At 44.6% G+C, this 144,179-nt stretch overlaps 3 protein-coding genes across 4 annotated transcripts in view; all 3 read right to left on the bottom strand.

Annotated features, from left to right (window-relative positions):
- Window positions 1–17,594: 17,594 nt before the first annotated feature.
- nfatc2a (nuclear factor of activated T cells 2a) lies at window positions 17,595–62,319 on the bottom strand. 2 transcript variants are annotated; one of them, XM_018760674.2, is made up of 10 exons: window positions 61,901–62,319; window positions 56,314–57,220; window positions 54,628–54,796; window positions 47,523–47,725; window positions 46,077–46,249; window positions 42,292–42,432; window positions 32,192–32,247; window positions 31,344–31,476; window positions 30,460–31,146; window positions 17,595–20,760 (listed from the first exon to the last, which is right to left on the bottom strand). In XM_018760674.2, the coding sequence occupies exons 1-10, from the start codon at window positions 61,956–61,958 to the stop codon at window positions 20,705–20,707; spliced, it is 2,583 nt and encodes an 860-aa protein (XP_018616190.1). In that variant the 5' UTR covers window positions 61,959–62,319; the 3' UTR covers window positions 17,595–20,704. The 2 variants fall into 2 exon arrangements, with proteins under 2 accessions (XP_018616190.1, XP_018616189.1); XM_018760673.2 differs by lacking the exon at window positions 61,901–62,319 and adding an exon at window positions 58,174–58,727.
- Window positions 62,320–75,233: 12,914 nt separating this feature from the next.
- atp9a (ATPase phospholipid transporting 9A) lies at window positions 75,234–133,591 on the bottom strand. The gene is made up of 29 exons (XM_029246219.1): window positions 133,373–133,591; window positions 127,091–127,235; window positions 125,584–125,697; window positions 124,180–124,288; window positions 121,575–121,633; window positions 119,482–119,533; window positions 117,907–118,001; window positions 117,661–117,741; window positions 115,424–115,499; window positions 114,706–114,782; window positions 113,622–113,782; window positions 113,210–113,352; window positions 108,842–108,954; window positions 107,586–107,795; window positions 102,855–103,016; window positions 97,933–98,025; window positions 97,506–97,589; window positions 94,148–94,318; window positions 93,935–94,033; window positions 92,387–92,476; window positions 92,104–92,248; window positions 90,695–90,759; window positions 87,733–87,888; window positions 84,913–84,977; window positions 83,704–83,812; window positions 82,969–83,026; window positions 81,564–81,767; window positions 77,306–77,459; window positions 75,234–77,204 (listed from the first exon to the last, which is right to left on the bottom strand). Exons 1-28 carry the CDS (start codon window positions 133,438–133,440, stop codon window positions 77,323–77,325), a joined length of 3,141 nt encoding a protein of 1,046 aa, XP_029102052.1. The 5' UTR covers window positions 133,441–133,591; the 3' UTR covers window positions 75,234–77,204; window positions 77,306–77,322.
- A 5,515-nt stretch (window positions 133,592–139,106) lies between these two features.
- Window positions 139,107–144,179, bottom strand: part of sall4 (spalt-like transcription factor 4) — a 6,601-nt gene continuing 1,528 nt past the window's right edge. The window contains exons 3-5 of the mRNA XM_029246373.1: window positions 140,074–142,416; window positions 139,633–139,937; window positions 139,107–139,541 (exon numbers count right to left, since the gene is read on the bottom strand). Of these exons, the coding sequence (XP_029102206.1) occupies window positions 139,107–139,541; window positions 139,633–139,937; window positions 140,074–142,416 (3,083 nt within the window). The remainder of the gene's footprint in view (window positions 139,542–139,632; window positions 139,938–140,073; window positions 142,417–144,179) is intronic.

Here is a 144,179-nt window from a genome sequence, read left to right as displayed (position 1 = left end):
ACGGAAGTTCTACAGCCAATATGGGTTTGTCTGTTCTGACTTTGCATATGCCAAATATCCCTTGTTGAGTTTAAATATACGTATTTCCACGTGTTGTAGACTAGTTATGCAAATATAGCTTTGTTTGAGCTGACATCACTGATATATTTTAAATGACTTGGATGCATCTCACCACATGAATGATGCTTCTCCAGACTGGATCCAGATCACAGCAAACCGAACTGGTGAGGTGACTGACGGATGAGCACAACCAGCATTTAAGTACAAAAACATAAGCTGCCTAGAATACCAAAAAGGATCAGAGTCTTATGTACAAAATGTAGAGAACTTCACTGAAAACACTCTGGGCCAAATAAAAATGCTCTAATAATAATCTAAAAGTGCGTATAAGGAGGTTTATCCTACACATTATGTGCCGTCCGTTCCTCGATGGCTGATTCGCTTGCATGGACAGTGCCAAGAGACCCTTAGCAAAAGAGACGGGTTCGTCTTGACCCCAGCACTTCCACAGCATGCGGTCAGGAAACTAGTGACCAAGGGACACAGAGCCAGCATGCAAAATTCAATCCAACCAATGAGGGACTGTAGCTGAAGACAGGTGAACATCAAGACCTGGGAGGGTAGGTGCAATGAGAGGACAGCTTGTCCTGACCACAGTGGATGTGTCTTAGAAGACAGCAGGACCAAGTGAAAGGGTCTTGCTGCGTACCCTGAGGGCGACAGCACTGCCAAAATGCCAAACTGGGTGAATACTTCAGGTCAAGTGTTTCTTACCTCAGATGTGAATCCTTACAGCCTGTGCTTTAAAATTCAAAGGATCCGAAAACCAGGCAAGATTTGGGTTCGGATCATTTGGGTTCGTGCATTTCAGGGTCTCGGAAATTCAGTGCAGCCAGAGTTTTACCAGCCCACAGTGAGCACAGTGAGATCAGTGCGGTAAAACGCTGACTTACTTAAAATGACACTTTTCACTTACGACTGCTGCGTACTAAAATTTGTGGTTGAGTCCAGCACATTTTCACTGCTCCTCCTATGTCATACCTGAATAAATGTTTACTCATTAAAATACTGCAAGTATGAAAATGATTTACCGAGCGGTTTTGAAACCGTGCTAGAAACTGTGGTGTTGGAGCTGCAATGCAAAGTTCCTCGTTTTGCCTAACTGCTAAAGCTCGAGAGAAGAAGCTCGAAATATCAAGTTTAGAAACAGCTTAGTTTACCCTCTAGGAAAGAAAAAGAGAAACTAAAACATAAATGACCACAAGACCACAGACTGAGGAAGGATGTGCAATAAGGTTCAAAACACCATCGCAGATTTGCCTACAAATATGAGCACAGCCGTACATCTTCAGTCCCCTGTAGATGTTGCACAGATTATGAATAGAGGGTGGATAAGCAGGTCTGACAAGAAGGCAATAATAATAATAATAATAATAAGAAGAAGAAGAATAAGGGGCTGTGGTGGCACAGTGGGTTGGACTAGATCCTGTTCTCCAGTAGGGCTGGGGTTCAAGTCCTGCTTCGGGTGCCTTATGACACACTGGCATCCTATCCTGGGTGTGTCCCTTGCCCCTACACCCTGTGTTGCCAGGTTAGGATCCAGCTCCCCGCTACCCTGTATGGGGCAAGTGGTTTCAGATGATGCATGTATAATAACGTTGATGTGGTTGTAGCTTAATTGGCACAATAATATACTGTTATATCAGTTTACGAAGCAGGATTTTTTTTTAATGGGGCGCTTCATGCTATGTTACAGCAAAGTTGTCCCTCAAGATTGCATATCTGTGTCCTTAACAATAACACAACTCTCTGCCTTGTGTTTGAATTTTGTGCAAAATGCTGCCTAAATGATGATTTTAAGTGCATTTGTATTTATACCAAACACAGCTCCGCTGGTAGTCGAAAGAGCTACGCATAATTAGTTATGATTATTATTCGGCTTCACTACACATGTGGCAGTAAGGTGAGAATCAGCAATAATGGGAAAGGCAGCACTGCTTGGAAAATGAGCAGTTTCTGTCTGGCACTCAGGATTGTACATGGGATTCCCTGCCTGCTATAGATGTTTTTTGTGCTAATGTACATAGCACTTAACATGGCTACTGGAGTCCTAACTGGCAGGGTGCATTTTTATGGCTTGCATTAATAGCCCTAGGCAATGTGAGCTTCCTGCAGTGACATGAGCCTGCGTATTGGAATACAACTCACAAAACTACCTACACAAAGTCTTGCTTCTTCTGGACCTGATCCTAGCGTCTCCATCAGAGGCGTCAGGGTGCCAGTCTAGGAAACAGGGCAGAGTGCCTTAGGAGATCGTTCCCTTTGTCCTTCTCTTGGGCGTTCTTCAGCAGGGCACCTGGGCGACAGCCCGCTTGGCCCATGAATGCAGCACGGTGCCAGTTCTGGCAGGGAACCATCACTTCTCTAGGCAACGGTGTCCAGTCATGCGGAGGACTGAACATCTCTATTGTGAACCCCTGAGGCCGTGAACATCTCATCAACACTGGTTCTTCAAGGAGCTGGATTTTCATTCATCCATTCATTCAATTTACTTTTAGAGAATGCTCTTCTCACAGAGGGGTGTGGGGGCACAGCTGGTTTGACTGGCTCCTGCTCTCCGGTGGGTCTGAGGTTCAAGTCCTGCTTAGGGTGCCTAGTGATGGACTGGTGTCCTGCCCTGAGTGTGTCCCCTCCCCCTCCAGTCCTGCACCCTGTGTTGCTGGGATAGGTTCTGGACCACTGTGACCCTGCTTGGGACAAGCGGTTTCATACGGTTTGTTTGTGTGTGTGTGTGTGTGTGTGTGTGTGTGTGTGTGTGTGTGTGTGTGTGTGTGTGTGTGTGTGTGTGCGCTCTTCTCACATGAGGGGGTGTGGTGGTGCAGCAGGTTTGGCTGGGTCCTGCTCTCTGGTGGGTCTGGGGTTCGAATCCTGCTTGGGGTGCCTTGCGATGTCCTCGTGTCCCCTCTGGTTTGCTGCGACTCCGCTTGGGATGAGCGGTTTCAGACTGTGTGTGTGTGTGTGTGTGTGTGTGTGTGTGTGTGTCTTCTTACGCAGAGCTCTGAACAAAGACAAAGAAACAAATAGTTGGCCATGTGGATGGATTTCTGCAGTGCTTTATGTGGCAACTGTCTGTTTGATGCTGCAAAGGCCACATTTCAGTCGCATTCTAATCCTCTGCACGTTGCAATGGTCAGTCCCAATGGTCTCAGTAAGGAATAACACCTCTGCAATCAGGGTTAGTACCCTAGTACTGCTGTGGTACAATGGCAGGCCAACAATGGTACGCATCCAGTGAATATCCAGCCACAAAACTCTCAACTCTTTCCCGCACTTAGAAGCTGCACTCAGATGAAGAAACCCGCTTGGCAGGTAAGCGGTAATAATACTGTAAAAACAAATGTTTGCCTGCCTTGAGCACCCTACTTTCCCACTCAGCGTCGGTCTCGGTTATGCCCTCAGCAGCCCGGCACACTGCCGAAATATTCACGGCGCGGACCGCTGACGCCCGTGGCCGGCCTTTCTCGAAGCCACGTGCCCTCTCTGTGGCGCTGCCGGATTTTGAGCGTGCCACGTTCCGGTGTCATTCCCCATACGACTAGCTACCAGGAACACGTGCAGCCGGAGTCTGGCGGAAATCGTTCGGTAGGTTGAAACACATCAACGCGAACCATTATGCGAGGACAATCCGGGGGGGCGCAGGGGGAGACGGGGGCGCCAGAGAGCTCAGGGAGTCTGAATCGACCGACATCGGCCGGGGTGTACGAGAAGCCTCCGCGTGTTCAAGCTGCGAATGATACGTGCTCCGGAAGGGATGGGTCATAACAAAGGCCGCGGCTGACGTGCCCAATAGCCGTCACGCCGGGCTGCGGCTCCGGCCACGCAAATGAATTCGGTCCGATTCTGGATCCGAGACCCGAAGCTGGTGCCTAATTAAGAGGCAACTTTCAGGGAAGCCAAAGGCCGGCATTAGCATGTGTTTCATGCGCACGGGTGCTTTTGGTGAAAAAGCAGACTCCCCGCGGAGAGCTCGCTTGGGTTTGGGGTGTTAATTGTGAGTTTGCCGCCATGCATGTGAATGAGGCTTCCTAAGCCGCTGCTTTCCGGAAGATTCCTGCTAGAGGAGCGGACCCCAGGCTACCCCCGGGCTGTCCCGAAAGAGGCCATCGCGCTTCCCCTGCGACCGTAAACGTCCCGGGAGATGAAACCAGAAGCCCACGTTAATACAGCCATCCCAGATACACGCTTACGAGAGTGTTTAGTTTGTGAGCGTTTGCTAAGTGCACGGTACGTAATAGCTGCAAAAGAGCTGAACGAGCACCGGTACGCAGTCACGCGATGTTACAGAGTCGACGATGAAGGGAAAGCGACTGGTTACGCTGTGTTATGATAACTAATTTCGCCTATGGAAGAAATTGTCTCCCTTTTAATGGGATTTTGGTCAAGTTTTAGAATGAACAGGTGCAAATTTCTGTTGCTCAGGAACACATAAACACTTTTACCATTGAAATCATGGTAATTACCACCTCAGCTAATGCGAGTTCACCTTACAAAGTACTTCCCAGTAATGAATTACCTTCATAAGGCAGAGGAAGTCTGTATACAGCGCTCACATAGTTATATTAACAAAAAAAAAGTGGTGTCTCACACTGTCATGGTAACATGCAGCCAAAGGCTATTTTTTTTTTTAACGGGAAGCTTCTTCCAAGGTGTTCTTTCGAAGTTTCCTGCCGGAGTCAGTGACAACATCGCCGTTGTGGGCGCGCCGTCGCTCCGTCGTGATGACGGTTCCCGGGCCGCCCAAGTCAGCCAGGCTGCGTTCGGGGCACCGCGGAGCAGCGCGTCTTTGTGCTCGGCGGGAGAGAACGCTCTCTGAGCCGCCCACGCGCTCCTTCATCAATATTCTGCTTGCCAGTGTCCGTGCTGTACACCGCTGTTGTTATGCAGGTCCAGAACTCAGCCTGTCTGCGACACGCAAATGAAAGACGGGCAGACGTCCGCGCAGGTGTGTCACTCCGGGAAGCAGCCAAGTGGTTAATTGAGACTCGGCCTTTGTCGCCGTCAACGGAGCTGCAGACTCAAAGAGCAATTTTGCTTTCGGTTCTTCGGACTTGTTAGACACGGGTTGCAGCATTCTGGTCCAATTTTTTTGTTTTTTAACACAGGCGACCGCAAAAATTTAACCCTTTCGTTGTGTTTGAGACAGGTATGCCCATCCACAATTGGGCGGCCCGTTATAACGGTTTATAAAGGAATTATAAAACATTAATTATTGCCCAGTATTGTGTGTCACCTTTTGACCAGTTTCATTCATAGTCATTATTACAGGTTCTTCTCTTCTTTCTGGAGTTTATGGTCATTATTTACTTGAAAAAGTACCACTTGAGTGCGCGCGTATGTGTGTGTGTGTGTGTGTTAGCTCCTGAATCTGGTGTCTGATAATCTTTGCTATTTATTATAATTTCACCCATTCATTTCCTACAGCAGCCATATCTGCCCCAACACACCAAAGAGGAGCCAAATGTGATCAAAACATGAAAAATTCAACCTGAGATAATTAACTTTATGTGTTCAGATGCCTGGCGTGGAGGATGTCTTGAAGCCTTACAGCAATCAGTTGAAAGAAACCACATTTATGATGACTAAAATATGTAAAAGTGTCCCTTTGGACCAGAAACAAACCTGAGGGTTAAATCTATAAATGTTCAATGAACCATCCAGCACAACAACGCCAACACTGGGGCCCATGTGACGCTCGCTAAAAAGAGGAAAACAGACTTTTCGCTCGTGAGGAAGCCACAATTATTATGCCAGTTATGTAGCTGGCAACATCTGGAGCACTTTACTTCATCACGGTTGCAACGGATACATTATGTACCTGCAAAAATTTGCCGTACATGTTCTTCATTTGCTGTTAGGGAGAGATCTTTAGCACAATACAAAATGTGAAGCAATCAGACAAGTCGTCTAAAGTCATTGTTCGCTAATGATGATGACCTTTAGAGAAGATCAACCAAGTAATACCTGCTGTTTTTACTTACTTTTGAATAAACTGCTAATGTTTTCCACGGCAGAATTATTTCTCCAGCTAGGGCAGTTTCTGTGACAGTACCACCGACACAACTCAAATTCGATGTCAGTCTGCGCCCAACATGATGAGTAAGCCTGACAGGAGGTGCCACCGAGCAGCAAATCAAGGAGGTCCGCAGGTCCTCGATACTATCACAAAACAGAACCTGGCTCTGCGAAATGATATGCATCTTGTTTATGAAAAGTACATTCCAGCTCTAGTTAATAACTATAAATCATTTGGAAATGTGGCTCCTGACTAGTTGGATTGTGGGCAAAAAAAAAAAAAAATTGCATTTAACTCACTAAGAGGGTTATGAATCCCAACGTACAGACATGAAATATCACATCCTTCCGTGAATTTGTGCTATCATTAGAAATGAAATACATTTATTAAATTAAAATACATTATTTTTTGGCCCACTTGTTCTTCACTACTGGATGAACACCGGTGAGTGTCTGTGCAGGGCACCGAGGTACAACGCAGTGCGTAGCCCTGCTGGAGGCTGGGCATCACTGATGGTCTGGGAATGTCCTGGTTCATGCGATTAAGGCTCCGTGAGGGAAGGCAGAGACTCCGTCAGGGACCCCGTTAAGTGTGTCTGAAATGGGAAAGGCCGTCGGCTACGGAGATCCCCGCTTGTTTACCGTAAGGAGCGTGCGGTACGAGCACACGCACACGCACATCCACTCCACGAAGGGAGCACTGCTCTGGAGAAGAGGGAGAAGGAGGCGAGGGGAAACACACATCTTTCCACTGATAATACAAAGAGCAGCACAACAGTTACAAGGACACTGAGCACAACTTAGACTGCAAAATCCTCCTGCAACGCGTCCTTGGACTGTGGGAGGAAACCAGAGCGCCTGGAAAAAAACGGACAGAAACACGGAATGAACATGCACAATCCACACATATAATTGTAGAACAGGCTGGCCTGAATAACCGGCTAATTCCTGAGGTATATTAATATTTCTCTACGGCTCTCGCCGACGACTTCGGAGGTAAAGTGGTACAATAAAACGTGCACTTCGGAATCTTTATTGTGGAGGAAAAGGTGATGTTCACCGTGCAGCTCCAGCCACTTCACTGTCTCACCCAGAGGCCTGCGAGAGGCACCAGGGTTTGTCCCAGGAGCATCTGCCTTAGAGGAAGCTGGAGGGCCACCGTACCGCATTACCGCCATGGAAAGAGTGGAAGTCGGGCAGCGGGAGATGCGGGGAACGGGGCAAGAACGGAAGAAATTTAATTCCGAGTGTGAACTTCCACCCTCTACACACCGATTGACAGCAATACTGCGGTACCTGCAGTAAACACATTGTGTTTAGCCTTCCCTCGCCACTGTTTTGTCTGCACTAACCGTGCGTCTGCGCATCCCTTCCCGCGATGCGCGTTCGGTGGAACTGCAGCGATGCAGAAGGAGAACTGAGTCGGTCGGTTAATCGGTGTCGTCCTCTAGGACCGTTGATCGCCGATTCGTCGATCAGTTGGAAGCATTCTGCATGTAACTCCTAACAGAGCTTCCAGCACATATTGTAATACTGTTGCTTTATATACACCGTTTATTTAAGGGGCAGATTCTTAAGCTTCATTAGCCACGCACCCCGTGGAGAATTTGGTAAACGCTAAAGGCCCCCGTAGTTTGGAAAAAATATTGCGCTCAATTTATTGCACTGGGGTCAATTACTTCTAGATGCAGTTAAGCTGTCGAGGGTGACAGCATGGTAATACTTCGTTTTTGTTTTCAACTTTTAGTCTTATTTTCAAAGCAAGCGTGCTCTTCGCGGACCATCACAGGCCCAAGAGAACCATGAAGCCCAAGTGACGAAGCCCTGATATGTCTGTGCATATATACAGACTGATTTGTCGCATTGGAAGCGTTCAAAGGGCAACGATCACAGCTGTTGAGCTTTAAATGAACAGCGGTGCTCTTTGTTTCTGCTGGAGATGGAGCATTGTTCCTCTCGCAGAACGGTAAAACCGGTGTACCTTTCATTCACTCAGATGGACCTTGTGCATCTCCAGAAGGTCAGCAGAAAAGCAAAACGTGCAACACGGGTCTGCAAACTTGGAAACATCAGCCATGCGGTCGCCTGCGGTTCTGAGACTGTGGCACACCTGTAACACAATGTATGGTGTTGCAGACGCTCAAATGTCACACTGACTTGTATTTATTATTTATTATTCACCTTAATAATTCACTGTCTCCCTCTACTGGGTATTTACAGGCGGCTCTTCGGTTTCTCCATCCTTTTGGAAAGGGAGCCGAAGGGAGTGGATGTTTTGCTGTACCGTTTCCGGAGCCTGTCGGTCAAAGGATGCTCTTGACGGCACGATGAGCAGTGACTCTACCAACAGTGTTAGAGTCTCCATCCTGAGTGGAAAAAGGTGCAAAGGAACGGACAACCGGTGCTGCCACTGGAATCAGCAGTGACTGTGGGGGAACCTGGCAAAAATCTTTACAATGTAAAACACAACACAGAATAAGAAATAATAATATGTGAGACACACGGGATGCTTTCAGTTGTTTAGCTGAGATTTTTCCTCTAAGAAACTGGCAGTGAAAAGCTATTTACAGTCACCTACACAGCTGGGTAATTCTTACTGCATCCTTTGAGTACCTTCACCAAGGGTACAACAGCAGGAGGTGGGACTCAAACCTGTACCTTTCGAGTGTAAGGCAGCAGCTCAAGCCACTACCCCACAGCAACAGGGTTACACAGTTTCTGCAAAATTAAATATGCAAAAATGGATTTTCACGTGTGAATAACCCTTGTGAACACACAGGGCCGAGATCATGGTCCTACATGAACCCTCTCCTGGAGACTCATGATAGCCCAGATAACCCCTTGGCCCCTTGAATAAGCATGATTATTATTAAATGCCCAAGTATTTATTGACTTTTTTCTGCATTACAGCATTATAGTACAGTCCCATAAAGATTATTCCAGTGTCTGCACAAGTTACAAGTGTTAAGTAAAGTAAGGCAAAATAAACACACACACACACACACACACACACACACACACACACACACACACACACACACACACACACACACACACACACACACACACATTTTCAGAGCCGCTTGTCCCATACGGGGTCACGGGGGAACCGGAGCCTACCCAGTAACACAGGGCGTAAGGCCAGAGGGGGAGGGGACACACCCAGGACGGGACGCCAGTCCGTCGCAAGGTACCCCAAGCGGGACCCGAACCCCAGACCCACCGGGCAGCAGGACTGTGGTCCAACCCACTGCGCCACCGCACCCCCTATGCAAAATAAACACTAGCTATTAATATTTCAGAGCTCTTACTAAGCCCTAATAAACTCTGGGAAGTGACACCAGATAACTTGTTCAATGGCGTTGGGGAAGATGATGATGATGAACATCATCATCATCACCATCACTGCTATAAGACAAGGATGAAACACGGAACACACTGCCCTGGTCCTGTGGTGGGAGTTTCTCCTAGAGACCCTTTCCAACACATAACGTCCTGAAACAGTAAAATTATTAGTGTACAGACTGTCATCTCTGACCCGAATGCTACTGCATACCAACCGTACTCATGTTCTTTCACTCGTGGATCTTCCCACTTCAGTGTGTTTAGTGTGTTTAGTGTGTTTAGTGTGTGTGTGTTCTTAAGCCCGCAGCGCTTCTTTCATGGAGCACTAAATTGACACACCTATTAATTGCCTATTAATTAACAATTAACGAAAGTGGCAGAATTATCAATCAAAAGCATCCAAGCTTATACTTCTAATCTCAGCAAAAGAATAGTGTGCGATCTGACAAAAAATGATGCATAATGCAACATAATGCAATTATTTCTAATTATTATTATTATTATTATTGAGTGGGGTGTGGTGGTGCGCTGGGTTTGGTCGGGTCCTGCTCTTCGGCGGGTCTGGGGTTCGAGTCCCACTTGGGATGCCTTGCCACGGCCTGGCGTCCCGTCCTGGGTGTGTCCCTTCCCCCTCCAGCCTTATGCCGTGTTGCCGGTTAGGCTCCGGCCCCCTGAGACCCCGCATGGCACAAGCGGTTTCAGGTGATGTGTATATTATTATTATTATTATTATTATTATTATTATCATTATTTTATTATTATTTCACATCGTAGAGTGCTGTCGTCTGGTCTAAATTAGATTTACATTACACTTACATTTATTAATTTATTAGAGACTTTTCTCCGAACAACACGAATGAGACACTTGGATTCAGACACGAAATGACGTGTCAGTAGCTACACAGTCCATTTGTCACCAGCAGGACACGAGTAGCTGCATAAAAGTTTATCCATCGTCGAACAATTATTAAGCAGAAACATTTCGACGTTTCTCGTGCACATTAGTGCCCGGTTGCCCGCATCTTGAGTCAACCGAGCGCTCAAGTCACGGACGCGACAGACACGTTTGAAGGCGCTCAAGACGCGGACGCTGCTCGGCTGCGCGCACGAGGTGTTGCGCCTTGCCGCCGCTAGATGGCGCACTGCGGCTCCGCTTTCCACGGGGCCCGTGAGCGACGCGGGAGGGCGAAGCAGCAGCGGGACTCGAAGGCTCTCTAAATCATCTGAAACCAGCAAAACGCTCTCGTTAGAGAAAAAAAAGTGCCTTTTGAGAGCTGAAACAGATAAGAGTGAAAAATATGCAGCGTGTGCAGTTTGCATATTTACACCATAAATAATATCCGGCAGTTTCCGCAAAGTCATCGTGGCCTGAGCTCCTGTTACTGAGGCTCCCCTTGACAAGAACTCACATGATGTAACATGTAAAGAAGTAAAATGCCTGGGTTTGCCATGTGCGACCTGCTAATGCATCATCAACATGCTTTAGAGCACACGTTAACCGTCCAGTTGTGTGCTGGTCAAAAATGAGCCCTTTACAACTTTTCTCTGCAATAAATATGGTTTCTTTCATCTGATTGCCGTTACGGTTCATGACATCCACCACACGTGCATCTGAACACGTAAAATTAGTGATAAACAGTTTCATTCTCTCAACATATCGAAGGCACAACTCAGTCCTGCAGATCATACATCCTGCATAACATCTGCAGGATCCGCCCCAATCTCACAAGAGACTTTATAGAACTCCTGGTCCAGGCCATGGTGGCATCAAATTCAACACTCAGGTTCCGGCCTACAAAACCATCAATGGATCTTTTCCCCAATATCTACAGAACCTGATCATCTGTTAAACCCCAACCAGACTGCTACACTCCTCCACCTCTGCCCGCTTGGTGGTCCCACGTACCAAAGGTCCAAAAGCAAAAGCACAAAGGTTGTCGGTTCTGGCTCCGATGCGGTGGAATGATCTCCCCCCTCTTACTCAGAACTGCTGAACCTCTGTCTTCATTTAAGAGGGGTATTAAAACTCACCTGTTCTGGACTCACTTTTCCCATGATCTCTTAAGTTCATGTAATGCGTAAATGTTTCATACTCTATAACTTTGAGATCATAACTGTTGAATAATAGATAAACTGTCATAAAGCTATTTGTGTAATGTAAATGTTTGTTAAAAAAAGTGATTAGGAATTGTTGATTATTTGGATAAAATTTTATGCAGCTACTTGTGCGTTGTACATTAGTTCATATGGCGGACAGTAACAAACCAAATGTACTTTAGAATCACGCATCTGCACCTAAGTGTCTCTTTGTTGATGTAATGCACAAATTGCATTTTCTATGAGATGTACGTCACTTTGGAGAAAAGCGTCTGCTAAATGAATAAATGTACAGTAAATGTAAATGTAAGCCACTCATGTGGTTAATCAACTGCTGAATCAGGGATTTTACACTTTTTGCTCGAAATCATAGTCTCACCGATTCATTTCCTACGGCCAGATGTGACCAAACACACTATGGATGTACAAAATGACTCAGTGACATTTACTTTTACATTCATTAATGTAGCAGTAACAGATGTAGCAGACGCTTTTCTCCAAAGTGACGTACGCCTCAGAGAGAACAATACAAGGAGTGTATTACAACAACAGGAGAGATTTGGATGCAGACACAGGAGTCTAGAGTACAGTCCATTTGTCACAATCCACCATATGAACCAGTATACAATACATAAGCAGCTGCATATAGGCATTTCCGTTATTAAACAATTTGTCATGAAAAATTATTAAAAATTAACATATATGTTTATTGAGCACTTATACGATCAGGGGAGAAATGAGTCAGAAAGAAACTTTTGAGACCTTCTTAAATGTAGAGAGATTCAGCAGTTTTGAGTGGAGGGGGGAGGGGGACATTCCACTGCACTGGAGCCAAAACCAAAAACCTTTGCACTTTTGATTTTGGACTTATTTTGTGTGGGAGCACCAAGCAGGCAGAGGTGGAGGAGCGTAGTATTCTGGTTGGGGTGAAGCGAGCGATCGGCTCTTGTAGATATCGGTTCCATTTATGCTTCGCTTTGGCAGGTCAAACACAACTCGTACAGCAGCGATCAGTAGCTGGAAAGACAGACAGGAGAAAGTTGCAACAATTATTTACATTTACGTTTATTCATTTAGCAGACGATTTTCCCCAAAGTGACATACATCTCAGAAAAGATATAATTTGTGCATTACGTTAGGAGAAAGGGAGACATAGTTGCAGACGCATGATTCTGAAGTACAGTTAGTTTGCTTCTTTCACCATAGGCACCAATATTCATCACAAAAGTAGCTGCATAAAACTTTATCAGAATATCAATCAGAATTATTAACCCATCTCTACAGCTGAGCAATTTTACTGCAGCAACTTAGATTAAGCAGCTTGCTTAAGGGTACGACAGCTGGAGGTGGGGCTTGAACCTGTGAGCTTTAGGTGCAAAAGGAGCAGCTCTAACCATTCACTACCAGCTGCTTTTGCAGCAGGTAAATGAAGTCTATAGACCAGAAATGTCAGAAAGAAATAGAATTTGGCATAATGATGAGGAATGAAGCTGGTTAAAAGATGTCGTTTTAGGCGATCAGCTGTGTTTTATAGTTGCTTTACAAGCAGTTATAATGTGCTGGTCAGTTTTGGTGGAGGAAGCCAAGAACAGAGAGCCGTCTCTAACGCAACCCATGGGTTAAGTAAGCACTAAGCATTTGTGTTCCAATACTGAATATAAGGCTCATAAAGTGTCAATGAAGGATGGCAGAAGAACTCGGTTCTACGTTATTTTATAAATCACTGCACGGTTATAAAGAACAAGTGGCCCCATTTAGTCGGCGTCATCAGCTTTGAGAATCTTAGAGAACAAGTGGCTTAATTTTACATTCTCGGTCATTCCACAAACACAACATGCAGACCTCTCCCCGCCCCAGTTTAGGTTTGGACCTCACAGTCTCCTGTAATAAATGTAAGCCCTGTCCAGAGAAACCCAGGAAAAGGAAGCTGACTAATGTCTCCTGAGAAAGCGGTGCTGCGACTTCGCCGGTGTGTCTACCGCCCGACGGTCAGGGCAGGGCGTTACTCAGCACCAACAAGCCTTTACTGTTGCCCTTACGGCCTTGTAACTTTGTCGTCCAAAAGCAGACGACAAAGACATACAGACGACAAAGGCATACAGACGGCATGACAAAGTACTGCACTCTGTTCCTAGCACCACAGTTCTGCACTGTTTCACTCTCACTTCTAGCATTTGTTATCATTTTTATCTTTGTCAGCCAATGCCTTTGTCCAAGGCAGTTTACAATATTAGATTGGATCCAAAATCAAAAGCCAGAAGGTTCTCGGTTCTGGGTCCAATGTGGTGGAATGATCTTCCTCTCTCACTCAGAATTGCTGAGTCCTTCTCAGCATTCAAGAAAGGTCTCAAAACTCACCCTTTTTCAGACTCACTTGTCTCCTGGTCTCCTATCATCTCCATAAAATTTACATGGCATCATTTGTCACAAATATCTTTGTATTTCCTATCGGTTCTATATGCTGCTACTGATCTTATGCTATTGTTGAAAATGTACTCCGTACCACATCTACATGCAGTTGCTCATGTAACGTGTGCTGCTGTAAATGGGGACATCAAACTGACTGCACTTCGAGAATCATGTCTGTAGTTGAAATGCACTTTTTTCCCTTGTTTTAATTTGTATGTTGCCTTTGAGAAAATCTTCTGCTAAATGAGTAAATGTAAATTACACACACACACACATTTTCTAAACCGCTTGTCCCATACGGGGTCATGGGGAACCGGAGCCTACCCGGCAACACAGGGCGTAAGGCCGGAGGGGGAGGGGACACACCCAGGACGGGACGCCAGTCCGCCGCAAGGCACCCCAAGCGAGACTTGAACCCCAGACCCACCGGGAAGCAGGACTGTGCCACTGCACCCCCTTTTAAATGTAAATTACCGGCTTTGCAATAGTTTACCCATTTACACCAATTCAGGCCAGCTGCCTTTCCAAGGGTCCTGCAGCAAGAGCAGAATTTGAACCAACAGCCTTCAGATTATAAGACCTGGGCCCTAACCATTACGTGTGCTGCGATGCGTCCCTCTGGCAAGTATCACTTTGTTTTGCAGTCTGACACACAGAAACAGTCACTTTCTTTTTTCCCAGGTTTGCTCCTAAATTCTGCAGACTGCACTGTGCACAAAAGGGCTGCAATCTCTACTGATGTAAGCAAGTGCAGCGGCTAGAGTACTGTACTCTGAGAGCTGCTGCTTTTGCATCTGAAGGTTACTGGTTCAAATCCCACCTCCAGCTGCGGTACCCTTGAGCAAGTTACTTACCCTAAATTGCTCCAGTAAAATTACCTAGCTGTATAAATGGGTAAGTAATTGTAAGTAACCTAAAATTGTAAGTCACTTTCGAGAAAAATGTCACCGAAATGAAAATATATAAATGTAAGTAAATCATGGAATGGGATTGTAAAATACAGAAAAAATAAATGTTAAAATGACAGGATGTGAAGCACATTTGCGATATGGTCAATTCACAGTTTTATAAGTACTGTACTTTCACGGTAAAAGAAAACACCTAAACTGTTGCGGAAACCACCCTTGAGCAAAATTTTTGCATGCAAAAAATAATGATAATCTGCGGAGCAATGAGTGAAATCCTATTTGATGACGCAGGTAACACATTGCTATCTTTGTTTCCAGATTTAGAAGGTCAAATCTTGAATTATTTATGGACCAGTTTTATTGTCCAATCAGGATGAAAGGCTACATGACTCACAGCAGATCTGCGAAAGCTGGAAGAAAGGAAAGAAAAAAAACACTCAAACAACTGGTCATTTTTTCATACCCAGTGATGTAATTCCAAGACGGTTCCTGAACACGGGGTTCATTCACAAAGTGGTCCTCCAGCCGCAAGTTGGGTCCAAACAAGCCGTATCCTAGCAACGGAGACTCTCTGCAGCTGCTTTGTTGTTATTTGTTTTTCGGGGGCGAGGAAAGGGCCTCTGACTGGGACCGGGATAGGCGACATTTGCTTTCTATCAGTCTGCACAAAAACCAGAAGGGACGAGAAAAAAGCTCAGTTGTTTCTATATTTTCACCCCGTTCTCACCCAGGAAGTGCGGCAAAGAGGAAACCGATGACTAACTGATCTGTGACACCCACCAAGGCCTGTTTGCCTAAAGACAGAAGCCATGCAGAACCCAAAGTGTAGGAGTGTTCTCATTGCAACTCACATGCCACTGTCAGCGAAGCATGCTACAGTCCCCCCCGGCACATCACAGACTGCGGTTCCCATAGAAACGCTGCTAACCACACATCGAGCACATTACCGTTACTTAGAAGCACGTGGTCCGTTAGAGTTTACTCCAGTTTCACACACCCTTACTCTTAATTTACACTGGAAGAGGTGCTGCCTGACGAAGGAGATGAACATAAAAGTTCATGTTGCTTTTCATTATTTCTCAGACTGTACCTCTTTGAAATGGTGAGTTCATATGAGTCGAAGATGAGCAACGGAACCACCGGAGTCATAATTTAAGCAGAAGCAGGAATTTCAGGACTGCATCTGGACAATAATTTGCCGGCCAACAGCACTAAACTGTGCCGGTTTCTACAATTAAGCAATTAAGCAAGGTTATTTACGTTGATGCATTTAATGTTACTTGACTTTTAATGACAAACTGCTGATTTTTTTGCCATATTAATGCATCTTGGTAATTTTTACCTTATCAATTTGGGGTAAATATCTTACTAAAAGGTAGGAGGTGCAGTGGGTTGGACCGGGTCCTGCTCTCCAGTGGGTCTGGGGTTCGAGTCCTGCTTGGGGTGACTTGCGATGGACTGGCGTCCGGTCCTGGGTGTGTCCCCTCCGGCCTTACGCCCTGTGTTGCCGGGTAGGCTCCGGTTCCCCGCGACCCCGTATAGGGCAAGCGCTTCAGAAAGTGTGTGTGTGTGTGTGTGTGTGTGTGTGTGTGTGTGTGTGTGTGTGTGTGTGTGTGTGTGTGTGTGTATATATCTTGCTAAAGGGTATTAGAACAGGAGGTGGGATTCAAACCTTTGTCCTTGGAGTGTAAGGCAGCAGCTTGAACTACTGCTCCACTTGCTGACTGAGATATATAACTTAGAACGGATGGCCATGTACTTTTGCATTTTTTTTTTTGTTTTGATTAAAATATTTGAAACGGGGGTGCGGTGGTGCAGTGGGTTGGACCTCAGTCCTGCTCTCCGGTGGGTCTGGGGTTCGAGTCCCGCTTGGGGTGCCTTGCGACGGACTGGCGTCCCGTCCTGGGTGTGTCCCCTTCCCCCTCCGGCCTTACGCCCTCTGTTACCGGGTGGGCTCCGGTTCCCCGTGACCCTGTATGGGACAAGCGGTTCTGAAAGTGTGTGTGTATTTGAAACTTTTTCTGATCTGTGGTGTGTGAAATTATTATACTCTGCATTGAAGAATTTCCTACTAGGTTGTAGTAGATTAGGAAAAAGCAACAATCAAGTTGTATAACATAGATGCATTATGTTTATTTAACAGGTTATGTGAGGGGAAATGAGGTGGAATACAAACTAATACCCACACACATATCCTTCCAGATGCTGCAGATGATTGACACCTCCTGTTTAAAAACATCATTGACTGGTGAAATAAATACACCTTCAAATGTGAATATTTGCAATTTATTGCTAATGTTTTGTAAATACAAGGCTTTGTCTTGGGGGAGCAACAAATGGACAGAAAAAGGAAGTTAAACCATAGAAATACATACTTTAGGAAGAAGACATTGCAGTTACTGTATACTTGAAAAAAGGCTAAATAATGGCTTCGAGGAAAACCGTGGCTTGTTTAATGGACCCAGCAGGGTTATCGATTTGCTGCTCCTGCTGAAACATTTGAAATGAAAACATAACCCTCATCAGCACAACGCATTACAAATACTTTAACAATGTTATATTAATTACAGTAGTAGAATATAATATTTTGCAGCTTAAAAGCTTTGGCTTTTAATATATTAATAAGGCCTTGGAGTAACAAATGTCAGACGACAACTGATGCAGTTCATAAAAATATTTTTCTACTAATAACTGAACACTTTAAAAAAAATTGGGGGGCTATTTAATTTTTTACAAAGTTAAGCAGTTTATTTACAATAATAATGTTTTTAAGTGTACATTCAGGGTATGGGGGGGGGAAAAAAACTACTGTACACTGAGGATGGCTCAACAAGAAGAGATAAAAATGACTGTTAATTCATCATCAAATCGTGTGTGCACTGTGCCTTCGGGGCACCCTTTCCAAAACAATTCTGTTTACAAAAAACCCCCACCTTTGTAGGAAACTCACTAGTGAAAGTAATGACCTTCAATCGTGCTGTCACGATAAAGTCCAGAGCTTAACACTGAAACATAGCTCTTTCTGTGTTTATGTAAAAAAAGCTAAACATTTGGCACCTTTAGACTTTTCCATCAGTTAAATATGTTTTACATCTGAGACTTCTTATAAAATAGCTGCTTTCAAACTGTACATGTATGCAGTTCTCAGATATGTTAGAAATCTAATAAACCATCAATAGAAGTTTTCAGCATGTAACTTTCAAAATATATTTATATATAAACATTTAGTGGCAGGACTTAGTCATACAGTTATCCTGGCAAGAGTATAATACATAATGAGAAATAATTAAGCCTGGTTGAAAAACATGAACATGTATAGATGCTGAGTGCATAGGAACAGTCTTTAAAACATCTTACATTGTTGTCTGATGAGCCGCTATTTTACTCATAGCAGTTTTGGCTAACATATTTCCACTGTCATAGTCATCATTAATTGAACGTGATCAGTTTTATTACACGTATAACTGAACCGGGGGAAATCTCTCGGATGACGACTTCTTCACTATGGTCAGAGTACAACACAATTTCTACTATTTCCACAAAGGCACACAACAAGGAAAGCAAAAAGCAAAAATCCAAGTTACACAATTAGCACATTGGATGAACCTTTCCTAATTCTCTACAGAAAAATGAAAAATTGTTACATTTTTCACAACACAATGTCAATATAAAAGCAAAAAAAAAGACAAGAAGCAAGCATGCAGTACAACTGAGTGCACAGTGCAAGGATTTGAGGCTTCCGACATTCTAGATACAGAACAAATATAATGTGCATAGAAGTTCTCGAGACATTTCAGGAGCAATGTCTGAATCGAGGTCAAGGAATAAATTAAGACTCAACAAAAATTTCATGTATTACAATCTTTGGTAGTCCTTTCGCCTCCAGCTACGCAGAAACAAAGGTCTACATTCTTATTCTGATGAACATAAGGCAACATTTTCTGTGCGATTACATTTCCAGTATAAAGCTTTTCAATGAAATATTGCTTCATTTGCACAGTCCTGCAAAGGTGATACCATTTTCTTCTTTGGGCCTCATTAAAAATTCTTCAAACAAAGAACATCTTTGGGGGGTGTCGCACAATTTTTCCTCACTGCTGCTAAATTTAACAGTAAAAAAGAAACTCCTTGACCACTCTCACTATTAATAATCAGCTACTGAGCTTTAAACTGAAAGTTTGGTGAGTAAATTCTTGCAGGAACAAGGAAAGTGCTCCTCTGGGTCAGATTTCTAGAGCTGGACCATGGACAAGCAGATAAAAAGAGGTATTTCTCCTAGAAAGTCCGGAACGCAGAAGGCAGCCTGTGCATATATAACAGATATAACAGAACATCCAGTTGTGTTGGAAGTATATGAGTACAATGTTTTCTTGCTGTTAAGGTCTGACATCAATTTACTCTGCATTTAATGAAACAAATCTGGCTGGCGTTGCAGCTCTGTGGACGTGGCCTTTTGGTGCTTTTCCTGTACTAGTGTGAGAAGAGACCCATAAAGCATTTCACTGCTCAAATGTAAACACAGATGCAGAAGGTGTAGAGATTACTCCAGATGCTTCCCCAGAGAGGATGGAAGCAAGGGTGTAAATGGCTTTCCCCACACGTGTCCTCAGAGCTGGTCACAGATGCAGAGCTTCCTGATTTTCATTTGGCTTAGAGGATGCCGTGTCGTACGGCTGGTTGACCCCCAGTGCCTTGATGCGCCTATACGGACCAGGCACACACACACAAAGAACGCATGACAACATAACTATTCTGAAACATGTCTGATTCCATGGAAAATTTTCCTTCTGAACATTTAAAAAAAGACAAGAACTCTAACTACAAAAGGAAGATACAGTTTTCACTGATCATCTTTCATTGTGATCCATTGGCATATAGCTGTGAAACACATCAGACCCCCAGAGAAGGTTATCATGGCAATGCAGATGTGCAGAAACACCCAGTGAACCCAGAGGTGCTTCTGAGACAACAGTCAAGTGTCAGGTGTGCTTTTCTTTGCCCTCCTACATCACTCTTGAATTTGCCTGTTAACCCTTGGGTTGTGTTCTGGTCAAACACGAGCCATTTACTGCTTTTATCTGTTGTTAATACAGGTTCTTTTATCTGATTGTCATAAGGCCTCATGACATCCTCTACACCATGCATCTGAGCACATAACATTAACGATCAGCAGTTTCGCTGAATTTTATGTTTTAAAAATCTAATTTTGTGCATCTGTGGTGTATTTGCCTAGAATGATGTTGTGTCATTTCAGGTAAAAAAGTTCTACACACCAGAAATAAGCCTTTTGACATTGGTTAAAATTGTACCACACCATAAATTGTTTTATAAATAATTACAATGGGCCACCCAATTTTGGGACCATCAAAAATGGAAAGCTCTCTCAAAATCAAGCCAAGGGTTAACTGGACAATGGAAGAAAACATCAGAGAAAGCTTTATGAAGTAGATGAGCCTGGTCCAGTCCAGTCCAGTCTAGATGACCTTCCAGCCTTTGTCAAGAAACACCAGTCTTTCATCTGCTTTCAGATGATGGTGTTGACGGATCTCTTTGGTGCAGACAGGAGTGTAATGCTCGGATCAAAACTTTAATTTAATAACCCAGACACTGGTGCAGTCATATTAAGGCAGTCATGTTTCTTGTACGAAAAAGTACAAAGTGGGGCAGAGTCAGGGAAAGAGTCTGGCCAGGGCTCCGTCCTTGTGGAAAAAGTGTGAGATGAGGTGAGGCGAGGCAAGCCAAGCGGAGCAGGAATTGGGGAACGGCTGGAGGAGATTAGGGAGGGGCTGAGGGTGAGGTGGAGGACGACTCCTCTCTGAGGCGATGCCCAAGAGGAGCTCCTGAGGTCCATACATCCTGGACAGGTCCTTCCTCTATGTCTGACCCCTTCCATGGACCCCCGTCAGATCCTTCCTTATGATTTCGTTAACTGCGGAACAGAAAGGAGCAGTAAAAAGCATTAGGACATGAAAGAGACCCGCCGCTGCAGACTTACAGTTTGACCTTCTCTCATTTCCCTTCCTCCATGACTCCAGGGAGTCATCCCATTGGTATCAACTTTTTTATGTTCCATACAAGTACACAGTCTATGTTTTCTGTGTGAATTGATACGGTACGCTGAAAATTCTACTACAATACCTGTAGGCGGAGCACTTCCCCACCTTCCAACCTTATTTGTTTAATTCTTTGTCTGCAAATCATCTTGATCCTTCTATAGATTTTTCTCACACTGTGTGAGTCTCCCCTGGCAGATAAATTTAATTTGCAAAATACACAGATGCGTTTTGGCTGGACGCCTTCATCAGCATGATTTTGACTATTTCAAGAAGCAGCAGGCATCGTAGTAGTTAGAGCCACAGCCTCTGGACTTTGAGGTTGCAAGTTTAAATTCTCCTCCTAGTAAAATACCCTTGAGTAAGGCACTTAGCCTGAATTACTCTAGTAAAAATGTACCACCTGTATAAATGAGGAAATCATTTTAAGTAGGTGAATACTTTGCTACTTTGGAGAAAGTGTCAACTAAATAAATAAATGTACTAAATGTGATTATTCGACACACAGAAAGGAGAGCAGTAATTAAGTGGTGGATTATAGACCAATGGTTCATTATTCCTTGAACACTGTGTAAATCTCCTACTTCACGAGCGCCAAAGCAGCCCCTTTACATTACACTTCCACCGCCATGCTTGACAAAAGGAATCAAGCACTCCTCCAGCATCCTTTCATTTACTGTACATCTCATAAATGTTCTCCTCCTTGATGAAAATACCTCAAACTCAGACTCATGCATCTATAAAACTCTTTTCCAATCATCCACGGTCCATTGTCTGTGTTCTTTTGCCCATTTTAACCTTTTCTTTTTATTGGTCAGTTTCAGATATGGCTTTTTCTTTGAAAAAGACTCGTCTCCCCATGTAGGACCGAGGGAGCCGCGTGTAGGGTATAACCACAACTGCTGGTGATTTCTTGAATTTTTCTTTCCTTGTGTCTTCTGCAAGCTTCTGCTGTGTTTTTCAAACAGCCCCCCTCCCCATTTCCTGGTTGCAGACGTGAGGAATGAGGGAGGGGTGCGTGTGAGCATGGCAATGCTGCTACAGTGGTAGCGGGCAACCACAAGGAGGCAGAGCGGAGAATCTATGCTTTGTGCCCACCTCAACGCTTCCACCAGCCCCATTTTTATTGGGCACCACTTCCTGTTGTTCCACACAAGACGTGACAGAAGGGTGTAAATGGAAACCTTTATAGCCTTGTTGCTCTAAAAATAGAAGCAGGTTGCCCTCGGTGGTGTTTTGTGTCATTTACAAGGTGGATAGTGGCGGGGGGGGGGCACACAAATGCTAATTATGACTGAAACCTTTGTCTGTCTGGCAAAATGAACTAGGTCAAATTAGGAAGAGTTGCCCAAATGCTTGTAGATGCCTTAATAATTCAGAGTAGAAAAAGTAGATCAACACTACAGGATCTGCCATCAAACCACATTAAATAAATATAATATTCAGCACTGCACGACAACTAATATTTTCTTGTATGCAACACCGCAAGTCACCACGGAAACAGGTGTCAGATAAATACTAGTTAATACTCACTTTATGTTGCTTTGGAGAAAAGCGTCTGCTAAATGAATAAACAAATATTATGAAAAATGTTAAATAACACAGCAGCCATTTTCATGAACAAAATGTAGAAACATGACTCTGTGTCTTCTGAAGAACCCAGTAAAGTAAAAAACCTGTAAAACAAATAAAAACGCAACTGCCACTCTCTGACTTCAGAGGCCAGAGAAGTGGGGATAGAGCAAAAGACAGTCATCGTTTTAAGACATGAGACGGTTATTCATCTTAACAGGTCCCTTCGGGTCACTTTGTCCACTCGATGCCTTTAACGTTGCTGATTACTGACACATCTCCGCTTGTTCCATCAGGAAACCTAAAGGCTGAGCTGGCAAAAAGGTTTCTCCTTCGACGTGATGCATCGGATCTTTCAGATGGCCGCGGCCCTTTCGAGAATAGCAGTCACTGTCCACTACCAGTTTGAGAGCCCTGTGCCGATATGTCAGCGGCACATGAGAAAAGTAAAGTGTTTGTGCAAATGATTCCGCCTCCTAGAGCCACCTGGCAGGGGACCTTGTGCCGGGGGGCCGCACTGACGCTATTGCTGCTCTCGTTATCGCTTCCCACCACGAGGGAGGCCAGAGCACAGAAGAATGCTCAGAATGTTGAACATGTCACATTTCCAGAAGTGCCACATCCTCTGCTCTGCTTCCTGCCCATAGTGAAGCTCTCTTTATCAGCCGCAGCCCAGGGACCGGGGCCCTCTTCGTACCCTGACACCGAATACAACAGGCCATCGTTGTTTGGCTCACCGGGATCAGTTTCCAGGGAGGGGAAACACTGGTGGCAGCAGCCCTGGTGACCCAGGGTGGTGTTCTGGGCTTGGGAAAAGCGGGATCCTGAGCACCCAGCTCTGTGAGGGTATGTGGAAAGTTTCTCCTAAGCCTGCGCCAACGCAAACATCTTTCATACATATTTCCCCTCCTCATTTCTGACACACTGCATTTTTCCTAAATGTACATTTATTCATTTTGTCAATGCTTTCCTCCAGAGTGACTTACAGTGTTGAGCAATTCACACGAGTTTACCCATTTATACAGCTGTATCAATTGTGGGTGAGTACAGTATAATGTGCATCCACAATCTCAAGTGTTGGTATAATAAAAAATCTTAACACTTATGTATGATGAGTAGGCTCATGTCAGAGTCAGTTTGCAACCGGATTCATTACATGTAAAATACTTAATTTCAGGAAGTTTTTACACGCAAGAAATGCAAATTTGATGCAAAAATCAAAATAACTCACAACTTCCTCTATAAAGTTTTGCCTATTTCTGCATCCACAAGAAGGGTTACATCTGTTAAAACTAAGGAAATATTTGAAGTACATTCAAATGTCTTCAGATTGTTAAAATTTATAAATAATCATGGCATGAGCTCAAATGTGAAAATCAGATTGTTTTTGCCTTGTTGCAGCAATGAGATGTTTGCAGGGGGGGTCGCGGAGAACCAGGCCTAACCCGGCAACACAGGGCACAAGGCTCGAGAGGGAGGGGACAGACCCAGGATGGGACGCCAGTCTGTCGCAAGGCACCCCAAGCCGGACTCGAACCCCAGACCCGCCAGAGAGCGGGACCCGGTCAAACCCGTCACACCACCATGCCACCGCACCCCCCCCAAACTGAGAACAACTTTGGAAAATTTTGTCTTATGCATAGTGCATATCTACACTTCAAAAAATGCATTTAGGAAACTGCATTATATTTGAAATTTTATGCCTTAGCTGAAGGTACTTTCTTAGGAGGTAGGATTTGAACCAAGGCACTGTAAGTCCAAAAGAGGCAGCTGTAAGCATTATGCCCCTGCTGCCCAAGGTAACACAAACAAATAAGTACTTTTTGCAGCATGTTGTAAGTGGGACATTTCATGTCTGATATTGCCACTTGACAAATCCAGAAATGACATCCTGCTTCGACCACAAGCCACATTTCATGAGCAATTAATCACTGCTCAATCACGGCAGCCAAAACTAAAAATGATGCTTTAATGGCATTCTTTTGACCTCTCTTGGGAGTTGCGGACCTACTTTGGGTTTGAGGGGACATGCAATTTAAACACCTTTTCGGTGGGGCTATTCAAAGCCCTGACCTACATAGTGTGGCAAAAGCAAGGATGCAAAAAAAAAGGTGCCAGGCTAAATGCAGCATCATCAACCCAATCAACCGCCCCTACCACTAACTGTAAATAACCAAAAAGACAGGTTGCTCAGTGGAATTTCAGACAAAATGGCCGACGCTGACTTCCGAACACCAGGGAGTGATCTCATCATTCTGTCAGCTTGAGAGCATGGCTGACCCAGAAGACATGGCAGTGGTGAACCAGCATGATAGTTTAAGTATCCGTGCCTGTCCCGGCTATAAAACGCCACCGTTATAAAGCTCTCCTGTTTCATACCCCCACAGGCATCGCTATACAAAATGTCCGCTCCTTCAAATACTTTCAAAATTGCTTCGGGGCTCTGGCCATTTCAAATTTTCATGAGACTATTATTCTTCATTAATGACATGAGTGGCAGAACAAATTCGGATGCATTATGCCGTCCGGCTGCCCTCGCAATGCTGGCAAACGCGGGCTGCCTCAACAACAGGACTGCTGTGTGGTGAGTGGGGTGCGCCGCAGATGGCATTCACCTTGTCTCATGCACCTGATTACGAGCAGATGTGTATAAGTGACATAAACTGTGGGCGAGAAATGCCCCTGCCATGCACACAAGCACCAGTGAGACCCAAGTTGGCGTGTTTCAGCAGTGTGAACTCATTCAAACCGCCTTTGACATGAGTCCATTGTTGTCTGGGTTTCCAAGTTCATGTTCAGTTTGTGGAAATATGTCTCCCTGAAGAAACAATGGACTGCTTCCTACAGGCCCCAGTTGAAGGTGCTGGTGCTGACGGAGGTGTGGGATGCAGTACTGCTTGCAGTGTGGGATGTACATGCTGTCATTGTACAACAGGCATCTTCCGTGACTACAACCAGCTGATGAAAACTGATCCCGTGTTGAGTAACTATAAGCAAAGAAACTGATGTGCAGCAGATGGGGACGACTATATTAGTTTACTTTAGCTTAATCATTACTCATGTATGTGCCCCAGTATAAAAGAAAGAAAATCTATTCCATATAATTATTACATAGCTGCTGTAGTAGTCAATACTTTTCAAAAAAATACGATAATTAAGACGATGAAGCTTAGGAAAAATTACTGACAGTCTTGTGGCACTCCTATGCTCTGTCAGCTTTCACCTTGGTTGAAAATCACAGGTTTTCAGGCTTTGCTGTGACAGTGGAGTGGGTGGCGCGATGGGTGCCTGACACAATCAAAGCTGCCCCCTGGATCACCCTGTGGACTTCAGAAGAGCAAATCCACAGAGGAGGTGGCAGACAAAAAGAGGCCAAGTGAAAAACAAACCTCCCGGGCCACCTTGGATCATTACCTTTGCCATCCCTCACTGTGATACTAGGGTAGAAAGGCAGAGGGGAACACCGTTGAAAACTGTGATGTAACACGGTGATGTACTCGCTTTAAAATTTGTGCCTAAAACCTAATCCATGCTCATCATCGACCAAGACTGCTGTGTTTGCATATTCCCAACACAGATACTACACGGCCAAAGTTGTGCGGTAACCCTCGAGTGATCTCACTGTAAAACAAGACACAAATGACCCGAAACTAATGTCAACATGAAGCTATTTGTCCGCCTCTGCAGCGTGCTTTATCTCGACCGCTCACACCCACTGGAATATTCTCACCTTTTACTTATTCTAGGGGCTAATTTGGGCTCCACCAAAGCATGAACCAGCAACGTCAGTGCCGTCGCAAGTTGCCTTCGCAAAGGGCAGCACCGCCGGCTCCCAGGTTCTCCACAGAAAGTGTGAAATTGTGTTAGCAAACAAACCGATCGCTTTCAAAATGAGCTAAAGCCACACTCTGTATTAGTCACTCGACAGTCGCATTTCTGCGAAACCGCCCCTTTGCAAACTTCCCATTAACCTCAGTAAATGTCTGTGGGAGTGAATGTACTTTGATTCTGGTGCAAAAGAAGACTTTCTCAAGTATGCCTTGTCCTTAGCTAGATTCTGTGAAGTACTCATCTGTTGGGAGGACTCAATGACAGTCTTCTATAGAGCCAGGTGTTCCTTAATATAGTCTATCTTTATTCCCATTAATGAAGAAATGTGACTGGTAGCCTTCTCATGTCCAGGGAATAACCTGGAGCAAATTAAGCAACTGGTGCCACATGGGGTACCTAAAATGAGCATGTCTGATATTGGTGAGAGGAGAGAAAGCAGACGGTCATAGGTATTAGTTTCTCCCTATCCCACCACAGGTAGCATAAACGATGATGTAGACTTTCAGCGTGATTTTTGTACCGCTAAGGAAGGTACTTAATGCAGCCTGCTTCTTGCTGTGGATACGCATGCATCACAGTGCATGCGCTGCGCAAGAACGAAGGGCACTTCAACGCAGCCGCCAGCCCTTGAGGAGAACTCCCTGCGTGCCGTTTTTCTGCGGAAAGACGGAAGCTCCCTCTCTTCTGTGAAGGGACTTACGAGGAGGCAAGCAAAGGGAATCCCCCAGTTAGAAAGACTTTTACGAGATTTCCAAAAGCAAATAAAAATGCACCAGAAGGGGAAAAAGGCCGTGCTAACAAGGGAGCAGCAATGCTCTTTGAGGGGCCCCCCTGCGCTGCTCTGTTCAAGGAGCAGATGAAAGGGTGCATGAAACGGCACGACTCCCCCATCCATTGGGTAACAGCAACAGCGTTGCTGTTTACGAAGGGAAGCCTGATCAGAGGATCCAAGAGAATTCCTGCTTGGGCCCGTCTCGCCATTTCACTTTTTCCATTGCCCACTCCCAGCATGGCCCAACCCCCACTTCCTGCACCCGCACCCCGAACGCTATCTATAGGAGATCAGACACGGTTCTGCAGAAGAACAGCTGCAAATAGAAGGAATTTCTGCTGCCAGATTGGCAGAATCTCTCGTTTGGAAAAACAAATTTTCTCCAGCGGGTTCCCCCCGCAGAACTGGGGGGCGCAAGGCCAAGGGGGGTGTGACTCCCAGCCAAGCACAACAAACAAAGAGGCTTTCCCCGGCTCTCCCAGGCAGCCTGTTCCACTGTTTCACAATGGTTGCCATAGAACCTGTTTTGCCATCATAACAGTCTTGACACATGCGGGCGGCCAAAACAGAAAAAAAACTGTTGCTTTCCTTAGACAAGAAAGTCTCGTTTCCTGTGTGCTGCCAGGCACAGGAACCCCCAGCCCTTGGCTGCATTTAACTGTGGATCGCAGGCCACCAAACTGCAGTGGCATGCCCCACATAAACTACCATGGGGGTGTCGCTCATGAGAGCAAGAGGCATGTGACTAGAGTGTCTTATGGTACAAGGACATGGCCCGGGTAAGACCACACGAGAAAAAAGGGCAAGTCAACTGCTACCCACTCCTTGTAAAAACACTCCACAAGGAAACAGGATAATGTCCCCTCTAGCAGTCTGCTCTGATGTTTGAGCCTGAAATATGGACCACTTGCATAACTACAACTACATTTAAATCTATTTATCTATCTGACTATGTGAAGCTACCTAGAGAGATTTACCCATTTATGCAGGTAGGTAATTTTTACTGTATCACTTCAGGATAAATATCTTGATCAAGGGTAATACAGCAGGAGGCAGGAATCAAATCTGGGGACTTCAAGTAGGATACAATAGCACTAACCACTACATCACCTGTTAAAAAGTCAGTGGTGTCAAAATCTCTGTGACCTCCATACTCATGAAGCCATCACCCACAATTCCTCAGTCTCGGTACTGTGCAATTTGTTGAGCAAATGTTGCTAGAGAAGGGCTTCAGAAAAGGGAAGGAACTTACAAGCACTGTCTGCTAGCAATCCCAACGGCACTGATAAAGGGTCAAGGCACTTCAGCTCTTTGGCCAGACTAATAGCTCCATCACAAAGCCCTCGGAAGTGATGCTCTTGCACTAAAGTCACATTGCAACTTCTTTTCAAGGGATTCCCCCACCTGAAAAACCCTTCTGGTAACCAGGCTACCATCTCACACCAACCGTGGTGCTAACTGGTAACTGCTGACCATGACATTTGCTTTCTCAAGTGAAACACGCTTTGATCATGTAGACCATTCAGAAGCTGCACATGCTCATGTAATGCAAAAACCAAGAAACGAAATGTTGAGCATCTTCTTGTTAAATATACACTGCCAACACGGAGGAGTGACGCAAAGGTTTGCATGGCTCACTGAAACCACGGCTGAGAACAGGCCACGCTTTTCTCAGCCCCGCAAAGGTGTAGGTGAGAAGCTCGCGGAGCTCAGGTGAAACGGCTCTCGGATTCCGAGCTCACCGCTGCCTTGACAAAAAACAGTTGTTCTTCGTTGTTCTTTTTTCTTAAGAACATTGGTTGAAGCCATGCGTCATCCTCTCACAGTTCACGGACCCAAAAAAACACAGCGGAGTTACAAAGACCCAAGTGTGTGTGATCTGTCCGACAGGTTTGGTGGATTTCGGTCACACCGCAGACCTGCAGTTTTAGAATGCCTCGGAACAACATGGCCAGTAATTTTATACAAACTATTAAATTAAGAATTCCAGTTAAAGTAACAGAGTAATTCTCTGTCTAGACAGCAGTCTTGTCTGTCTCCTTCCGACTGGCCCTGAGCACAGCTTTTCCGTTTTAGCCAGACATTTTTCACTAAAATGTGTAAATAATATTTACAAACTGTTAGACTGTAACACTTATTGGTATGACTTTAAAAAGAAAAACCGTGACTCAGATGCAAACAATTGTCACTTTGACTAAAATTTTAACTTAAGGCAATAAAGACAGTTATGGTATACAATTACACAAACTGTAAAGTGAGAAAGAGACTCATATCTGTGCACATATTAAGAATGTAAACAATGTGGAAATGCATGTTGAGGACAGAGCAGAAACTAACAAATATGTAAAAAAAAAAAAAAAAAAAAGGCAAACAAGCTTCCCTGCACATTTATGTATTTAGCTGGTGCTTTTCTCCATCGATTCCAATGTTTTATACAGCAAGGTAATTTTAACTGTTTAAATTCTGGGTAAATACCTTGTTCATGGGTACTAGAGCAGGAGGTGGGATTTGAACCTGTGCCCTTTGCGTTCCAGGTAGCAGTTCTAACTGCCGCACGACCTGCTGCACCAAAAGAATTATTCAGCTTGCCCTTGCACATACAAAAAAGCCCATTCAAAAGCACTCTTCAGGTCACTTCATCATATTAATCATTAGACGTTCAAAAATGGCCTCATATTCTGGTCTTACAAATTAGAGTTTCTGGCATCAGTGTTACACTGATCGCTTAGATAAAACGAATTTGTACTTTATATTGTTTGTCATGCTAGAACGATTGTACAAAAATTCTTTTCCTGTGAAACAGCTAAAAATTAAAGCCGCATATCAGAAATGAAATATCGCTGCTGACTACCCCCAGCTACATCTCCCTGAAACAACGGAAATCATATCATATTGCGATTTTACTGTAAGACTAATCAATTAACATATTGCAAAAGTTCCCCAAATCTGTGCCTCTTGCAGCTGATGCAGACACGGGCCTCAACTCTCTTTCCTCTATTTTCAAACTCCATAATAAATGCTCTCTAATTAATTTCCTATTTATTCACTTAGCAAACAATTTTCTCCAAAGCCAAATTGAAAAATTTCTACTTGGTAGTATTCAGTAGACACCTTTATCCAAGGTGACACTACACTGAATTGCCAAGAGCCACTCACTCATCTGCAAACAATGTAACACACACTATGGGCCTGTCTTTGGAAGGAAACCCATGCAAAAATAAGGAGAACGTGCAAACTCCACACAGGCTGAACAGGAATCGAACCCACATCAAATCACATCGTCCAGACACTGTGAGGCAGCAGTGATACCAACTGTATCTCCTTAAAAATGTACCCTAACCCTTAAAAGAGAGGATAAGGTATGTGACGGGTGCTTGGAAGTGGGGGAGTGGCAGCTCACCATCATCCAAGTAGGCCTGGTCCAGGTTCTCCTGCTTGATGGTGACCCTCCTTGGCTCCTCAGGAGCAGGGCAACCCTGGGGGTCCATTTCGCCCGGCGAGGCTCTATTCTTGGCCATCTTCTGCACGTAGGGTTGCTGCTGGATGACCGTGGAGTAGTGCTGGGGATGGGCTGCTGGTGGTGGGGCCGGTGAGCGGACCGAGGCCTCTGGGGCATAGCTCTCGCAGTACATCACGTGCTGGGCCTGCACTGGTGGTGGGGGGGCCCCCCGCAACAGGTGGTTGGTGGGTGAGAACTGGATGATAGAGGGGTGCTGCCCAGGTGAGGTGGTGTGTGACTGGGCACCTGAAGCAGGGGGCTGGACTGGGGAGCCAGCATGGACCAGCACTGACCGGTGTGGGTCAGGAGCCCCTCCACGAGGCGGCTGCTGGTATAGCACGGGGCTGCCGCTCAGGGTTTTGGCCCCCCGTGGGTACACGATGGCCGGACTCTGTTGCTGGAAGCGGGAGTCTGGAGTCGTGAGGTTAGTGCGCCCCTGCTGGCAGGGCACCAAGCCTCCATCAGAGTGGATAAGGCCCCGGGGGCTGGAGTAGTATGGCTGGGGTGGGATCCCAAGGATCTGGGGCATCGCATAGCCAACCTGGCCAGACTCATACTCATCCACGGGCTCTGTTTTAATGGACGGAACTGTAGGAACCGTGGGAAGGAAATTAAACAGGGAAACTTGAACCACAACACAAGAAAAGTTGAGCTAAATTCCTGACGTGATCATTTCGGTTATGGATCTGCAGCCTTCATCCAATAAAACATTTTCAGTACCTACAACATATGCCCATTATGAACATGTGGAAGGTGTAAAGTAGAGGACCAGGATGGAGAGTCACCTGCTAGGGGTGTGTAGGTGAAGTGCTGTGGCTGGCTCCGCTTCCTCTTCCCATTGATCACATAGAAGGTCACTTTTGCTGCATGACAGATGGAGTGGTCTCGATATGGAGGCACCTCCACAAAGAGCATGCTCTGGAAGAAAGGCCAAGGCACTAAATTAGTGTCCGCGATGGGACCTTGACTACAACTCCCTGCAGAAATAATCGAACAATAGCAAGGGAAAAAATCACACATGGCGATAAAAGTTCAAAACTGTGCACATAAAACAAACCGACTGCATCGACAATTACGAGACTGCATCTCTAACACTTAACACGGTGAAATAAAGTTCACAAGAGTTATGCTGTGAAATGTAATTTTAGCCACTGAGTCGTACGTCACTGGAGGAAAATGAAGCAACACATGTAAACGTGCAATGCAAATGTAAATGCCAGACACCACGGGTCTCGAATTCAGTGCATGGAGAGCCAGAGTGTACAGTGGTTCTTGCTCTCACATATTTACATAACTGGTCCAATTAGTCTACTGCAAAGTCTGTGATTTCCAAAAGTATTGTCTACACATTGTCTTGTTTATTCTTGAAAGCGTAAAAGATTTAAAAGGATTTTTTCTTTCGTGAAATGATGTGGAAACCAGTGTGCTGACATTGCTAAAAATTCAGGTGAGCAGCTGAAGAAAAACACACACGGCAGGCTCCCACGGAAGGAGTCAGAGACCATTAGGAACATAATAGTCTATCTATCTATCTATCTATCTATCTATCTATCTATCTATCAGGCAATACTTCCTGTAAGACTTTGGTGCTCAATCATACATGACAAATGCAGACAGCGGCCTGAATACCTACAGCCTGGCTCTTGTCTTTGTCCACTGTGGCCTCCACTTCCCAGACCTGCTGTCCATCTGTAAACGCAGAACACACACAGGGAAGCGGGTCTTAGACAGTGAGTTATTCAGAAGACAGCAGTGCGCGCCTCAAGCGAGACATCACCGCCCCGTTCCAGCACGCGGAGCTCCGTCTCACTGAAACGCAGGCCCAGAAACTGTGACGTGTGAGAAGATGCGAGAGGAGCCGCCAGCCACGGTGGGTGGAAAGCGCGAAGCAGAACGCAGAACCCAGCCCGTCTACTCACTCCGGCTGGTGTCACCTTTGTGAAGTCACAAACGTGTGTTTTTTTTTCTTGTGAACATGGGAATTCACAGCTTTTTTTTGTCTTTTGCATCTGCACATTAAACTCTACTTCACAGCCAAAAGTGCTCTACTTTCAGAGACCTTTGAGCATACGAGGGCATCCAGTTCCGATTTTACTTACTGTCATTGGTATTAAATAAAAACAAGGCCCACTGAAGAGTTAATCTGTCAAGTCTGCTCATCTCCCCCTTTGGTTTCAGTTCATAATAGTTGGAATCAGTTCATGACAGTTTAAATGAGACATGCATAAATTTTAATTTAAGCGATTTCTTTAAGCAGTAATTTGTGGGGGCAGCAGAAACTTCAATTGAGTTATGATAAGATAAGACGCCCTTAAAAAATAAGGAAACAAAACTGAATCAAATGAAAAGTCAAGCAACATAAATGGACAAATAACTCAGTCAAGTTCCCCCACAACCCGCAGCTCTTGCTGTACACTGTACAGCGGTGAGCCAACCTGGACTACGTCTCACACTGACGTCACAGATGTGGTGTTTTGCTCATCGGACAATCCAAACAGCACAAACAAAAAAGTCTGGCTTTCGAGGCTTCATCACTTTTCCATGGGTCTTCCTGCTCTGCGTGCATACGTTTTGCTAGGGAAAGTACATTTCTCCACGTAACACCCCCACAAACACGCAAAGCTGTTTATTAAATACACAAGAGGGCCAGGACAAAGGAATGTGTATCCCCGAGGGCTGCTGACACGCTAGGGAAACAGGGCAGAGTGACCAGCCAGCACCAGGGTTCGCAGCAGGCGGGAGAGAGCACCACGTGTCGTGCTCATCTGACCCAGATCGCCAAGCAGCACTGGCCTTCTGAGTGACTTGGGTCAGTGGAGCTTGCACTCTCGACAGAGATACGCCGACGACACGCATCATTAACTCGATCCATTAATTAAGAAACAAGGGAAAGGGCACGAGCAGAGCGACTCACCATGGTTTACTGTGGCTTCAGGCCAGCTCCCTCACAGCTGCTTCGCAGTTTTCAATTTTACTGCTTCTCTAACATTAGAGTATTAAAGTATTAAGACACTTAATCCTTTATGTTTGTATAATTATTATTAATTATTACTTACTAAACTACCTACAATTATTTATTTGTGTATACAGCAAGAAACTTACTACAGTACAGCAATCAGAGTAAGTACTAGAGTAAGTAATAGGGATTCGAACCCAAGCCCAGATGATTATAAAGCAATGACGCTAAGCACTACACATCATGCTGATCCCATCTCCTTTAATTTTAAAGTACCTTAATAATAAGTTATTATTAGTATTAGTATTATTGTTATTAATAATATCAACAACAATATTATAGTAACTTTTGTTAATTATTAATTATTAATAATAACAAAGATTATTATTATCATCATCATTAGTAGTAGTCTGCTTGTCTCCCTGCTCAGGAGAGGGCTGCAGTGTAACAATAATAAGAAGAAATATATACTAGATTTTATTTTATTTTATGAAATGATAAGAAGTATTTTACACCAAACATCTGATGTTCTGCAATGTGTTTCAAAGCTAGATACTATTTGCTTTGATTTCTGCATTGAAAGTGAGCAGAAGAGAGGTCACTGGAAGTAATGTTACTTGGCGCCATTGGGGTTTATCGATTTCCTGCAATTGTGCCGGGTCCACCACTGGACAAAAACAACTGGCCTGCGCCGGCCCTATTTTCACTTACACACCATTCCTGCCGACTGCTGCGGACTGCTCGACGTTGGAGAATAGCTGGCGGATATCACCGGGACACTCCCCGCAGCAGCCCGATGGTGGGCGGGACATGAGGTGTTCGTGCAAGCCGGAACACAGATCTTGCCTCCTACTGATAGGCTGCACTCTGCACTATAAAAAGGGATGTATGTCTATGTTCAAAGATCATATCTTTACAGTCTAACCACATCCTTTTACACCCTTGCTGCACACCTAATCAAAGAGCAAGTCCTCTCAGCCACTGCTGAGTTGAACATGGCTCCTGTGCTGTCAACCAGCAACGCCAGTGTCTTGCGTTACATTTATTTATTTAGCTTACACTTTCCTATAAAGTATCTTACAATCTAAGGATGTCTACAACTATTTCTCCATTTATGCAGCTGGGTGATGTTCACTGGAGCATCCTAGGGGAAGCACCTTACTCAGGGGTACTGCAGTAGGGACCTCGGAGTCCAAAGACAACAGCTCTACCTGCAATCCCCGACAGTTTCACTGTCTAGCCACACTTGAGGAAGTTGCCCAAAAAGCTTCAAGTAATTATATTCACAAAATGTCTCTGCTGGTCTTGCTTGCGGTGTTGAACTTCTCAACCAAAGTAAGAAAAAATCAAAAGGAAGAAACTACCAAAATAAAAACCCTTAAGACTGAATGGCGTCACTTTATTTTTCCCTTTCTGCTGGATATTTCAAGTAGGACTGAATTAGTCCTTACCTTTAACCAGTTCTCATCCTTTGAATGAAAGGCTGTTTCTAAATCTTGTAAAACTGGAATGCATCAGAGACTTATTCCACCTGGACAGGCGAGAAAACACGCACTGAGGTATGCTGCGGTATGCCAGAAACAGAGGAGGTGTCATTCAGGCCAGCATGGCTGCTATACGAATCCCAGTAACCGCTCAAAAGGACATTCACACCTTTCAAAATAAGGGCCTGCAATAGTCCACATTTTGCAGAGGCTGTAATTAATCAGCATATGGTGTTTACAACATTACATCGCCCACCCTAGCCTGAATCAGACCACTGTGCTCGTCACTGACGCGGGCAAACGGCCCCTTATTCCTGGCTGTCTCCTTGGTCCTGGTCCAGTTTCAACAAGAGGAGAGGCAACGTGAAGGAATTCCCTCCTTTTCTTGGCCAGAAAACCCCCGAGGCAACCAGCGCTAACCATTCCAGTACTCATGTTTAGGGAACATTACAGATATTTTTGTATATTTAAAAGAGACCTCCTGTTATATTCCAAAATGTTTGGGGAGAATATGGCACCTGAGGTCAGCATTACTGGAAGCATTAAACAGTTATTTGCCTCCAATGCAAAATGTTTCAAAATTGCTTTTTTTTAAAAAGTAATTACTTTGCTGCAGTTAATATTTCTACTTTCTGATCCCTACTGTGTTGACAGAGTTGGCACATGGGTTTCTGTGAGTGACAGTCATTGTCTTTCTGTGTGGTAGTGATGGTGCACGGAGCAAAAAGTTCCCATCACAGGGTACGACACCCTCTCGTATGGGTGTAAAACAAAAAGCCATGAAAAATTCCAAAGTGAACATTGCGACACAGTCCAAAGAGACTTAAACACAATGAGGTGCCCCCCCCACCCCTCACCAAAGACCCAGCAAGGAAAAAGAAAACTAAGTCAAACAAGTCGAAAAGATAATATTCACACGATAAAATATGTTACGACCACGTGTTTTCTTTTTCTCTTTTTTCCAGTGCAAAACTGTGGGTAGTGTGCTTGCAGACAAAACACAGAGAGCAGTCACTGTGCAGTAGTACATAAACAGGAAGGTGGCGTGGGTGTGTGGGGCCAGTGCCTCAGCTGGCTCCGATGGCTGAAGGTGAAACCCGGCCACCGCTCAGGGCTTCAGCGGCAAAGCCCGGGCCACCGTTGTCACTGTTGCTACCGGTTACCTGGCAACACGAAGACGACACGGTGATCAAGCTACCTGGCAGCCTCGGCTGGAAGCCGCGTTATCTGTATTTACCCAAATCCATCCAATTATCAGAATCCCCCAGCTGGTCCAATTTTGGAGGGGTGGGGGGGGGGGGTCCTTCTTCCTCGTTCCCAACTCCGTTCTCATAACACATAGGCAACGAAGCAAAATAGACCCCTCCACCCCTGGTCAAACAAAACCCTAGATCTTAACAGAGAACACGAAGCACAGCATCCAGCTGTATTACTCACACTGTGGGAAACCCCTCTTCGGGCTGAAAATGAGGTGCACACATGGCTAAAATGAGTCAGGGTGAGGAGGGGGAATCCAGATCTTCTGCCAGGATTCTTTTTTTATGACTGTTTTATGATTAACTAGCTCCATTGCAGTGGAGGCAGGTGATGGCTGCTGTTCTCCTGGCGCTGCTGTTTGTTTGCGTTTTGTTCCAAAACTAGTGCAGAGAAACCCTCTGCTTTTTTCCCCTTCTCTGTCAAATCAGGCACTGGGGAAGGGAGGCGTGAAGCCCGGGCTGGCTCTGTCTGCGGGCCTCGGAGTGAAAAGCTGGAGGAGCGAAGCCAAGGGCTGCCGTCTCCCGTTTGGGGTGATCCATGGTTCTGCCGTTCCAGACCTCTGTGTCACGCGAGGAAACCTTCCAAAACACTGGCGCTCTCGTTTTCTTATTTTGTCCCGTACAGCCTTAGCAGTGAGCTGCCCTGGGCCAGAGGCACTGACTCGATGTTAATTCAAGTTTCATATAGGACCGCACACAGACCCTTGGGGGTTTGTCCAACAGCACATCCCATCATTACCCACACCCGGCATACCCCTCAGCACTCCACCCAAAGAAACAGTCAACCACTCCACCACTCCAGATCCCTACAGACAGAGTAACTGGGAGGGATGAGTCATGGCCGGTTCGCTTGGGGAGCATCCATAACAGCAGGAATACGTATCCTGTGAAGTCAGCACTACAAGGAAAAGACGGTAAACAATCAATACACACAAGCCCTGGAGCATTGCTTACGCCAAAGGGAGGTCTCTAAATCTACGTGACCGTCATTCACAGTCTTCACAAGGAGGGGCGTAGCCAGAACTTTTTTCAGGGGTGGCCAGGTAAGACCCAGTGATTTCATTGGGGTGGCCAAAAAAAAGAATAACTGACTGTGACATGCTGTACCAAAAGCAAATTCTACAGATGGAAATTCTATAAATTCTACAGAATTTATTTATTACAAATGTACACAAGAAACTACAGTGGCAGTACTTAGAAATGTCTGTAAAAACATGATAATATCATTTAATACAATCCTTATTCTACATTATTTATATATTTAGATGCTAACGATGCAAATTGGGTATTGGAAATGATTTTTTTTATGTTTGCAGACACAACTGATGAAACCTACATACCTGGTAGGCAACAACTGACTACATGAGTGTTTTTGCTCATCTCTGATTCTGGTCTGATGCGTGTTGTCTCTGCAGAGCTTCTCCGCAAGCTCCTCTCGGACGGTATCTCTGTTGCCTCCTTGTCTCTCTAAGCAGCACACATTTGCCCTGCTTCTTCCTCCCTCTGTAGCTTTCATTTCCCTGCCTCTTCATCATTTTCAGTTTTACCACTACTAGTCCTCTTTGTAAAAAAGAAAAGTATTATAACGACCCGCGTTACCGTGTTTGAGCGGGAAATGTGTTTATTGTAATTGGTCAACTTTTGGTGACTTACAAAAAACAGCGACAGACATAATGTAAGCGTAAGATGTGGTAACGTTTATGTGGTAACATTATTTTTAAAAATTAGCTAGCTGGCAGCTGCAGTAACTTCAGCTAACATAGCTAAGTTACGCGATATTAAGCGAACGTTTGTTTCTCACGATGAAACATCGCAGTACCACAACTTTAACAAACTTTCACGCAATGGTAGTGAAATGTAGGTAAACAACACTGATTTTACTCTCCTGATTACAGCCTCCTCTTTAGTTGCTCACCAGCGCTGGAATTGGCTGGAGCAACGGTTCAGAAATTCAGTTTTACTGCTCCTACTCCTCCCTCCTATACACAGGTTTGTGCCGTGCGGGCAGTTCACAGCTCTTCGTCCTGTGTGCGTCGTACAGGTTTGAGCGGCGAAAAAAAGTCACCTGTCAGTGTGGTCAGAGTGCTTTGCACAACAGGGGTGGCCGAGCTTCAGTCAGGGGTGGCACCGGCCACCCACGGCCACCACGTAGCCAAGCCCCTGTTCATAAGCCATGTGTCCTATTTCTTCTCCCAGCACTCACTTCTCAGTAAGAAAGCACTAGAGGTTAGACGGTTTTCACGGTTCTGAATCATCCACACCTAAAATGACCCCAACCTGTTCACTGACATCAGCTGGTCTTCAATAAGAGCTTTTACCTGTTGCGTGTTCTTTATTGTTATAATTTCTCCAGTGCAATAGAGAAGTTACTGCTTGCACATTGAGGGTAATAAAACAAACTGGATTGCCTTGGCAATGTAACCATTGTACTCCAGATGGTGTGTACATACTTATATTAAAAACAGTGATGACTAATAACAGTGACTGCCAGTGTCATAAACACACATGGCCAACCTGGTCTTTGTGAGGTTTATCTGCAAGCATTGTGGATTCAACAGTGTAAATGTCACAACCACGCCCGCGCCTCAGTCAGCTATAAAAAATATTCCCCAGTCCCTTTCCAGTTGGAGAATCTCTTTGAGACAACTGTCCCTCCTGCATTCACGACTCTTCCACATCGCCCTACCTGTTCTCCTCCGTGTATCTCCCTCCTTGTTCCTTTGCCCATCTCCTTGTCCCTGTTGCTGTCTCCTATGGCATCGAACCTCGCAACGCCTTCATCGGCCACATCCTCGGATTCTCCCCTCGTACCACTTTTGTGCCTCGGATTCGCCACGCTTGCCCCAGACTACGAGTATCGCCTTGTCCCAAGTACCTTAGCAATCAATGACCCCGCGATTGGGTCCACACCCGGGTCTCTGGTCTGCTCTGTGCGACAGTAAAGAATTTGTCAAAATGGGTGGCACGTTCATGGTTTCTTCTCTCTTCGCTGAATAGTGTGGAATTCTAGTAACAAAAAAATTGGTATTCATAACATGAATACAAGCCGTATTTCCCCTAAATATGTTTCAGTATTGGAGTAAGCTGATGGCAAATAATGGACCTGTGTTTACACCCATTTGACAAACAACAAGGTTAATCTATTCCATTAATTCACCCATTTAGGCAAATTCCTCTTGTTCTGTGTTCAGTAATAAGTATGTTGTATGAAAAAAGGGTATATACATATGTATTTTCAAAAACAAATCTAGTGCTTTTTTGTTGTATGGGACCCCATTATAAGAAGGCTCAGCATACTCTACCACGGAAGCATCATGATTATACTAAAATTGTACGAAGCAGTTTGCTTTTACTGAGGGTGTTCTATTTCGGTATCACCATTAAGATACTAAGTTAGTGGAAAATTTCATGCTGAGAAATTAATACATTTTACCCCTTTGCACGGTAAGATGTTCTTACTCTGTCAATTCAGGGTAAGTACATGGATAAAGGGTACTATAATGGGAGAAAAAAAAATGTACCAACCTAAAGTCTACAAATCTAAGCAAGCTTGTTCTCTGAAATAACTGAGCTAGCAAAATATTTCTAGTGTCTTGGTTAGGCTGATTACAATAAGCTCACAATAGTGTGATAACTAGCTCAGCCTCTACCAACTTTATGGTTTCCATCTGCTGATTGATTACACTTTTTTGTATGATTTACAGGATTCATTTAACACTTCCCATATATTAAGAACATCTACCATGGCAATCCACAAGTCTCTATCACTTCTGCATATTGAAGCTAACGTTCCCGGAAGTGAAGAACGGTGGATCGCTGCACATTTTCAGGAACAGCAATACTGCTTTATAAAGCGCTCAACTCGAGGGGAAACACAGTGAAGGCAGCAATGACTTTGTGGTTAAGAACTCGATGCATGACTGGCAGGGTCACAGCTCGCAAGGGGAACTGCTATTCTATTTCTGAGTAAGTGTACTTAACGTAAATTGCATCACTGAAGAATGTGGCAGCAGAACTGATAAAATTCAAACTCAGTATCATTATAACATGTGTTTTAATGAAATGACAAACAATGACAGAATAATCAATAGCTATTTGAAATACAGATATCTGGAAAGTGAAGACTTTCACCGCTCCCCAAATTGACTTCTGCAGAATAATGTTGACTGAAAATCACTTCTATAATGTACATTTGGAATGCGTACTTTGACTTTGTGGTGTGTAAGAGTGCGACTGTGTGCTGCGATGGACCATATTCAGCTTCCTTCAAAGACCCCACATGTCTATTCATATTAGAGTACCCTGCTCTATGGATGATGCAAGAAGAAGTACTTCCCCAGTCTGCAGCTCAGTCTGTGTTTCCTCAACCTCAATCTTCTCACAAATTACAGAAAACATGACCCGGACACATTCTAGGAGCTAAATCATAATTCCAGCAGATACAGTATAAAACAGAATTGGGCATCTAAGATCCATAGTGCCTGACTAACATATGTAGGAGAAAAAAAAATGAAGGACTATGTTAGCTATCAGAAATCTGAACTTCATGCAAACCAAGTATTAGTGGGGCAGATTAGAAAAGGTCACAATTCAAATGAAAGCAGTGTCATGTTTTCTCTTCCTCTGGCAAAATTAAGTGAGAGGATCCACTGACTCCACCGTCCTTAACAAACACTGAGTGTGTCCAGTGAGACGCACAGATTTTGACAGTGCATGGTAAATTAGCATTTCCACCACAGAATGCAAAAAACAGAGCTGTTCAGTCACAAGGAGGAGGATTTAAGATCGAGGGAGGAGTCCTAACCATAACAAGAAATCAGTGTGAGCGATCTCACTCTAGCCCTCCTCCACATGTCAGACCCATACATCCACCTGGAACATTTGAATTCTTTATCAAGGCACCATCTTGCTGAAGCAAGGAAGGAAATGGCAGTGAGAAGAGAAAAAGAAAGACAAGGGGCAGGAGAGACTGGGAACTTTCTGGAGTGGCTTGAAATATGCAGACGCTGGGCTGCTTTTATTTGGCTTCAGTTCACCAAGTCAGCCTACAGCATCCGTGCAATCAAAGTCTGACGATGGTGGCCGGTGATCGAGGCTGCGGTAGGCGTGTATGTTGGGCTGGGTAGTGTGACATAGTGCTTTGTTGTATTCACAGCCATTAGGCCTTTAGTTGCTGCAAAGTCCTAAAATAACCACCCCACAGAGACACCCCTGCTGACTATGCAAATCCCCTGGACCGCAGGCAGAGATCGCAGCCAGCAATACTCAGTTTACAATTGCAACGCGCATGTCACTCTTTGCTGCCTTGCTCTTTTCTCACTGTGTTAAGTTAAATTTCTAGGTTTTATTCAGATATGGAGCACGGAATGACCATGGAGTACAGATAAAACGGACAACCAGAGATCAGACAGGAAGTGCAGCTGAGAGGAAGGGCAAGGGAAAGTGCAAGTTATCTGATAACCAATGCAAAATGGTTCAGGGTAAGATGGACCCAGGAGCTATTATGTGTAGTTTACTTCTTAATGTTACTGCTTATTTGACACTTCTTGAGTTTTAGCAGAGGAACTGTGAAAAAAAATGGTACATTACTAAATTTTTTCCGTTACAGATTGAAGATGGGTATGGATGGACGTTAATATGACAATCTTCAACTGGTGGTCAGTGATTTTCAAAGAGACAGTCACTTTTAACGCACAGGAAGGGTGTTGTCCCCCAAAGTTAAGGTGTTTCTTGAGGAAAGACCTGACAGTTATGAAGTTTACCTTCCAAAAAATAAAATCTGTTAATTCACAATCTTGTATGTGAAACTTACTGGAGGGGAGTTTTCAATAACAAACTAGTTTGTGAAAATATGACACCGTACTGCTGTCCGAAACTGTCGTTACATCTCATTATATTCAGCCCCAAAGCAAAAAAAACTGGAGTTTGATCATTCCGACAACAGGAGAGTAGAGTATTCACTTCTACAGAGTCGAAACGATAATGACATCTGTCGAGTGACACATTTCCTGTTGTTGTGAAGGGACAGGTTACTCACCATGTGTTTTCTCCGTGAAAACAACCTTGGAGTCGGCGGTGAAGTTCTGCCCAGTAAGTATCATCTGTTGGCCTCCAAGCACTGAGCAGCAGTCCACATCCTGCGTCTCCACCATCGGGAGCTCATGGGCAGACCTCTGGGCTGTGGGCACAACATGGAAATATGGTAAGATTTGGGGCATGGTATCATTCATCATTTAGCCATTTATGAAAGTGGATCTTTTGATGGTTCAAAATTAGGGAAAGCTCTTTGCTCAAAGACATAACAGCAACGTATGTCAATAGACTTCAAATAGTTAGATCATTGTCCTTGTCCTTAACCATAAGGTGACTATCACAAAGCTTATTTCTTGCATGACTGTTAAGTGGTATAACTTCCACTAGACACAGAGTACAAATCTACGCTGTTTGACAGTGGGGACACTTCTCAGACCACTGTGAATAATAATACTAATAACACAGAAGAAGCAGCACTGAGTGTCATTCATCAGCTGGTCAGTCCAGATAAACAGTCACAGTGAACTTGTGGCATGATGTCATTAGTAACAAGTTCTGAACACTAACTCGGTCTTCTCCAAGTTAGATATGGATCATCGCTGCAGATCAGTTCTAAATGTATACTTTAACAAGACAATAAAGGCAATTAAGAGGCAATTAAGAGAAACACTTGAGCTTTTATCTCCAATCCAGCTCCAGCTGTATGGGTGTAAATGACCCTAGGAGTCTTCAGTAGGCTGTATGCTTCAGTGAAAACCCGTTGCTGTGACTAGGATTGTTGGTGCGCTCACAAGAGGAAGACCCCATAGCCCAAAGACAGAAATATATGGAAGCCCACAAATCAGGGCAGTCTGTGTACTGTTTAAGCAACACCAAAGAGGTACCCATGAAAGTAGTTCTTAATGGTCATTTATATTGACAGCGTCTTCCATTGTCCCATACCACACCTAGCATTGTGGCTTTTGGTTACTCAAAAGATGAATACTGTATAACGCTCCTAGAGGAAACTGCGGCTGGAGGGTTTCAGACATACGAATTTACTTTAAGCACTTCATCATACACCATGCCCTTTCTCTTACTACTCATTTCAACGTAAAGTCCCTACGATAACTACGGTATATTCCACGGGGAGCTTTCCCCCAGAGAAACGTTAAAAAAAGAAACAAGGCATTGAAGCAGCAACCAGCTTGGTGAAGATAGCACCTGTGGAGATCCTCAGTCCTCAAGTTTGCTATTACTTATTGACTGGAGGTAAAACAGGCATGATCTCACTGTCCTGCAGTGGGAATGTGCCTGCGGTGCCATGTAATCGGGCCCCTTCTCCGACCCCTTGTTCGCAGCTGATAAGCAAGTCTCGTTGTGCCGGACTTCCCTGTCCTGCTGGACGACCATTGTCTAGCGCCAGACTGCAACTCCAGGGCAATGATACATTTCCATCTACGTTCATTTGAAGGAACTTGGACCATTGATGTTCCGTAAGTCATTCCGATTTAAATTTTGCTTCTCACTCAAATTTACAGCTGATATAAGTTATCAGCTCTGGATGTGAAAAATTGATTCTCATAACAAGCTTCATAGAATACAGTACACACTCTTACTCATCATAAACCGTGACACATTTAGAGATTACTTCTCATATCCCATTTCTATATTCTTCAGATAAATCAACTGCACTCAGGCAGAAATTGCTAACAGTGCATGAGAAAATGTATCAAATGCCTCAACAAATTTCAACACATGACATTCTTGCTCAAAGGCATTAAGTTAAAATTCAGTTTGAAATTATGGTATTTCCATTTTTTTGGCAGACAGTTTTCTTTTATGTGATAACTTCCTTATACTGGGTAAAACCAGACATGAAATGGGTTAAAAAACCACAAAAACTAAACCTTTTGTTTTCAGATGACTGTAGTACTTTGTTTTTGCGTGGCATTCTGCTGTAACTTTCTCTAAAATAAAAAAGGAGCACAATATAATAGGTTGCAGTGGGAAAGAATGAGTGCAAGACAGTGTACGGAGGAACACAACTGCACGCACTGGGACACCACCTCAATACCGTTGAGGTTCGAGTACAACCGACACTCATCCATGCGCTCCCGTTGTCACGATTCTCTGCTGAGGAGCAAAAGGGACGAAGGTGATGGATTTCCCCTCGCCTGTCACGATGGCACCACGCAACACGGCCTACATCAAGAGTAACCCTTTGACCTCCCACACAATTGAAACGTGAAACGGGGCGTCGCTGTCAGCGCCGCCAGGTGATTTCCTCATCAGATAGGCTGATTACGGACTCGATTTCAGGGAAGCCGTGTGGGCTTACATACATATGATCGCCCTGCAGAACGAGAAAACGCCACTTTTTGTTTTAATTCATTAATAACCTCATTTTATAAGTTGCTGAACCTGCTCCACAAGTCACACTTTTGACAGCCTTGATCAGATGGGTCACTCCTGAACTCATAAGCACTTCTGCCACTTGCACTCGGCACAAAGGCAAAACAAAGCAACATCACACTTGTCACGCCGGATCTTTGCATGGCTCTGCACTCCCCATGTCCCCACCACACTCTGAGTCAACAGAGTGGACGCTCCTTCACCCTCTCCCCCTCTGCTTATCGGACACTCTGCCTCCAAGCCCGGACATGATGCGGAGAAAATGCAAAAACACAGGTGCCATTCACTAACCACGAAGCAAAGGGAGGCTGGTACATCAGCTGGCAATAACCAAACACACACATCTGCTGCAAAAAATGGGCGATTTTACCGGGTTTTACCTCATCATATGATGCTGATAGAAGGTATGAGTGAAATTATTAAACTGGGGTCTAATGAAGGTCTAACACCTCTATTAGTTTATGTCAAGGTCTGGCTGTTCACATTTTGAATCTAAATGGCCAATTGGCTCACATGTGATAAGCAAAATTTGGGTTTTTAACAGTCCATGAAAAAGCCTTATTAAAATAAGAAGTGAACAGAAGCACAGAGTTTGAGTGCCTAAGTCAAAGCTCATCCTTAAATTGGGATCTTTGTTTTATCAGCTTTAAAAAGTTTAAAAAATTCCTGAGACCCACGGTGTTTTGGTCTAAAGTGCAAGTTCGGCCACTTCCAGCCGCCAAGAGGAACACATACAAAGGTGGCCGTTGTGTGAGCCCAGGTCTTCGGCCGAAGTGCCAAAAGCCACGCGTCCATGCTCAATTCGAACCTTGTTCCTTCTTTGACTATATTTACTTTGCCGGTGACGTCAGGTTAACACCAAACACAAAGCTCAAGCCAATAATGCCCGGGGTAGTAGGATGGTTTGGAGCTGAGCGTTTCTGGCTTGGTGGGGGGGATTCAAACACACTAGAATGCAAAATTAAACATGGCACTGTGTCGTATTATCAGCTTTCCCCTCGGCCATAGACAATGCCTCAACGGGCAGGTATTTCCAGAGAATGGAGGCTGAAAGAGCACCTCTCACAACGCAGAAGTTCCACAACCAGGCTGAAAGAGCACAGAAAAGCTACGTAGAATGGAGCGCGGTTCACATCCATGGGTTCAGTGTCAGTTTCTCTATTTGCGCCGTGCTTCCTCAAAAATCTGGCTCATCAGCACCCGTTTACACTATGGGCCAAGCACAAAAGCGAAAGTGCGAGCGGCCCTCGCTGATGGCAACACAAGGGAAAGCACCGCTTACGAAGCATTCGGGTCAGGCAGGACCCCCGCCTTCGCAGCGAGCGCTGCGGTTAGTCGCTGGCTGGCGGAGAGACCGCTGGACTTCCAGGGGGCTTGAGCACTGTGGGAACTTACAGCATTCGATGGGATGGGATGCCACCTGAAGGGACACGCACTGCCCGCCCGTCTGGGGTATGTGCACGCGGAACACGAGGCGGACGCGCGTGTTCTTCCGGCCGATGTCCGTCTCGCCTTTCCTCAGCTCAATATCCGCGTTGCGCAGCTTTAGGATGCCGGCGCAGTCAATTCTGTGAGACAAACACCGCAGGGTGAGAGGAAAAGCGAATTACACATTTACCTGGCATTTGCAAAACAGTATGAATACTGACAGGTAACGGAAGACTGGCGGCTCAGGAGGACTAGTCTGCTTTCACCTATAGCAGTAGAGTCTTCCTCCAGCTTACAATGATAGTTTGTTTCTGAAAAAACCTTTGTATGGTGATTTCTCATAAATCAAAGATCTAATTGGCATAAGTTCCAGTTTTATAAGTTTTACTTTTTTAAATGACACCTATTTGCTGTATTATCTTCCTCTGCCTTAGGAAGGTCATTCATTCCTGGAAAATACTTTGTAAGGTGAACTCTCATTTGACAAGGAAATACTATAATTACCACTCATTTCAATGGTAAAAGTTTTTATGTGTGTCTGATGACAAACATTTACACTCATTTGGGTAAATTGAAACAATATCACCAAATCCCATTAAATGAGACAAGTATTTCAAGGGTTAACATTAGTTATCATAACAAGGCAGTTTCCCTTCATTAATTACTGTGTATGACTGTTTACCTTTGCACTCATTCTGCTCTTTTTATAGCTATTACACACTGTACGCTTAACACACACTCACAAACAAAACACACACACACATTATCCTATCCAAAAACGAAATAGAGCAGTGGGGACAAAAGAAATCAGTAAAAACAACGGAAATGAAGTGACACTCGGTGGACAAGTGGACAAGCGGACATGGTTTGGACGGTCCAAACGGGGTCACGATCATTGAGATCATAAGAGGTGAACGAAGCGAACAAGGACCGATGGAGGTTGAGAATTGATGCAGCTCAAGACAAACTAGAAGTGTGAAGAGGACCACATGGTGGCTCTAGTCCTGTGCCACTCCGACACACAAAATACAAACTCTGTCCTTGTAAACGCCAAGGAATGCTTTGTAAATTGAAGTACGGGTATTATACGGAATCATTTGTAACTTTGAGTTCTCACAAACCAAACACTTGTATCTCTGGGATGACAGTATTAAAAGTCATATTAGGTTGATGCGATATTTTGACATAGCTAAACTGTGTTTCTGCTCTTCCAAAACCATTCTGAGCTTGGAGCTGTTTGGCAGGAAGTGCTTCACTTGTTTCATTATAGCCAGCTAAGCAAGTGACACAGAAGTGTAGCACGTGAATAATGGCGATCCACAACGTAAGGGTGGTGCAGCACTACGACAGCTCAGGAAATACGTATGGATGAGGAGAGCATGGCCCAGGAGTGAGCAGCGTGCGTGGGCTTACACGGCTTTCATGTTGTTCTTGGGCTCCAGAGGGATCTCCAGAACCTTGGTGCTGCTGATGATCTTCTCGTAGCTGGTAGTGGTGACGGTCTTGCCGGTGATGCGGTGAACCTGGTAGAATGCGTGGGGCTTGAGGATGCGCTCATCGGCTGTGCCAATGAAGATCTGCAGGCCCAACGGGTCTTTGCCGCGGTATCCGTGTAGCTGTAAGACAGAGGCAAACGCAACCGTTTACAGTCAACAGACTACGCTCACAACTGCAAGTCAGAAAAAACTAGAGAACGAGGTGCCCTGAGTCAGAGCAGCTTTTCTGAAACCGTAGCAGAAATACCTGTACATTTTTCCCTTCGGCAGACCCTTCTCCAAAGTGACATATGACAATGATTAACTGGATAAAGGTATCTGCAAAATACCAAGCGACTTGCAATAGCAGATGCACTAAACTGCTATGGAGGGATGTCTCTAAATTTGTTGTTGAGAAACTGTGTGAAAAAGGATTTTGCTTTTGTACTATGAATGTGTACTGTTTGGGTTCTTTCGTTTTGATAGACGTACAGAGAAACAAGCATATATCATTAATTTATTAATCATTTTGGCTAAATGTCATATACACAGGTCAAAATTTGCTAGTAAGAAACCTCTTTTTTCTGTTTTTCTTAAAGAAGTTAAGCAGTACATAAACACTATCGAGGAGTGTGATAATAAGAAGGCCATTAAGACTGTTTATTATCATAATATTTTTAAGGTCTTGATGTAACGTTCCGTTATTGGAGTGTTTTTTCTTTTTTTTTTTTATTATTCCACCTGGCTAGGTTGACTGTTCTGAATTTACATTCTTGTATTGTGTGTGATTTGTTCACACTAAACTCCCAACCCATTTACACAACGGAGCAGTGTAACACATGCACATACTTGTTCTCACACACACACAAGGCAATTTAAAGAGCTCACTTCACCTGAAAAGTGTGACTTCAGACTGTGGGAGGAAACCCAGAGACAGCGAGCAGGGTTCAAACTCATGCCCCAACGCACAGTCCCCGGTGCCGCGAGACACCGACACTACCCGCTGAGCCACCGTGCCTTCCGTGCCGTAATACTGAGAAGAGCAGTTGTGGATCCCTCACAGATCACCATGTATAATTACATGAATTACTCTGCGTTGACAGGACATCCTTTAAGAGTCAGTGCCAGACTTTGGCCAGCAAATACGTGTAACTCCCTCAAGGCAGACCGCCACACCCCAACACACTGCCAACCCATCCCTTAACCAGAAAATAAATCAGCATGTGCCTTCAGCGTAGAAAGAAGGAAAGGGAACACATTCATCCAGGCCACAGTAACGGCAGCGGTTTTATTCGACTCCAGCCCCTGGAGCAGTGCGCCAGCTCTGGACCGTGAATACGGTCTCGGACAAGCGATCAGGTCGCAGAGCCACATGGCGGTGAGTTGTTTGACAGGACTAATAACACTGTAGCACCTCATGCGCCGTCACAACTCTCCGCCCAATATCACAGTTTTGCACGAGCGCCGGCCCACAGGCAGAAAACAAGACGTTTACCGAGACCCACAATGAACCCAAATAACCGACTGGCTTTCTCAATAGTCCCCGCTCAGCTATCTCTTGTTAGTTTTAGATGGAAACTAAGAGCAGACAATGCACACGTTGTAAATAAATAACATGCACGACAATATGTAAAAATACTGCTGTACGACATACTGCTGTAGAACAAGGTAAACAGCAAGAATTTACATAAGCAAATTGCAGCTCAGCGGTGTGTTTAGGAAAAAAAAAATTAACTGGGAGGCCTCCCATCGCACAGAAACATTGCAGTGGGAAATAAAAAGCAGGTCTACTTTTTATCTAAAATTAAAAAGCTATTAAAAACAAGCAGAAGCGACAAACTCAAAGCTATGGCGCCGCAGTTAACGGCCACAGGCCCTGAGGGAGGACCACAAGTGGAACCGAAAGTGCACAAGACAACCGTGACCGCTGCAACGAGAAGGGAGGCATCGTCCTAGGACGGCATCCGTCCCGACGACGCACAGGGGCGTAACGCTCGGGCCGACTGCGACGCCAGGAAGAAAGGCAGGCCGCAGTATCTGTTGCAGGTTCGAGCACGTGTGGCGCTCTCCGTTGACTGCAGAGCACGAGGGCCCTGGGGGCTGACGAGGGGGAGCCTCGGCCGCAGGCTTCATGGGAAGGAAGCGTACGCAGAAACCGCAAAGCATGAAGCCGGACGAGTGAGGGTGTGCAGCTCACACTGCAGCACCCACCGCCACCCCACCCCCTTCCTGCCACTCCTGAAAAAGAAAAAAAAAAAAAAAAAAAAAACCCCGCCAAAATCAGAAGAAAAGAAAACAAGAGGGTGTCTGAGAAGGCATTCTCAATTTCATTTGGTGCAAGCCGGCCACACTCACTTGGGCCACGGAAATAATGCAACCGCAGTTTTCCTTCAGAGCTAATAAAGAGTCTGTGGCTGTAAAGACCGACCACCAGAGAGCAACATGTTAATGTCTGATTCACATCGTCATTAGTCAAGAGCGCTTTCACTCTTTATACCTCATAACTCCAGTCTAACAGATTATGGCAAATTACCAGAGGACACCATAGATTATGGCTACAATGAAGTCCATTCAATTTTTTTTTTCTTAAAGCATAACTTTAAAAACTGCTGACAGTTGCTGTTTACCGTCAATTTACTATTAGAAATTCACATGTCCCACTACATTATTGTGGGAATATGTGCATCGTAGATTATGCAGAAAATACAGAATAAAATGATAAAAAAAAGAAGCAATTTCACAATTTTAAGGTGACCATGGCAAAAATCACATTTCCCTTAGAAATTAAAATAGCAATTATCACTCAAAAGAATCTCCAGGCCTTTCTTCGTAACGAAATATCACTAGCCCTCAAGTCGCCTAACCCTGGTGTCTAAATCATGGCTTGAAATTACAGAAAAGATAAAAATACAAAAGAGTTACACTCAACTGCCGCACTCTTTACGTGTTTTTAGAGCAAGGAATAAAAAAAAAAAAAAGTCAAATAAAGCATCACCTGGTAACAGGCGCTTTGCAAAAGCAAAACAGAACCGCTTAAATTTAAATATGATGAGATTAGCAGGAAATATTGATACTTCTCATAGATTACAGGCGAACATTGTGGAGAGTAAAGGGAAACCATGATAATATTACAGCGACATGATAATGAGTTACGTCCTTATATACTGGCAGGATATACTGCTACTGCCACCTATATCTCCTTATCATTTTTCATTTATTTGGCGGAATCGGTCAGGAAGTGGTCTGTTTTTCGCAGCAAACAGAAAATTTTTGAGAGGAGACGCTGGGGACCTACAGTGGCATGAGAACACATAGACACACACGCACCCAGCAGCGAATCTTGAAAGGTGCCTTTTCTCCCCACAGACCACTTGTGTGCAAATGTGCAGTTGGTTAATTGTCTTGGTGCAAAGTGTCTGAAGTCAGATAACATCTCCGAGCTCAACGTTTAGAAATTTAACAGGTAGCTCACGTCACGCTTGACGCTCCTTGGGAAAGAATGAGAAACCCTACTCCTGAAAGAGCTAGTACCGAGTTCGGTGAGGGACACAAGGAGAGGACTGCCTGAAATGTGCAGCTCTAGGAAACCCACAACTGTTTTTTATTTTACTAACAGAGTTCGGAGGCTTTCCAATGATCAGACAACTCTTGCAGCAAAAGACACACGAGTGTAAATTTGCTGTATGTTTCATATGCATGTACAAGCTGCTGATGTTGCGCATGTGCTGTTTAACAGGACATGCGCAAGATCAACAGCAAGATACGTAGGACAGCAAGGCCACCATCTGGGATCCAGGTGTCAGGATGCTGAGTGGGTAACGGAAGGTCGGCCTCAAACAGGGGCCAGGAGGTGAGCAGGCCTGGGCCTGCAGCCCAGCTGGACTCCGGCAGCGAAATGGAGCCGGTCTCATCAAGGGCACGGAAGGACACCGCGGCGGCGCTGGGGCACCAGGCTGGCCGAGGCAGCGCTAGAAAAAACCAACGGACAACCCCGCCACCAGCCCGTCCTTTCCCAATGCATATGACACCCAGCGCAGTGCTTTCCCTACACCATGCCACACTTTAACTTTTACATTCACGATAATTTTTTTTAATACAACTAAAAACAAGCCTGTTTTCAGTGCACATAGAGAGCTGGCACAGCAAGGTAATAATAACTACACAGGCAAACACACCACAGGGCTGTTTCCATGGGCCATCTGTGAACCTGGTTGCTATGGCGCCGTGGTGAGTCAGATTTGGGTTGGGATAAAGGAAAAGTAGAGGAGCGATCCAGAGAGGAGCTTGGCTGCCGTCAGCCTGGGGACGAGCGTTTGGCTGAGATCGCCGAATGGCAATGAATCGACCCGACGCCGGAGTCAGCCACCATGTCACAGAAACACACCGTGTGACAGAAAAGTGACATGGAGGCACAACAGACAACAAACCCCGAAGCCTTGCAGCTGTTGCTGTGTGCACACAAAAAACAGGCACACTTAGTGTGGAAAGGCGTTTCATAAATAAATGAACAAGATTAAAAACAACACTTGTCAGTTTTTTGTGCTTCACGAGACCACTCCGAGGCCAACCGATCGACGTCAACAACCGCTTGCCCCGAGCAGGGTCGCGGTGAGCCGGAGCTCATCCTAGAGACACAAGGTGCAGGGCTGAAGGGGGAGGGGAAGCACCCCGGATGGGATGCCAGTCCATCGTAGGGCCCCCCAAGGAGGGTTCGAACCCCAGACCGGCCACACAGCGGACACCGCCCAAACCCGTTGCACCACCGCACCCCCCTCACGCCAAGGCAATAAGTGCAAAATGAATCTTCTATGAGGAAAACTGTGTACCTGTTTTTTTTGGAGGCTTTTTGACTGATTCACAAGTAACAGAAGGACCTGTGACCTCAGCACATGGCACACCCAGTCCTGTGGTCCACATGGTCAGGTGACCATGAGCGCACATTCCCAAAAGGTCACGTCAGAATTCCTGCAGCTTCATCCAAACTTGTCCACTGGCTGCGAGAGAGAAGTATTCTGTGTGTATTTGTACTTACTGTCACCCTCAGCATCGTCGTCTGTTGTCTCATGGTACAGTCATTTACCATGCTGCCATGCGAGTTTTTAGAACGTTAATTGGCTCAAAGGCCACTGGTACGTAAAGGAACGTAGTCAGTGTAACGCAAAACCCGCATTTTCCAATATGCAGTTCTGTCCCCAACATGTTTACTTTTTCTTGCATCACTGAGTAAATGAGCTGAAGGGGAAGTAACACAGCTGAAAAGGCCATCCTGTGGAGGAATGGTAGCCATACACGCAACACACACAACACTCAGTTCTCCCACATGCTTTGCGTTGGATGTGCTGATTGTCTGGTTTGCAAATTGTGCTAAGGTATTTATTAGGATTGCTATTAAAGTTGCCAATACTTCGTTTACGAATGTGTTTAGGTGTCGAGCGCTCTGCCCCAAATCCATTTTTCCCATAAACCGCTATTTTTGTTGCACAATTTTCCATAACGCGAGGTTTTACAGAAACACACCTATCACCTTCTAGCAGAAATAGCTGCATTGCTCTACTCCACTCTCCGAAGGCTTTGCACAAGTCCCACCATATCTTATGAGCAAAAACAACTGCATGAAATTCATGAGGGTCCTCTCCACAAAGTCACTCCCTTTAACCATCAGTAGCCAGACTTCTGGAACCATCAACAGTAGGTATCTCCTATGGGTAGACCATCAGATGGTCCTAGAATGCCATGGTGTTTCATGAGACAAACACCATTGTGCCAAGTACGCACAATGTTCCTAACACACACACACACAGAGGAGAGACATGAAGACAATAACAGTATGGCTATTAGGTAAAGTACTCTTTGGCAAAGCACGTATGAGGGGAGGTGGCAAATATCTTTTTAAGATCTTCAAGGCCAGTTCAATAACTACATTTCATCCACTAACCCATGGTAGTTGATAAGTGCACACACCCACAGTCAGAAACCACCAGTCCCGAGCAGGAGCCTAACCCAGCAACACAGAGCACAAGACTAGAGGGGGAGGGGACACACCCCAGCCGAGACAGGCATTCCCAGCAGGACTCGAACCGCAGGCCCACTGGAGAGCAGACCTTGACCACTCCCACTGCAACCCCTCCAGTTGATAAGCAGAGATAATAAAATCAACTTGGGCCCAACATTAAGCATATACTCCAGCGTAGGTAATTTATGAGTAGGACAGGGGCTCCTCCAGGTACCTGATATAGGAGCAAATCTTCAATGCACTGAGCTCAGTGGAGGAAGACATTGATTAAGGATTGATGTTTGATCTCAAATCAGAGCCACTGGAGGAATTCAAGCCAGTCAAAATGAAGACTTTGTAAAACATTGCAACATATTCCGATTTATGTCGCAGTAACTATGGGCCTTCTCTAGCTTGAGGTCAGTCTGTTGCTTTTGTTTTCCTCTCCTCTGTTGCTGGCTGGCTATCATTTCACCACCATAAAGTACATGGTTGATGACCACATCTTATACTTAATAAAGCATTAATTCATTTATTTGTTTGCTTTTAACCTTAGCTGTACTTTTGACTTTAGTATACAAGTAGTATCTCACATACAATATATGCATTATTTGTAACTTTGTAAAAGTTCTCAGTCGGTCCTCGGAATAACAGTGTAGACAAGAATAAATTCTTCATTACTGAACTGTCGTGTGTGTGAACTTTTGAAAACCTTTTCAAACATACACCTATTAGATTAAACACACTGACCATAACACGGAGATCAATTTATTTTTAGAACTGACCGAAGCCAGCTGGCCACCCACCTGGGCATGAGTCTACATAGAATGAAGTATGTAATGACCTAAATATAGAGTTCATCAAAACAAACACCACTACGTTCAAACATTTAGAAGAGCCTTGGCACTAAGTGCAGTGGACTCTGTTGGCTATGGACAGAGTTCCTAAGCATGGGGCCCTGGACAGCATAACTGAGCATAAGCTGACAAGACGCATTGGAACACAGAGAACTGGGCCAATGAAGCACACGTTTGGATAGAGTGGGACATACCTGGACAACAGGGTGACCCCCACTGAGAGCCTTGACCGCCCCACGGCTGCCCTCGGTCTCGTAGTGGGCGCGGTGATGCTGCTTGGGCTGTACCTCAATGCGGAGCTCATACTGATCCGTGCAGCTGGGCACCGGCCACTCCAGTGGCGGCAGGGAGGACACTGGGATGCTGGAGGAGCAGAGGGTAGGTGCAGGTATCACTCACCAGCTCATCAGGCCACCAGATACCCCTGAAGCGATCATGCGTCAAATTTAACACATGAGATCCATGTGTCAAACTATTTTGGATCATAAGAATACATACTGCTAACCTCGGCTGCTTCGGTTCACATGGCCTGCATACAGACAGTGAGAAAATTGCGTGCTCTTTTTTTCAGATGCTTTTGTGAACCCCACTCGGCTTTGTGCACCATAGCTGGTATCATGACACGCACACGTTGCGCATCCACAAACACATGAAACAAGGAATGCACACTGCAGTATTTTTAATGATGTGGTGAGCAGATTCGTGCTTCTTCTTCTCCAAGCTGGACTTCCCCAGCACACTGCGGCCAAAGGCACTTTTTAATTATGCATTTCAAGACATCTTTTTATTGGCCTCTTCCTCAGTTATGTGGTTATCATGTGCAATGCTGCATCACCTTCCCGCCTGTGTATAGCTGCTCTGCATTAAATTATTATTATTGCCACCGACGCAGCTGCTTCCTTTCATCTTCAGGAGGCTTTTCAGGTCAGTTTGTGAGACTCTTGCATCTGAACGTCTTCTCGCAATGCATGCTCACCCCAGACAGACCCATCTTCAACCACATGCGAGGCACAGAAAAGGACACACCTTTACAGGTAGCTCTTTACACAGGTGGTGTTCATGTAAAGCAGAGTGAGAGGCCTTACCTGATTTCTCCGCTGAACTGACACTTTTATTCAAAAATTGCTTACGACTTTAATTGCTAAATATATCACTGCACCGCCATCCATCATGTGCGTTAGAAATTTCTTGCATACTATAATCTTGTCATTATCACTCACTTCCTCTAAAAACAAAAAGAAACAGCCCTGTAAAATGGCTTTATTTTTGCCACTTTAATTTCATTGATACGAGCTGTTTTTTTTTAATTACCGCAACACATAATATCACTGTACACGACTGCAGATATGAATTTTCCTGAGAAGTTTATGAAGAAATTTACATACCTATAAAGTTTAGGCTTTAGCCAATTCAAATTTCTTAGCATGGTAGTATCTAAGAACCTTCTAAGAAGGTTACTTTGGAGACTGTTTTATAATTTAGCACAGCATCTTCGAGAGGAGCTCTTAATGCTGCAGCATGTGGTGCAGTGGTTAGAGCTGCTGTCTTTGGACTCAAAAGACTAAGGTTCTAATGTCATTTCCTGTTGGAATACCTTTGAGCAAGGTACTTACTCTGGATTGATGCGGTAAAATTACACAGGTGCATAAATGGGTAAATCAGTGCACGTACCTTAATTTATAAGCTTTGGAGAAAAGTATCAGCTAAATGAATCAGTGCTATCTACAGCTAGAGGCCAGAAGTTGGAATTTTTTTGAGCAATGAATTAAGGATGAAGCTCTGGGCAATTACTGGAAAGGAGCTCATTAATGAGTGGTGAGAGACATTTACCTTGCAATCTATTCTACACCCTGGTACACATGACCTGTTGACATCCTTACCTGGGGAAACCAGGGACCAACTGCTTGGGCCATATGGGTGGGATAACAAAAAAGGACTCCGCCCCCTGCTGACCCTTCACATCTGGGTCAGTGGGCGGCACATAGCTCTCTGGGAGGTTCTCCCGGTACAGTGCATAGGGGGCGTTGGCCGTCTTGACGATCTTCGTGGGGATGGACCCTTGAAGGCCTGCGCCAAAGCCATTCAGAGCGTCCACGAGACCGGGCGAGTGGGTGTACGGAGCAGCACGGGACTCTTCGCGGGCGCCGTGCGGAGACGGACTGCGGGAGCGGTGCCCGGGCATCAGGCTAGGATTCCTGTACATGTCGTAGGTACGCTTGCCCTGCGGGGAGGCCGAGCGTGAGCCAGGCCGCGGTGACGGGGAACGCGGGCCCAGGCCTCCCTCCTCCGAGATGCTGGTGCGCGGGGAGGTGCCGGGAGAGGTGCGCGGGGAGCCTGTGTGGATGTTCTGAAAGCGGGGGCAGAGGTCACCAGCCACCTGGCCACTGCTGGGGGACACGCAGGGAGACGCCCAGGGGGAGTAGTTCTCCGAGTGCCAGCTGGTAGAGGAGTTGCTGCTGGCAGGACTCAGACACTGTGGCTCCCGGTAGGCCAGGCCGTCGTGGCCGGGGACCGTCAGAGTGGGCCGGGGGCTGATGTTGAGCGGGTGCGCCTGGAGGGAGTCCCGGCCATGGTTGTAGAGCTCGCGGGAGGGGGTGATCTCTATCCTGGGGCTCAGCGCAAGACCCCCCGGCCGGGTCTGGTCCAGGTAGCCTCTGCTCTCGAGGCCGTCTGCGGCGGGCTCGTGGTAGGAGGGGCTACAGGACTTGATGTCGTAGGTGACCTCCTCGAGGTGGTAGGCCACGCCGGATGGAGAGCTGAGCACGTGCGGAGAGAGCACAGACTCATCTGCGGAGACAGAGGGAATACGGGGAACAGCCCGTCAGCGATTTCGAAGGAGAGCGAACGGAAGCTGCAGCAACAGCCACACACACCATGAAACGCTAGACTTAGCATAGGAGCAGTAAGTGAAAATTACAGCTGCTAAGAAATCATTTTAAAAAACTCATGCTCATTTTTTTGTTACGTTATCATCTGACGTGTAACTTTATGCTTTTAATGAAGTGCATAAAAATGTTGTTAGACAGGTTATTTCCTTAGAGGCAAGCAGGGCAGCGTTATGGCACTGTCACAGTGGGAACCGGGGGCACGGCGCTCTGAGCGGAGCGCACACCTCACCTGCGCGCTCCCCTCAGTCACCATTGATTCCCACGCAGCGCGTCAACACACACCGGACACACACTGACTGACAGCAGCATGCACTGTGCAAACACACCCCTTAGCACTGCAAGGCTGAGACTAGAGCTCGGGAAAGTTCTTTAAAAACAAAAAAAAACCACACACACACACACACTTCAAGTGTCACTTGTGAAGACCGATCGCCATCGTTTTGCGAAACGAGAAGTGAGAAGAAGTGCTAATTTATTAACCGGCAGTCGGATGAACGGGGGTAAAATTTTCTTGTTGGCGCGAAAGAAGAAGGTAGTGTTTTTGTTTTTACTCCCAGGGAGGTACAAAAACTCATTTCCATCGAGTCATTTTTTCATATAAATCAAATGCACACTTTGCATAAAACAGCCGCATCACGCCACGCGCGACATCGAATGTATGTGATCCCGGCCTGGTCGCGGGCGGCAGTGAAGATGATGCGCTACACGAAGGCACAGCAGTAACAGTAACTGATTTCATCTCATGATTTACACTTCAGAGAAAGTCCGGGCGAGAACGAGCACGGGGCAGCGGTCCAAAAAAAAAAAAGCGGTTAAAAAAGCGCTCGTTTCCACACAAAGTTTGTGACAAACCTTGGTCCCCGGGGAAGCAGGGCGGCTCGTACTCGAAGAGGTCGGCGAAGTCGAGCTCATCATGGCAGGTGACCCCGCTGAGCTCCTCGGCGAGCCCCAGGGCGCTGGGCTCCTTCTCTTCGTAAACCGAGGTCATCGGTATCGCTCCCCGCGCTTACGAACGACTCGCGACGCAGCTCAGTTCGCTCCGCTTGCAAAGAAAAAGCGGCATAAGAGGATCCCCGCGTGCTTTGGGGGCAGTTTCGGCGCGATCCGGGCAGCTCCGCGTAGCGGGCGGAGGATGATGCTGACGATCTGATGCCGCCGCTGCTGCTGATGATGATACTGATGCTGCCGGCGAAGGAGGGGGCGGGCAATGACTTTTTAAGCGTGAAAAGGTTTCAAAGTTGCAACCGCGACAGCCGAAAAACAAAAGCGTGAAACTGACAGCTCCGCGCGACGCCAACTTCCTGATTCCACTTCGCACATTGTCAGTAAGGCGGTCCCTCCGGCTTAGCAGCGTAAACAAACAGAAGGAGAACGCGCCTCCGCGTGGCCACACGTGCAACGAAGCAAATTGCCGTCACACACGCATACAGGTGCCGGGGTGTGTACGAGGGACTCTGTGCCCACCCCCCGCCCCCAAGTCTAACAGCGGACCCGCGGCGGCCGCGTGTCACTCTCCACGTCACGCGGACACCCGCCTTCCCATTCCCACGGACCTGCCTTTGCTAACGTGTCCCTGATGGCGTATTACCTATGGCATTTCCGAACTATTTGTCCCAATCTGTTTTCATACATGCCATGTGGGTGCGGTGGCGCAGCGGGATTGGCCTGTCCCTGCTCCAGGTGGGTCTGGGGTTCGAATCCCGCCTGGTGTGCCCTGTGGCAGACTGGCGTCCCATCCTGGGTGCGTCCCCCTCCGCCCCCCAGACCTGCACCCTGGGCGGCCAGGTTAGGCTCCAGCTCACCGCAACCCTGCTCGGGGACAAGCAGTTTCAGGCAGTGTGTGTGATTTCATACGGGGTGGAATGGTGGTAGCGCTGGTGCCACACAGCTCCTGGTAGGAGCACGCATACATTGGCTCTAGTCAGGACCAGCAAGTAGGTTAAAGGTGCTGCTTTGTGCTCCAAGAACCTCTGACCCCCCCACCCTTCAACAATGTGTTTACCCTGCATTGACACAATAGAAGTTACCCAGCTATATAAACTGGTTTCTAATTAAGAGTAGTTTAACATTGAAAGCTAGTCTAGAGAAAAGTGTCAGCTAAATAAATAAGCAGTCACTAAATTGCCTATAGTTGTGTGATTGCAGTACAGTGCACTGCTGTCCCATACAGTGCGTACCCCGCCCTGTGCGCTAAGACCGTGGGATGTGCTCCTGGTCACTGCGGCCTTGTACTTATCAAGCGGTTGCTCAATATGTTGAGGTTTATTTATATCCATCATCATGGTACTTATCATGAATTGGTATAACATGATTTTCCTCCTGTATAAATGGGAACCTCAGTTGTTTATCTGCCTTCATGAGTCACCTTAGACTAAGGCATCAGTTAAATAAATGATAACAATATTGCATTTGCGACAGCTCAAGGATTGTTGTGTAAAACATTACCACACAAATCCGTGAAGGAAGACACCTGTTTGAAATGAATGGGAGCAATTTTCATTAGAGTGCATCAAGGGACCCCTTATGGGTTTGCTGTTAAATTCCAAAGCGGGACTTGGCCTTTCTTTGGGAACAGAACCAGCCTGCACCTGAGCATTAGCCTTTGCTGACCTCTAGTTTAGAGAACCCATATTGTACTGCGCCTCCTAACTGAAGTGTAAATAGTATACTGTAGTCATGGGAAAAGGCAGAGGGGACTCCGTGCCCAGAGAAATGGCACCATCTATTGTACAGCAAGTTCAAAGCTCCCACATTATTGAACCGATGAGGAATGCCTTTCTTCAAAATGCAACGTTTAATCTAAAACAATCGGGACCGAGGTTTCCTGTTATTTTCAGAACGCAAATACCGGATCAGGACACTGTCCTTTGAACTGACAGCAATGTAATAAACCAATTATGTGACTCACAACTCTGATGTTCTCAATATAGCACCGCTGGGCCCTCTTCTTACCCAGCCTCCACCCTGCTATTGCTGCATGCAATTCACAGACCCGGCATCCCGCTCTGAGAAACTTGAAGCTCACTGATCATCCTGCCAACCCCCCCCATACATCCATCCATCCATCCATGCATCCAACCACCCATTCATAAGTTGGTCTTTTCTGAGCAACTGCAAATTCAGATGGGGGGGGGGGGGGGGGGGCGGTCACAGTGGTCCTGGGAACATCCTGGGAGGGAGATCTGGAGAAAGCGGGGGAACATGGAGATTCCTCACCAACTGCCCGCTGGATGGCGGCTCAGTACCCAGTGCAACACTGACACTTTACAGTGCACAAGGAACCTGTCAGTTGTCACTCTCAATGGTTTACTTATTTACACAGCAGGGTATTCTAAGTGTCTCTATTGAAAGCAAAAACCATTCTGAAGGGCGCGTCAGCTGGAGCGGGATTTAAACCAACAACCTCCTGGTCACAAGGCTATAGTCCTAACTACCGCGAAGTTTTATTTAGCGGACATTTTTGGCAACAAAAATGTCTGCTACAACACTTTTAGCGTAAAACACTACAAATGCAGCAGAAAAAGCTTCGTAAGACTTCCACTCGTGAAGCTCTGCTTCCAATCAAGTTTACGATTCAGAGATTCGCGGCCAAATCACGAAGGAAGGAAGGGATGTGGAAGTACGCCAATCGAAGCCCGATTTAATGAAATGGATGCACGTATTGACAGACGGCAAACTGGTTTAAGAAATATAAGAAAACGGACTCCCCGCGCGCTTACACGACGTTACTTTCCCGCGGCGCGATTTTAACGCTCTGTCGCGCGCAGGACACGGCGATAAGCTCGCGGGCGACGCGCGCCCGTCCGACGCGACGGTGACAGCGCAGTGGGCGTGGCCTGAGCAGGGTAGCACGCGCAGGCAGCTCCGTGCCGCCGTCGCGTGCCGTTTTCGCTCCGAGTTACGGGAGGGGCGGTTACGTTAGAGACGTGGCGTTGCATTTAATTTAAATGAAACTGACCGACAGTCGGGAGAAACATGAAAAGTCACCTTTTTCTTCCACATGCTCAAACATATTTCATAAACATTGTTAAAAAAACAGTTTTTTAACAACCAAATCGTTTGTTAACAACCGGTTGCGAGCGAAAGTTGCCTGTAAGCTCCTCATGTTGCGAACGACACACGCTGACGTTCGTAAGTCGATTTACGAGAACGTTCGTTAAATGAATGAAACTATGTTTCACATTTGTGTTGGCGAAGTAATGACAGGAAAAACACTTTCAAATTGGTCGGAATGATCATGAATTTTGTCTCAATAACATAAATTACTACCTTACAAAAGCTGCTGGTGTTATATCTCGGCTTGCTGGACTTCCTTAAAGACGATAGAGAAAAAAATGTCAAAAACTAAAAAAAAAAAAAAAACCTCCCAAAAGCCCACAGGTTGCACGGCTCAAATTAACAGTTTTTTTGATAAATGGTTTATCCTTCTTATGAGCGCAGTGCTGGAAACACTTTGACTAACGAGCGCATGCTTCACATTTATACAACTCATGCCAAAGTTAAAGAAAGAGTGCATAAAAAAGTGTTATAATGAAATGGGTTGATTACCAGACAGTACTTCGTGACGCGGCATCCATACCTTGATCCATAGACCTCATGGTGTGGTACTGCGCCAGCCTCCAAGACTCTCTAAACATTTGGGAAGAATTAAAAAAATTAAAAAATAAAAAATCTAAAAATTCAATAACTGACAGTAAGTAACTCTTAGAAAAACCATACTAGAAAACCAGATCTTCTTTGGAGGAAAATAAGATAATAATAATAAAAAAAAAAAACTGAAAAGTTTGGGATTTGGTAGTAAATTCTCCGCGAGCTGCGAAGAGAAGGTGAGCAGAAGCAGAAGAGCTTGCTATGGTGATGGTATGAAGCCGAGGATTCCTGGAGAATTCAGGAGCAGCTTCCTTCCCTGCTCTCGGGGTGTTTATAATGGTCGAATGCTGTAAAATAACGGGATTCCCTCAGTTGTTTCCTCCTGTTTATGCGCGTCGCCATGGCGACCTGGAGCGGCTCCATCTTCGAGGACTCAGGGCTTTTCCTGCAAAGCCCACACTCAGGAATCCATGACGTCTCCGGGCCTCCGAGCCAAGGCATTTCTGCGGCTTCTCTCAGACAGTGGCGCACAAGAGCTTCATTGTGGGGCATGAAAAATGAAAACAGGACCCGGTGTTTAAATATATACATAAAAAGCGGGGCTACTGCTGCGTTTTCATGTTTACAGGTACCAAACCATCTTGGCTCAATAACCCAAATAACATAACAGCATCTTTCATAATGTCACAGCCCCACTGAGGGGGAGGAAAATGCATCGATTAACTCTGTAACTTTATACTTGTCTTTTTATACATGGAATACATGATGGATTTCATTTTCCGCTGATATTATCCATTCTGTCATGGCAACCTGCTTGTTAGAACTGGCCGTCTGCTCAGACGTACGGTCAGGTTGTATTTATTTCTTTACAAAGTGTAGAGTTTTTGTCATTTAAAAGTGGATGTTTAAGTTACTAGCATCTGGCTCTTTGATTTCCTCTGAAGAGCACAGCTGGATCATAAGTAACTAATAATTTTTCAGTGCCCATCCAAACTCCTCCTGTTTCCTCCTTCGTGGAAGAATAAGTAAAAGCCTGGAACCACTGTGCCATCAGAATCAGTATAATCTGTGGATGTGTGAACATATCGTGTTATCGCTGATTTGAATGTTATTGATGAGCCGTTGAAATGAGTGGGCATCTCGGTTAATCTGTACTAATACTAGATTAGATAGTTATTCTTTCTGTTATTTTGTCGCTGTCACCATGATTCTTTCTAGAAGTGGGAACTTTGTTAAACGTGTGAAGAATGCGCCCCCTTGAATTTTTTGGTGCAGATAATATCACAGAGGGTTGAAATCTCAGTTGTTCTCAACATTCCTTGAAAGCAAGTTAATTATGACAAAAACTGTTCTCACCACACAATAACTGAACCCATCTGAAAAATCTCTGCCAGTGTAGCATTATGGCCAAAATACTACGTTATGTACTATAGCAGGACTATAGACCACCAGGGCAAGCTACTTTACTGGTGCCTTGCTGTTAGCTCATGTGAAATGCAATGACTGTTGGCCTTTTTGAGTTTCTTCAACCCAGTTTCAACAGCCTTACTGGGCATGTGTGCTGCTACACGGGAATAGGATTGTGCTGTCAGCATGATTTGGGATTTACTTTTACTACCATAATCCTCGCACACTATTCCTATTAACAGTTGCCAATTGACCAGTAATTATATATATTGCCTTCAAAAAGTATATGATCTTGGAAACATCCAGGTCAGTTTAAAGAAAGGAGGATTAATGATTATAGGCAGTAAATGTTTCAGGAGAATGTAACTGAGCACATTAACAGCTTTGCTCCCTATGAGGTTTTTCTCTCCAGTTCAGGAACCTGTGAAATCCATGGACATCGATAAAGGCCAAAGTAAACTCACTCGGCCTTTGCAGTTAGAATTCACTTAGACCTCTAAGGCTTTTGCCCTGCTTGTTACACTGGCAGCCCAGTGATTTGCGTTCTCAGGACCCAAGAATGATTTTGCTTCCTTGACTGTAGTGTTTTGAATTGCAGAGTCATTTTGAATAAAGTCATCCAATACAATTTCACACCCCAGCAATTCTATTTCACCAATACTGAACCGATTCAGACAGTCACGTACTTCCAAACAACACTAATGCCTTTGTTTGACTTCATATTTTAAACCTTTCAAATAAAGTCTGACAGTGGAGTTGACTTCTTAATTTGTCACAGTTCTCTCAATTGTGAATGAAGGTCATTGCATTTAAAGATGTGGAATAAGACATCATTGTCTGAGTGCGAATTTGGGTTCACTCAGTATTGTTATACCATGCAAAGCATCCAGTGATTTCATGAGGTTTATTAATCACATTTTTCCTCAATAATGTATGGGAAAACGCTTACCCTGCTGTCTAACGTATGCGGAGATGGAGATGGGTTGGATGGAGGTAGACACTCCAGGGGAATATCTGACTGGTACACCTGTAAAAACAGCCAGCAGTGGAATTCAGAACATACACTGGAGGTTCCCAGATGTACATTCTTGAATTGTTACGACATGCTCATGCAACTGAAATTATGAATGAGAAAATTAACACGGCTGTAATTTTGGATGGGGAAAACCGAACAGCCCGAGTGGTCCGAGTGTGCACTTCCGCCTTCACCAGAAGAACACTCTTTTTCCGACTCCATGCCGTGTTTTCCATCACTGTAAAACAGTTCATTTAGCCAGCGATGTCTGGATTATAGCGCTACCCCATTCGGCCTTTTTTCCAAAGGCAGCATGTGTGTTTGAGTTTTTGAATCAAACAGTGGAACTTTGATATGGAAATGCTGTATTACATCCTGTCTCGTGGAAACCTAGTTCAGATTGTTTAGGAAAAGAACGGGATAGGTGGAAACTCAGTTAAAGTTTTAACAAATTAACAAAATGATACGATTTCCAACCGGTTTCCTTCCAAGGAAGTCGGCTTCAGGAATGCTTTTCTGGAACAGAGGGAAAAAACCTCCCGAAGAAACACGAGGAAGCCAAAGGTATATTTATAAACCCTAAACTCCATTGCAGGGGTATACTGAGGTGGTTAATGCACCATCATAAACTCCTCAAAGAAGGGTGTCGAAGCTCGTTCTTTGCAGCAGCGATGCTTTTGGTTTCGGAAGGAATCCAGTATAATCCACTCTAAGGCTCTTCCATGTAACTTACATGACCGTGCGTGTTCAGGTCCTCCATAACCATACTAGTCACTGCTGAGGTTTTCCTGAAGGGAAGAAGAAGCTGGTAGTATAGTGGTTACAACTGCTGCTTTTCACTCAAAGGATCCAACTTTGAAAGCCACCTATTGCTATAGTACCCTTGAGCAAGGCACTTACCCCAAATTGCTCCAGTCAGAAATATTACCAGCTGTACAAGTGGTAAATAATAAATCTCTTTCAGTGAATACAAGGACCTCGACTGCTCCACCGTAGTTCCCCAAGGGAGAGCATCCGTGGCTCCTACTTTGCTGGAGGGTCTGAAGATGGTGACAAAGTGTATAGATACAGACGCATGACTCAAGAAGCGCAATCTGTCTGTTCAACACCACAGTTGTTTGCCGGTATACGTTTCCATGAGCAGCTGCCTATAGAATTGATGAGAGATTTGTGATAGAATGGATGCAGGGGTATTTGTCATAGATATTTTAGTGCAAGTTTATGGAGCAGGTGGTAGATCAGGAGAGAAGTGGATCCAACAGGAATGCGCTTTCAGACCCTTCTTGAATGTTGAAAGGGATTAAGCACTTCTGAGAGAGATCTTGAGCTTATTCCACCACCGGTAATGTAGTGGCTAGAGCTACTATCTTCAGACCCAAAGGGCACTGGTTCAAATCCTACCACCAGCTGTAGTACTGTTGAGAAAGGTACTTACCCTAAATTGTTCCAGCAAAATTGCCCAGCTGTACAAATGGGTAAGTAGCTGAACATCATAAGTTGCTTTGGAGAAAAGCATGAGCTAAATATATGTAAACCTTTGCCATTTTGATCTTGCACCTTCAGCACACATACTGGAACTTCAGCACACATAAAATGTACTAATACACTGCGGTCATTTACTGAGTTACCGAGGTACCCTCATGGAAACAGCAGAAAGTGAACATCTCCTATCGATGGAATGCAGTTTGCAACTTACTAAATAGGAGTTCCACCGATACTCTCCTGTTTGTCTAATGAAAACAAGGCTCTAATCTGCTTAATAATTCCAAGTAGTAAGTGTTTTTGTTCCCAAATAAAGAGGTCACTGAAAGCAGTTTAGGGGATCTATGAGCGTGGGATAAGAAGAGGGTGTGGAAAGAGAAAATCAAAATAATATCAGCGCCACTTTCCACCTATTAGTGTAATCTCACCCACACACTGGCAGTGTTAATGACAGTATGAATGCGTGGGCTGTGTTTTCTCACAGGACGCCAGGTGACAGGAGTCCCATGCTCACCCAGGGGTGGCTGTGTGAACACGCCAAGGGGAAACACCTCAGGTGGAGGAGATCACAAGTGCAGAAGAGTTTTCCTCACCTCACCACGGCACCTCGCTGTATCACTGCTGACATCCATCAATCTCTGCTTGGGTTGATGTGCTCATCTCTGTTTCGAAGGTACACCTGAGGAGAAGACTTTGGAGGCAAGAAGTGGAATTTGGAAAAGGTGAAAATCCGTTTTGTAGTAAGTGTGCGTGGAAGGTTGAGTAAGTTTGAAGTCGACACTACTTACGTGGGATCACCAAGAGGTCAGAGTGCTACTCTCCTCCTCCTTTGCCTGCTTGGTGGTGTCACACACAAAAGGTCCAAAATGGAAGAGCCAAAGTTTCTCGGTTTTGGCTCCGATATGGAGTAATGAGCTCCCTCTCCCCCTCAGCTTTGCTGAATCCTTCTCAACATTCAAGAAAAGTTTCAAAACCAAAGTTTCAAACCAAATCTCTCCCAATCTGCTATCTGCTCCATAAATTTTCTCTACATTATCTCTCCTGATAACTTTTGTATTTCCTATCGATTCCATGTGCAGCTACCGGTGTACTTTGTGATGGCAAAAACAGCAGTATTAGACAGACTGACTGTGCTTTGAGAGTCACATGTCTGTATCTATAACTCTTTGTTGAAGTGCACGTTTCTTTATGTAGATGTGAAAGGAAAAAGATTTTTCATTGGTCTAACAAAGCATGTGTTATTAGAGGTGAAATTCCAAACCACTGAATTTTTATTTGGAGGTTCTCAAGGAAGTTATGACAATGTGGTTTGCTCCACAGCTGTTAGAAGTGTATTCTCTAAGAAGGTGTGTGCTCAAAAGGTGTACCTGCTATGGACAACTGTTTCACCAGGTCGATGATTCTGTCAAGCAGAACAGAAGACGTAGGGGCAGCTAGGCCCAAGTGCAGGATAGTTTGGTAGGAACCGAGGGGTCAGGCGAGTTCTCATTGTCGGGGACGGGCAAAGAGTCGGTCGATCGGCGGTCAGAGTGGGAGCAAGGATCCATTGACGTTGTCAGGAGACAAGGTGAACGGTCTGAAGCCGGGGAATGTAGAAATGGGGTGAGGAACGAAGGAGACCGGGACATAGGCGCAAAGGGGGATGGTTGTCTCTGAGATTCCGCGAGAGTGAAGGGGCTGAGGAGGGTCTTTTAAAGGCGAGTGCTCTGATTGTTGTCCGGTGCTTGATCAGCAGCAGGTGCTGTTGACTGTGGTGCGGGCGTGGACGTGACAGATACACAGAGGCTGGGAATAAGGGCAAAACCTTGGCCAGTTGTCATGGCCCAAGGATGGCCTCTTTGATACTAAAACAAGCTGCTGAGGTGGTTTTTGAGAAGAAAAACCCTTCTGGAGATGTGGTTCCCTTCATACCATGGACAGAGTTCATCATACAAAGGCCAAGGCGTTCACCACAGCCCTTGTTGTGTGCCTGGTCTCTCTCAGTCTCTCCCAGACTGGCAATAAAATTGCAACCCGGGGGAATTTCCAAAGACTACCCAGAATCCTCTGAAAGAAGCAGGCGACCGGCCACTGCACGGCATGGGCATCCCTGGATTTCCGAGCTCACCTCGTAAACCCCTGGGCAGGAAGGAAAAAATGGGGAAGCTGAAAGGTTTAGGTTTGGGCTTTTGTCTGTCTTGGAGGGCTTGGTCCCTGTGGTTACAATGGTGTCGCTAGTTAAGGGACTGAGTTTTCCAAAATTGCCTGCTCCTGGGACACTGGCCATCAACCTGGGCGTTGAGCCTTGCTGTGAAAAACACTCGGAGGTGGACAAAGAGGAAGATGGTGCAGGTGAACCCAGATCCCTGCTCTTGAGGGAGGAGAATTGACGGAGCAAACCACTCCAGACCCTTTCCACACCCCATGCCCCACACCATGCCCCCCCACCCAGAAAAACTCACTCAGCAAGACTAGACCCAGCAGTGAAGAGAATGATGGAAAAAAGAGCTACCAGCAACACTTCCTACTGCTTTCTTTACCTGCACACCAGCAGTGCTCCCAGTTGGCGTTGTGAGACCATTCCCAGCTTCACCTGAAGGCATGAGTGGGGCTCACAGTGACCGATGACCTCAGGATTAAAGGGCTGACAACTGGATGAAAACATGGCACTTAGATAAAAGAAAGAAAGAGCATCTATCATGTTTACAGTCACAAATTCAGTCATGCTGTAATAATTCTTATTATTGACCATTATTTGTGTGACACCTGTCTTGAATAGAGCGATTTACATATTTATGCAGCTGGGTAATTTTTCCTGCGTCAGTTACAGGCAAGTACCTTAGCAAGGATACTACAGCCAGAGTGGAATTTGAACCTGGGTCTTGTGGGTGGCAGGTGACAGCTGTAACCCATACACTACCTGTCGCCCCTGAAGAAACCACAACAATTTCACAGTTACGAGGATAGACAATTAATTCACACTGATTTATCGCTACCCTGCTCAGGACAAGCAGTCTCAGAGAGTGTGCGTGTGTGATTTACTTTGCATAGCAACGTACTGGTATTGAGCATAGCCCTTCATACTGCATTAGGACTCATTGTGTTTCTTACAGTGGATTACATTGTTATTAAGTAGACCTGGGACATATGGAAGGCTTCCTACACCATTTCATTGATTACTGTTTTTGCACTCATGCCACAATTTCAAGGCATACAAATAAAGAGGGTGACATGATAGCACAGCAAGCAGCGCTGCTGTCTCAAAGTGCCTGAGTGGTGCAAGAGGGGGTGGGTTCAATCCCTGCACAGTCTGTGTGGGGTTTACATGTTCTCCTTGTTTCTGTTTCTTCCCACAGTCCAAAGACATGCTGTTCAGGTTCCCCCATAGTGTGTGAGTGACACAGAGAGTGTGTTCCACTGGTGTATGGTTGAGTGACCCAGTGTAAGTAGTGTATCTAGCAGTGTAAGTCACCATGGTGAATAAAGTGTGTGGGCTGGTAACACTAAATAGAGTTCATTGGAAGTCCCTTTGGAGAAAAGAGTCTGCTGAATAAATAATTGTAAGCTGTACACATTTGATGCATAATGTTGTAATATCTTTCATGAGGCTTGTCTTCGTCATCATTTCAGACAGTTTTGTAGGGCCTGTTTGTGTGAGAAAAGGAGGGAGGATACTAGCTCTTAAAGCAGGCGTAGTTCCAAGAGATCCTAAAGCCAGGGAGAAACTTCAAGTGGACCGGTGAGCGATAATCCCGGCGCAGCATCGAAACGCTACTCCGGCGCAACGGCCGACTTCCATCGCCCTGCCTGCCAGGCATTGGCAAGGTGTTGTACAAGCACTGCGAATGGAAAAAAAACTGTTGCGAGGCTCACTTAGTAGTAGGCACTAAGTCTAAACAAAGCCCTCTGGCCTCGCCAGGCTATAAATAGTACTCGGGGAGGGCGTGACAGCATGCTCAGTGCATGTTTATCCAAACGCCTTGTCACCACTTAAATCCTCTCTAAATGCGGCTACGCAAGAGAATGTACAGTAGGAGTAAAAATGCCCAGAAAATGTTCACAGGGCTTCATCCTTCCATTTGCTTTTGTCATTTACAGTATCTGTCTTTAGGCAAAAAACAAACAAGCTTTTCAAACCGAGCTCATCAATCCTGCAGGTATTTTCGATATTATGATTGCATTGTCAGGTATTTCATTACTCACATACCTGAAAACCCTGTGCAAATCCCAGTACGTTGCTAATGCACAATGCAAAAATAAATAAGCCCTGCTTTTAGAGAAATTATTATGTTCCAAGGTGTGGAATTTTTGTTTGAAGAACATGCAGCATTTGCTCCATTTATACATCCAGGTATTTATTGCTTGAATAACCCATGGTAAGTACTTAACTCAAGGGGGGCTTGAACTAACATCCTTCAGGTCATAAATTGTGTTTCAATGTCCACTGCCCTACCTGCTAACTGACAATTCATATCAGGCTCACCGAATACCTATGAGCAATGCATTGCCAGACGTTCCGCTGTCTGTGGTTTGAGGATAGCAGTGCGGTAAAAAACATGAAATGTCTCCAGTTGGTTTACTGTACATCCCTCGAAAGGCTAAATGCCTTTGCCACGTGTGAGACAAGCAGTGCAGGAAATGCTCCTTTCTTTTGGCTTTATTACCCACAATTCCTCTGAGGACCCTTCAACTTTGACTCATAACAGTCTGAGCCGGAGCGGTCCGGGTGCCCTGTATTCCAAAGACATTCCTCAGTGTAGTGAATGGCCCTCGTCAGCATCTCCCACCCCCACCTCTCACCACAAACACTCACCCTCTCAGGAAGTGGAAGAGTGTAGAGTTCACTGGACAGGAGAAAATTATAGCATGTGCTGGGAATGGCTCCGACCCTACTTTTAGGGTACATTCAAGAGGTCCAGTGTCTCCTTGTGAAGATGTCACACTGAGTCCCTTGGAAATATTTCTCACCTCTGCAGGATTGTCACTATTTACTCGTCTACTTTTGCTTGTGGGATGACCACCACTGTACCCACCACCTCCAACCACGTTCCTGCTTTGGGACTCACTGTTGTGAGTTTTGGGGACCAAGTGGAAATAGTCGGAGTGAACATGTGATCCACACTTGGATGCTGATTTGTGATGGACATACAGTATGTTAATCAAGCCGTTTAGTGGATCACTGACATTTACGAAAAAGAACCTTTATATGGCCTTTGCATGTTAAACCAGACATGCCAGAGATCACCTGGGTTTAGACAATGACTTCTGGAACAATGTGCTTTGGACCGATGAGTCAATGGTTGAGTTAGCTGGCTGCAAAGCCAGACACTATATTTTGAGCAAAATAAACAAAGTAAATTAGCAAATGAAGGTAAAACAAAGTAAACTAAATTATGCCTTTAAACATCAGAACCTCACAAGAACTATAAAAACAGTGGTGGGAGCATCATGTAGCGGGGCTCTGAGAAACACAGTACACTATGGCAGACACAGTTCTGCTTTAAGGCATGTGAATCCTATAGGGATAGTCAGTATTGTATCAAATATTACACACACACACACATTTTCTGAACCGCTTATCCCATACGGGGTCGCGGGGAACCGGAGCCTACCCGGTAACATAGGGCGTAAGGCCGGAGGGGGAGGGGACACACCCAGGATGGGACGCCAGTCCCTTGCAAGGCACCCCAAGCGGGACTCGAACCCCAGACCCACCAGAGAGCAGGACCCGGTCCAACCCACTGTGCCACTGCACCCCCTAAAATATTACAATAAATGTATAAAATGTAACTGTTAAAGCTTAAACTCATATAATGAATAAATGATGATGATTTACACACTTGATACTGCTTACCCATGTGGCTTAGCAAATTGAAACTTGGTCTTCACTTGTTTTTTTGCATTTGCGTTCCTTCCATGTTTGTGCTACACACATGATTTCCTCTAAAGCAACATATGGAACTGATAATTACACACATATTATATCACATGAGAATCACTGATTCTTATTAAATAACCACTTTCTGGTAAAACTACGGGACAAAGGGGCTTCACATACTTTCAAGCAGCACTGTATATAGGACCCTGCTTTAACTGTAGAATCCCTAACCGAAGTGCCTACCTTAAATTGGTCCAGTAAAGCATCCCTCTGCACAAACAGGTCAAATACTATATGCTGTTTAAAACAAAAGAACCAGCAAAACAATGAATTATTAACAACATACAATGTGTGCTGGATACCCATCTATTGTCAGTGCGGCAAGAACTCATTTTGCATGCTGGAGACTTCCTGATAGTATTGTGACTGACACTAAGGTAGTAACACATGCAAGCAAGCAAAGAAAGACACAAACAAACAAACAGGATGGATAAGCCTACAAATCGAGTGGAAAATGTACAGCAAACATACACACACACACATTGTCTGAAACTGCTTGTCCCATGTGGGGTCATGGCAAACCAGAGACTAACCCGGCAACACAGGGCGTAAGGCTGGAGGGGGAGGGGACACACCCAGGATGGGATGCCAGTCCATCACAAGGCACCCCAAGTGGGACTCGAACCCCAGACCCACCGAAGAGCAGGACCCGGTCAAACCCACTTGCCCACCGCACCCCCTTCTACAGCAAACATAGCAACATATAATTTTTGTGTAGTAAACATATTTTGTCACAGATCCTTGTTCTGGAGTGACTTCCAAACTATGACGGAGGCATCTATGAACTATGAATCTAGGCATCTTGGACCGAACTGGTGAAGTTTAGACTCGTGACTGATGTTTCGGGCTAAACTCGCATGAATGTGACCGTAATTCTGCCATGAACGCAGTGCAATATATGAGCATGGCAGGGGCCTAGAATCCAGCCCATGTGAAACCTGGGGATGGAATTGCTACTTTTATGAGACAGATTAACACTACAGTGCTGGGCAAACATAAAGAACATTTTTCTTTAATGTGGAACAGTAAAAGAAACGGGCAAGAAGAGCAGAATTTTAATTTTGGTATTGTGTAGCCTTTGCTTTCCCGTCTCGCTTATTAATGTTTTTATTGAGAGGCCAAGGTTTCATTCTGGCTGAAATATTCTGTAGGAAAACAGCCCGTTAAAGGAAAAACATATCTTTATTGCTATGTTTTATGTTTTTTCGAGTTACACAAATAAAAATCTCATAAAATATATATCTAAATTCTGTACCTGTGGAATTCAGGAAGGTGGGAGCCAATTGTTGGCTTTCTGTAGCATTTATACGTACAGCCTCTGTATGGTAAAGCTTTGGGGCTTTACGCTGAGGGCTGCTTCAGTGATCAGCCCAACATCTGTTCAAATTGAAGGCAGCCCAGCATGTGTGCTGAAGATCAGCACTCTGACATTTATTATATTCAGCAGCTATTCGGTTGGCTAGTAAATTGCCTTGTAATACGTACCACACAATACAGAAAATACATCATTTCGGAGACAGATTCTCAGACATTCTGAGTGATTTCATTTTATATTAAAGAAGCAAGTATGTTTCATGGAATAATGTCAGTGAAATGGAATCAAATCACAGCAATTATGGCAAATGGAAAAGCAGAGTCTCCGGGCTGAAAGGTCCTGGTTCAGACCCAATCATCGAGGTACTTACCACAAACTGGTACAGTAAAAATACCCATGGGCAGATGAGCGTAAAGTTGCGCTGGTAGTGTAGTGGATAAAGCTGCTGTCTTTTGACCCAAGGGTTGTAGGTTTGAATCCCACTTCCAGCTGCGGTACCCTTGAGCAAGGGATTTACCCTACATTGCTACAGTAAAATGACCCAGCTGTATAAAAGGGTAAATAGCTGTAAGTAGCTTAACATGTAAGCTGCTTTGGAGAAAAGCGTCAGCTAAACAAATAAACATCAAGGTCAAAACTCTAGTTGCCTTGGGTTACAGTGTCAGTTAAATAACTGTTAATGATGATATTAGTATGAGTCGTACTGGCAGTAATCAGTGGGAGGTGCAGGTTGGAAACTGGCCAGATGAGATTTGGGCACTGGCTCCCTCTTGTGGTCACAATGGCCTCAACACAGTAGAGGAGTGGGTGAGCTGGGGGGCTCAGGTGAGGAAACAGGAGCACATCCCAAGCCCTGGTCTCTAAATACCAAATTTACCTGCTGTTTTTCTCACACCGAAGCGGGTCTCCTTCTTACTATCCCGTCTTTCGGGCTGACTCTTCTTCTGCCTTCAGTGGTGCAGGGACACCATGCGACCCGATACAGGACACCTGAACCCGGGCGCTCTGCTTTTGGCTTATTTGCGGCACTCGCGTATTGGCAGATCCCCCCCTCCCAAAGGACAGCACTGCTCTGAAAACGCAGTCCACTAGGACCTTCGGGGCCGTCAGCGCACTCTTAGGAGCTGCCCCGCCACTCCTCGTCACACGGTGCGTTGCGGATTCCCTTTATCGGCCGCAAGCGACACGGCAGGCAGGCAGGTGAAGATCCTCTCGCTCTGGACGCCCACGCGTCGCTGCGGATGGTGTGGTTTGTTTGTGCAGGAGGCCAGCAAGGAGCTGTCATTACAGGCCTGAAAGCAAACACAGCGGCCACAGTCCCCACTCCTCCCACGCTTGTTACCATGTTTCACCATGTTTTATGAGTAACAATGAGTAATGAGTACGCAGTTAAGCACTGGTTAATACATTAAAAGTTAAGGAAAACACCCAATTATGAGGGTTTGGGGTCCATATTTAGGAGTCATTGCTCACATTCAGGACTTGATCTGAATGCTTTTGAAAATTATTTTATTATTCTTCATTTGGCTGACACAGCTGTCCAATGCAACTCAGAGGGATACATGGCTTATATAAACTAAAACAATGCTTACAAGGTAAAAGATAACCGGCACATGATAGCCCAGGATGAAATAATGCAATGAGCCCAGCACAGAAATAATCAGCTAACAATTCACATAACTGAATTCCAATAATAGTAAACATTATTTAATAATACTACTTCAAAATGTGGGGGTGTGGTGGTGCAGTGGGTTGGACCACAGTCCTGCTCTCCGGTGGGTCTGGGGTTTGAGTCCCACTTGGGGTGCCTTGCGACGGACTGGCGTCCCGTCCTGGGTGTGTCCCCTCCCCCTCCGGCCTTACGCCCTGTGTTGCCGGGTAGACTCCGGTTCCCCGTGACCCCGTATGGGACAAGCGGTTCTGAAAATGTGTGTGTGTACTTCAAAATGCTAATTTTATGACTAATTAATTTAAAATATATCCACAATAACCTGTATTCATCTGAATAACCCTCGTAGTTATTTATGACCCTGCTTAGTTAGCACAGCAGAAGGAAATAAAGGTAGATTTTGGTTTCTTTTGATGTGTTGCTTTAAAATTGTTGAGAAATGGGGTGAAATATGCAAAGTGTAAAGAAATCACACATAAGAAATGCAAGATACAACATAAAATGTTTTATTTCCACCAACATTCATGAGCACAATCGTCCCTTTTTTGTTCTTACTGTGCAATTACTGACAAGAGTAATAAATAAAAAGCCAAATTTGTTATTTACATTTGGTCAAAGTCACAATACACTGAAATACAAAAAAGAACAGCAGAAATGCACTACACTCTCTTCTTCACAAACACTTGGACAAGAAGATGCTGCTGACCTGGCCTATGTCCTCAAAACCAGCACCCACAAATCAGTGCTGCTTCACACCACCCGGTCACGGGAAAATTCAACTGAGTGCAAAACAAATCAGAATCAACAGGTAACAACAGTAATTAATAACAATAACGGAAAGACTTTAGTGATGCCAATGTTAATTAGAAGAGACGGAGAGAGTCAACGCGCGATCCTTTACACACAGTAAGTATGGATGAGGTCTCCCCCTTCCATTCAGGTAAGCGTACCTACACTGTGGTAACTTTACTTCTCATTCTTAAATCTTCTACACCCAGGCTTAGTGTGACTCACTGTACATATGGTTGAAAGGATCTATTTAATTAAGAAGGGGTGTGTGTGTGTGTGTGTGTGTGTGTGTGTGTGGTGAGAGTGAGTGAGAGTATTTATGATGCATAAGCTCAAGTTATGGAAACAATTCCCTCTTCTTAAATAACTGAAAAACACTTGTGTTTCCATGACAATGCCCAATACGGAGGCGGGGGGGGTATCCCTTTTCTCTCCCTTTTCCTCTATAGCTGTGAGATGCGCTTGGTGTTAGCGGTCTGTTTGACCAGCGTGCTGTATTTGCTGGCGCAGGGGTTTGCCATCCTACACTTCATGGTAAAGAGGTGGAATCTAAAACGGCTCCCGGTTCGGTGGCTGGAGGTGGGTGCCCAGGCCGTGATGGTGGCGGCCGCCGCCACCACGCTGTATCACTGGTGACTAAGCAGACGGCTGTGGCGCTGGTACTGGCACGCACAGCACTCTGGGACACCGGTTGCGGAAGGTTGTGTATGTGTGCGTGTGGGAGGGGGGGTATACAAACAGCCTGTGGCTCGGTGCTGGCCAGCCTTCCCAGACACAGCGGACACTGGCAGAGAGGGGCCCCCCCTCCCCCCGAGTAGCGGCCCACTTACGGTGTTTGGGAGTGTGAGTCACACTACAGGAATAAATCATAGCCCATCACTGCTGTACGGGTTCGAACCGGGGCTACTTGACCAAAAGGGCCCCGTCATAATTTGCCCTGCAGTACCAGGTTCTCCAGGCCATTTTAAACTGAAGAAGCCTTCATTACAAGCACCAAGCCAAATTCTATGTCAAGGTTACAAGCAAAATAAATTAATATTCAAGGTGGCACACGGACATTATATTACACCGAGTATCAGCATTTAATCGCTCCAAAAATAGAAGAGGTGATGCTGCATTCATATAAAATATTTAAATACACATTCAGTGGCAATGCCTGTAAATTCCAGTGTATACCAGCGCCTACAGTACAATGTGGCTCCAAATGGCACAATGATTTTTTTTAAACACAAAATGTCCAGTGTAAATAAACTTGTTCCAGTGATTGAGATGGATGTAACAACACGTGGCAAATGTTGTTGGGATAAATCCGGTGCTCTCGTTTTTCTACGGGTGTCTCGTGAAGAGGGGGCCGATCCGCATCATTGCCGAGATCAATAAAAAGTGCAGTCGATGTGAAGAATAAATATCGAGAAGCCATATCCAGCAAAACAACATCCGTGTAATACCACCGTAGCGCTGCAGAGACACCACGTGTGACATCACTGGGACGGCGCAGTTTAGTTTCCCTCGTTTCAGCTCGGTTATCTTTGCGGCGCATGCGGCCAACCTGAACCAACGGGACCGAAAGCAGACTTTACATCTGCTCGAAAACGGCACAAACAAATATGGGGACGTGAACAGACAGCTTCTGTACAACTGTGTGAATTCATTCTCTTGCGGGGGGTCACAGCAGCTGCCCTCTGAACTGCTGCGGGACCTTTCGGAAACAAAAAAAAAAAAAGAGGAGAAACCGCATGAAATCGAGCATCGGGCGGGAGATGTGCTGAAGTCCAGAGGGAGAGCAGAAAGGAGCCTTACGCCGACACGGAGCCCACTTAGGAGGTCAACTTGGAGTAGTTTGGTGGGGAGAACCTCCGGCGCAGGTACTTGAGGATGTAGAGCGGTAGGCAGCTAACCAGGGTGATGGCAGTCACCTTCCACACGAAAGACAGCGTGGCGATGAAGTAGATGTCTGTGCCCGAGTGGGAGGTAAGGAGGAGGAGGAGACGAAACACAGGGGATGAGAATGACCAGAGAGCGCAAGTTAGAATTCTACGTCCAACATCGAAAAGACTGTAGGAACAGCAGCAGGGGGCGTAGTGGTTAGAGCGGCCGCCTTGCGCTCAAAGAACCCCATGGTTTGAACCCCATCTCTTTCTGTAGTACCCTTGAGCATGGTACTTACCCTGAACTCACAGAGCAACAATTACCCAGCTGTATAAATGGGTATGTCGTTACAAGTAACTTTACACTGAAAGTTACTTCAGAGAAAAGTGCGGCCTAAATGAAACAATTTTTTTTTTTTATTATATTTATTCATTTAGAAGATGCTTTTCTCAGAGTAAACAAGCGCATTTCACAACAAAAAAAGACCTTTAAATGCACATGAGTGTAGCTGCCTTTGAAAGGAAACAAAACATGGTATTGTTAAGGTATAAAAGTAAGGTAGAGTATCCTTCCAAACAAGTCCATTTCTCCAAATTATCATTTCGTTTCGGACAAACGAGCCGATTTTTCAGTCCAGAACCCGGGAAAGTGCCGCCAGCACCCGGTCGCGGCACCGGGATGCTCCAGTACTCCGGAGTTCCTCTTTGGTGTGTCGACTGAATGCGGAGCATGGCACGCACGCACCCACCAGGGTAAAAACAGCCACCCCAAAATAACGGCGGGGAAAAGAGCAGCCAAGGCTCCAGCGTAAACGACGGAAACCCACGCGGGCAACGTGTTTGTCACAGCGTCCCATAAAGCCGTGGTCGCCCGCCGCTCCTCGCTTAATGTGGCTGTCCTTTAAGAGCCTCTCATTTTTGGGCCCGCAGAGCGCCGGCCCTTAACCGAACCGGAGAGCAATGCAAGCCGCCGCTGATAGAGCCATCTCGGCGAGCCCGAGGTCAACGGTGACGCGAGCGTGACCATTCGTACCACGTCACGGAAAACGCAAAGAGAGAAAGAGAACCCGGTAACCGCGCTCACAAAAAGGTGTGTTTGACGACATGTAAAAAAAAAAAATAGTAAGGACTTTTCCTTTACTGAACTGATTTACACTTTGCATCCTAGATAATATTTTCAAAAGAACGCTTTTTTGCTAGACAATCAAATCATACACTCCTACGGTTAAGAGGCCTTTTTCTCCTCCAGAGCAGCCTGTAAGGCATGACCGCACACTGAATGTACAAACCACAAACATTATGGTTTAGAAAATGAGAGTGCAATTCCACAGCCTTTTGCTTTTCAAAGACAAAAGCGTAGATATCAATGCTACTCCACATAGCAAGTCACAAAATTAAGTTATAAAAAACAATTCTAAAAATAGTGGTATTTTATATGATTTAAAATGATCTTTTATGATCACAGTTTATTTAAATGAAAACACTACATATTTTATAGTTTCTACAGTAGTGAAGATGTCTTTTGTTGCCTCCTGCTTCTACTGTATGTGATTAACTGCACATCCATAGAGATCTAAAATGTTTGAGAAACTGCTATTCTGCTTTCAATATTTACGTAAAAATATTTTGCATCACATAGGGTAATATTAATATCGTTCTCCGTTTCTTGTTATGGGAAAAATAGCCCTGCTTTACACTTATTTGCTGTATGAAGCAAACTTTTTGGACCATATGAGCATCATAGGGGACCCCTTGCATCTCATACCTGAAATCTGTCTAGCATTTTTGGTATGTATGTATATATGATACTATATAATGCCATGCCTTTCAATGGGTAGTAGTGTTGTGAGTCACACCAACTGTCGTTTGACACACACAACTAGACAATTCTGCACACACTTCTTTACAGCCCATGAAATGAACCATGAACTGGCCTTGTTTAGAAATGAAGTGAAAAATTTGTATGTGATCCTAAAAGCGTAAAATCCATAATGAAATATTTGTGCAGAAATCATTGAGGACATATTTAGCACTATCGTGAAGTCTTAACACACCCCACATTAATGAAGTCTGGGCCTTAACTGGGAACAACTGGGGGGACCCAGTGCTACCGTGGTTTAAACTGATCCATGCTTAAAATTCTGTGTTTAAATAGGACTCCGCTTTACATCTGTTTATCCAGCTGATACTTTTCTCTAAAGTGACTAACAAAGTTAACCCACTCACACTGATTTACCAATTTATACATCTGAGTAATTTTAAATATACCAACTCATGGTAAATACCTTGATCAAGGTACTCCAGCAGGAGGTGTGACCCAAACCTGAGTCCTTAAGGAGCAAGGCAACAGCCCTAACCAGTATAAGACCCACTGTACACGCATGATCCCTGCTTTGGAGGAATGCGTTTCTTAGTGGCCTTGATTGCGCAAGCACACACACACACACACACACACACACACACACACACACACTTTGCTCAGTGAAACGAGAAAGCCAGGGCTCAAGCTCTTTAAAGCCCTCACTCTCAATAGGCACTACTGAGCACATTCTAAGACATGAGCGGCAACATTTTTCAGCTTCTGCCATCCCCGAGGAGACAATGGACCCAAGCATTTAGTCCCCTTCGCCCCAAGCTCTGCCCTTCTGGCGTGAACTGAATGTACATCTCAATCCCAAGGACACTTTGGAAAATGGCAGGGAGCAGCCAACCCCAGGCTCCCAGCGCCACAATGGGGGCCTTTCTCCTGGGACGGGGGCTGCCTCTACGGCCTGACATGTTGGTCCTGAGGCCTGCTCTTCCTCAATGTCAATCAGACCACTTCACAGTTGCAGAATCATGTCGAATTAAACATCACACAAGCTAGGGGAGAGGACAGAAGACAAGAGCTCACAGTCCTCCCCTTCAGCAGTCTGGCCGAGGATATCTCGGGACATTAAAAGAAACAAAAAAGGAGCGCATGAGTCGCATGAGATGAGCTCTTCAGACTTTGCAAATAGCTCATCATACAAAGTATCTGGATCCCACTTCCAGCGCAACAACTGGAACGGGCTTTTATTTTCTGTTGACGTCGCTCTGCTCGTGTAACAAACAGCAAGACCTTGGCCGCTTGGCGTCGTTGGAGCAGGAACTCGGAGAGAAGCAGAGGAATTTCCTGTTGAGCATGTTGGGATTGCCTGGTCCTGATGCCATCACATACTCACCTTTAGGCCTTACTAAAGCCCTGTGTGTCCCCCCAGAAGACCATGCACTGAAGGGAGGGGGCTGCGATAGCACCTGGCGCCAATGCAGAATACGCCAAAATGCAGCACCAGCAGGATATAAAGCTGTGGGATCAATCTCACATCTACAGAGACTTCCATTACTTCACGTGAGACAAGCTACCTGTTTTTGACACCATTTCAATACAAAGTATTTACATTATGACCTTGCAGATTTTTTAGAGATAAACATTAATTTCCTAATATATAATCACATTTTTATTACTAAAATTCTTGATACATAACACATCTGGGTTTAAATTATATACACTGAAATACATTAAGTTTTTTTAATAATTTTTTTTTTTTTTTTTTTAACAACAAACCAAGTTAAAATCTTGTAGAAATGTGAAATAATGCACAAATATTGTTCAAAACCTCAATCCACTATAAACAGTAAAAATATTTTAAATGAAATGATGGTGTCTGGACACGTGTTCCTCATTGTCTTAGTTACGGACAAGGATTGAAGAGTTCGATTCTCCCACGATGCCTCATCAACAGTTACGTTATTAAAGATGGAGACGAGATGAGCTGATCTTTGCTTTTTTCCTCAAACATCTCCCAGTTTTCTCATTGACCCCTATAACACCTTGGGTTCTCGTTACCGAACAGACTCTTGTTGGCAGTCGTAAGGAAGTTGAAATAAAATGATGCATCGTTTCTAGAGACATTAAACGGCCAAAGATGCTGTCAGCGAAGTTTTAGCTCAATCATCTCGGCTGCCACCGCTGTAGGCTACCACGGTAAGGATTCTCATCACCGTAAAGGACCGTTTTCTCATCTGGTTTGGTTTAAAGTTCATGAGCCTGACCCCATGGCCTGCTGGAGTATGCAAACAGATCGCTTTCACAGCACAGACACTCAGCTCACTGCAGGTAGGGAAGAAAGTCAACAAGAAAACAAGCAAAGGGCAGCTGGGCGACTCACCGATGAACTCGTGCAGGAAGACGAGCGAGGCTATGTAGCAGGCCAAGCTGAGCAGCTCAGCCACAATCATGAGCCAGTGCCACGTCTGGATGGTTAGTGCCACCATGAGCAGCTCCGTCAGGATAAGCGATGTGAAGGAGATGGCCACAATGTGCACGAACTCCGACTCGAAGAGCAGCAGAGCGCCGTACATGATGATGCTGCCTGCAGAACGCAAGCATCTGCCGAGTCAGCATTGTCAGAGCAGCCACAGTACATGGTGCACATAATTAACCATGACAGCTCTTCAAGGATTTATCAGCTCTTCAAACCAACATCAAAATCTTTCAGTGACATCCTAGGGCAGTGCTGCCAGAAAAGCAACCTCTACATGGAAAAAATACACATAAAATTGACTAAATCTGACTAAAACATCAAACTCTGTATTCCTTGGTTTAGAAATAACAAATCATTTTGGATCTGTTGGCACTTTCCAAGACAGCGGGGTGGAATGGACTTTTCCCATAACTTCCTCTCTTAGTGTTTTTATGACCTTGGAAAGAGGACAGAAAACACACTTCCTGTGATTGAAAATGGCAATTAAGGCAACGAGGTGAAATGAGAAACTGGCAATAATGTTCATATTGTACACATTTTAAGTACGTTCCAGTGTGTGTGCGCGCGTGTGTGTGGAAGAAAAGAACTTGAAAGACATAAATACACACTGGATCGATACAGTCGTGCTCGCCCACACAAAGCAGATCCACTCTAGCCCAGTCTCGTCTCGCATTCCCAACTCGGCCAAACCGGATCTACCAACGTGCTGTCACGGCTGAGGGAGCGCTACGCTGGGAGACGGGTTGCACGTTAAAGGTTGAGGGTGTATTTTGGATTTTTCTGGTTATGCCTTGAAATAATACACGGGGGAAAAAAAGATGGAAAAACCACCTTGGGCTGTTGAACTGTTTTCAGCCATGGACACATAAAATAATACTACGCTACCAATTAAGACAAAGAAAAGTGTGCGTGGGAGGGTGGGGGAAGAGCAGCCAGTGTTTGTTTGTGCTCTGGTACAGCCTCCGGGCACAGCGTGTCCTCTGGTCTTTCCGAGGCAGTTTTCTTCAGGCTGCACGAGAACACGTATGTGGCTCCTATCCGTGATGAGGGGAACGCCGCGTCCGGGACTGCGGCCCCTAGGGACCCCGAGGCCCCAACAGGCTCGGAGAGCTCATCCGTCCGCCCCACCTTCTCTCACAGCGTCGCTCCCCTGTCCCATTCTCCACTCCACACATGAAGCAGCCAGTTACTCATTAGATACTGTAAATATATCTAACTGCAGGGTCCCACACCCGTTCGACATTCAGGGCACAGGGTGCAGGGTGGGGAACGTATTCAATGAAAAGCAAAAGTTAAAATTTTCACCCACCTTGGTAAATACTTATTAATACCCATATCAGAAATGTCTTGAAGGAAAGAGGCCGACCCTGAGCAGGGGAAAGGGGGGGGGGGGGGGGGGGGGGGAAGGGAAAGTTTTTAAGCACACAGAAATGTCACAAATTCATGCAAACACACGTTTTAAAACATCACCATAGTCAACTGTGTTTGCTTCTTGATACAAATCAGCTGCGTCAAAAAAGGGAGAGACCTGTGTGGATAATCTGAGAGCAATCCGATTTGTTAGTAACGTCTAACAAAAGATTAGTAAATCGCACAAAGCATGACCAGCTGAGGGGGTGGGGGTCCCCAGCTGAATCTAAGGCGGCTCCGGAGTTTGCGCTGCAACTTAAAAAATAAATAAATAGTAACGTCTATGAATCACAGCTATTTTCGCTGCTATTAATAGCCGGGCCCGTCCCAACAGTTTGACGAAAGTCATGCCAAAGCTGGTTAAATTTCCTCTCAAAGCGCACACATAAACACGCGCGTGTCTCCTTGCTTTCTCGTTTTAATGCTGTTAATCATTCCACACCGCCCCGAGCAAAAGTTCAAAACACGAAGTTTGACCCTACAAAAAAAGAAAAAGAAAAAAAATAAATAAAAAAGGCCCTTTCTCCAATCACCGTTCTTTTGGGGACATACTTGGTTGTCCTCACAATGAGGTTAGCGTGTAACAGCATGCACACATGTACACACACACACACACACACACACACACACACACCTTGAGGAGATCCTTATAGAGCTCAGGGTAGAGCATGGCCACCTCCGACTTGACGTCCTTGTCCAGGACCAGGGAGAACACGGGAAACATGGTGTAGAGGGTGGAGTAGCTGCAACAGAGCACATGCACACAATGCTGGATGCGGGGAGGACCCAGGCGCTGTTTCTGAGCGACTCTTAAGTGTTTGATCAAAATAGAGGAGTAAATTACCACGCAGATGCTGCGCATTAGGCCATATGCGAGAAAACAAAGGCTTTCCAAGAGAAGTTTTAAAACAGATGTTCAATAGCGGCAAGACATCTTCCCCACTCACTGGATTTCCACTCGCAGGAATTTTTTTTTTTTTCTTCAGAATGACTCATCACTTGTCCCTCGACTTGAAAACAAAGCATATCTAATTCTAATGCGAAGAACCCGAAGAGAGCTCTGAAGTGTCTGTCGGAGCCTCTCATTGCTCTTCATTACGAGCTCTGAAATGCCCCTTTCTAAATTGTATGTTTACAACATTCCTCGCTGGTTAACTTCAAACGACAATTTGGCCTAATCCAAAAGTTTTAAATTAGCATTTTTTTATCCAAGTTTGAAGGCCGGCTGGTTATTTTTGAAAAACTCCACACGCCTGTATACAATTTGTCCGAAAAGCGGCACTAAGAACCCAAACGTGACCAGATGTCTTGCTGGCTATGATATGAACCATCACTGGTGCGGATTTGTGGCCGTCACTACAGCACATTTTTCCACCCTGACCAAAACGTACTGCTTTGTTTGGACCATTTTTGCTTCAAGAAAAAAGCCTCAGTTCCGCTTGTACCAGATATGCACCGCGATCTCGTATCTAGCAAAAGTGGAACAGAAGCACAGAGATGTTTGTGTTGCTCAAAACAGTCAGTCATTTCTTAGACACTTCTCTCGCGTGTCACATTTTTGGCAAATCTTGCGATTGTGATTTCACACGACTGTCCCGTGGCATTGTGGCGAAAATGTCACGCACGATAATACGCTTTTTAGAAAGACTGGAAAAAGTGTAGCGCTATCTGGACCATTCAGAGAAAATTTCTCACTTTCATTGCAACTTTTATGCAATTGCAGAAATCAGCCCAAAGGGACCGGCGCAGTAATGTGAAAAGAATGCGAGCGAAACGTGGGCAATAGGAAGGCGGAATGCTATCGGGATTAGTCACCGGGCTGCCCGGCTGCGGGGTTGCTCACCCGATAATGAGGAATCCTTGGTACAGCGGCACGGAGGCAAAGTAGAACACGGAGGAGAACACAGCCTAGGGAGGGACAGAGAGAGCAGAAGGTCACCGGCCACGCACCATTCGGCGACGCTGGTGCCATCAGGCCGATACCCAGAGGACATCGGCGTGATGCCAAGACACAGCTCCGTATGCCATTCCACTGGCTCAGGGGTCCCAGGGGAAGGGTGTGCTGTGTTGACACACCTCCTGGGAACACTCATCCAGTTACTGCGTAACATTTACATTTATTCATTTAGCAGATGCTTCTGTCCAAAGTGACGTACATCTCAGCAAAAGTACATTTTTTCCATTACATTGAGAGAAGGAGACATAGCTGCGGACATGAAAGTCTCAAGCAAACCTAGTTTGTTCCCTACCGCTTGCTGCACCGAGGTTCATTGCTCAAGTAGGTGCATAAGACACAGACAAATCCTGATACCCACACCAAATTTATTTTTTTTTTATTAAATATTATAAGATACACAAATGAGCAGTACAATACCAGAGTAACGGCTCAATAAAGGTTGTATCTGGGGATGCTTCTGGAGTTACGATGCGTGAACAGTTACAGATCTTGGGCAAAGTGGATGTGGAAAAGGTGGGTTTTCAGACCCTTCTTGAAAACAGATAGAGTTTCCGCAGTTCTGAGCGACAGGGGAAGGTCGTTACACCACAACGGACCCAGAACCGAGAACCTCCGAGCTTTGCCTTTCGTGCGCGGGACCGCCAAGCGAGCAGAAGTAGATGAGCCTAGAAGGGGCCTGGCTGGGGTGTACAGGTTTTTCAAGTCCTGTAAATAGCCGGGGGCAGTTCTATTGATGCGTTTGTACACAGTAACCAGGGTTTTGAATTTGATACGGGCAGCGATAGGAAGCCAATGCAGAGAGATGAGTAGAGGAGATAACAATGCACGCTCTTCATACCAAACACAGAGCAGTTAAATAAAGTTTAAATTTTCAATGTTCTGAATACAGTGCGGCAAGGTGTAGCTAAGCAGCTAAGTTACTTTTCCTTTTCACGTGCGGAGGCAGCAGCTGGTGTCATGCTCAGAGCTGCTTCCATGCTCTTGAAGGACCCAAGTTTGAATGCCACCTCCTGCTGTACTACCCGTGATCAAGATACTTACCCTGAACTGATGAAATTTTTTTTAAAAATCCCAGCTATATAAATGGGTAAATCAGTGTAAACAGCTTAACATTTTAAGGTGTTTAGAAGAAAAGCAAAGCAAAAATTACACCTGCATAAAGGGGTAAATCTTTGAGGTACTTTAACGCTTTAAGTTGCTTTCAAGGAAGGCATCACTTAAATAGATCAATGAAGACGTAATGGCAATTCTAATGATGCCATTTATTTCTGTACGTATTGACTTAAATGACACTGCCTGGATCACTTCATCTATTCCTGCAAAGGAGAGCGCTGGTGTGGCTCAGGATCGCCACGCAATATTGATTTCAGAACACAACACGCTTCCATTTGTTTACAAAATATCACGGGTTTCAGCAACAGCCGAGCCAGTAACTAAGGTATTTATCAGAGATGACAGCTGGAAACAAGAACAGAAACTTTTGATATCCATACAAAGGAAAAACAAGCAGTCCGCACATTTCTTAACTCGTGACTCACTTCGACTCTTCTTCAAGTAAACAGCGGAGCAGTGTTTCCCAGGCTCACTACTGTAAAGTTCACACCTTACGTTCACATAGAGGAAAGCAACAGGAACTGAGGTAAATGTTAGGTAAAAGTGTTTGTCTAACTACTGATTCCTTTTTCATCTCAAAGTTAAAATACTATATGATTGTGCCAAATCAGCTGTAGAGTAACTGTGCAGTACAACCTTTGCTGCACAGTTTGGGGCAACGTTTTTTTTGATTATTATTATAATATACATTTACTTTCCGGGACTCTAAAAATATGATTTACAAAAAAGGGTTCAGGAACTTATCCAAGTTGGGAAGCTGATTGTTACTCATCAAAATAACATTATATGCCATTTTTTTTTTGCATAGTAAGCATGTCTGGGGATATGGAATGGAACGTCGGGGTGGGAAGAGAAACACACACACACACACACACACACACACACACACACACACACACACACACACACACACACACACACACACACACACACACACACACACACACACACACACACGGCTGGGAACTGTCACAGATGTTATGTGGTAGCAGCACTAATCACTGTAACACCACACTGCCAACAGTATAGCCAGTAGACTCAAAGGTGGTAGGTTCAAATCCCACCTCCTGCTGCAGTATCCTTGTTTGAGGTACTTACCCTGAATTACTCTAGTAAAAATGACCCAGCTGTTAAAATGGGTAAATAACATTGTAATTTACATTTAATTAATGTAACTGTAACATGTATCATTGTAAGCTGCTTTGAAGAAAAATATCAGCTAAATGAACAAATGTAAATGTAAATATTGAAATGGAAAATGCTACATTTAAATAAGTTTCTTAAAAAAAAACCCGTCTCCATAAGCTCCATAACCGTGGCAACCCTAGCAGGGATGATGGAAACAAAAAAGTGGTGTTCCACTGCAGACAGCCATTTATGACCCCGTATGAAACATAACCACGAGAGGGAGACCGCTTTCGTCCAGACAAGACAAGGCCAAGGCAAGAAGTCTTTTTCTGTTTCTGCAGACCAGCCGTGGGTCCAAGCCAGGACCACAAGTGGCCGAGCGACCCGCTCGTACCAGCTCAGCAGAGAGCGGATGGGCCCGCGGCGCTGAGTCACCCCCGGCCTCACTGCCCCGTCCTGGCATACCTGCATGGTGCTGATGCACAGGCTCCTGTGGATGACGAACTGGCTGAGGGCGGCCGACCTCTTGTAGCTGTTCCGCCCGTGGACCATGAGCAGTCTGCCCAAGTGCTTGAATTGAGTCACGGAGAAGTCGGCGGCCAGAGAGGCCTGCTTCCCCTCCTGTCCAAGACGGCGAGAAACACAAATATTTTGGTCTGGTTGGCAAGCTATTTTTGCAAAGAGAATGAAATAAGCGCTGCTTCCACTAAGTGGGAAGACTGTAATAAGCAGGTCAGAGGTTTCCAAACAAAACCACGATGGCTGGGAGCTACTGATGGATTCTTTACGCAGCCAGTTAGCGCTCAGAGAAACGCCGCTCTCAGTGATTTCTGCTCACAACAGCCTGGAGGTGCCATTCACCACACTTACCGCCTCCATAGGATCCTTACTTAACAAAACCCAAAGTCATTCATTGTCAACACAGAATTCTCATAATGCAGTTATTCTTACATACCACTCTAAGAATAAAAACCCAAACCAGAACCAAAAACCACACCAAGAATTATGCTAGTCTTTAAATTCGAAATAAATACAGCAAAACTAATTCAATAGCTCAAACGCGTAATACTGACATGATAGAAGCTTTGGAGCCGACTTCCTTCAGTTCGCGGAGGTAGCCGACACAAACAACATTGCAATGCTCACATACGAAGATATGGCGAACGACGCTTCATTCTTGCACCTTGTGGAGCCATGTACACCTAAAAGCGGCCGGGGCTGCACGACTCTGCTAGGTGACAAGGATAGCTGTGTGAGCACAGACACGGCAGGTTACCACAGCACTCGCAACATATTCATTGTGTGTTTCCGGACAATTCGAGTAACATATTTCAGATTTGCATTCTAGGAAATAATAATCCATCTGAAAGGATGCGGCAGCCCTGGTCCTTTCGTTCCCGTGTACGCTGTTTTTATTGGCTTTGTTTTCACAGTTAATTAGACTCGACTGAGCTTTTCAATCAAGGAAACGCAACATTCACATCATGTAAGTTGAGGACTCACCCACCACTCAATTGCTAAACAATGCAGGCTCGTGCGTAACTTGATCAAGTCAAGTTTTTATTGTCTTTCTTTTATTGTCATAGCTTGTATACAGTGGAACGAAATGTCGTTTCTCCGGGACTATGGTGGAACACAGAACGGTACGCAAGACTGTCTGTAAATCCAAATTCACTTTTACTGCTAATTCAAAATCAGTAAAATCTAAGTAACAAAGACATCCTTCAATTTATTCACAGATTTAGTTCTGTAAGGCTACAATTAATTAATTACCTATAATTAATCTTAATTATCACAAAAAAAACTAAGACTAACTTCTAAAAAAAATTAAAATTAATTTAAAATTAATGAAAAAATCATCATTTTCCAGCAGGGTCCCACATGACTATACTCTTTAGGAGTGTTTTACTGTCAACTAAAGGCGGTACGCGGAAATGCAAGCCATTTTCACCTTGTAACACACAGATTCAGATTTATTAATTTATCTGGTGTATTCCTAAAAGTCGGCTTAAAGTGTCACAATACCCACAATGATTTACCCTTTTATACAGCTGGCACTACAGCAGCTTGTGGAATCTGAACCAGCAACCTTCAGATCCAAAGGCAGCAGCTCTATCTACTTCACTATATGCTGCTTACACATACATTAAAAATAAAATTAAAAAGAAACAATCTGGGAAAATGTAGCTTCTTTGAAAATTAGTAACCCGAACCATCGTAATTAAAAGAGCCTCATAAGTACTGAAAAATTGCTGTTATGCCGATATTAAAAGCTGTTGCAGATCTGCTTCTGCTAGTAAAATCTTATCCCTTTAACACTCATTTCTGAAACCATTACACAATCGAGCATTGAACTGGTGCAAAACAATTTCAGTTAACCAAGACCATCCACAGAATATTTATTAACCGAGCCACTATTTCAATAAAGATCTGTATATTTTGCATTTTTACAGAAAAAAAAAATAGATCATTTAGTTATTCCTCCACCAATAGAAGTATTTCCAAATGAATACAAATTACAGTGAGTTACCAACCACTGCCTTACGATAACTTGATTTTAACAGTCGGTTCATTGAAAGCTAATGAATTCAAAAATCCATGTTTGTTGCAGTAAACTGCTATATCACCACCACGGAAAGGGATAAAGTGTCCATTTAATGCTATGGGGGGGGGTGTGGTGACACAGCGGGTTTGGCCGGGTCCTGTTCTCTGGCAGGTCTGGGGTTTGAGTCCTGCTTGGGGTGCCTTGCGACGGCCTGGTGACCTGACCCGTCCTGGGTGTGTCCCCTCCTCCTTCAGCCCTGCGCTCCGTGTTGCTGGACTAGGCTCCGCTTCGACGGGACCCAGCTCGGGACAAGCAGTTGTAAGGCACTGTGTGCGTGTGCATGTGTGTGTTGATGTTATGAATAAAGCAATTATAATGTAAAGACAGAATTGTATACACTGCAACCCTGCAGGACTAGGATGATTGTTCCTGCTCTGGCAGAATGCATACCTATCAACAGTTTGGACTAAATTCCTGCAAACGCCACTGAATTCCAGTCCCTACAGCATGTCCCATGTGAGTATGGGAATGCACACTTGCTACCCATTATTACTTATTGACGTCAAGCAGGAAACCACTTTTGAACTTCCTCATCAGCTGCCATGCGGCAGTCCACAATTTTTATTGGAAGCGGATGCCATTCTGATTTTATTCCCCCTCCCAAATGGCATGTTTTGCGTTCAAATAAGAGAGAGAAACGCCACCAGCGAAAATAACGTCCACCGCCCTCTGATGCCCCTTCCGGAGCAGTGAGGGACATTGTCTAGATGGCCCCCCCAGCAAAGGAAGCACGTAACAGCAATGCAACCCAGCAGGGACAGAGGGAAGGAGGGAGTTAGAGTGAGAAAGAGAAGCAAGAGAAAGTGAGAGAGCTGCTCCCACCTTCCCCTCCACCCCCACGCCGCAGTCTGCTTCCTGGATCATGCTCACGTCGTTTCCTCCATCCCCTGTTCATCAGAAGAGAAGAGCCGTTAGGAACTCGGAGCCGCATTGCTTTTTAAAGGGAGGCCCTTTAACGACATAATTCCAATGAGTTCTCAAGACATAAACATTCTGACTTTATTTTTGACTGTATTTTCTTTACTTGTATATTTTCAAAAATTCGTATGTTGTGGAGTGAAAATCACCCGTGTTTCTTGCATTAGTTAACAGAAAAAGGCACTAAAACAGAGTTGAAGTGTGGGCCCCCCCTTTATTCAGCTCACCTCCACAGTGTTCACAGACAGTGCCTAGTGTCTGTGAGTGCTTGATGTTGGTGATCAACAACAAGGTGACAAACAAGGGTAAATGAATCAACAACTGGAATTGAGCAGGAATCTCCAGAGAACCATTTTTATTTTCAACTATTTTAGAAATTTTAGTTTAGCTTGAAGTCAAAAAAAGTCCCAGAATATTTTTTTAATTTTAGCTATATCTTTCACGGGGGCGCGGTGGCGCAGTGGGTTGGACCGGGTCCTGCTCTCCGGTGGGTCTGGGGTTTAAGTCCCGCTTGGGGTGCCTTGTGATGGACTGGCGTCCCGTCCTGGGTGCATCCCCTCCCCCTCCAGCCTTACGCCCTGTGTTGCCGGGTTAGGCTCCGGCTCTCCGCGACCCCACTTGGGACGAGCGGCTTCAGAAAATGTGTGTGTGTGTGTGTGTGTGTGTGTGTGTATCTTTCACAGAACCTGCCAAACGAATAAATCGAGGTACGTCTCCATGACTGATAGCAGATAAAAGAAGACATAAGTCCTGCAACAGACTAGTGCCCTGACCACAGTGTTCCCTGACTCATGCCCTATGTTTCCAGGATAGACCCTAGAACACTGCAGGGATAAGCGGCTGATGAAAATAAAATGAAAAAACAAAAGTCCTACAATTAATTTTTAATTAATTATAACTACCTGCTTTTTTATAGTTCCACTCATGAATGATTGAGGAATGTATTTATTTTTTAAGGTTTTATAGATTGTGTCATAGTAATTGGAAATAATTTCAGAACAAATCAAGTTAAAAACAGACTTTAGCACCTAATTAAGTTCATACGTTGAAGGCCCAGTGTATTTACTTTAGTGTCTATTTTTAGTGCCTCATGTGTACTTCCCCACAGTTCATTTGATTCATATTTTGCCAATGAGTTTTTTTGCAAAATACCAATGTTCTCTGTAAATACTCTTGGAGTTTGTAAAGAAGGGAGCTCAGCCATTCACCACCGAGCTGGGAGGCTTTGTGCATGTGCATGTACCCGTGCGCGCACGTGTGTGTGTGTGCGTGTGTGTGCGCGTGTGCATGTGCATGTGTGTGTGTGCTCTCACCAACAGCGCAGGTGAGCTTTCCTGTGCGCTCCTGCAGCAGCCGGACGATCTGAGCCTTCTGTGTGGGCGCGCAGCGACAGCACACCACAGCCGGGCACTGGCATGCCAGCTCCATGAGCTCATACTCATAGAACTTGAGACACACCTGCGGAACACACGGCACGGTCAAGCTTTCAACGGCTGTGCCAGCGGCACCACGGAGCCAAAGCAGCCCACAATCACCGCAGCCCTGCTACCTCAAACATCCCCAGCCTGACCCCTGACCCCCCACATGGGGACTGACCTCCAGCGAGTCCCCTGATATCACGAGGGCGCAGTCGTGCTTCCTCCTGAAGGCGTTCAGCTCCAGGTGGGCCTCTCCACGTGTGGTCACCTGAGAGGGAGACTGGTATATGTGAAAGGACTAATGCAACCCCACCTTGACCCCTGAGGGAAACCACAGTACAGGGAACAGTGAAGCCACACGTGCAACTGTCAACGGTGCGTTTGAGAAGATAACAGCTCCACCTGCGTCTGTGCTCTGGTCATCATGACCGTTGTACCTCTGCGCTTTGCTTTCACCATCTAGGGCTTGACATTAACGGCTGTCCAGCTGTGCAGGACACATAATTTGCTTTAATTTTTAGTCACACAGGTAGAATTGTTCTGACAGCTGTCAGATGTCCAGGTGAGCGATAAATTAACATAAAATGTTAAATTAAAATATTACATATTAATATATAAAGGCTTCTTTATCTATATTTCTTTAACAGTTTTTTTATTAAAGAAATTCCACACAAAACAGCAACTGTCATGATAATGAAACTGTGTGATGTCACTAACTGCATCATCTACAAGTAATTTTCTTGCAAAAAAATGCGCCAAAATTTAAAAAAAAAAAAAAATGACGTGAAACAGCCCCGAGATCTTGCCATGTTGGGAAATTTGTGCTGGAGCCTTTTTCAGTATTAGTGCTTTGTTTAAATTAATATTCAGTCATTTAAATTTGTTCTCAGTGACATTTATTTTTAGATTAACACTGTATTGCATGCAAAATTGTAATCGGTAAACTCGTGAATAACAAATGTTTGCTTGGAGTTCCTGAACACTAAAGGATATTTCAGACCTTGACATTTATTTATCTTTTTCTTTATGATATGTTCTAAAACTGGACAGGTGCAAAACTGGATGGGACAAATAAAATGTAAAATGACTTTTGGTATTCACTCACACCTGCTGACACCTGTCTCCCCGTGTCCCTCACACCCTAGCGATCATACTCTGCCCAGACTGCAGACGCAACCCTCCCAGGTGCAGCGGTTCCCCCTGTCCTTGTGGGAAAAGACAGCATTCTTCAAACTGCGCCAGCCATTGTTGTCCTCTTCCAGGAACCTCCGGACTGTTGCCATACGTAATTTGCAACCTTTCACGGTTGCCCCGTGACCCCAGCTTCCGCCTGCTGTGGGCGGAGGAGCGCCAGAGCGGAAGCAGGAGCGGCTATCAAAAGGACCGTGCAAGTAAGGAGCTGAGAAACAGATCAGGAAGTGACCGCGGTTCGGCTCCCCCGCAGAGCCTCATGGGCCATTCCTGCGCACGTTCAGGGCCAGCGCTGCTGCTATGTTTAGCATCCGCTCACCCCGGCACTCAGCCAAGCGCTGGAGCCTTGGTTCCTCTGCTTCCAAGGATATTCGGAACAATGAGAGCGTCCCTCTCGCAGGAAACGGCCAAACATAAAACTCTTGTCGGTGGGCTACACCACTCCTAATGCGCGTGTTTTAAAGAGCGCGAATTTCCCCGACTTTCCCCTCTCGACCCCACGAACTGCGGCCGCAGGAAACGACCGCCCACTCACAGGTCTGAAGATGTGGATGTCCTGGTTTCGGGTCACCAGGTGCGCGTTCTTAGCCGTGCATGTGGCCGTCTCCAGCTTGTCCCCCGTCAGCATCCACACCTTGCGACACACAGCGACAGGGACCGTGAGGGGCGTGTCGCAGAGAGGGGCCTTCCCTCACCGTCCTCAAACTGTCCAATCTGAGCAAACGGTGTTTCTGCCCACGGCAGTCACCTTGATACCAGCGTTGCGCAGGATCTCCAGCGTCGGCCGTACGTCCGCCTGCAGCTGGTCCTCCACCCCCGTCAGGCACAGCAGCTCCATCTCCATCTCCAGGCTCTCGATCACCGTAGCAACCTTCAGGGAGCGGTCGTGGACGCTCAGCTTGGCCTGGACATAGCGCGCCTGCCAGAACCAAAAAGACATATGGTAGGGCCCAGCAGGGACACTCAGAAACATTTCCTGTTTCAGCAATAGGAACCCACATGTTTATATCATTGGCCCACGTTCCATTCTGGACTTTCACATTTTTTGTTTTTATTTTGTTGTTATATTGCTTAAACAGCACTTCTAGCCATGGTGACTTATAGGTGCTGCCAGAGAAGGTCAGATTTTTTTTAAAAAAAAAAAACTTTCTTGAAGATACATCTGCAGAGCTCCTACTGAACCTGTAACAGACCACTTCCAGGTAACAGGTTCGCGTGCTTGATGACTGCATTAGCCTTTTACCACGTAAAAACACACACACACACACATTTTCAGAACCGCTTGTCCCATACGGGGTCACGGGGAACCGGAGCCTACCCGGCAACACAGGGCGTAAGGCCGGAGGGGGAGGGGACACACCCAGGACAGGACGCCAGTCCGTCGCAAGGCACCCCAAGCGAGACTCGAACCCGAGACCCACCGGAGAGCAGGACTGTGGTCCAACCCACTGCGCCACCGCACCCCCCCACGTAAAAACATTTACACTAATCCCTGACAGAACAGGATCCTGGAAGAGGAAAAGCTGATATAGCCGTACACTGTGTGAAAATGGGGCTCGCATAACAGGTCATTGGCTTGATCTAGCAGGAGTTTTTCCTTCTCTTATATGGAATATCTATTACCAGTGTACTGTTGTGCTGGAGACATGAATCAGCAGCTTGAAGTTTATATTTTTTCATTTAGCAGATGTTTCTCTCCAAAGTGATGCAAACAAAAGTGCACCAACAGATGAAGAGCTGTAGCCAAAGACACAGGATTATTGACGTACGGTGCACAGTGTAATACCACCATGCTGTCGGGTCACATCCCTCATGTCGCTGCCTTCAGCCCCAACACTCAGATAGCAAATACACAGATCAACATAGCAGATAGAGTCAGACTCATTTAAGAAGCTGGGAAGGTAAACGCTGGGAGGGATTCAGATGTTTTGAGGAAGACACTCAGGTCTTTCATTTTAAAATGAGAGAAAATAGAAATTCCTTCCCTACAAAAACTCATATTTAATGCCAATTTTTGGACTATTCATTCATTCTTCATGTGCAGTGTTCTTATCTCGTACTGATTATGGACGCTGAGAAACAACAGACGACGGCTGTAAACGCCGTGGAAGCGAGTTGAAGGAATGTGGATCCACACCCTTGTGTTTCAGTACAAAACTGTGTACGAAACTGCAGGCTGCGATCGGCAACAAACGAGAAATATCAGAAAAGGGAAGCAAATACAAGAAATTAAAAATAAGAAAAAATGTTTGAAAATTCAAAACAGGGGCATTCGCCACACGAGGAGCCAGTGTATTGGAGCCCTACCCACAAAAAGATCCCTCTTAGCTGCAGTTGCGTGCGGCTGCTTAACACAGCAGAAAGAGAAAGCTGAGTGTCCACAGTACCAAGTAATTCGCTGTTGTGACAACAACTTGCTGCTAAATCTTGTCATCGCTGGGACCATTGACTTCAAACAATGAAAGTGGAGCTTTCCGCTGCGTAACACCAAACAGGCCATGACATTCGAAGGGCTTGTTAGAAGAGCTGGATGAGGGGTCAAAGGGGGTCGCCGAGAAGAAACCGGCAGCGACAAGGAAGCAGCGGGGCAGCAGGCAGGGCACAGGAGAGGCAGCAGCCGAGAGCCAGACTGTGGCGCGGATTAGCAAACGGACGAGAACTCCACGGGCGGTCAGAGCGCTCCTCGGAGCTGTGACATGGCCCACATCCAGCCTCGAGCAACAAGCCCAGAACCAGAAAGAGAAACAGAGCCAAAACAATCTGGGTGAGTCACACAGGAACACTTGTGGTGACTCACGCACTGACTCACCCGCCGCCCACCAACCCACACAATCACACACACAATCGCTCACACACTCCAGCGGCACGAGATGGCCCTGTGGGAACCCTAGGCTGCTGCCATCCGTGCACCCCACGTTGGCTTTTATGAAGCAAACCATCGGTCCCCGGGGATGATGTGCTGTTATCGATGTCAAGAAGCCGCCATCATGGTCCCTGGGTGCGAATATGATATGGAAGAGGGGAAGGGTGCCCTGGAAGGATGCTTCAACACAGCTGGCTGTGGTTAGGAGATGTGGTGGGACCACAGCTAGTTGGCTGTATGGCTCCTGGGATGCGCAGCGGAGGGTTTCTGTCCCGGCACAGGCGATGGCGTTGGGGTGGGGCATTTAACATGGAGGTGGCATATCCAGTACTGTGGCTCAGTGCCTCCATGGTGCTGTAGAAAGGAACCTGCTCCACTCAAACAACCATCATAGCTTCTCCATTGCACTCCCATCATCCTGTGGGCTCTGGTCTGCAAACCCCTCGGTCATCCAGCAAATCAAGGTGTTCTGGAATGATGACCTCCGGAAAGGCTCAGCAAGAACCATGCTAAGGTGTTAATGTCACCTGTCCTTCTTTGGGTCCGATTCCACATTTGTTCAGGGGCTTTGGATATTTCATCACTCAAAAAGTATTTCAGTTTACCTCCACGACTTGAAGTCACCCTTTTTAAATAGATAAATTACAACACAGTGAAATCCTGAGATGTTACGCCTGTTTGGGTTATGAGAATTCAACTTTCCAAGAAGTTTAATTTCACACCCCTAGTTCTACTTATGAGGCATCTCTTCACATTTAGACAAAGCAAATTTAGATTTTGTGCACCTCCCATTACCTCTCCACTATGCAGTCTTCTTCAGTTATGGTTTGACTCATGCAAATTATGTGAAGTTGTTCAGTGACAATGATTAATTTGCATTGTTTTCATTGATTTCTTTTGTCTTTCCTGTTCTTTTGTAGCATTTCTTTTGCATTACATAAACATTTTTGATAGAGTAATTAATGAAGAGAAACTGCTGATGTGTTATGATAATATTAACAATTTCAATAATTCTTTCCATTTAAATGGGATTTTGAGATATTTTAACATAAACTGCTATCAATTTTTAGGGCTCAAGAATGCATAGAAATTTTTAGAACTGAAACCAATTTTATATCTTTGATTTACAAGTATTCACTTTACAAAAGACTTTTCGGGAACAAATTACTTTTGTGTGTGGTGAGACTGTGCTTAATAAATGTATGACAGTATTTCGTGTAGAGGCACGCAAACACCAGCTCACCTCAAAGTCCTGGTACTGCTCTTCTGTTAAAGACTTCTTGGCAACCACCAGGACCCTCAGACCTTCTCGTGCCATGTTCCCACACTGAAAGAGCCACAGAATTAATCCTCAGATGAAGACCATAATGAGCAGGACAATGAATACTAAAAATAAGGCCTACAGGTGGCATTGTGGCTAGAGCTGCCTACTTGTAATCTAAAGGTTATTAGTTAAAATCCAGCTGCTGCTGAAGAGCTCCTGAACAAAAATCTTGACCTAAACTCCTACAGTATTGCCTCTGCTAGTGTTCACAGTGACAAAAGACTGCTCCAGATACAATGGTGGAATAGGAACCTTTAACCTTCTAGCCACTCTTCAAGATCTCTAAATGCCACAGCACCTACTACATTAATTTAAGGGACCGTTTGGATGGTTGGACAGAAGATACCTCCTCCTCCAGCCAGTCATTGTACTGGACAATGCCTGCCATGACAACGTCTGCACCCTTCATGTAGAAAGTGATTTCCCCGGTAGATTCATCCTGGTGGGAAAAAAAGTCAAGACGATGTCTGAGACAAGGAGACCGACAAGATTCTCACGGAATTAGAAAGTGGGGGAAAACCACAGTTTTAAAGGTCAAAATATTTAACAAAGGAAACATGCTTTCTTAAAATCAGGTGCATTTGGGGGGTAGTCTATTTCCACTCTCGAGTAGGAAACCAGCAAACACTGGCTTCCTGAGGTGGAGCGATTCCACTTCTTCAGCAGCCAACGATAATAGTTTGTCATTAGGGCACTGGGGGTTAGTCATTTCCTCCCAGTGGGGCTCACAGTTGGGTTATGGCTTTCTCAGCTACCCCAGAGGTAACATGGTACTGGGGTTGATGATCATATACCTTTCCCCACTATCTGGAAAAACTCCAAATGCACCAGACAAATTCATCCTACACTTGGGAACTTGGCTGAAAAGCAACTTGGCCCAAGTTTCACTTGGTCATGGCTGATGGGGCCAAGTCTTGGGTTCAGCGTTGAGTCTTTCAGAGACTCAAAATTTTGTTGCCCCAAGACAACAGTCATGAAATGTTAGAGCTATCACCTTCCAATCAAAGGATCCAGGCTGGTGTAGTACCTCTGATCAAAGTACAAATTACTCCAGTAAAAATTACCCTGCTGTATAAAATAAGGCAACTTTAATGACCAAGTATGTTTGGACATAAATGGAATTTCACATTGTGGATGCTCCTTCAAACACATTCAACATACACAACTATGTAAAACATACAAAACTTCAAAAGTAACCACATCTTACATTTTCAAAAAGTGTTATGAACAAATGATAAACTAATACATCAGAGTAAGGGATGTGTATGACCATGTCAAAGTAAAATAGGCATAAAGATGGAAATTGTACCAGGATTAATAAATAATAGGTGGTGCGGGTATATTAAGGTAGTTTCTAGCTGGATACAGACGGTGGAATTTTAATGTCCATTCAGCTCTGGAAAGGGGTTATTATGTGTGTTCAGAGGCTGAACAAGGACACTGCTTGAGGGAAAAAGCTGCTTTATGTCTTGCTGTTTGGGTCCTTATTGCCTTGTTGCCGTCAGATTCTCCAAGCCCGATCTGACGGCAAGGGTGTGAAGGGTCCTCACTGATCCCACCTATCCTCTTTCTGGTCCTGGAGTTTGGGTAGGTGACAGCTAATGATCCTTTCTACTGACTGGGTAATACTGTGTAGCGTGATCATGTCCCCTGGTTTGTCTCTCCAAACTGTGGATGGACTCAGTGACACTGGTGTAGAACTGGATCAGCATTGCTTGTAACCGCAGGAATTTTTTTTTAACCATCTTCGAAAGTAAATTTTTTGCTTGGGCTTTGTGGCGGCGATGATGTTGATTTGCCCCTTTGCGGTCTAGGGATATCAAGGGGTCCAGGAACTTAAAAGACTCCACCCTAGTCACTGCTCAGCCATAGATTCTAAAAGAGTGAGTGGAAAGAGGGCTTCTGAGACCCTAGGTTATCCGTATGGTCTTCCGAGCAATAAGCTCCAGGTTGTTATTGCAGCATAGGGAGACCAACTACTTGACCTTCCTTCTCCCATCTAAAGAAGATACATCAGATTTCAGTTAGACCTTTGCATTACTGCGCTGGCCCAAAAATACTGGAGGGGATTCACTAGATTTGGACAATGAGGATGGCACCTATGAGTGTACAGTTCAGACCCCAATCTCTCTCTCTCCCTCAACAAAACACACACACACACACACACACACACACACACACACACACACACACACACACACACACACACATATATACATTCTGGAACCCTTCAAGAGTGATGAAAGCTAAGGGCCCCCTCCTAGAAAACTGCCCATATATACATTTAGATAAAACATTGGACCCCAGGTGAAAAACCCCTGCCCCAGACAGACACAGAGTGAACTCAATCAATAAAACAAACGAGAATGTGAGTCAGCGCAAGAAAAGGCTAATATCAGTTCTGTATAGTGACTGATAACATTATCAGCACTCCAGAGTTAAATTAAAATGATAATTGCTTTAATTAATGACAAACATACTGTATGTTCTATGGAGTTTTCCACAAATTACCTTTCATGTAATGCATACATATGCCAGTCATGTCTATTTATCAAGACCTTTATGGATCCTTTTCTCTTCTTTTTACTGAAAAATATTCACTTAATATTCTGTATCAATGGGACTAAAACAGTAGAAAATGTTGAAGAAGATCCCAGAAAAGCTCATTTTGTCCTGTACTTGGACCAAATTCCAACTTTGGTCAAGTTACCACCCAGTTTTGGAGTTTCTCTTGGATGTATGTGAGTACCTGCGGTCAGGCGCCACTCATTCATTGCAGGTGACCAAAGGGATTGAGCAGGATCTCACTGGTTTCATTTAACTTACTGTTGGCTGTTCAGTCTGAACACATTTCTGGACCCCTTGAGGTGCCTTCGTATGCAGGCAAAACTGAAGTCAGTAAAACCATCTATGAAATAAAACAGTATGAAATGCGACAGTTCTTCACTTTAGTGATGGGGTTACTTGACACTATGACTTCTTTATTAAACCTTTTTGACTCAAAATCAGGCATGAACCCGAGTTCAGTTTTACATATTTCAGATATTCAAAACATTCATGCAGCTACTTGTGTAATTTAAATGTTTAAAAAAAAATTAAAATTTTAGGAATGTGATTAGAAACTGTCGATTATTTGGATAAACCTTTATGCAACTACTCATATGATGAACATTGGTTCATATGGTGGAAAGCAACAAACTCTACTTAAGAATCACACATCTGCATCTAAGTCTCTCTTTCAGCTAATTTAATCCACACATGCACTGCGCAGTATTTTCTGTGAGATGTACATCGCTCTGGAAAAAAGTGTCTGCTAAATGAATAAATGTAAATGTAAATAAATTCAGCTTCATGTCTACAACTACACACGAGTTGTAAGTTACACAAGTCTCCACAACAACTGACAGAAAGATGATTATAAAGTTTTGGATAGATAGAGAAAGAGTAATGTGCTCAACTTCGGACTAGTTTTTGTCATAAAAAATGATTGCAATTAAAAATAAAAAGCTCATTAGCTATGCACAGTATCCATCCATCCATTAATAGTCACTAGTTCAAAAATGTCTTTGTACTGTGTGAGGAAACCAGATCAATGAGAGAAACATGCAAACTCTGCAAAAGCTAAGGCGGATTCAGTCTTAGCACTGGGAAGATGTACATACAATAATAAAAATTGTCTGTGTGTATTACAATGCAATAATGTAATAATAATATACTAAATAAATGAATTGCTGTTCAGAATCAGTAATAATAAAGTTAGGATTTATGTTCATGCTGGTGTATATATGTTATAAACTGCAAAGAAAAAAATCCTTGGGGTTGAAGTCAGCTGAGTACAACTAGGCATTCGAGTTCACCAGTGAGGCCATAGTTTGCTAATATCTTGATTCAACAGCAAAGGTATTTTTATGAAGAAATTACTGAACAGCAACAACCAGTATGATGTTATCAACTTATTAGAAGTGGCCCTTTGTCTAACATTCCACTTATGCTTTTAAGCAGAAAAGTCAGGAAGGGTGCTCTCCATGGGGTGACTGGTTTTCTGCACTAAACTCTGTAATGCAACAATTTTGCTGTCAGAACTAAGGACTTCACACCACAGATGTCTACGAAAGCTTTGCTCCCTAGACACAAGACCCCTGCAGTTAAACATCGTACACAGGGTTAGGAATACCTTCTGGTAACATCCTCCAGTAACTGCACATCAGCTGAAGATGATTTTTTTAAATTTTCTTCCGCATAATACAGATATGGAGGCTACCAGAGAAACAATGGGAGATATGCCATATAAAAAATAGTGTCTAAGTGTAGGTGTAATTGTGATAAGCACTCCACAGAATCAGAACAAAATTAAATACTGGAAATACTGTACAGCAGACTGTACATTGTTATTAATATTGTACATTATACTTTTTCCTAAAATTACTTAAATGTTAAACTGCTTACTGTGATTTCTGCATTTATACAGCTGGATAATTTTTTTTTTTTCAATTTAGAGTAAATACCTTGTGCAAAAGCACTACAGCAGGAGGTAGGATCTAAACCTAGGTCCTTGAAGTACAAGGTGACAGCACTATCACTATGGCATCTGCCACCCCTTTTAAAAGTTACATTTATGTATTGATACTGCTAGGACCAGACCTTACCATGATCCTCATGTAAGCTGCGGTACCTGTGAGCCTACTGGGGTTTTAGTGCGACACCGATGCATGTATAATTTAAAAGCAGATCTCACCAGAAATAATGTATTTTGTGCTCTTATTGTTGTCAGTGTCATTGTAACAATACAAGTGTGCTACTACATTTGATTAAATGTATCAATGCACACAAAGACATCAACATCCAGCACATAATAAAAAGGGCAGAAGAGCAATGGCAGTTAAGGTAAACAGTAGGGGGACAGATAGGTTTCTCGACTCTGTTCTGTCATTCTTTCTTAAAGTGTTAGGAGGCAATGAAACATTAAACTACCATCTAGACAGCATAGGGGACAAAAGGGGGTGCAGTGGTTAAAGCTACCAGATTACAACTGAAGGACCCAGGTTGGAATCCCACCTCCTGCTGTAATACCCTTAACTGCGGTACTTGAATTGAGTATATAGCAAAAATTACTCAGTTGTGTAAAGTGGGTAAATCAGCGTAAGCAGCTTTGGAAGAAGTGTCAACTAAATAAATGTAAAGTACGCATTACTATGGTGTTAGTGAATCATTTATAACCAGTCTCTAACAGCGTCCACACGGTCCACCCTCATACGAGACATCACTTACCCGCACTATGATCCCCATGCGCTTGCTCTCGTAGGTGAATGGGAAAATCTGCAGGATGGTGAAGTTCAGGATCTGCCCAGTGGGGGTCCTCAGCTGCATGGAGGACTGGTCCCTGCCAACCAGAGTGAGGCCCACGCTTTCTGTCCACTGCACCAGCGACACCTACAGATGCAAGGAGGAGAGGGTCACACACTGGAGTTTATAGTGGGTGAAGCCAATCATATGGGGGGGAGTATATCCACACTGTGAACATGCCTAAGGGCTGATAACAGCTTATGCTTAAGCATTTTCTAAGACACCAGTTGGCGTAGTGGTTAGAGCAATTTCCTTTCAACTGAAGAACAAGGGTTTGCACCCTTGCACCTATTGTAGTACCCTTGATCAAGGTACCTACCCTGAAATAACACAGTAAAAATTACCCTGCTTTATAAATGGGTACACTACTTAGTGGCTTAGTACAGTTTACCTAATATTGTAAGCTGTCATGCACCAAATCATCAACTAGATATTCATTTACCCAACACTTTTTGTCCAAGAGACATACAATGTTAAGCTACTTATACTGATTTACCCATTAATACAACTGGGTTATTTTTTACTGTATCGATTCAGGGTAAGTAGCTTGGTCAAGGGTACTACAACAGGAGATGGGACTCAAACCTTGGTCCTTTGTGTGCAAGGTGGGAGTCCTAACCCCTGCAATACCTGAGAATAAATTTAATCTAATTTGATGAAAACTGCACAAGAAAACTGTGTGAAAATGCAAAAATGTAAAATTCTCACACTAGGCTGTTATGAATGGAACACACTAACATAGCAAAACAGTGCCCTATTTCACAGTTAAACTAAGCACTGTCTTCTTTTACAGATAAACCTAAGACATTAGCTGTGCAAAGAAAACACATTTGTAGTGAGTCATCTGTGAGCATGTCCAAGAGTGTGCTTAATAGGTGCTTTCCTTGCGAGTCACCAGGAGGTGTGGGCCTAGTCCTCAGGGAACACCAACGCACATCAGCAAACGTGACTCATGAGGACAAACAAGATCTTTCTGGCTGGCATGTAAGAGCCAGCTCCAGATCGAACTTGACCCTGCACTACAGGGACTGAATATTATATACGTGACAGACAGGAGTAACATCTAGCAGCGGGACAGCCGTAACCCCCCCATTGGTCTGGACAGGTGTATCACGACCCCTAGAGCAAAGTTAGAGTACTGCGAGTGGAGATTGCAAGCTCTGCACCCAGTGGGCCTCAAACTCAACCTGCAAACAAGACAAAAGCAGCAAGAAAAAATAAAAAGAACAAATAAAAATGGCTCAGTTACACCTCAAATACTACAAGTTCATTTCAAGACAAAAAAGGGAGGTATTTTATTTTTTATATATTTATGTTTTAATAGTATTAAACTTTATATAGTGCATTTAAAAGGAGCTTCTTTAAAAGTGATTCAGAGAAGAAGGGTATAGTGTATAAAACAAAAATAAATAAAACAAAAACCATAAGATGTTATCAGCAACAGTAAGATGTCATCAAAAGACAAAAGAATACACACACACACACACACATTTTCAGAACCGCTTGTCCCACACAGGGTCGCGGGGAACCAGAGCCTAACCCGGCAACTCAGGGCGTAAGGCTGGAGGGGGAGGGGACACACCCAGGACGGGACGCCAGTCCGTCGCAAGGCACCCCAAGCGGGACTCGAACCCCAGACCCACCGGAGAGCAGGACTGCGGTCCAACCCACTGCGCCACCGCACCCCCTCACAAAAGAATATAAAAAGAAAAAAAACAGTACATCAAATGGTGAGAGAAAAAGGAAAAAAGAAGCATATAAATATGTTGTTTGAAGCCAGTTCTAAACACCTGGGTCTTAAGCCTGGATTTAAAGGTGCTCACTGAAGGAGATTCTCTGATAATTTTGAGAATGGAATTCCACAGTGTGAAGACATAACAGTAGAAAGACAGATCTGCCATAGAGTGCAGGACAGCCTGAGGAATATGGAAGAGGGCACCAGACCACATATAGCTTTACAGGTAAACATGAGAATTCTAAAGTCAGCTTGAATCCTCACAGAAAACCAGTGCAAGGCTTCTGAAACAGGTGTGATGTGTCTCTTGTTAAAGACTTGGTAAGGGTTTTACCTGTTGAATTTAGAACATACTGGAGCTTGTTTACAGTGGATCTCCAGGTTCCAGAGAGGAGAGAATTACAGTAGTCAGTTCAACAGAAGCAGATTGTGTTGACTAGCTTTTCAGCCACAGGAAAGCACAACACGGGAATCAGTTCAGCAATATTAAACGATGGAAACAATTTTTTGCATTCTGTACTGTAAGTGGCAAAAATACTGGGGCAGAAGGAAAAAAAAAAATGGCAGAAAAGAAAAAAAAAAAAACCTGCATGATGTTATCTTGTCACCTTTAATACAACTGACTTCCAACAAGCTGATCTGAAAAGAGATCGCATTAGGAGATTGTGTTTTGTTCAGAGGAACATTAGTGAACCACAACTTCTGCCTGCCCTTATCAGTCACATTTGTCTTAAACAAAAAGGTCTCGGGAAAGAACCAAACGTTTTCAGTACAGAGTACTTTAATAAAAGTTTATAACTTTTATAAAGTTTTTATTTTGTACAGGAACATATACATTTAAACCTTCAGCAGATACTTTTCTCCAAAGCGTCCCACAACACATAGAGGGTTCAGAAACATAAATGTGATCATTGAAGCACAACTTATTTGTTTGGTGGACACACTCCAGTAGCTACCTGTCAAACTGAAATACAAAGAGAAAAATAAGTAGATTAAAAAGAGGTAAAAGACTTTCAAAGGTTTTAGAAGCTCAGGTGGGGAATGGGTCCAAATGAGAAGGGTTTTAAGACCCTTTTCGAACATTGGAAGTGATTCGGCAACTTAGAGAGAGCAAGGGAGCTCATTCCAGCCCATTTGAACCAAAACTGAGACGAAAAGTGCTTTAGGATTTTGGACTCCCACAGAGACAACATTGGACTCCTTATGAGGGTGATGAACAGGCAGCCAAAAGCCAGATGTGGAGGAGCGTAGTGTTCTTGCTGGGGTCTAGGGTCTAGGGAGTGATTAGGTCCTGCAGGTATCACAGAGTAGATCTGTTCTGGCAGGTCAAATGCAACTGCTGCCAGTGGCATTTGGGATCAGCTAGAGAGGCTTGATGGCAGAAGTCAGAAGACCAGACAGGAGCCCTCCAGACCAGAAGCTGATGAAACAATTTATTTGTGGCTTCCCAGCCAGACTGTTGAGGATGGCTCTTTGAGCAACCAGATGGACAGACAGCTGTAAATCTTCTTTCTGCCCACCCTACAGAAAGTCAATCCAAGCTGTAGCTTTACATCCTAGGGGTCTCAAATAACATCAAGCTGTTTTGCGATCTCTGGGACCTTTAACCTCCCCCTTGACAGGAGCCATGTCCTGCTGCTGGATGCAGCAGTATAAAAGGTCAATGGAAGATGGTTGCAGTCCAATCCTGCTTTTCCTCACAGGTCATAGGAGGCGGAGGCCCATGAGTCATATTGGTCTGCATTTGGGGCCGAGGGATAGATGTGCAATGGGTGACGTGGGGCATCCCGCAATGCCGTCAACGTGCTCCAGCTGCGTAAGTGGAGGGGAAGCGTCCAGCCACGCCTAGGTGAGGGTATGATCCAAAGCAGAATCATGGCTAAAGAAATCCACTCTTTCACCCCACAGCCCACCATCAGAGATGATAAAGAAAACATCGACGAGGGTCCCTGACCTCATAAGCACAACACTGATCTCTGCTAGTGCCAAATGCCTGTTCTGTTTCTCAACCAGCAGTCCAGCCGTCCATAACAAACATGTCCTTTGCCAATATCACTGTATTTATTTTATTATTATTATTATTATTATTATTTAACTATTTATTACTTTTGTCCTTCCTTTGTTGCCTTTCCCTGACACTCGAAGTTAACAGTATTCCAATACTTTCCGAAAGTGGCCAAAAAAAAAAAAATCAAGTACTTGATGGGAGATCACCTGGCTTTGAAAGTTACACTTCCAGTAACGGTGATCTCTGAGCAATCACAGGAATCAATTCGACACAGCAACAGAAATGGAAAAAACTCTCGGACAGGTCTCCTTCACCAGAATGGATTTTAGAGCACGTCACCAGGATACAGGAACAATAATAGAACGTAAAAGATTCTGGAGAAAAGGAAGAAACAACCCACCAAAAGGTTTCCTGACTTTGTACTGAAAAGCTTCACTGAGGATTATCACACAGGTGGTCTCATCTAATAAGCTGATAAAATAACTCAAAGCAGGAAGTTTTCTCAATTAGTTATTTAGGAAACTGGACACACAGGACTTCCAAGAAACTGGGCCAAAACTTTTCTCGTTTCTTTGGAATATTCCCAAATCAAACAACATATCTAATTTACCACAACTATTTTTCCCCAAAAAAAGAACTATAATGGATTTGAATACATATCACAAAAGGTGTAACATACCTACACGTGTGGGGTTTTGCCTCACACGTAAGCTTACAATGACAAAGACTGTCCACTATTAAAACAAAATTCCTGCGTGTAAGATCTATTTATCTACCGTATCTATCTGACCATGATTGATGTTATATACACAGAGAGACAGACAGGCAGATAGACACATATAGATGGACAGACAGACTGATAAATAAAAACTTAACAGATGCGAAGTTGAGGATGCAGATGGCAGTTAGGTACCTCATCGGGACTAGAAGCCTGGTAGACCCGGCAGGCGTCCTCATAGTGCTGCTCGGCCTCAGCCTGGTCCGTCACGCCATTGGACTCATACACAGGTGTCACATTGTGCACCAGCGCGATGGCCTTCACAGCCTCATGCACCCGGCTGCTGATGGTCTTGCGCACCTTCGTGGCAGCGGGTGCCCTGGTGGCTGGGAGTTCGTGGGTGGGCTGGGGGGATTGGTGCAGAAAACACAAAAAGTTAAAGCAGGTGAATAATATTGTCTTGAATTTACACTCTCCTTCATGGTAAGATCTAGGTTGGAATGATGCATCTAAGATCAGAACTGACAAAAAAGCAGCCTATCAAACCAGCGGAAACGGTGAGCTGGGCGAGACCTCCGATCACCAGTTCAAACTCCCCTTTTAAGCCTTTAACGGGCCTAATGACCAACAGCAAATTTTAAGAATTCCCAACAAACAAAAGCATTTAAGCTGTCAGGTCCCACCACCACCCCCCTGAAAACATGTCAATGTAACACCAGTCAGCGTAAAAGGTAAACATAAACAGATGTGGAGAAAAATATGAACAATCAGCTTTTACATTTGTGCACTGCTATTTTTAGGACTGTGTTTCCTGGGTTAATGGAGCAGTTATTAAATTAGCCTGGCTTGATGCGGGGAGCCAGGCAATCTGGTTTCCTGTTTCTCTGACCCCCTGGTGTCAAATGGACAAAAGTTGTCCTTGGAGGTCAGCGGGGGCATTTGCCCAAAGAATAATTAAGCGGCAGTTGGTTTTTACAGCAGTGCCTACAGCGGTTGTCACCCCACCTCTGTTAAACCATTGCTCCCTTCTGTCACCTACCCCCAGCCCAGTGGGGGGGTGGTGGTGATAGCAGCACAGAAGGGTATAAAAATTGTGAGGAAGTGGAGTGCCTTCCAGCAGAACCATAAGGTAGATGGTATCTGGAAGGAGAATATATTGTAAAAGACATATTTACATTTTTTAATTTAGCGGGCTCTTTTCAAAAAAAAAAAAAAAAATCGACTTAAAATAATAAATTACAGTGATTTACTCATTTATAGAGCTAAGTAATTTTTCTGGTATCAGCTCAGGGTAAATATCTTGATAAAGGGTACTACAGCAGGAGGTGAGTCCTTTGAGTGCACTGTGGCAGCTCTAAATAGTATGCCACCTGCTGGCTCTTCAACACCTGGCCTGAGGGTCCCTGCCCCTAGTAACATAGGGCTTTCAGTCAAGGGTGCCAGTCCCTCACCTGGGTGTAAGCGCTGAACACGTGGCTCTGCACCTCATCCATCGAGTCCATCCCATAGGCTACAGTTCCCAGATGGAGGCGCCGGAACACCATTTCATTCTGAGTGAGGGTACCTGCGGAGGGGGAGATGAGTTGCGTTATGCACTTCCCTTTGATGAACCTTTGTTGTGTATATGGCTGAGAATACGGCAGGGGAGCACTTTGGTTACCGAATCATAAGAGCCACAAGACATAGCAACTGAAATGGGACCTTGATCCAATTTCAGCCACTGAGCTGTATTTTATAGCCCATGTCACAGTGCTTATAACAAACAAGAGACTGGCCGTTTTTAAAAGCACCAAAGCACATTTTACGAGGACCTGAGCTGTAGAAACGGGGAAAGCAAAACAGCAGGAGAAGCAGCACAGGACTGACTGTGGCATGTGGATATTGTTATAACCCAAATGGTAAAAAGGGCACAAGAATCACGCGCCGGACGGGGCTAATGGCATTTAAATGACACGGGTTAAGAGGCAACTTTGTAGCACCTCCCAGGTCCTGAGGACTCTTTAAAAGCCCTTGGGTATTATACTACTGCGGGCTTCAAAAAATAAATAAAAAGGGGTTTTATCCCATACAGAGACACCACGGTGACTTTTAACCTCTTAATCTTAAAAAAATCCATAATTCTGTTGGAGGTGAAGGTCATAAACTTTTGAACGAGGTGTAGCTCTCAAGCTCTGGCAGTGTGCGGAAGTGTGGGGAAAAAGCTCTGGATGAGAGCCTTGACACCCCCTTCCCCTGGACGTTGATTTAGGAGTGTGTTAATAGAGGGGCCTGTCCGAGGACCAGCACGCAGCCCAGCGGCCGGGACCCGAGTGGCACCCATCTGTGACCTCCGGTGGGTATTAGCTGTCTGCGCGCTCCCTCATCCCCCCGTCAGGTTCACACAAATCAGCAGCAGCCTCGGGGCACACACTAACAACGTGTGTTATATTTCAGCATCCACGGCTCATTTTCCACTCTTCTCATCTTCCCTCCTCTCTCCAAATTCATCTCTCAGCATTTATATTGCAGCATTTGTCACGGTATTTTTGTTTATAGTCATATTTGGGTAAAATATATCTACCCAAAAATATGACTATAAACAAAAGTAAGATGAAGACCTTCAGGAATTTTGTATATTGGTCATTTGTTAGCATCTAATTTTAATGACACGTCTTCACTCTCCTGAAGTGTAGTGCGGGGGAAACTACTGAAACCTCAGGATTTTGCCCTCGTGCAGTGTGCCTTAGCTACCTCTGGCACGCACACTGTAATTCATACCATGCTCGAATACATTTTAATATTGTGTTGGTGAGTCCAGCTCCTGAGCTAACAGAATACTGTTAAAACTTTGAACGGAAAGATACATCCTGAAGAAAGATACACCCTATAATGAACATATAACAGTCCCACTCAACAAAATACCGCTTCAATGGTTTATGAAAATATACTCCGTTTTTTCTTACAATGAGCTTATTATTCAGCACGATAGCATTAACTACTGTATACACTTTCTACTTCCTGCTTTCCACTTCCTACTTCCTGTCACATGACTTCATGAACACATTACAACATTAATTCTGGTCAACCTAACTCACAACTAAAATAACACATTCAATACCAATATAGAGAAGTAAACAGTGCAAACATAGAAATGTGAACTTAGTTATTTAAATAATACAAACAGCTTTCATAACATGAATAACCTTACAGTATCATTATAAAAGCATTTCTCTTGCGGTTTATGAGTTGGAATCCAAAAGTAATTACTGATAGGACAAAAGTTTTTTCTCCCCTGCGCAATTTATGGAAACAGTTTTAATAATCTAGATAATAATTTAAAGAATTTGATAAATTTTCTTACAAATACTATATATTATCTTGATGTCATAGTTGTCATGCATAAAGATTCCATTTACTTTAGTTCATTCTTAATTTTAGTTGACATATTGGTCATGTGAGAACGAATTTATGTATCCTTGAGAAATAAGGGTAGAGTGACCCCACAATACTGGGAATTTGCCTGACGGTGACTTCAGAGAACAAATTAACCCCTGTAGGTGAAGGATGGGTGAATTTATTAAAATGACACCTATTTATATTTAGTCCCGCAGATGTTTCCACTTCTATGCCTATACAGCTTAGATATAAACACATTCCTGTAAATAATTATACTATTCTGTAACATTTACTTTTCTTCAAACTTTGTATCTTTATACTTAATGTATTCCTTTAATGTTATATAATAATGTGTATAATGAATATTGTTCTTTTGCATTATATGTCTCAATGAGCATCCAACTCATCAAATTCCTTGCATGCGCAAACACACTTGGCCAATGAAGTCTTTCCTTCTCTCACATATTAAAGAAGGACTGAATTACTTTACAAATTGAGAATAGCACAATAATTCAACCATCACAGCTCGCCATATCAACTGGGCTGCAGATGGTGACGTGGTTAATGCTGCTGCCTTTGGACCCAAAGGTTGGAGGTTTGATTCTTAACTCCAGCTGTAGTACCCTGGAGCAAGGTAGGCTACCCTAAAATTACTCCGGTAAAATTACCTACCTGTGTAAATGGGTAAAGAATTAAATAGCTTGACATGGTCAGTCACTTTGGAGAAAAACATCAGCTAAATAAGTAAATAAATAAGTAAACGGGACAGATTCAAATCTCACCTCCTGCTGTAGTACCTTTGATCATCGTACTTCCTACGAATTGATATTGGAAAAATTACCCTGCTGTTTAAAATGTTAAAACTACTTAAGTAGCTTAGTGTCCAAATTGGACATTGGCAGTTGCCTTCTAGAAAAGCATGAGCTAAGTAATAAAGTAATTATTATGATTATTAGTAGTAATAATTACAATAATAAGAGGAGTGGAGATCTGTTTACGTATTATATGTCTGGCACGCACGCATGCACACAGACAATCAAAGCCACTGGGTCAATAAAAGCCCATATGTCGCTAAGCAGGCTCTGTGCCTCATCTCCTGCTCAGCACTGAAGGAGATTGCTGTGAGTAGGACTTTATGACCAAGGCGCCAAAATTCTCATAATGAAGGCCGAGTCTTGGCTTCAAACAGAAAACAGCCACCCGGAGAGCAGGAAGAAAAAAAGTCTTTAGAATAGCACACTCTGGACCTAAAAAACACTGTGTTAAAGTGGTCGTAAGTCAGCTTCTGGAGTTAAGCGGCAGATTCGCTGTAAACAGTGGACAATTACACACTTCAAAGACGGTTTGGGGCACGTCAAGGCAAGGAAGTAGAGCGGCCCTTTAGTGGGATTTGGGAAGGGGCCCTCCCCTTTGCAAACACTGCTCTGGTCAATCTCCACGAGTCTCCCTGCCAGAGACACCGAGGGTCCTTACTTTTAGCCAGGGCTGCCCCAGTATCACGCCACGTTGAACCAGCAGGTGGTGTAGCGGTTAGAGCTGCCACCTTGCACTCCAACGTCCCAAGTTTGGATCCCACTTCCTCCTGCAGTACTCTTGATCAAGGCACTTACCCTGAATTGAACTGAACTGATTAGTGACCCAGCTGTACAAATGGGTAAATCATTGCAAGTCACTTTGGAGGAAAGCATCAGCAAAATAAATAAGTTGAAAGAATTTCTGCGATGTTATGCATTGGCTCCCTCTGACTACATCAGGCTTCCAGTACCAAAAAACAAAAAACACCCAGGTAAAAGAAATTATTAAAGCCCCGAGTTAAAGACATTTCTCTTGTTTTGGGTTCTGTAACCTTGGGCAACAGCAATGAGGTGCGAGCCGTTGTTTCCACAGTAATAATCTTGACAGAAAACAGTAGGAGCCACATCATTTGGTGTGGTCTCAAGAAAGTAGGGTACCAGGAGGGCAAAGGATCTGTCATACGGGATAGTTGTCCCCATGCTCTTCAGCTCAAACAAAAGGTAATCAGGTGTTCACACTGTCAAAGCACATTGGCACAACCCACATCTGCGTGTGAGCAGCTGCCACGGGGCTGTGTGTACCTCCCAGGCCCTGGGTGAAAATAGCACTCAAGGGAGCTATACACAGGTACTGGGGGTGGACATATTAGGGACACTCTTAACACTGGAAGGAAACTATCACTGTACTCCACTCCACTTATTATTCCTTAAGCAGGCAGCAGCTCCAACCACTTCTCCACCTGATGCCTTTGGTGTAGCTGTATTTCAACATTATCATGATCAGTCCTTAGATTTCATGATTATGGAGGAACTGTTGATGTCTGGAAGGTGTCACTGTTGTTACTTCGTTGTTCCAGGACGCTGTCAAAGCTCAGAGGTCACGGTGAGAACCTCGGACTATGTCTACAGTGGGCTGTGCATCACACTCACCAGTCTTGTCAGTAAGAAGGTAGGAGATGCGGCCCAGCTGCTCGGGGATGGTGCTGGCTCGCACCACCGTGCCAGGGATCTTGGAGTCTCGTCTGATCATCCAGCTGAACACCATTTTTCCCATGTCCAGATTCACACGCAAGCTGGATGAAACGTGACAAACGAAGGAGAAGCTCATGGTTCGTGTCATCAGACAAGAATTCTGGAAAGTTCCTTCCAAGGCCTTAAGAAGTTCTCAGAGTGAACTTGCAGACACTGGTAACGTGCACAAGTGTAGATGACTGAACACAGCCCACAACACCCTGCAGCACCAGGCTTATGCATCACCTACTGGGAAGGCTGAGGTCAGGTTCTCCTGCTTATACAGGAGCCCATGGCCGCAAAGTCCATGGCAGCAATGATCCATCCTCACCTGATGGGCACGATGTTGGAGAAGAGCAGCAGAAAGCGGAATATCTGCAGGTACCAGCGACCGGCAAAGTGCTGCAGGGCCACCATGACGAGGGACACCACGACCAGAGCCCCGAACAGGATCTTGGTGAGGCAGTTGACCTCTAGGTCAAACAACCCCACCTGGAGGAGCGAGGCCACAGGAAGACAGGGATCAGGGACATCCCAGGAATGCTTTAACACACATTTCTGTTGGAAGAACTTTGCAAAGCGTGCCGTGGGTGCATATTAATATTTCTTGTTTGTGGGGGTTTTATACTGACTCCCATTCTACTGCAATTAGTAATTCGCAATTGCAACCTAATAAACCTTGAAAACACACATAACTGTATACGAAAAAGTTTTTGATTTTTTTTTTTTTTTTTTAAACTATAAAAAAAAAAAACCTTTTATTTTGTGGGGAAATCCTACAATCCAGTTTTTTTAGGGTTTACTGTCCTTACTGGGAACATTCTGCAAAAACACATCCACCCAAAGTAAAAGAAAAAAAGGACCCACACAGTTTAACGCCCAAGCAGGTTTTAAATGAAGAAATATGATAAATCCTTCTGCATTCGGTAGTCATTTGAACTACAAATAACTGAACATAAGACAAAAATGTCATAGATAAATACACTTATACACATAACACTCACACACAATGTCTACAACTGCTCGTGCCAAACGGGGTCGCAGCGAGCCGGAGCCAAACCCGGCAGCACAGGGCACAGAGCTGGGACACACACACACGCACACGCACACACACACACACACACACACACACACACCCCGGATGGGACGCCAATCCGTCACAAGGCACCCCAAGTGGGACTCGAACCCCAGACCCGCCAGAGAGCAGGCCTCGGCCAAACCTGCTGCGCCACCGTGCCCCCCTATGCATAATACTAACCTAAATTACTATTTTATTAATACAAACAAGATTGAGCTGTGGGTCACAGATGAGAGCACTGTGTGCGATTTGATTGTGACCCACTGACCCAGATCCCATTTCTTAGTCAGTGCCACTAAAGGTGTGCATGCGGCTGCTAGGCGCAGTGTGGACGTGCCTTGTGTCTGGATTTGGACGTGTTCATCACGCTGCGGAGCTCCTTGCCTGTGTAGATGACCACACCCACCACGGTACCTGGAAGAAAGGCAGGTAGCTCAGCCAATAATAAGGCTTTGGGCATAGAAGGTGGATCCAATAAGGTCCGTGCCATCCTGAGTGCGGTGGGGTGGGTATTGTCTGCAATCTACCTCCACCACAAATACCTTTGGTTTAAAATATATATATATATATATATTTTTTTTTTTTTTTTTTTTTTTTTTCCTACACAGAACGAAAAACCAAGATGAAATCATATGCAATTAAGGTAATTAGAGTGTGCCACTGGAAGAAAAAAAACATCATGACATCTGGATGGGATTAAAAAAAAAAAAAAAGGGAAAGGGGGTTATTTCTGACCAGGGGAAAGCTACAGGAAGAGGTGAGAGGAAAACATGATGCACTTGGCAAGAGGCCCGGGTGGAAAAATCGCAAGAGTCTTCGTGATGAGATTGCGGTACATTCTGCCGCACGCGTCCACAGGAACTCTTTCCATAGGCAGTCGGTCATTTCTGAGTTGGGAGGGTGGGCCGACCCCATCGTAAACGATTCAGCCTGGCCAAACCAGCACTCCTTCTGCATGACCCCGGTGAACCCCTGAGACTTCAAATATCAGGGATTCCATATATGTTGACTTTTGTTTTCAATGAAGGTAGAAGAACTCGTCGGCCTTTGTTTACCGGAGGCGATGACTGTGCTGGCCCACAGGGTGTTCTCAATGCTGAGGCTCTCGTTCACAGGGGGGTCCCCATCCTCCTAGATGCCACCAACCAACACAGCAAAACAAGAAGCTTATTACATGTGCAGCGACGCTTTTCTCCAAAGCGGCTTAGAGTGATAATCTACTTACAAAGATTTACCCATTTATACAGCTGGGCAATTTTTACTGTAACAAGTCAGTGTAAGTACTTTGCCCAAGGATACTACAGCAGGAGGTAGGACTCAAACCCGAAACCCTTGACTCTAATTGCCGCACCACCTGCTGCCCTGGGGAAAACTGGCAATTGCTTCTTTTTCGGCCAGTCTGGCCACATTTCCTTCAACTTGTTGACACGAGAACCTGTCCTGCATTTTCAGTCAACAAAACTGCCCGAAACCGAATGTTTATCAGGGCAAAACCCTGCCGGTTTAAAACCATGAGACCACATTACACACACACACATTTTCAGAACCGCTTGTCCCATACGGGGTCACGGAGCCAACCCGGTAACACAGGGCGTAAGGCCGGAGGGGGAGGGGACACACCCAGGACGGGACGCCAGTCTGCCGCAAGGCACCCCAAGCGGGACTCGAACCCCAGACCCACCGGAGAGGAGGACTGTGGCCCAACCCACTGCGCCACCGCACCCCCATTGAGACCACATTAATGAGACAGATTTTTTAAATCTTTTTTTAACATTCTAACAATAACAGCTAATAACAATGATAATGCTCACCTTTGTCTAACATTCAGAGCCTGAGAGAGAATATTGTCTGATGTGTAGCAGCACTGTGAAAAAGGCAGACCCTTAAATTGTTCTTCTCGCATCAGCTGTCACTGTGATTTAAACCAGTGACTTCACTGGGCTGCAGCACCCAAAATGTGGTGGCAAAAAGAATGTGAAACTTGTCAATAGATGCCACAGCCCACAATGGGATTCTAGAAACCTCCCTGGCTGGAAATTTAAGAGCATCATGCTGTAAAAGTGGAGTACAACCATTCCTTACCTTGTTAGGCCAACTGCCATTATCAGGGATCCGGATAGCTTACCATTTTTTCTAACAGAAAAAATTATCAGCTCCAGGATAAAAAAATATAGCCCCTAAAATTTATTAAAATACCAAAAAAAAAAAAAGATATTTTATGAATGGCAATAATAACACCATCTTTTATATTTGTAACTAAAATCATTATTTCTAGCTTGTCTATTAATATAATATCTTCATTCATTGATTCAATAAGCACTTGTTTATGATAAAAAGAAACAAAGTTTCCAAGATCACCACCTGTGTCTTTCACTCCACAAAACATGTGCACAGAATGATGTTAGAGGCACTTGGTAGTGTTGCTAACTAGGAGACATCTTCATTTTTACTTTAATCACAAGGCTTACTAGATTCAGCCGCCTTCTATTAATCTAGTGGTCACTATTTGTAGGGCAATTTACAGGTTAATACACTCAATTTAGCCAAAAAAACTGTCTCACTGACATCATGGAGGGACAAAAACCCTTTGGGTTCGACACTCCAAATGTGTATCCATGTCCCAAAAATCTTTTACAAACTATTGTACGGAAAAAAAAAAAAAACCTGTTGTGGGAGTGAAATGACCGAATAACAGGTAAAAATGCCAGCATAATAATAAGAAGTATGGCATATATTTTCATAAGACACTGTAGCAGTTTTATGAGACCCTGTTTTTTTATCTTATTATTTCTTACTTTTATTATTACTGTTGTACTTTTTGGTATTTGGCACAGTTTTTGGTGTTATACATGACAGTACATTAATTTAAAAAAATTCCAGTAGCCTCTTAAATTTCAAAATATCTTTCAAGAATTCAATGCATGGGGTTGTCACTTCAGCTACAACAAGCTTTAAAGTATGACACATGATTATTTGATGGTTTAACGTATTGCATTTTTCCCTGAAACTACTCTTGTGCCATTACTAGAAAAATTAACAAAAAAATAAAGGTAAAATCATGGATACAAGCACTGAATTAGCCAAAGAGCTTCCTGATCTTGCTAGTTATCTGACTTTTTCAATGAACGTGTGTGTGCGTGTGTGTGAGAGAGAGAGAGAGAGAGAGAGACAGTTAATTGGAGAAAGTGCAGGCGGTTGCCCCCCCCGATGTTTTGCAAGGCCCAGCTTGCCAATACGTGCCCGCTGGGTGGAAGGCATAGAGCTCGGTCCCACGTCATTGCGCCCCGCTCACCCGGGTGAAGGTGCCCACAAAATTGTGGATGTCGATGTTGGGCTCCTCGGCGTACACAAACGACCGGATCTGGAGGAGATCCTGCGAGAGGAGACACGCAAAGCCAAAGATCAGACATTACAGAGCTGAAGCAGAGCAGCTCGCCTCAATTCCTACTCCAGTGGGCTTTACAGAGTTACTGAGACAGTCACCAAAGCGCTCGCACGCACACAGCGATAACCAGACACACTGGGTTAGGGTGCTGACCGCGGCAGTGGGCAGCCGTTGGGTGCAGGCCACAGGCAGGCGCAGCTTCCAGTCCGTCTCGCCATCCAGCTGGTCCGTCCGCAGGAAACAGGATCCTGGGGAGTCGGGAAGGAAGGGCTCTGACACAGCGCGTGGCACACGGCACATGGTTCGCAGTAGAAAACAACTGCATGCAGAAACACACCAGCAGGGGGGACTGCTGCACAACATGTCAAGCTTTCATTTTGCAAGTTCTTTTTAATTCCATGTGCTAAACTGCCAACGGGTTCAGATGAAAACCTCAGAACCCGGAGCAACATCTGTAACTGCATAACAGATTCCTAAAAAGCAACGTTCTCAAATATTAACATACTGCTAACACTGGGAACAAAGGAATGAGAATAGATGAATACTCAGCACTTGGGGGAGGGGAAGGGAGAGGGGCATCATTATTCCTATCTGATAATGAGAAAACTGCTACTAATGATGCTCATATTCAAAATGCTCCCATTCAGACTCTTTCTATGTGGAACAGGGAACTGCATATCACTTGGACAACTTACAAGAAAGGGGACATACAATGAAGCGGATTGAAAGAGAGTCAATGTCAACAGACTTAAAGTATATACTTGTATATACTCGTACGCCCCCATCGGAGGCAGAAAGTGGACTCGGATGAGAACCCCGAGGCCAACGAGCAGCTCGCCAAGGCCCGGGAGCCCAATAGGGACGATCCACCGTGAAAGTGTAGCCCTGACGGCGCGCGGCGGGTGAGCCGATGACAACCGTGAGCCTCTCGTCGCTCTTATTGACAGAAGTGACGTGAAAGAGGCCTGCTGTCTGATCCGGCTCCCATCCTCCCCTGGCAGAATGCGGAAGGGGGTTGTGCCCCAAAACTGAGGGTCCTCATTATGACCTAATGGCCTCCATCTGTGTGGAAGACTACCAAGGATTCCTTCCCGTAACTCCAACCCCCAACACCCCTCTGCCTTGCCTAACCCCCCTCTCGTCTTTTTTACGGGAAATATCAGCGAAGATGGATCATGTTTCTGGTGTGCGTAGATTGAGGCTTGTTAACTGCATGTCTTTGAACTTAAAAAGATGCAGGCAACAGAAGTTCCTAGAATTTTACTGGCTTTTTTTTTTTTTTTTTTTAAAAAAAAAACACAAGTGAGGTCAATGCAGGCACTATTCTTGAGTCATCAGACCGAAAAGTCTTGCTTGTTTTTTTTTTTTTTTTATTTGCTTATTCAGATTAAGTTATGTCTTTGCACTGCGGGCTCCTTATTTGTTTTTGAATTTGTATAATTTTTGTTTGGTTTCTTAATCTGTTTTGCATGACTTTAATTTTCTTAAGGTACCTTCCTCCCCTCAAAGCTTAAAAAAAAAAAAAAAACACAAGGGTAACCTGTAATAATAGATCTGCTCCATAACCAAACCGAATTTTCACCACCGGACACATGATGGGGACCAATATGGATGTAAAACTTATACTGATGCTTTTGCACAACTGTCCACACCAATCGTTTCATTCTTTCTACAAATATATTTCTCCTCCAGAAGCCAAGTTGAAGATGATACAGTAGAAGACGTTACCGTTTCTCTCCGAAGTCCGCAGGAAAATCATGTCGGCGGGAACGCGCTGGTTCTAGAAGTATGGAAAGAAAGGAGAAATTCATCAGGACCCCAGTCGCCATAGCTCCCCACCACATGAACCCATTGCATCCCTAGCCCAGGTTAACTGTACAACACCAATGTAGCCTTAATCGCTCCCATTACCTGCACTTAGCCCGTCTAAATAAGAAACCCTCGTGTAAATCAAGGCGCCTTGTTCCAAAGTGGGCCCCTCGGGGCCGTACTCCCCATGTGACCCGCGCTCCCGAATTAACCTGGCTACACCGACTGTCAGGCGCATTCTTAACGCCGCCGTAGCCAGCAGATGTTTGAATCCGTTTGGTCTGGTCGCATTCCTTCCCGGGCCCTTCAAAGTCGACGCTCCCGCGCTTTGCGTGACCCCTCCCGCACTAAATTACCCCACGTTACTGCCAGGGTTTTCAATCTGCACCACTGAAACAGATGTTCACCGGTGATCGCCGGCGAATCAACCGTGTAATAACAAGCTGAGGTCACGCCATCTTTGAAGGCCTCCTTCGCTGAAATGAACCAAAGAATTGAAAAGCTATCAAAGCCCTTCTGTGACAGTGCATCATCTCGTAAAGATACCTCGGTCACGACTGCTGTGATGCAGACGTTTGGAAGCCCTGTCCAAATTTCCCTGTACATGCAGGGTCACGCTTTTATCCCAATGTCGAGACTCGGTCTGTGTTTAAAGGGAGGTGGTTGGAAACAAAACATAACTGACTGTCACTCAATTGCTCCCCTCGTACTGGGAAGATCTGGAGAAGCAAAGGGTAAAAAAAAGTAATCAGATTCCCCCTTGAAATATAGGGTAAATCTGACAGACTTGCAATATTTCTGAAACTCCATGAATACATTTTCTTTCAACAAGTCAAGAAGTTGAAAAGTTACACTGTGGGCATTTTTTCAATTTTAATCCTCAGCCTATTAAAAACAAAGCCATTATCTGACATTCTGACCCATTATAAAGACCAATGTTCAAACCAACAGCACACGCATTATGCGCTGATCATGTCACCTCGACTGGAGATGAAACGTTTGCAAACCGAACGACAAACTCGGCGAACACCTGAACATCTGAATCAACAACCTGAGCTGCGAACACCACCAATCTTCTCTACCATTTCTACAGTCATTCTCTTACCAAAGGGATTTGAACTAACAGCCAAAGTTTTACAATGCAAATATGATTAATTGGATTCCCGTACACAAAAAACCGGCTGGGCCTTTAAACCTCTCTGCAAGTCTAAACACGGCAAGGCTGCGAATCCACAAGCCCGACACATACAGTGATACGAATCAAAAAATGCTTTTTTTTTAAGGGCAAAAATTTTGTCATAATCGTAAAATAACTCCTGTCCCTGCAGCTTACAAGTGTTGCGGTTCAAATGCAAGACATCCGAGAAGTGTATAAAACCATCGTCCAGCACGGATCTGCAGTCGCCCGTGTTCATGTGTGTCATTAGTCTCATGACCCCACGTTCCATCAGTCTGACACACATGGAGCTCTAAAACAGAATCTTGACACACACGCCCTTCTTTCTTCTTTAAGCTTAGCTCACACCAACCATGTCAACCACACTCTCTTGCAATCTGAACACTGCAGGTTCAAATCCCTGCTGCTGTGATACCTTACATCATGGTACTTACCCTGTAGTATCAATGGGTACAATACTGAACACAGTTATCATCCATACCGAACACTGTACGTCTTCGTGGGGGGGGGAGGGGGTACCAGATTTGAGGAGGATGAAAATAAAAATGCCAGTGATAATATGCTTCCAGCATCCAGAAAGTGTGCTGTCAATTGTTGGGTTTCGACCCCCCTGGGCACAAAAAACCCACATTTAATGCTGCGCACTGACAGCTGTCCAACTTAAGTCTTTGTGTGTATGCTCACAAAATGCTCCGACAGTAAATAAATGGCCCATTTCACAGATTTCTCTTTGCTTTAATTATTAATAAGGTGAATGATGAAATCATCTCAGTGCTGGTTTCACATCACGCAATATGCAAGTCCAGGCAGCGTACCAGTGACAAAGAGCACAAACCTTCTCGACGATGATGAGGTCTCCCACCTGAATGCCGCTGCTCTTCACCTTGACCGTGCCTACAGGAAAGAAAGAAAGGACGCGGCTGCTCAAGGCCTGAAGCGAAAACGTGCGTTCGAGTTCAGTAAAGTGTTCCGAAAAACGTTCGGTGACATCTGAAACGTCCAGCGCAAGGTCTTTCTAACAGGATGATCAAAAACATATTTTTTCAGCAAAAGGCATTTTTAACAGAGTTTTATTTTCAGAATGGATAATGTATGATTCAATACAGCCTGCAACTTCAGGAGTCACACTTATACTGGGGCAAACAAAAGAACTGCTTCTGCAATGACCATGTGGTCAAGGTGCCGCCAAGACAGAATGTCCAGAAACAGTGATACATTGATGCAAATATTTAACACACAGGAAAAAAAAAAACACAGTGAATTCTGATATTTATATTTTTATACTACAGTTGTCAGCTTCTGGGACATACACCTGAAATGAGATGCTCCCTAGGGCTCGTTTACACAAAGGGTTAAAGAGGCCGGAGAGGGTGGGTAGACCAGTAGGATTTATGGCATGGATGATGCTTGGCTCCCATATGGTTCACCATATTCCAGGTAAATATAGAATACCTGGAGTGAAAGGACTTGACAGAGGATTGTCACACTGGTGAAGAGCAAGGAACGGTGAGGAGAACTAAGAAAGTGCCATCCGAATACCCAGCTCACCCGTCACCCCCAAGAAAACCACCTGTGTGCCCATAGTCCTTAGAATTTTCTTAACATTTTTACGTGCTAGTGCTTCGACTGTCACCATATGCCTCCAGGATAGACTCTGGATCACCATAACCCCTCACTGCACAAGTGGTTATTGATGATGGACGGACGGACGGACGGACGGATGGATGGAAGGAAGAAATCTGGAGCAAAGGACCTATTTGGCCAGCCAGAGCTATGGGGAGAGTTTGGAATTACTCCTCTCAGGCCGCTCAGGATGAAAAGGCAACATTGTTAGGAGAAGAGTGATGACCTCTGGCCTCTGCATTGACCTCTGTGCTTCTGCACATGTAAGGCATTAAAGCACATTAGATTGTAGGGAACGCAGCACCAGCACTCAGATTCATAAAACTCAGAGGGCCTTTTAAAAAGATGCATTTATGCCCCACATTCAATATCCAAGCGCCTGTACGGGAATCTAAATGTTGACATATGAACTTACCAGCTACCGAGCACATTCTTGCCCTGTGAGTAATTTTGCCCGTTTTCTGCAGGACATGCCTCCCGAGGTCAAATTCCACACTTTAGGAATGCGAACATATATACCATCACATATTTACTTTTGTGATTAGAAATGTGTGACTCACAGCAGCACCACCAAGAGCCTCAGCTAAAATCTGTCCGAGACAATGCTTTCCCAAATAATCCTGGGATTTTTTTTAAAGGTACTGGGCATAGATTAAGTATGTTTTTCATACTTCCTGAAAATGTTGCATTTATGCATTTCACAGAGGCTTTGGTCTAAGGTGACTAGCTGTGCTCCAGCAAAATGCCTAACTCCTCATTGGTGAAAGGAGCATCTGCTAAATGAAAAAACATAAAGGCAAAAAAGGCAATACAATGTTATCCTCTTGATTTTTACAGATTAACTGAACAGATTGTAGGAGCCCATACTGAACCGGGGGCCTCCTGCTGTAAGCGCGGAACGTCGCTTTCTTTTGCAATGCTGGCTGAAAGGTCAAAGGGTAAGCAGGCGTCCACATCTCTAGCAGTGCTCCTCCGTAACCCCCCCATGACACACATAAATTCCTATCCCGCTGGTCAAGGTCCCAGGACCCACTGTCTGGACTTTTAGTGTACAAAAAGAAATAATACAGCAAACAATAGTGTATCTACAGTATATTCCATTTAAAAGGAGGGGGGGGTATGTGGTAAAATACTGACCAAGAGATCAATGGCTATGTACTTTCTTTTTGGACAGAACTAATGAGTTTTACATTTTTTCCACATTTATTTATTCAGGGGGCGTGGTGGCGCAGTGGGTTTTGACGGGTCCTGCTCTCTGGTGGGTCTGGGGTTTGAGCCCCGCTTGGGGTGCCTTGCGACAGAGTGGTGTCCCATCCTGGGTGTGTCCCCTCCCCCTCCAGCCCTGCGCCCTGTGTTGCCGGGTTAGGCTCCGGCTCACCGCGACCCTGCTTGGGACAAGCGGCTTCAGCCAATGTGTGTGTGTTATTAATTCATGGGACACTGCTCTCGAAAGTAACTTATAATGTTTAGTGACTTACAATTATTTACTGTATCATTTTAGTGCATAAATTCAGGATAAGTACTTTGTTGAAAAGTATTGCAGCAGGAGGAGAGATTTAAATCTGAACCTCAACATTTAAAAACGGCAGGTCTGACCACTATTCCACCTGCTGTCCCAGCAGTTTCTAAATTACTTTTACATATACACAGCATAATCCAATTGCTAATACATCCATTCGTGTAAAAATATCAACATTTTAACATATAACATTTGAAAAACAATACCGAAAACAAAGTGTGAAAGCGATTCAGAAATCAGGCTCATTCGTGCCCCAGGCTACAATATAACTTTCACCTGGAAGCGAATGAAAGCTCACCTCTGGGAGACAGTTTACTGTAGATCTGCGAATTCACTTCCTTGTCCCGAAGGAAACATCTCACTTCCTCCACGGCCTCACGCACAATTGTAATAATCAGGACAAAACCCTGAACGGCAAAGAGGAATAAGCTGAGAACACTTCAGACGTACAATAAGTAAGCAAATCAAAGCTTTATATTGTAACCGGTGAGATTTTGTTTAATTCAACCCAGACACTCCAGACGTACAATAAATGAACAGAGATAGACAGTTGTTTTCTATTGCCACTAACTAACCAAATCAAAGATAGATCCCTCTATCACATTGCAAGAAATATAACAATTTTGGTGTGCGCTCGTCCACCTTAGCTTTGGTTTTCATATATACAAAGGGGTTCTGCGTAACTAAGCCCTGAACTGGATTCTTACTCCGAGTTGAGCTCGTCGTCTTTTTCCCCCCAATATATCACTCGGAACTGTACATACCATTACAAATACCCCGCACGTACAATAAACAATCAAATACTAATTATAAAATGTTACGAGGCAGAATTTAATTGTATTGTTTCTCTCGTCACTAGCAATATTACCCAGTACAGTACAGCAACATGAGTATGAACACCGCAGACGTACAAAAAGTAAGCAAGCAAATAAAGAATTCTAATGTAACAAGCAAGATTTTTTACCAAATTATTATTTCTCTTTACGGTGCCGCAAGTTATGTTACTCAGAAGCACAGAGTAACATCAGCAGGAATACTCGATAAAGTAAAAAGGCAAGAAAAGCTAACGTGATTTCGGTTTCATAAGTACGAGCAACTAGAAAAGGCTTGCGTAAGTGTTTTACTGACAATAATTTACATGCGATATCGAAGCAGTTTGGCCGAGCGATTAATGTGGCCTTTGTGGCGAAATACATCGACGGCAAAGTAGGACACGGAGAAGAAAAACAATACTGGCAGTATGCTTAGTAATCAAATGAGTGCATTAGCGTGTGATGAGATGCAAAGTGTCACTGGCGCACATAAAGGCGGGCGGGGGATGGGTGTCCGGGGTCTAAGAGGACGAGCGCGTCAGAAGATAGCAGAGGATAGCACAGGAGACGAACGCGACGAACTCCTTCTGGTACATTAATCGCTGGTACCTGGTACCAGTGATATTAAAATCCTTATCTGGGTAGGGAGTAAAGCCTATTAAGAGGAATAAATAGTCCCTAACAGAGTCATGCCAGCCTTTGAAGCAGTTAGTATCTTGTTGTACCCTTAACTCTAGTGGGGAGTTAATGCTTGAGAAGAGCAGGGTCTGATTGGGAAACCTCAACGTCCAGAAAGCCTACGGCGGTAAAGGTAGCGTCCCATCTGTTGGCGAGGCTCTTGAACACCATGGTTAGCGGAGGACGTTGTGATGTCGGGCCAGGGCACTTACCAAGGGAACCCAGTAAGTGTAGAGAGCGCCCAGCCGGAGCTCCGGCACAAACTGGGAGCAGGCCAAGAGCAGGAAGTACAGGTTGAAGAAGTACTTGAACTGATTGAAGAGCACCTGTGAAATTGACACGGACGGAGCATTACGCCAAACAGCGTGAGCTCCAAACTACCTCAAACACAACTTCACACTTGCCCTTACGCCTCATTTCTAGAAATAATCAGGTGAAAAATACTCAGCAGCAGGAAGAAAAAAAAAAAAAAAAAAAAAAATCCATCTAAGAGTATTGAAAGATTACACACAAAAATTGGCTTATGAGTGACATTAGAAGAGAAAACAGCCAAATCAATTTTATTAAAAGAAATAACAAAATCGACAATAATAATATCAGGCGATAATAATAGAAGTTTTACTTTCTGAAGTTACAAATGACCATTTTTGAGGTAGTGGAAAAAAACTGTGACTTTTCCTGCAATACCTTTTACAATTAAATTTTATGTATTTTATATAAATATATAGTATACATACACACAAAAAAAGATACATTAATTCTGACCTGTATTTTTATTTCATATATATTTCTCTCTCTCTCTTGCTCGCTCTCTCTCTCTATATATATATATATACACACACACACACACACAAATTGAGTAATTCTGGCCTCTGAACTGAAAAAGTTGCATAAAGAGACACTTCACAGCAACAGACCAACTTGCTAAGCCTGTGTTAAATTTCATTACCACTACAATGCAAGATTGCCAGAAAGCTTAGGGCACACATTCCCCGCACTGCAGTGTCATCGCCCTTCAAAGGGAAAACAATTTCAAGTTAACTATTTAAAACATTTATTTTCCTTGTAAAAAAAAAAACACAGCTTTTGCAATGCAAATTTAATCAGTTTTGTCTTTCAAAGGAACTCCATTCTCATGTTGGGGGCTACAACCAGGATGAGGACCAGCCAGTTAAATAGGGTACCTCTTCCAGCGCTGCGATCTTTAGGACGAGTCACTTAACTCTCCCTTTGTTTCCTCCAAGTCATATGATACAGCAAAAAACACCACAAAAACCACATAATCTGCTTAGGCACCCAGATCCTCAAATCCATTTCATTGAAGTTTTAAGTAGTGCTGTCCCAGCCCTTTTCGAAGACAGAAGGTTGTTAGTTAATAGGAAGGGTAAGCCAAAACATACCATCACACAAAAAGATGACATAAAAGAAGTATGCAACACTGATTTTGGCATAAAACAAGTATATGAACAGTTATATCAGCCTTCACAATCTCTATATAATTCAATATATATAGGCAGAACGTGTCACCCAGATTCATTTAAGACAGCATGTTGTCTTAGGTGATTGAAAAAAATATGTGGCTTATTGATATGACGATAAGCAAACGTGCCAAAGGCCGACCGTTGTTTATGATGCACTTTTCATGACAGGCCACTTCGGAGCGTCTCCGGAACATAGCGCATAGCGAGGGGGTGGGATGGTGGTCCATCAGGCACTCACCCCAGGTAGGAAGGTGAAGAAGTTGTACTTCTGGTTGTTGATGACGTTCCGGGGGTAGCGCTGCTCCCGTTTGTCGGGGCGCCCCAGCCACACCGTGCGGGGCCGGAAGTCGCCCATGCCACAGCATCTCGACCACGGGCAGCATCTAGAAGGCAGCACGCTAACAATTACTGATTTTCTATAAATCACGTTAACTCCCCCCCTCCAAAATAAATATAATCGCCTTAACACAACCTCAGTCAATAAGCAATTTAAAGGTTAATTTCCTCCACCTCGCGTACACTGCTTTAGGTAGCTCTGATCTGTATTCACAGGGAACAAGCTAATAAAGTAATTGAATATTAAATATTCTATACTGGCATGTACACTCATTGTGGGGGAGAAACCAATAAGTATAACTGGAAATTATTGCTACGCACTAGAATGGACAACCATTTTTCATCATGACACATTCTTTAAGTTATGAATATTGCATGTGTTTATTAAAAGAGATTGGCTGTTTATTGTTTCCAATAGTAATCTGCATCATAATCTGCATGGGGGCTACTGAGCTCCGGTATATCTGGTATTGTTTTGACATCACTGAGAGCCATTCCACACAACTCTTGGCGCCCATCCCCACACGCCTTGGACAAATATGCCGCTTCTACAACAAACACTGCCTACATACAGCTGCACAACGAAGATCCAAGAAACCCGCGGTGGTTATCATTAGGCACACTTCGTATAAACGCATGTTCAATTATACTTCCCAGTTTATACATTTCCAACTTATCAAAACCACTGAAGTGCCGAGACCTCTCCGTTTGTAAGCAAATATTAATTTTTCATAATTTTTTCCATTTCCGACCACATGAATACAAATATACCTTGTTCGGAGAAATTCTGTTTTGCTTATTTCAGTAGCCGGGGTCTTGCTGTGCAAATTTACGCTCAAAATGATGCACTTAATCAGTGTAATCAATTTTATACATTTCACATGATTTTGGATAAATTGGAAAGAATTCTCACTGTGACATACATACAAAGGAATCGTAGATATTACTGTCAGAACAAGTCTATAACAATTAAGGGTCTTCTTTGATTTTGACTGACCAGATTTGACTGAACTGGTTTATTTATTATAATCATTATAATAATTATAGTCATCATTATTATCCATAACAACATACTAATTTCTAATAATTGTCACCAGAAGTACTAATCAGTTTGCAATCCACCTTATTTCAGGCTCATGCTGAATAACAGCCACCTGCTTGAAAATGCAGGAAAAAATCCAAGGTGATTAGAGGATCACAGATTATCAGACAGACAGTCTGAAAATATATGCGCTTTTTCGATAAAACTGGCTTATTATTCGGTACTATGACTATTTTCCTTTTACGTGGTCATTTTATTTCTACAGGTGGAAAAAAAAAACAGTTGATCGCAGTAACCTCTGCTTTATTGTGATTTGAGCCAGTGGGACATTTTTAAGAGGAAAAACTCAGTGCCGACACAATGCAGTCGCTGCACGGCTTTAAGACTGCCTTGCAATGGGGGAAAAATTGATGAAAAGGTTGGTCGATTACAATGACTAATGAAAGAAAGCAAGAGGTCCATAATGCTTTTTTTTTTTATATAGTATTAAATTACTAAAGGTGTGCTCTTTCAAAAGAGGTAAGAGACTTTCTTTCACTCTTTCCTTCTGTGTGTTTGTTTGGACTTTGAGCGTGCTGGCAATGGCACTGACAGTTTCACCAACATTGTCCTCACCTTAGATGGCTGCTGTAACAGCATCCACAAAAACTCTCTTTAAAATAAATCAAAGGGTGCATTTAAAGTCTAGATAAAATCTACACTTACTGTAGGAAAAGAGCCTTTTGGTAGCGGTGCATTTTTAATCGAAAAAGAGGAAAACAGAACAGTCAAAAGGTGAAGCACTTCTTCAAGTGTCCAAGTACAGGTTAAAATAAAAGCTTTCTTTAAAACACAGCAAAATATGAATGCGTTCAAAACATCACAAGAGACTTTTAAAAACACTGCTTTCTTCCAGTGGTACTTTAGGGTTTCCCTAACGGAGAGAAAAGATCTGTACTTCTTTCATCAGCTGACGTTCAAACCATGTTTCAAATTAAACCGTCATATTGGTGGTTATTGATAATGAATCAATGAAAATATCACATAAAGACATCCCAGAAATAATTTTTGTTACAATAGAAAAATGTATAACATGTATTGCCATTATTATTGTCACACATAAAAATATGTTATAACATTATAATATTTTTTTTCCAGGACTTGGTTATTTTTCTTCCTTTATGAAATAATGGTAATTTCAGATCCACACAATCAGAGATCTTCTAATGGGTTAATTTCACAGAACAAAAGAACCCTGTAAATTTGGTTTATTTACACACACACACACACGCAGTGTCTATAGCCGCTTGTCCCAAGCAGGGTCGCGGGCAAGCCGGAGCCTAACTCAGCAACACAGGGCACAAGGCTGGAGGGGGAGGGGACACACCCAGGACGGGATGCCAGGCCGGCACCCTAAGCGGGACTCGAACCCCAGACCCACCAGAGAGCAGGTACAGGCCAAACCTGCTGCGTTACCGCACCCCCTTGGTTTATTTAGGTACATGGAAATAATACATAATCGTATTCATATTTTTTCAGCACTTGTCAGTCTTTCAGTTTCTTCTGAGGTTTGGAGAAGCTGTTGCTTCTTCTTCATCAGCCGTACAAATAAAGTAGGCAACAAACAAATCATGACTCTGGTTACTTGGAAAATTAACATCGGCTTATAATGTATCACATTACAAATCACGGCGTACACACTATAAAAGAAATGCATATTCTGTGTAGGTTTAGTGTTATCATATGATATTAATTACAGATCATTTTCCCTGAAATTTCTCAACAGAACTTAATGCATGACCAGGCCAGATAAAGTATCACATGGGTGAAAAACAGTGAGATCAATATTCCAAAATACACAGTGTAAGAGCTGCATACTAGAGTGTATGAGAACAACATTGTCAGTGAACAACGATAAAAACCAGTTCAACTGGATTTTCCAGGCCACAACTCCTGGGACTTTCTTTTTTTTTTTTTTTATTACTTTGGTATAAGACAAGTGCAAGAAGGTAAACATGGTGGGGATAGTAAGGTTGTGATGTGATGTTGACACATCACTTGGATGGATCTACAGCTGTCACTCAGCGGTTCCCTAAAGCTCAAACTTACAAAGGACAACAGACATTCTCACACAGACTTGTACCACAGTACAGATGCCACTTTTTCATGGAGACTGATTTTTTTTTCCCCCCGACCGCAAACACAGTTTTTGGCATTTCCCCTTAAAATGTACGCTTAAAGTCAGCTAACATACTGTCACAACTACAGTTTTGTGAGCTGTGGGTCACTGTTTTATAGTTACCCAGGTAAACACCTGGATATTTTACAGAAGCATTTTATAGGAAAATAAAATGACTAAGAATAAAACTGCAGAGCTGGTATATTTTTATCCAATGACAAATTCCTCTGCATTTCATAACTAATTAATTCTTTACATAAGTAATTCCACAACTGAAATAGCACATGCGATACAATAATTTTAAACCCATTTAGCCGACTCTGCTCTGAAATGACTTACAGCGTTAAGCTGCTTACCCAACTGCATACTGTTATTACACAAAAGGGAGGGAAGAGAGAGAAAAAAAAAAAAAAAAAAATCACACTTGTCTGAGTAACCATAACTGTTCTGGGGAATAAAAGAATTCTTGAACCTATTGAGCGTAGATCTTGGAAATCTAAGCCATCTGTTTGAAAACATAACTAGGTATTTGTTGTATAGCACATGCGAGGGATCAGAAATGATTCTAGGTGCAAGTCTTTTCATGCTCTTCTGGTCAGATACCAGAAAGTACTACTCTAGGGGTTGGGCCCACAATGAGTAGCAAAAAATATGAACTTTTATAAACAAAAATTCTAAAATCACTTCATTGTTTATACCTTCTTTCATTTGTGGATACTGTATAATAATACTTTCTTTCTCCTTCTGTGCAAGACATGTCAGTGGTAAGTCATTTGTTATCATACTGTATCCCGCCACCCCAATGAGGCACGTGAAGCACAACACGAATGCAATAGCACTCCAAATTTTTCTAAATTTCACTCCCTAGTTTGAGAAACAAGATCTGATCTGTAATAGCTGCAAGAACCTCTCAGTTTAATAAGCTCAAGCTGACGGGGCGTCGCACAGTTCAAGCCAACATTGACTGAAAGTGAATTAAAAGTTTCCCTGTCGATTCTCCAGCTGGACAAGCCTGAAGGAAAACAGGTGGTCAAAACAGAAGGAGGCCTGTGATCACAGAAGAGCAAAAGCATCCTGCAAACTGGGGGCCGAGGGCGGACGCACCGGTCCGGTACGAGAAGCCTGACCTCGGCGTAAACCACTCGCCTTACAGGAAATGTTCACTTTGGACAGTAGCCCGGCAGCAGTCAGTGCTAAAGATGAAGACATTCAGATGAAGACCTGTGACGTTACTTTCAATGTAAATAGCTTCAGATGTTACAAATTAACTTCATATGCATACACATACACACATATTTGAAATATAAATGTTCAGAAGCACACATTTTTCAGAACCGCTTGTCCCATACGGGGTCATGGGGAACCGGAGCCTACCCGGTAACACAGGGCGTAAGGGACACACCCAGGACAGGACGCCAGTCCGTCGCAAGGCACCCCAAGCGGGACTTGAACCCCAGACTCACCGGAGACTGTGGTCCAACCCACTGCGCCACCGCACCCCTTGTTCAGAAGCAAGTACGTAATATTCACCAAAAAAAAGGTTTGATCATTTATGGAAGTTCCTGTTTTGATACAGCATTAATGATGCATTTCCACTTTAAAAGATGTTAAGATTATTAGAGATGCAGGTGATTTCAGCTTCTTCCTTCTTTATTCACTGGACTGCACAGCTATGTTAAATGACTACGCAGGGACTAATCATTTGAAAGGCAGTTCTGTAACGTTTTAAGGATTTAAGTCACAAACCGGTTGAAATTTCCTGACTACATCATGCAACCTGAAAGAAAATGTCATTACATCTTTGCCAAAGTTGCTCTTCTGACGCTTTCCATTTTCTTCTGTTAACTACAATGGGATAGCGGGAAAGTTCCAGGTTCAAATCCCACCCCTGCTGTAGCCCTTGATACCTTGAACTGATACAGTAAGACCAGTGTGCCGGACAGGAGGGTAAATCATTGTACAGCCGCTTCTCAAGCCTCAGTGGACAAAAATGTCAGGTAAAGCATAATAATAATAATACTTTCGGATAGGCATAGTTCTTGTGCAAATATCATGAGTCTCATGATGAGATCTAAGTAGGCTGTGCCTGAGGCCATACATACAATGAATGATGGTTAAAAACAAAACCGTGAGCAATTCCTTTAAAATATGTATAAAAACGACATTCCTACATCCAGGAATGGCATGAATTTGTTTATGAAACATCAATCCAACACCCACAGAGCACCGGCCGCCTGGCTTCTGTGGAAGGAGGCAGACCACAGACACCAGCGCACATCAACGGCTATAACAATAAGGATAAGGATACAGGATAACTATCGCGGGTGGCGGAGCTTCCCGACCTGCGAAGCGCAGCTCGCCTCATTTGCTACCCAAATGTGTCCTTTTCCCTGCGGGAGTCTATAAAGGCCTGCTGGGGGTCGCCGCTTCGTTACAAAGAAAAGAGCGTCCGAGTTGGCGGACGCCGGACATCGGGGCTGCGTGCGTGTTCCCGGACCGGACCGAACCGAGCGGTTTGGAACGGAACGGAAGGGAAGGGAAGGGAAGGGAACGGCACGGACGGCGCCGCGCCAGCAGTAGCCTCTTTGTTCCGTAAACAGTGTAGCAATGATGCGCTACTTGCGCTACTTGCGCCGCGCGGCCACAGCACCCGGAACAAGGATGTCCTCAGTCCTGCCGGGCAAGGTGCACCGCCGCCGCCACCGCAGCCATTCGCAGTCTCTCTGGCACCGAACACACGCGTCCCTTTTCTGCCAGCGCCCTGCCCGCTGCGCGTCTCAAAATACACTGAATTCATTTAAAGCACAGTTTAAATATAAAGCCCGGCCCGCTTCAGGTAACAGCGCAACGAACCGGCGCCTCGCCGCCGGCCGTCGGTCCAGTCAGGCTCACCGCGGGACGCGGCCCGTTCGTTCGCACCGCCGCCGGTCACATTCGCGCGGCCGTCGCCGAGCAAAACAAGCGCCGCGTGCCGCCGCTCTCACCCGCTTTTGTGCCTGTTGTCGTGTCTCTTCTTGTGCCGCACCGGCTGCAGCGGGATGTTGTCCGTCATTTCCCGCCGTGTCACCGTCGCTCTGCCGCTGCGCTGCTGCGGGCGCGTGCGGCTCAGACGCTTGCGCTCCTGGATTGGAGCTGCTGGGCGGAGGCTCCCGCACTCGCCTCCTCGTCGGCCTGCTGCTGCGGCGGGCGCCCGATCCGGGAACAGCCGCTTGTACCGAGTACAGCCCAGTCACTGCTGCTGATTATTATTATTATTATTATTATTATTATTATTATACAGCTGGCAGCCTAGTACTAAAAACTCCTGCATTTAGAACCAAAGGTCGCATGTTCGAATCCCTCCTTCAAGTAGTACCCGCAAGGTACTTACCTTAAAGTGCTCCAGTAAAAATAGTATTTTTAGAGCTGTAGAAATGGGTAAATAATTGTGTAGGTGGCTTTGGAGAAAAGGTTCAGTTACATGAACAAATGTAACAGTGACACAAGCTGGTCTTTTCCAGTTTTGGAGAGTGAAGCACCTGTGATTGACTGGCACCATGTGACTGTAACCTCTGTAAGTCATACATGGTTGTTCTCTGTCCATCCTGGAGCTCCGAGTCCCAAAGGACAAACTAAATGAACAAGCTAAAAAGTAATAGCAAGATGCAGTTAACCAGGTTATATTGAATAATAATAATAATTTAAAATATGAATGTATGATTATACAGGGGGGCATGGTGGCGCGGTGGGTTGGACCGGGTCCTGCTCTCTGGTGGGTCTGGGGTTCGAGTCCCGCTGGGGTGCCTTGCGACAGACTGGCGTCCCGTCCTGGGTGTGTCCCCTCCCCCTCCCCCTCCGGCCCTACGCCCTGAGTTGCCGGGTTAGGCTCCGGTTCCCCGCGACCCTGTAGGGGACAAGCGGTTCAGAAAATGTGTGTGCACGTGTGTGATTATACACTTCTCAATAATAGAAATACTCATGTATATAAGCAAACACCTCATTATATTAATTTCTTACAGCATATATACATAAAAGCTCAATATATCTAGAGAGAGCATATGGTTTTATGAGAACAGGAGGAAAACAACATTTTATTTGTATGTCCATGTGGGCATCACACTGAAATAAACTAATATTTTATATTATTACAGGTGTAAGATCTTTAGCTTTGGTGTAGGATAAATGTGTAGGATCTCTTTCTCAGGTAACATTCCGAGACCAGGTGAGGGATGTTCAAGTATGTATTTGACAAATTTAACCTTGTTGGTATTACCTAAAGAATACTGAGGATAGGTCATGCCTAACATTAGTGATTTGTTTGGTAATTTATTGATTGCACAGTTAAATTCTGTTCAAACCATTCCACTGAGAGAAGGGTCTCTATAGCATTCAAAGTAAGTATAAAATATATAGAAATATATAGCCTTCACATAACTTCATTGTATAGCAATGGAGAAAATAAGTACACGTACATATCTACGTTTTGTCATCAGCTTGAATCTTGTAGCAGTGTAACTCATTCGCGTGTTTAAAATAGGTAGTAGGGTAGAGCTGTCAAAAACAGTAGTCTAGTACAAGTACCATCACTTTGAAAAAATACAATATAACAAAATTTACAGTATACTGTAAGTAGTCTTCCAAAAATTAGTAAAAAATGATGAGGTAAAAAAATAAGTGTGCATAATATGTCAAATTATCCTTGATGTTTTGAACCATTAGCAATATTAGCATCTTAAATTTGTTCTAACACTTAAGGTATATGTTTTTAACTGATATTTAGCTGACACCTTTGTAATAAATAACTACCAGTGTTAGTGTTGCACAACAATTTCTTTAATTCTTTTGCCTGAACAACACAGTCTTTTTGTATCAATTAAAGGTAAATACCTTCATCAACAGTACCACAGCAGAAGTGGAATTCAGACCAGGGACCTTCATCTTGCCAGGGCTGTAACATGAATGTTTCTATCCTATCTGTTTCACGTGAGAGTCCTCACAAAGTCATATTTCATCTTTATTCATGCAGGTGAATGCAGATGGACCCCATATTAACACAGGTGATAGGTTGGAAATACTAAGGGGTGAATACCTGTCTGTGGAGGTCTCGTGTTATCCATCCATCCATCCATCCATCCACCCACCTATTCCTTTTTGAAACTTTTTATCCAAGCAAGGATCATGATGACAGTAGGCTTAGCAAGGTGGACCATACTTCCCTTTCCATAGCAACAGTCTGCATCCCCTTCATGGGGATCCCCATTCAGTCACAGGATGTGAGATATTATCTTTTCAGTGTATTCTGGGTTGGCCTCAGGGCCTCCTTCCAGTGGGGTGGCCCTGGTATGTCTCACAGTGCTCAGGGGTGCCTTCTAACTAGATGCCCAAATGACTTGGATCCTCTAGGTTTGAAGGAGAAGTGATTCTGGGTCTGGGACAACTGCCCCAAAACTGGAGAGAACAACCTGTTATCCATCAGATTTGTATTGCAGACCTTCATCCCAATTGTGTCACCCTCCGCTGTGAACTGCTTAATGCAAGGTCAATATCGCACTATGATGAGGCTGATGGCACCATATGATACAGTGGCAACAAAACACTGATATTCCCTTCCTGGATACCCTCCAAACTCTGACTGTGCTTTGATGTCCTGTCGAATACCACAGACAAGGAGATAAGTATTTTTCAACATTTCGCCCCACTCAATTTTTAATGGTCACTCAAGTATGCCAGTTGTGTGTGTTAAGGATGCTAGAAGACACCGAGCAACCAGTTACACATGAAATACAAGAAAAAAATTCCACAAACTTCATTTCATGTAAAGCTGAACTGGGGGCCAGGCTGGTCTAGTGAGAGCTCTCCCATCACAGAGACTTACAGCTGGAGACCAGGGTTTGACCTTATATGCACCCCATCCCCCCAATCCAATGCTTACATGCTTCCAAGGGCCATTCAGCAAGTAGACAGCCCATTGGTCTTTACTCAGAAGAATCATGTGGGGTTTTTGTGCAGCAACTCCAGTGTCCACTCTTGGGGTCAAGAGAATGCTAATTCCCCTTTATGTCAGAGTCTGGACTTGGAATCGACGACTATTGGATTAGCGCCACTACATTTAATAGCCCCTGGGTAAGACACATTCTTCCAGATGAAATGAATGGGGTTTGCAGGATTAAGTAAAACTTTAAAACCTCAGCATGCTCAAGAGTTTAAGATGAAAACTTTAAATCAGCATCCTTTAACCCATGTTTGAAATTCCTACAGCTATACATTTGACTGTTACCAGTATGGCTAGCAATAGTGTGTTAGAATATAATGCATTCCTTTAATTGGGCAACTTTCAGCATATTTAAAAAAAAAAAAAAAAAAAAAAAAGCTTATCCCACATAGTAAAACGTATTTACAAAATCCTGAGATTGCACCATTATAGCCAATTCTCCCCTATAGGAACCATTGAATGAACAGAGAACCCAAGTAATGTAACGCTTTGAGGTGCCACCTTACACTTAGAAGGCCCAGGCTTGAATGTCATCTGATGTAGAACCCTTGATCAAGGTACTCTGAAATTTATTCCAGTCAAATTTCACAGCCGTATAAAACAGGTAAATCAGCATAAACCACTTTAAGGGAGGAGAAACCCCCTCCTCAGCCAAATAAACTGGTTCTTGAAGCTCTGGCAATATTTACACTTTCTGTACATAACTGAAAAAGCTATATCCGTGGTGTCTGAAATGGATGCAGTTTTTTAAATATCAGTTTCCAAGGGCATTGTGTCCAACAGTACTACTACAGCAGCCGATACAGGCTATAAAGGTGAGGGGTGTTAAAGTTTATTTCCAGAACATCCTGCCAGTATTAATCTATATACTACCATTGAATTTAAACAAAAATGAGGATACCATTTTTGAAAAGTCACCCTGATTTTATTCTCAAAAAACAGAAAATATCAAGCATTATGATGTCTATACAAAAGAAGAAAGTTAAATGGGAGACCAACACATTTACAAAGTCTACACTGCGAACATGGAAAATAAACTTGCTTGACAAAATTTGTCATTTCATCAACTGTAGAAACAAGTCACCGCCAATCCGGTTAAAGGCACAACTTGGCAAATGCATATATCAGGAGGCAAGACAAGCATCAAGATCTGTTCCAAGCAAGAGACGTGCAAAAGTGTTTGGAAATACATTCAATACAGACAACAAAAAAAAAAAAAAAAAACCAGCAGGTTTCAGAGATACTGAAGTTACATCTGGAATCAGAAAGAGAGGGGGAGGACAGGAAAAAAAAAAAAAAAAAAACCCCACACACATACAGAACTTCCAGTCGACAGAAAGGTTCAGAACAAGTTCCAGTATTAATAAAAATAAAAATTTACACAGTGAGGTGGGAAGGTTTGACCCTTAAAATCCCTGATATACAATGGGCTGCTGCTCAAAAGTCACTTAAATCTAAGCACACAAACCCACTGTGTTCACAGGGCCAAAACAGCACCTGCCAACCTCACACAAAGACAAAATAAGGAAAATTACATCGTACTGGTGTTGTATTTGGTTTTAGAGCAAGGACTAAACACTGGGGGGGAGGGGCAAAGACATTTATATATAAAAAAAAAAAAAACACCCTTTTACATATTCACAAAGTGTTCAAAAGTCCCGTTCCATAGCCATCACTCACACACAAAACTCACACATGCAGACTTGCTGAAACCATGTGCTCTTAACCATTTCAACTACAAGTTGGACATCACACGCAAGGCTGAATATGTGCCAAGGCATTTTTGTTTGCTATGTAAAGGCAGCAAAATGTTAATCACAAGTCAGGAGCGACACAGTGGGAGATTTAAAGTGCAGACCTGGCTGAGAGCATTCAGTGTTTCAACAGCTTCTTCAGAAGGTACCTAGTCAAGACACGTCTCAAGCTTCTGTAGGATGCATATGAACAGTTCTTAGGACAATTTTTGGAACACGCAATGACAAAAGATGGGGGCAGTTTATTTTTGGTCAAACAGTGTACTGCGCCACTGGAGATGCTCAAGGAGTTTCACATTAGGCACTTGTGCATAATGGTTTTGAACTATAGGGACAAGTGAATTATGATGGACACAACAGTCCAGACACATGGAAGAAAACCCATTACCTGCACCTCTCGATCCAAATAAGATTTTGAACACAAAAACCATGTACAATAGTCCTCCTGTAGGGGGGAAATTGATATCAAAGAACACAATGCCAACTATACATATTGTTGAAACATACGCAACATGGGCCAGTAAACTAGGCATTAGGATTTAACATACATTCCTGTTAGAGACCCATTTTGGATTCAAGCTGTTTCAAGTAAGACAAATACATTCAATCTTCTGAAGAGGGGAAGAGGAGAAAAAGTTTACCCGCATCTCTGACACATATAAACCGTAAATACAGCCAAAGATCTCTACAGCAGTAAGATTCAAGTTCTCCAATAAGAAATACTAGTATGTAAGAGGTAAACTTATGGGACAAGAAGTGAAACCACACCATTCACACTTGTAAGAGCTTTGCAAGACCTGCACAAGTCCTTGGCAAAAGTTCTTTGCCTCCAAAGGTTGCAAAAGCTCAGAAAAAGAAAACTGATTGTACTAACTCACAAGCAAGTGTTAAATGGCTATGATAAAAGCCATAATCTAACTCAGCAGGAAAGTGTCACACCTGAACAACACAAAACAGAAACAATGAGACCGGATGAAAAATGGCTCATTTAAATTAATTTACTGCTATTTTGCTCTCTTCCATAAAATGTGGAAACTGTGACTTCGGGACATTTTCGGAATTGTTTTTTTCCATTTCGGTCATCGAAGCAGGGTGGCTGGCCTGTGAGCCATCCAGCTTCATCAGGGTCCCGTTGGAGCCCGGCAGGGTCCCGCCTGCAAGGCTGCCCGGCAGAGGGATACCTCCATTCTGTATGACCGAGATCTCGTTGGTCTTCAGAGTCAGTCCGTTTGTGAAGGCAGCGGTGTACTGGTTCCACATTGAGGGATCAAAGTTCATGGATGGTGGGACCAGCTCCTTAGGGGGCGGCATCATTTCTGGCACAATCTTGGACTCCGAGTTCATGGCCATCAGGGCCATGGGGTTATCGAGAGCCATCCGCTGACCCCGCCTGGTCGAGTTATTCCACATGTGCGTTCCAACATGCACCTAGAATGCGGATGACACAGAAAGAGCGATTAGCATCGCAATTCAGCGACTCCATACATGTCAGCAACGTATGATTTCCCTGCAGAGATACCTTGAGATTGCCCTTCGTGGTGAAGGCCCGGCCACAGATTGTACAGGCAAAGGGTTTTTCGCCAGTGTGTGTACGCTCGTGGATCTGAAGGGCGCTGGCTGAAGAGAAATTCTTTCCACAGGCGTTACACAAATGCTGCTTGGTGGAACGACGTGGAGCACTTGAGCCGGGAGGCTGTGAACCTGTGCCTAGGGGCATCTGGGGGCCAAACAGGCCATGGGATGCCATCGGGTTCTCTGGAGGGATCTGCATTTCCAGCTTCACCAGGCTTGGGGGAACTCTCATGTAAGGGATATTGTTAGAGCCTATTTAGAGGTGGGGGGGACCCATGTTAACATAGTAACCTCTTTACTGGAGATCATGACCATCTCTTAGAGAAACTAAAGATTTAATACTCTTAGCAATATAGCACAATTCTGGAAAGACTTGGGTAGAACTTACCATACTCTCCGCTGGTATAAGGAAGTCCAGGTTCTTCTTTGATTGGCTTCGGAACAAAACTGCTTGAAGTCAAGTCCAGAGCTCCACTAGATTCAGAATCTGGAGGCCCAAAGTCCATCTCTGGTCTAGAAGCCATTTGGCTTCCTTCTTCAGGCACAGCAGAGTCTGGAGATTTTGACTGGTTGCTGCCCAGCTGGCTGTCCACAGGGGATGAAGACTGAAAGGAAACCGAGTCAGAGATTGTGGGACTGTGCCCGTTCTGATACTCTCCTGGCATCTCCCCTGTTGCAGGAGGGGTTTCCTTGGGCACGGCGTCTGCTTCCGACGTGGTGCTAGTTTGCCGCTGTAGGTTCAGGGCTGACGTGAGGCTCTTCATGTGACTTTCCAGAGCAGCAATGCTGGAAAACATGGCTGGTGAGTGAGAAGGCTGTTTCTCTTCCTGGGGAGCTGAAACCCCATTCTTGGATGCAGGGAAATCTGGGGACTTCTCCTGAGAATTGAGCTCCACATCAGGCTCTTCCAGATTTTCACCATTAAAGCTGTTCATGTCTGTTGGTTTCTCCTCAGCTGGCAAAGAATCCATCTCTTGCGTCTCAGGCATAGGAGTGTTTGGAATCTGACCACCCATGTGCATCCGGATATGCTGCTGCAGCACCACCGCATTAGTGAACTTCTTCTGGCAAATGGGGCAAGAGTGTTGCATCTTGAGGGGTGTGTTGGCCCTGTGAACACCGTAATGGGCCTTGAGGTTGCCCTTGGTGGAGAAGGCTCGACCACAAATTTTACACTTGTACGGCCTTTCGCCAGTGTGCGTGCGGTAATGCATCTTCAGGGAGCTTTGGCAGCTGAGCACCCGATGGCAGATCATGCACTCGTTGGGATCATTTGTCCTCTTCTCCAGGCAGTCCACCATCTGCTGGAGCTTTGCCGTCCCTGAGCCACTGTCACCAGTCACATGTGGCAGACCTCCAGGACCTTGTGGGGACCCCTGGCTCTGGTCTAATCCCACCTCCTGCTTGAACACATTTGAAATTGAAGCAGCATCACTGCCAGATGAAGATGGCCTTTGAGAGTACAAGTCACCCCCAAGAGAAGCCTCAAAGGAAGGTTTCAGGCCCTGCAGCACAGATGGATGGAAAGCAGCAGGAGAGAGACCCAGCACTGACTTGTTCTCCACAAAATTAGATTCTTCAATGGGCATGGACATCCCATAGGGGATGCCGCTACTGGTCGGAATGTTGTCAAGATGCTCAGGCACAGGATGGGGATTCATGCGGATGTGGGGGTACTTCTCCTTGTGCCGCTGAAAATGCACCTTAAGGTTGCCTTTTGTTGTGAAGCGATTGCCACAGATGTTGCATTTGTAGGGCCTCTCCCCAGTGTGGGAGCGCAGGTGGATTTGAAGGGCACTGTCGTTGCCAAATGTCTTGCCACAGAACTTGCACTTGTGTTTGAACAGGTGCTCTCCTGACCCATTCTTTAGGTCGGCAGTCATGTTTGGGACCTTCCCCTTCCCTTTTTTAGTGGGCTCAAGGCCTGAAATAGCAGTGAAGGGACTCTGGAAAGTCATGGCACCTGGGGACTGAGGAAACAAGGGAAGCCCTTTTGTCATGTCCAGCTTGGGGGCTGCAATGGCTCCTGGAAGAGAAGGGGGAATGCCACTGGTGTGAGCGAGTTTCCCCTGTTTGAGGGTCTCAAGTGACAAGCTTTGGCTACCGGTCCTCTTTCCGATCAAGGCTGCAGCAGCTGAAAGCTGCTGGGACAGGTGGGCACCAAGAGCTTTGAGGGGATCAACAGCAGCACCCACAGAAGGCATGCCCTGGGGGGCCATCATGGCAACCTGGATGCGAATCTGTTCTGTCAGCTGGATCTGCTGGAGTTGCTGTTGCTGCAGGCTCACCAGCTGCTCCAGTATCATGGGAATAGCCTGCAGGCTGGCCTGTGATGTTGGTGGAGACTTGCAGCCAGAGGAATGCTGAGTGACAGCCACTTTGGTGGCAGCCATGGTCTCCAGTGTAACATTAGTGCTGCCAGCAGACACCTCAACCTGCATTGGTTTTGCTGGCTCATCCGTGTTCTGCTTGGCTTCTTCCACCCTCTCAGAGGATGTGCCGTTCCCCTTGCACTGCGAATTGTTATCTGAATGACTATCGCTGTGATCGTCTGAGGAGTTCTGAGGGGAGCCTTGTGAGTAGTCCCTCATGATGACAACTTCTTGGCTTTTAGTGCAGCTTTTCTGATGTTCAACAAACTCTGAAAAATCAAAGAATTCCGCACAGCATCCGTCACACACTTTTGTCTCCTCCATCCTGCTCCTTTTCCCCTCCAGCCCATCCTCCTCCACTGCACCTTCCTGAGGAGACCCTGCAGCAAGAAATCAGTGTTAAAATTACAAAAAAAAAAAAGGGGGGGGGGGGGGGGGGGGGGAATTCAGTTGACAGTTTAACAACACATTTTGAAGGGGGGGGGGGCAACAGCATATAAATCTACTCTCACCAAGAACAGCAATGCTGTAATACATCACTAAAAAGCACAACTAAACCAAAATGCTTTTAAGGACCATTATCAAAATAACAGTTGTTACTCATGCATAGTTTGTCAAAAATGTTGATAACTGCATTTCTCCATTTCATTTTACCCATTAAATTCATGAGCTTAATTTTCTGAACAATGAAATACAATCCAAATGGCTCCTTAAAGATGGCATCTAGCCAATACTTCAGTTTATGAACCTTAACCATGAACTCAATTCATGAGTTCTTAAAGAACCAGGCTCAGCCATCATTGCAGCTAGTTTAGTCCATTTCCAACAGTTTACAACATATGAGGACATTATGTTAGTCCAGGCAGCACTGGTGCCTCCTACCTCCTGTGCTGTGGGTTCAAAACCAGGAAGCTTTGCATGGACTCTTTACTCCCAGGCTAAAATTAAGCGATTACTCAGTTGCCCTTAGTATATGAATGCACGATGGACTGGCATCCCATTCAGGGTGTACCCTGCCTCACTCACACCCCATGCTCCCAGGATAGACTCTTGACTGCCACCACCCTGCACTGGCCAAGCAGCTATCAAGCAATTCAGTCAGCCTTATAGGACACTTCCTTAGCAAACAGGATGAAGCTTTGCCAACCGCACGGGAGGCACAGGCTGTGCAGCGAGTAGCGCTGCTGTCTCAAAACACCTGGGTGTTGAGAGAGGACATGGGTTCGATCCCCACTCAGTCTGTGTGGGGTTTGCACGTTCTCTCCGTTTTCTCACATAGTCCAAAGACATGCTGTTCAGGTTCACCCACAGCGTGTGAGACACAGAGAGCGTTTTCCACTGATGTATGGATGAGTGACCCATTGTAAGTAGTGTATCTAGCAGTGTAAGTCACCGCAGTGTGTGGGCTGGTAACACCACATAGAGTTCAATGGAAGTCACTTTGGAGAAGTGACTTAAATGTAAACTGACTGAACATAGAAGCGCCCAGACATCCAAAAGCTAGGAGAATGAAGCTTAACCCACTGGCCCAACTTGGGGCGGGGGCACTGAATTATTAAAGTCAGCAAATAAGATTGACTCAGTACAAATTTAAGAAAAATGGAATTCCCAGAAGGCTTTGAGATGTTCATTATAAAATGGCTTTTAATAGTTTCAAGTATGAAAACCCAATTTGCATAATACTGGAGTCATCTTGAAAACTACCCCCCCCCCCCCCACTTAATTTAATCAGAGTATCAGCACAAGTAGCAGTGGAAGTCAAATGGCCCCTCCCCCGCTGCCAGCACTGCAGAGGCAATCCCAGCAGCATGTCAAACCAGATTAAACATCTGAATGTCTGCCATTGAAATTTAATTTGTCCGCAAGAGATTATAAGTGGCCATTTAAGAGACCTATTGTTATATGCTAATGCGGGTATATGAAAGGGTGTGGGGGGACCACCTGTCCGCATTCCTGCTAGAAACTGCTGGACTTGTTAATTGCCCACCAGGGGCGAGGGGCGAGGGGGAGGGGTGGGGGTGGCCACTCGCAAATTACTTTGTATTCCCAATCCATTTAGGATGAGGAGGGCAGCGATTTAAAATGTATAATTAAGACGCTGGGTTAGTTTCAACATGAAATT

Source organism: Scleropages formosus, chromosome 19 (assembly GCF_900964775.1).
Source record: "Scleropages formosus chromosome 19, fSclFor1.1, whole genome shotgun sequence".
NCBI classification, from domain to species: Eukaryota; Metazoa; Chordata; class Actinopteri; order Osteoglossiformes; family Osteoglossidae; genus Scleropages; species Scleropages formosus.
This window is presented reverse-complemented; position numbering and strand designations above follow the sequence as displayed.

Bases quoted from the DNA above. Each gene is read 5' to 3' on its own strand.
- nfatc2a (XM_018760673.2), bottom strand. From the start codon at position 58,309: ATGACCTCGGTTTACGAAGAGAAGGAGCCCAGCGCCCTGGGGCTCGCC. The intron at 54,797-56,313 runs GTAAGGATGTCA...CTGCTCCTCCAG, and splicing joins TTGGTCCCTGGTTTCCCCAG to CATCCCAGTGTCCTCCCTGC. The intron at 31,147-31,343 runs GTGACTCTCCAT...CGGTTCCTACAG, and splicing joins CACCTACACACCCCTAGCAG to TTCCGTCCATTAAAACAGAG.
- atp9a (XM_029246219.1), bottom strand. From the start codon at position 133,440: ATGACGGACAACATCCCGCTGCAGCCGGTGCGGCACAAGAAGAGACAC. The intron at 125,698-127,090 runs GTGAGTGCCTGA...TCAATTTCACAG, and splicing joins TCTTCACCTTCCTACCTGGG to GTGCTCTTCAATCAGTTCAA. The intron at 92,477-93,934 runs GTGAGTGGGCGG...TCTCCCTCTCAG, and splicing joins ACATCCACATCTTCAGACCT to GTGACCACACGTGGAGAGGC.